The sequence below is a fragment of the Sinohyriopsis cumingii genome, chromosome 5 (assembly GCF_028554795.1).
Source record: "Sinohyriopsis cumingii isolate HCF-2022 chromosome 5, ASM2855479v2, whole genome shotgun sequence".
NCBI classification, from domain to species: domain Eukaryota; kingdom Metazoa; phylum Mollusca; class Bivalvia; order Unionida; family Unionidae; genus Sinohyriopsis; species Sinohyriopsis cumingii.
In genome coordinates this window covers 142,147,141-142,291,319 of record NC_142965.1, presented here as the reverse complement: position 1 = coordinate 142,291,319, position 144,179 = coordinate 142,147,141, and the positions used below count along the sequence as shown (strand labels likewise).

General features: G+C 39.0%; 1 protein-coding gene across 1 annotated transcript; it reads right to left on the bottom strand.

The window, feature by feature from the left end:
- Positions 1-53,040: 53,040 nt before the first annotated feature.
- LOC149800377 (uncharacterized) lies at positions 53,041-118,564 on the bottom strand. Its single transcript, XM_089960023.1, has 23 exons — positions 118,264-118,564; positions 113,929-114,060; positions 112,941-113,030; positions 112,422-112,553; positions 111,825-111,886; positions 108,665-108,753; positions 107,602-107,774; positions 106,945-107,151; positions 105,844-105,944; positions 104,976-105,088; positions 101,380-101,497; positions 100,712-101,007; positions 98,711-98,767; positions 95,592-95,711; positions 89,617-89,745; positions 86,665-86,787; positions 84,940-85,068; positions 83,997-84,119; positions 82,541-82,663; positions 63,365-63,493; positions 60,992-61,111; positions 55,450-55,557; positions 53,041-54,197 (listed from the first exon to the last, which is right to left on the bottom strand). Exons 1-23 carry the CDS (start codon positions 118,429-118,431, stop codon positions 53,929-53,931), a joined length of 3,111 nt encoding a protein of 1,036 aa, XP_089816149.1. The 5' UTR covers positions 118,432-118,564; the 3' UTR covers positions 53,041-53,928.
- Between the last annotated feature and the right edge of the window lie 25,615 nt (positions 118,565-144,179).

Genomic DNA, 144,179 nt, shown 5'->3' with positions numbered 1-144,179 from the left:
CAGAAACTGTTTTAATGTATCCAACGGCACAGTGTCTATCTCATCCCAGATGATTTTCTCGGGAATATATTTCGTTCCCATTCGTTCAGGTGTCCACGTGCCGCCGCTGTATTTGAAAAAACTGTGATACGTGCACGCGTTAACATCCCGTTGTCTCATCTCCCTGGCAAGTCTGTGTGTGGGAGTCAGCACGACCAAGTCAGAACCGCGAAATAATTCAATCGCCCGAGTTGTCTTACCAGAACCACCAGGGCCGTTTAGATAAACTGTTTTGTGTCTTGTAACAGGATCGTGCACCGGCGGCAACAACGAAGTTGCCCCCGACGAAACCGTCGAAGACATTTCTGCGCTGCGATACTCATCCACGATTTCAACGTCAGCTGATTCACAATATCCTTGTAACATTTCATTCTTTATTCTCCACGAGCCCCACGATGGATCATCCGATATAACATTATCCAACAGCGCTGAGTATTTTTTATTAATATAAAATGAATCCGTTGCAACTCTCACTGCGACAACAGGGAATCTATTAATCATCGACAACAAATTTATGGATACATAAGCTAGCATCGAAGATCTCAAATGTGTGTACTGAGATGATTCTCCGTCGATATAACTAAAAACAGTCCCTAATTTTTCCCCGTTTGACAGAAACACATCTTCGCGGTTACAGAACATGTTGTTCGTGGCTGCATCAGCAACAACAAGATCCAATTCAGTCTTGTCCATGATTAATCGACTGTGATGTTGTTTATGATCATACGCTCCACCTTGAGTGAATTTCCCTATTATTCTTCGTCCTAGATCTTTTGCTGTGCTTTCGTCATTTCTGAGTTTGTTTTTAAGTACTTCAGGAGCTTTCTTGATGATAGCGTCGATAGAAGTTTCTGGATATTCTCGTGACCAATCTTCGATGACTTCTTCTAACGTAACCGGCGTTGGAGTTGGCAACCAAACTTCGGTTTGACGACAATAACATATAATCGCTTCGCTGACCGTCAGCGACAACAGTATTCGACTGTCAAGCATGTATCGCAATAACACTATCGGTGCCCATCGCTTCTCAACGAAATGTCTGCCAAACCAAACATAACACACAGGATGTAAATCCTTAGCGAATTTAAACGACGACACACAAGCAAATCCGGTCAAGTCAAAATCAGGCAATGGTCCGTTTACAGCAACTCTTGTCATCGAGTTTGTAACGTGGCCAAATCGTTTAAAATATTCGCTGCATTCTCCACGCCCAAGGAAACTTCCTGGATAACACGCCGTCATGTCCACGGATATCATACCGCGGTGATCATATCGAGTATTCCACAAACCGCCGTGTCCGTATTCGACACAGCTCTGCTGGATATCAGCAAGAAAACTTTTCGGAGTTGGTCTCCATGAATTTCGTTCCCGGGCTACATGCGCGACAACACCCGGGACAGTAAAACAGTGTGTCAGTAACGTATCAGTGTTGCCAGCATGATATTTTTCTGCGAGTTTTTTCATTTCCTGCTGTAACGCCGTTGTTCTATATATTTCCCCGTCGGGTCTCACAAACTGATCATATTCTCCATCTTCACTACTTCTGAATAACCACACAGACACCGGATCGGTTTTACTTATCTGATAAATAAAATCAAACATGCTCCCAGAATTGCTTTGCAATTCCGGATAATACTTCACAACACGGTCTCGCGGGAATATCCTAACCGAGTCAGTCCAGGCGTGACTGTTATGATCGATAATAGTTATTGGTGTTCCACGGGAATTGTATTTACACTCATACAATACCTCACCGGTTAACGATGAAACCGTTATAGGAAATTTTAGTAATCGCTCTAGCTCAGCAACATCATTTATTGACGCTCCTTTATCCGCTACTCGTGTCGCCCACGCTGTTATTTTAGTTTGTCTTAGCGGTGTTAGACCGTTTCCTCGCATTGCATTTTTAAAATGTTCCATTACTCGCTCAGCTACACAATTCATCTTTGACTCTGTCAACGGCGACACCTTCATCGGTTTGAGTTTATCAACGCGTGGTTTCTTCATCGGATAAATTCCATAAATGACTGCGGTCACAGGATACGCTCTGGCATAATATGGTATATCAATCCCAACAAGTACTCCCGGGTTTGAGTCTTTACTTAACAGAACGGTTTTTCCACGAACGCCTCTGGCATCAAGAACAGGGTCTAGTTTGTCTCTGATAATCCACTTTCCGTCGTCGACTCCAACAATAAATTTTATCTGTATGAAATATCTTCTATCGTCGAGATACCCAATTATGTTACGCGCGATTGTATCGCTCATGGTAGCATCAATGATACGGCCACGAGAAATGCCCGCGTCGGGGATAATTTTATACGTAGACCACGTGTGTGCGGCACCATCACGACGAAACTCTTCTTTGGCGTTCTTGATAACACCAATTACCGTTGCTAACTCTCTTCGTCGTGGATCAGCGGTTAACCGGTCAAGATCGAATCGAGAACCTGATATGGGTTTTATTCTGGATAGTCTTTCAAATTCCTCCATTGTTATAGTTAAGACAAGTATTTAAATAGGCAAAAATACATTATATAATGAACGAAAAGCATTTTTCATGCAAGTGGATTAAACTAAATTCATCAGCGCCGTGTGGCAAACCATGCAGACACGAATACTGTGGACAACATGCTCAACAGGTCCGCGGGGGAAGTCTAGGACCGATGCCGTGTATCAGATGCGGTATTGGAGTACGAGGAAAAAGGCAATTATGTTCAGCGTGTGGTGGAAAACGCTATCGAGAACTAAAACGGTATTATAATAAAAAATACTGCAATAACACACTCTCCGAGCACGATTACATAAATAAGTTTTCAGACAAATTATGAATTAGACAAATAATTTGCCTGTATTATAATGAATCAATTTGTTCCGCATCCAATTATTTCCAATTATGAGGCAAATCAAGATGGCATAATACGACACTGCAGGCTACAAAAACAAGTTGGTACAGTTGATAATTGTGGTTATTCACGATTTACTGCCACGCCGAGACATGCAGGCATTTCCTCGAAGAGGTATTTATGTCATCGTTTCGTCTATGAATGTTTTCATGGAGTGATCCCTAAAGGTTTTGTCATTGATCACATTAACGGTAACATACTTGATAACTCCATAAACAATCTTCGCATGGTCACTCAGAGCAAGAACTGCCTACTGGGTAACACAGGGCGTTGTAAAACAGTTGCAAGAAGAGCTATTAAATCCACGAACACAATTACAGGTGAAGAAATTGTATTCGAGACAATAGCCGCCGCCGGTAGGTATTTCGATATTTGTCCACCTGTTGCACAACATGTCGCAGATGGGATCTACAAAACAGCATTTTCCAAGAAGCTCAAACAGAAGATTTCATTCTGTTATGTAACTGACAACAACGATAACTCAGTATAAGACCAAGAAAAAAAACGAAGAGTTTCTCTGGAAGTCCAAGGGACTTCTCGTGCATTTAAAAATATAAAAATATATAATAATATGAATCACGAAAATATAAATACCATACTTGTTGAAATTAAAGAATTACAACAGCGAGGTTTTAATATTTTACTAGACACTGAAACAATTATGTCAGATTTTGAATCCTTGAATGAGCTATCACGGTCCGGGAAGAACAATCTCCCTGCCAGATATAGGTTCATTAAGGGTTTGCAAGATCGCATTTACAAATCACTTGCCACGATAACGTCCAATCAGGTATCTGAATTTATTCCACTGTGCGTTGCAGTTGAGAAGATTCGTCTTGAATTGTCATCCGAGTATGAGACTCGAAAATTAATTAACACCAGGGTGAGACTGTTAAAAGGTTATATAAAGAATCTAGACACGGAAATGCCTACTAGTGTTTGTGACTACGAGGCCGACAAGGAAGTATAAACCGCCGCGTGTGACTCACACCCGTGAAAGTAGAACCTGAGAACGCTAGCCCCGCTTGGAGACGGGTAAAAAAAAAAGTGTATTATTTTTTTTTGCCTTGGAAATTCTTTAAATTTCTCAACTCGAAGAGTTTTCAGATTTTCAGGATTTGCTTGAGCGTTTCAGCATCAATACAACAATGAGAATAGTTCATAATCTGTTCTCGTTGACACCAAGCTGTGATCATATGATTTTGCTGTAACTGCGTCAATTGTGACCGAGTTAACAAGAAGTCTTCGTCGCCGTACACGTCAACGATTATTTTAACGGGGAAATACTGTTCCCCTAGGGAAACCCTAGGGGGCTGTCCCGAGAAACTCCTTGAGTTTCCGAATGCGGTTTTTATTGCCTCGTAAAGAATTTGCTTATCATGAATATGAACTCGTGCGTGAATGTATTCACATTGATACATTATACACAACCGTTTTTTTTTAAATGCACGAGAAACTCTTCGATGAGAAATGCTTTGCATGAGCGATGCTAGCATCGCCACAGAGAAACTCTTCGAGTTTCCAACGATAACTTATGCTGGTTTTGATAGGGTATTTCCAACGACGATGACGAAAATGGATCAGTGCAGAAAAAAAAACTATTATAAATATTATGGAGCCCTTGACTTAGGACTTCACCAGTAAGTTTATACTAACAGTCTCGTCACGCAGGTCCAACAAATTCCCCCGTTGGTCGGTGAGTTTGAAATTTATCGTTGACAACCACCGGTTATGACACCGTAGATAGACCGGATTGATTGGTTCTTGCACAATCAGAAACCCAGGGGGGTCTTTTGGTGTGAACGTATACAGGATAAACCCCTGTTGGGCCGTCGTTGTGTCAGCGCTAGCGCCAGCGCTGTAACTGCCATCGATGACGTCACATACAAGATTGACCGCAATAACATCTGTGATATTTACGATCCCGGGTGAGATGTGTCTGCCATCGGATGCTGTACTGTTGTCGTGCTTGAGAATAACCGGCTGCGGTTTTGTTTGCGTGTACGCGGCAAGAATATCTTCGAAAGATTCCGCGATGAGATCAGAGACTGATTTTCTCAGCGTGGGCGCGTTATATCCAGGAAATTTAAAATCTGAAATCTCATTCACGGGAATACCATATTTAATTGCAAAATCTGCTCTGACTATCTGTCTGTTAATACCGATGGTATCATCTTTGTAATCCAGTAAATGTTGAATTATTTTTTGATTTATAGTTTCCATCGCGGATGCGAGTTTGTTTAGTTTTTCTATGACTGTGATAATATTATCACGAGAACTGCTTGCAGTTCCAGGACTTGTTAAATCAGAAATATAATCTTGGAAATATACTCGCAACAGTTCTAGCTGTTGTTTATGTACTAGATTGATCGGAATAAATAATTCAGATTCTATATCATCTAGACGGTAAACACGGAGCTCCTGCCCATCCCCACGTGGAGCTTCTATACTCCAAGTATCGGGCATTAAAGTACTTTTTCCTGCTAGTAATTGATCTGCAAGGAGTAAATAATAATTGTACTCGAGGTCGTGTAGTGCTTGTTTATCGGTCATAAAATCCGATTTTTCAGGTTTTGGTGGACGGGGTTTAACCTCGGGGGCCTTTGGCCATCCTAATAATGTTCGGATTGAGCTGTTATAAATATCCACGGCGTATCCTGGCGTTGAGATTTCAATGACCGCAGACAGCGTTGGTTCATGAGCTGTTATAGATATTTTGGCTTCCTTGCCGGTGATTCGTTTTATTTGGCGTTGTATCTCATTGTTGATTTCTTCGATCTGATAACTCCCAGTGGGAAGTGTAATTGTATTCCAGTCAAGTTCACCCTGTTCGCCGGTTTTCCCGAACACGAATGAATTATTTGGCTGCAGACCACCAAATGATGCCGACCTGATATTGGGCCAGCTGTGATACACACTGAGCTTTGCTAACGCGATTTCACTCACTGGAATTGGAGTTCGAAAATTAATACCGAATTCTGGTGTCGTCGAGGACACTGAGATCATTGTGGTCCTTACCGGTGTTGTGTTTGTGACTATTTGTTGAAGCAGTTCTTGTGACATTATTTATTTGTTTAGTTTTCAAATAGTCATTGTACGCATCTGACATTAGTTTGAATTCAGAATCTGATATCGTAGCGTCGCTGGATTGCGCGTCTAACGATGATGATATCAGCGATGATAATTTCTGATATGCGGTCGTGGCTGTATTTAATTTTGTCGTGTAATCGTGTAATTTTGTGTTAGCACATGATGATATTTTTTTTGTTATGATGCCGAAAACTCCAGCTGTTGTTGTGGCCGCGGAAACACAGATCGTGGCGGCGACTGCTGCAGTTACCGGAGTGACCACTGATAGTATTGCTCCGGCAGATACAACAACGGCAGATACTGAATAAACCATAATATCCAGCACTGTTATGCGTCTGCGGTATTTTTTTACTTTTTGACTGGTTACTTCGATGACAGTTTTTAACTCAGATTGCCACTCACGGACTTGATTGTATCGATATTGTTGAGCATCTGGCGTCGTTGACATTATTTAAAATCGCCAGCAATTTTCAATTACGCGGTAACCAATTGAGGTGTTGCAGCGACGAATTCCAAACACCACCAGTAAGATGCTGCGGTTAAACTATCGTCGTCGGCTTCAAGCATAAATGTTTCCTCGGTTCCGCTGTTTAGTATTACGGTTACAACCCCGGAATACTTATCGGTGGAATGTCTCCAAGGATATGTTGTGAAGATTTCAAATTTAGCGGCTGAAAACACAGACAACCTGTACACGCCAGTGACCGTTGCTGTGTATTTGATAGTGTTATTTTGTCGTGACCATGTTGCGAATCCCGATGATACCGTGAATACGATGTTGGTGATATGCCCCGGAGTAACTCCAACGGGGACTTTAATCAAACTGATTTTGTTAACGATCTCAGGAATACCCGATACGATATCCTGCTGTGTTTGTTTGATCGTGTTAATGTCGGTCTTGATTTCAGCGAGGTTTACACCGACTGGAGGAGGCCCAAAGAACTTATCCACGGTCTCACCAGTTTTTTGAAAGTTTCTTTGGAGTCTTTTAAACCCGTTCACGTGAACATCATACTCTGACCGCAGCGTATTTAGTTTACCGTTGATGATGTCCACGTATTGTTTGTTTGACGCATCCTGGTCGGATTCGGGATTCGCTAACGCGGTTATTTTGTTGCCGCTCATGCTGAGTTCGCCTGTCATCGTGTCACCGGCTTTTTTCACACATTTATCAACGCCTTTATCAATACTGTCTTTGATGCTTGCGATTGATATATTCGAGTCCTTGATCCGGCCGCCATCACTAAATGCAACGAAGTTATCCTTGGTAGCTCCAAGAACTTTGCGAATTATATCATTCCACTTAATGTTGCTCGTTCTTAGTTTTCCTTGCCTGTCTTGGAAAATAACAACTTCATCTGGGTCAACTCCAGCTATATTCAAAAGATTATCGACTTCTTCTCGGGTCGCATATTTTGAGAGATCAGCATCTGTGCTTGGTTTACCTCCTCGTGTGAAAGGTCTTCCGTAAATATCCACCATTATTCTTATTGCTGTTTTTCAAATGCGAGCATGAAAATGCCTAGCATTTCTCGATGCGGTATATTCATACACTACTTTATGAGGAGGAGTTGATGGATTTCTTGAGATTGCATCAAGAACATTTAAAACCTCGCTCCCACAAATGGGCGGATCAATTAATGTTTGTGTTGGTAACGTCGACTGCCACACTGGAATTGGAAATCTGCTGTTGAGAGTGCGAGGCACTCCGCGGACATACTTGAGAAACTCAACTGGCGGTGCTAAACCGTACGAATCAAAATAGATAATTCCACGTGGATCGATCGCGTAAGCAACCCAGTGAGTTCCCGGACCATCTTTGTTGTCGAGATTGATAATGCCAGTTTCTGGATTATTCGGTTGTTGCGGTAATTGATCTCGCATAAATACTCCTCTGAAATGTTTTATACGCAATTTTTTAACAGCATCGAGTAAATCAAAATTAGAAGCTGGAAGCTTCAACATCGGGGACACAGAGTGGTTCCGTGCTAGAGATTTTTTGGATACCACGATGCGGGAGTTCCCGGTAGTCTTAGCCCTGATCCGCGAGCGGATCTCCCCTTTTTTTTGTATCCGTTTCCGGTTGCCTTTTTTAGTGCCAGTCCAGCTGCGGTTCCAACTGCACCAAGTGCTGCTGCCTTTGCTACGGCTGGTGCTGCCGCGGCAATCAACGCCGGTATTGCTGCGAGAAGAGGAAATATTCCACCGGTTTTAGTCATGTCCTTGATAGCTGCAGCAGAGAAATTAAGTCGGACACCGGTTTTTGCTGTTAGTGCCTTATTAAAATGTTTAATCTGAGTATTAGTCAACGACAGCTTGTTTGGACCACCAACAAGTTGATCTCGTTTTAGTGTTATTGATGTCCCGCACGTGCTTGCGTGTTTCGATTGCAATTTCTTTGTCTGACCGGAGGTCAAGGTGACATTAACGTGACTGTATGACATTATATTTCAGAAACTAATCTAATTGTTATATGTTTTCTACTGGAGCGTCAATAACTCTCATTCGTCCGCCAACACCTTCAAGTAGCATTGCTTTATCGGAGAGTATAACCGCGACAGCTCTAAAACCAGCAGGCGGGCCGGGGGGAAACTCACCTACACGAGCTTTGAAGTGTATATCAACGACCGATTGTCTGGTTAGATCAAGATGTTCCAGCGAAAAGTAATAAATCGGATACAGCGTTGTAAAATCCAGTTGTGATATCTGCAACCCGGTATCAATATTCTGATCACGTCCCATAAATGTCATCAAACGATGATACGCACGCGCGACCTGATTGTTTGTATAATCTATCAGTATGTCCTCAGATGGTTCTTGATGCCCGTTTATTCGCAGCGAAACCTCAGAGACATTAAGTTTGTCAAATATCATATGACTCTGTAGTTGGGAAGACAACCTCGCATTTTGCTAGAGTGCAACAAAAATATGTCCCGGCGCTGATATTCCCTGTTGTGATGATATATGCCACGTAAACTGCCCGAGACCGGCACCTTGAATGGAATCTGTTGATGTTGTTAACCACGATATCAGTGATTTACCGCCTGTGTCCATGAAAGAGAGTAACCGTTGCTCTTCAGTGATCGATGGGGACATCACTGGCATCCACAAAGCAAGCTTGAATAATATTACTTTACCGCCAGCAACACCGTCTTCTCGCCAGATGGCGTCAACGTCATCATTTTTTCGGTTAAGTACAACTGTATGATTGACTCCAAAAATAACCTTTCTGACATGTCTGCAAAATCCAAAGATGTGAGACAGTGGAATTGCGCATGAAAATCTCCTACGTTCACCTGATAACATTAATTTACGCGTAGCAAAACCTAAATTGTACTCTGGACTAGGCCTTAATATTGAAAAATCAGCACCTGGTCTTGCCTCAAATCCAGCCGGTTGTGGGTCTAAAGCAGTGCCTCGTGCTGTTTGTACTTGAATAGTAGATCTGTGTTCAGGATGATCAGAATTATCCTTAGCGAACATCATAGTCGGACCAGCTGATCTAGTGTAATCATCTGAGTATCTCGCTAATCCCAGGATTGTTGTAGCAACGTCGACATTATCCCGAATTATTTCAATTTCTCTTCCGTCAATGCTGTATGAAGCACTTTTGAACAGCGCCATGATACCGTTGTTAACAAAACCAACTCGAACATTAGCTCCGTATGCTGTATTAGCGGCAACATCTGTTACAAGTTCACCCGTGACTTCAAGAAATGCTTCAGCGGGCAGGAAATATCTACTTGTATCCTGGACTCGTAATTCAATTCGTCCGCGTTGATTAGGTACTGTTGCCTCATAAGAATAATACTGATAATCGCGCACGGACTCATCTTTTAGTGTTGGTGCATCCATGTCGAACGCTGGATCAGATATACGTTTAAACATTTTATATAAAATTATTGTCTTCTAAAACGAAATCCGCTTCCTGATATCAGGCTTGTATTTATTTGTTCGGGTGTTTGGGTTACAAGCTCTGCAAGTTTTTGATTGGCAGCCTGATTTATTACTTTACTGACGTCCGCGGGCATAAGTTCAGTACTGGCCAGTTTCACCGGTGGCGGTTTTTTTGATCTACGAGTTAACCGTAACAGTCTATCCTTGATTGACGCGAATGCCTTCCCGGCGAGATCACCAACAGATCCAAGGGCTTTATCCTTGACAACATCAATAGCTTTCATCGACAATTGTTTTGCAATCGGTAACACCTTAGGGGCTATTCTTGAAAACAAACCAGTAACTGTATCACCGAGACCATCTCCGTAGGTTGCTCTGTAGACTGGTAATCGTGAGTTCACTACGCGGACTGGTAACACGCTAGCGTGTCTGGGTTGAGAATTGTGCACGATCATTTTATTTAATTATTGTTTCTCTAACTAAATTTACTAGTCGCTGTAGTAACCATCCGCGAGTTCATCAATGAACCCCCGGTAGATGCTGATATCCATGATGCCACGCTGAAATAGTCTCTGACAGATATCTGCGGCTTCATTTATAATTTCCGGAGAGTTGTTTCCGGCACGTTTTCCTCCAATGAGAACTTCTAGCCGAGACACGTCGTTGATGACGCTATCAGGACAGATATTATGACCGTGACTGGTGTATCCACTTCCGAATTTCTCTAGTTGTTTTTCTATTTCACTAATTTCATTAATTACAATTTCTCTATCTTTTTTTGCTTGTGCTAAATTAGATTTAACATCTTTTTTTCTCTTATCCCCCTTTTCTAATTCTTTTATTTTCTCATTCAATTCCATTTCTTTATCAGTTAATTTGTTTTGTTGCTCTTCTAGTTTTTCCCGTGTCGTTGAGGTATGGGGTTGCGGAGAAATAGGAGGAGTAATATAATCCCCCTCTTCTTGGAGCGTTAAAAATTCGGCAACTGGATCGGTTACAGGTTCTTCCACTTTATAACCAATCGCCGATCGAGGGCTAAATTTTGGAGTTTTTCTCGGTGTAAATTTTTTCTTTCCCCGGTCTAATTTAATCTCTTTAATTTTAGCGTCATGAGCTATAGCCCCCCTCATATAGGTCTTATAAATTTCACTTTTTGTGTCCAATCGCTCCATATTTCTATTTATTTTATATAAGCCATCAAGAAATTTTTGTTTGGTCACCTCCTGTTCGGGATCTTTTAAGGCTGTTTCTTTTTCATGATAATAAGCAGCAGCTCTTTTTCCAAATGCTTCCACATCCTCGGGAGTATTAATCGGAATCGCCTTTATCCCAGCAACAACACTATCAAGAAGATCAGTCTTCCAATTAAATCCCTTAACAGCCTTAGCCTGTTCTTTCTTAAGTCCTTCTATGGCCTGAAGCAAACTTAGTTGTGGCTTATCAGCATCGGCAGGATCAGGTTTTCCTACAATTGCAGTTGTAACCGCCTTAGTAGATGTAGTCACGGGCTTAAATAATTCTTCCGCGCCAGCTGCAAATTCGATTTTTGCTTCTTGTCTTGCTTGTAATTTTTCTCTGACACTATCACGGACAGGAATAAATTTTTTAATTGCTTCGAGTCGTTCTCGTGCTAGTCTAGTTGTACGAGATTCTCCGATATTTGCCATTATTTATTTGTCCATGATTTAATTCCCCCGCATGGATTTGAGCAGCAGAGGGGGGGGGGGGGGCTGGACCGACCGACCGTGTCAATGACGACCCCGCACGGGAATAGTTTCAGATTTATTGAAGTAAACCCGGAACGTCAGCGCGCGGATGTTATTGCATTTCCCCGGTCGTCGAAGAGTCTCTCCGAGAGAAATTATTCGACGTTCAGGGATATTTTTTTTTTATTCTGTGGTCGTCATGGAAAGGTTTATCGTCGAAATAAGTAAACCGAAACTGTTTTTGTCTATTCAGTACTATTTTAGTTTCGGTCTGTTCACCCCCTCTGCTGCTAATTTGTAGACGTGAATGGTATATATTACATAGCACAATCATGTAGTTCCGAATGTTGTATTTTCTGGTGAATCAGTATACACTTTAGTTCCTACTCACAGCGTTGTTGCTATGATGTGTTTTCGGGGGGGGGGGGTCTTTTGTGGCTGGGCTGTGGTGGATATGGTTATAGCATAGACAAATAGGCCATACACTTTATACGAATTTGATTTTTTCCTCTCTTCTCAGCCTAAACGTGAATACAAATGTGAATGCAGTGCTTTAGATTCCTATAAAAATGACTATTAAGATATATTAGATAACATAAATATAGGGGCCACAAAAAAAGCTACCAAAATTCAAATTGTTATCACCACAAAGGTGTTTGCTTAAGTCAGTAAAATCTACATTTCTGTTCAAATCTATAGTGCAAATAAACCAAATAAGGAGGATTTAAAATAGGTGTCAGTATATTAATCTATAACTCTGTAAATGAAGACACTTTAAGTATTCATGAATACAGATGCTGTGACGAACTGGTCTGATAATGAGCAGGAGCCAATTTCTAAAGCATGCGAAATCTAGAGATACTATTTAAAAGATGGTGTTTTGGAATTCTGCAAATTTTAATATTCAAGTTTCTGATCACCATCACGTAACATACCCAAGTACCTGATTAGTACCTCATCAAAATCGGGTAATAAATCAAATTTGGTGTCTGATCAACATCAAGTAACATGTTCAATTTGGTAACGTTATGTTTCAGAAACCAGTGTCAGAAGTATGACAACCAGGAAACATGTCTCGTGGAAATGAATACGTGAAAGCCTGAAATCAAACTTCCCTAATTAATGTTTCGTCAATATAAAGATCATTCAAAATTCGGTAGTGATATCACACAACCATTATTCACTTTATGCTGTTGAGACAAAAGCCTACATAAAAGGCAATCAGTCAGTGTAACTCTTGTTAAAGGTACAATCTAATGCTGTAATTGACGCTCCTAAAGGCTTGCTAGATAACGTCAGCCTCTAACTTAGTTCGAAATTCAATAATTGCTGATAAAGTTATATTGCGGAAACCAAAATCACGAGGACGGGAAATCAGGGAACATAATTTGGTAAATGATATTATTGAAAAATGAAGATAAAAATCATTCCTAACTCCATGATAAACAAATACTGATAAAATACAGCAATCCTTTGTAGAAGTAACCTTGGAAAGAAATGTTTCTAGGACGGGGAATCAGAACACATTACTTCACTAAATGACGACCTAGAATACATATTGTAGAAATCTCTACAAGTCTTATCGATAAAAGGCTTGATAACAAATTTCGTTAAAATCGAGTTATTTCCAGTAATGTTAAGTTATTCTCTGGAAATAATATGTGTGACTGTTGATGAATGGAAATCGTAATCAATAACAATCCTCACCAACTTCGTCAAAGTTTGGTTATAATTAGATGTTGCATAGGTATTACGGTTGAGATTTTAAAGATTTGTTTTATAAAAGGCAATTGTTATGACATTAATTTCAATTTATAGTATTTGAATAAACATTATGGTTGATATGATAATTATTTTTGTAACTCAATGCTGTATACTTTTAATAAAGAGTATAATTGTTGTATATGTTCTACAACACGTGTACATTGCAGAAATATAGTATTGTTTCTCGTATATTCGAGCGAGAAAGGTAACAAAACCCGTACAATATAGGAGAGGTGTGCATGGTAGCAAATTTCTCTGTACTGGCGTCAATAGCAGTGAAATAAATGTTAAAAGGTCAGAGGTCAACCAACGTGAGTACCATTTAACCTTGCCCCTTCCAAGCGATGTAAAATATCTTCATCGCCTTGAGTTTCTCATCCGAAAACGAAAACAGAATAATCTCTATCTCTCTCAGAATTGCCCCATTCATGAATTGGGGCATGATGATGAAAATTTCTTAGATTCGAAAAGAACTGATCGTAATAATTTGATGAAAACAACTCGAACAAAATCTCTTCTTAAACATTGGTGGAGCATCTTTCCATAAAACGCAACTTCACGGATTTTACACATAAAATAGACAACCTAATCTGCATTTAAAAATAAATCATGGTAACATTCTTGTTTATAAACCAGTAGTCTTTATTTTGAAATAAAGTATTTGTCCCCTTGTGTGTTTTGCTCTTCAAAATCTTTGGACGGTATTGTTAAGATCTGTTCTCATACTTAATATTTAATCATCTTCGCGCGGAGTTGCGAACAAGGCCGCAGCCGGAGCTCGGCACCGTGGTCGGTACGAAGAACATCTCTCCAGTGACCCCAGCTCTACTTATGTTCATTCTTCTCCTTCTCCACTTTCCTCTTCTAGGGCTATTTGAGTCTGCCTCTCTTTCATCGGCCGACTAGGGTCCATCTGAAGGCGCTTTTGTGCAGGAAAGAGAGTGGCCTTAAACGCATGCCTCTGATCCGCCTCCATCTGCGCATCTGGACTTCTTGGGTGATGGGTTTGGTTTCAGTCCTTCTATACAGTTCAGTGTTTGAAATGGTGTGAGGCTAGAAGATATTGAGGATTCTGCGCTTTCATCTGTTACGGAACACATCTAACCTATGGCTTAGGGCTTTGGTCATTTTCCAAGATTCCGTTCCATGTATATATATATATATATATATATATATATATATATATATATATATATATATATATATATATATATATATGTGTGTGTGTGTGTGTGTGTGTGTGTGTGTGTGTCGATAAAGTATCAAGGTTGCCGATATAATTCTGATCTAAGAGTACCCGTATGCCGATAATTAATGATCGTGTGTAACTATCTTTCTGACAGTATATCATCTTTCCTACACAAATTTAGTCCATCTGCCATTACAATATATACTCGTTTATTTGGGTTATATGAGCAAAGCTCTGAATTACATTTATTCGAAAATAATTCCAAGAACTAAATAAAGTCGTAGTATATTATTGATAACGAATAGGATATTGCATATAACAGCATACACATGGAAATGTGCAAACACATGATTACATGTAATAACATATACAGCGAAATATGCCGAACTATGATTACAGATAACGGCATACAAATAGAACTATGCAAACACATGATACATAATCGACGTATACATAGAAATGTGCAAGTACATGATAGCAGATCTACAGTTGCTAAATACAAAGCTGTATTCGATGCTGTTTAATTTCATTATGAAATCTGATAGACATTAGGCTTTTTAATTTTGTTTCAAGTATATATTACATGAAAAGTGACAAATAGTCATAACTCATGACGAGTGTATTTATGGGTTACTGCATTTGTATGGGAAAATATGAACGAGTTTTTCTGATGTAAATACTGCACGACCGTGGGAGTGCAGTATATCCATCCGATAAAACGAGTTCATGTTTTCCCATACAAATGCAGTAACCTTTTTATTATATGGTCATTCTCTTATTCTACCTAATGCTTAATTATATTAACAAAATACATTACAAGAAACAAAGTAACTGAATGTATGCCATATTCCAACTAAATACACAAGCGCAGATTCGTCATTACACATCAACATTATTGCTGCGCACATAACTCCGTCCAGATAATTTTGAACTTAGTTGCGCGCTCGACATAACGTTCGAAAGAAAAATGGCGTGTCTAGTTCAAATTGAAATTTGGAGTCGTATTGTTAATGAATGCGATTTGCAAACATTTTTTGCATTTGATCTGGAATGAATAAATTTTGGCATTTTTTTCGATTCTGCGAAATTTAGTGATTATGGACTGGATTTATGTGACAATTCCACATGAAATATATCGGATTGAAAAAGCGAGGGAGAAGCGTTTTAACATGTGCAAATGTGTTTGATTCTATCATTGAATGTTTTAAATCATAAGGTGGGGAAAATATTAAGTCTTTCAATTACAATTATCAAAAAGACGCTATGGAATGTAATGCTTATTTCATTTTGAGTGTAGTAAGGATGATGTAATTGCACTCATAGTAAAAATTACAGTACAATTTCGAAAGGTTTAATCAAGATTGAGAACCTATGACATGGCTCATGTAATCCGGATTTGCAGAACTAAGAAAGAACATTTTGAGGAAATTGAGGATGTTAAACTGTTAATTATATCGTTTGCCATTCTTATTAATAGCTAAAAGAAGACAGTTTATGCATTGTCACTTGCAAGTTATTTGTAAAAACCCTCTCTGGCGTCTACTGTATAGCTAGCCCAAATCCGAAACATTGTATCAAAAAAAAAAAAATTAACGCGGAATGTGCCAAAGCAGCTGGTATATGGCATTCCACGCAAATCATCTGCTTTACTTCGATCAGAAACAAATATAATCCACCAAAACGTAAAGCGCCTACTACGTAAATGTACATGATTTGTTTCGCATCAAAGTGCTGGCGTCTGCGTCCATTGTTTGTTTACAATAGAAAATAGTTTCTTTATGCGCGTGAATGCAGTATGAATGTGTGCAATATCGTAAAATACTAAAGGATTCTGACAATGTAAAGTTAGCGGGAAAAAAAAGAGCATATAATTAAAAAAAATGTTCAAGACAAGATCGAAGCTCTAACTTGATCTATAAAACCCCTATCACAAAAAGTGCATTGCGCTTTCTGAACTGATTTGCATACATATGTAAACCAAGGATGAAATAGAATACTTACACGTTGCAATATATAGACAGTAAATCAGGAAGAGTTCCTTTATAAAGATTCATGTCCTTTCAAATTCAGACAAAGCAGATGCATCGTAAAGAAGTATCGAAAAGGAAACTACTCAAATTACTGAAAGAAATGAAACATGAACACTGCAACAAGATAAGACATTGCAGAATATCACCAGGATCATCAGCATGTGCACCATCTTACACTTTTGAAATATTAAACATGACACCGTCGATATCGTAGTACATATACAGGTTAAAATACCTGGCATTTCAGGCCCACATCTTGGCAAAGGAAACAGTGATTTCTTGTAGTAGGAAAATAATTTCTAGCCAATTCCTTTCCTTATAGATCGCATCATTGAAATATCTTTTAACTAGGGCCTTGGGTAAAACAAGCCCATGAAACATCAGTGATCATCACGGTTTGAATACATAACCATTATGGTGGAAGACATTTTTACCTTTTCCTTTCTTGTACATTTACAGGGAGCTGTTTCAAAAAGCCTTTGACATGTTTTTGACTTATTCAATTTTCGTGAAGGCTTATTAACTAACAACATATGTTTTAGTGTTTTGGGAGTTTATTTTATGGTATATTACTAATCGCTTGAATGTATTATACAACCTACAATGTATAGTTTTGGTTGCGGTGATGTGAAATTATATGACCTAAATGCATAGTGAAATGATAAAAGTGGGTCAAAATAAAATTCGAATTATTACACCAAAATGAGGTCATATCATGATTTATCTGAACAGACAAACCTCGAAGAGTAATCAACATTTTATCGTAGATCTGAAGAGTTAACCGCACAATAAAGTAATGAAATATCTTTAAGGTACATTTTTTTATGCTACTTTCTATATATTGTTTTAACAATCCCTATTCGTCAAAACAATTAGATCTACTAACTGCAAATTATGCCCAATCTTTCAGCTTATATATTTCCACAATTGATACCATATATTTGTGATATCGATCTCCACTGTAAGTGATGGCCAAGGCTGGCGGACAAACTTCGGTGTACCACGCGGGTTGGCCATTAGCATTAACACTTGATATGGTCACTGTATATATACTGTTAGCATAGCCATCTGCGTTACAGTTGTCCATGGTTCCTCCATTCCCAGCTGCCCATACGTAAATTACACCTTTTCCTCTTCGACCCTATTGATCGAATGGAATAATGAAAATACACATTAATGAACGTATGAGGCTCGGCAATTACTATAGTTGATTAATAGGGTTCTTTTCTATTAACTCAGTTAGTTATGAAAAAGTAGAAGAAAACCCACCGTTTTTATTTCTGCAGATGTTCCTTTAATTTTAATAGTCATTGAAGTTGATGTGTTGATGTGATCGAAATCAAACTGAACTTCTCGCCTAAGTTAGCGGGTAAAAGATGTCGCTTTACAAACAAATCTTTATGCCGATACATTTTGGACCATATCTGAGTAATCTTTTGACAGTTTAACATAAATATACCGTCTTTGATAATTAGTGTGGCTTCCGATGAGATGCCATGGATAAGCGAATAAAATATAAACATAAATACATAGTCAACGTTATTCATTTCCTATTTTTTACTAACCTTGATAAATATAAGTTCATTATCATATACCTTTTACGAACTTTCTTTCTGGCATATAATTTAATAAGCCATGAATCATGTCGATAAGTGTTTGGAGAACATCGAGTTTTGAATATTCCAATTAGAATTGCTACATATTGCATTCACAGTACGAAGGTAAGGACACTTGCCTGAGTTACTCCAAATTCAAAGGCTGCCGCAGCTAAGGCCCCTGGCTCAAAGTACCCACGCCTATCTGGTGGGCCCCAGCTATTGCACGGTATGTTAATATTGTCGTATCCGTGAGCTATCGCCTGTGCTTCTTTGATGTCGGTCGTGTGGCTGGAGCCCAAAAACCGAATTCCTGAAAGATTTAAACCGCAATCTAAACATTCGTAATACTGAAATGTTCCCATTGAATCACCAGTGGAGGGCTTCGCAATTGATTGAACACTTTTTAGGTAAGAAGCTTGCACAAAATATGTACTAAAACTGTATATGGAACGCAGAAAACTCATTGTTACCTAATGTAACGTCTTATAATTATATGTCAGAATTGTTTCAAATTATTACGTATAACTTAGAATTACATATGATGTAAAAATAAACTGGATCGTCCTCACATTATTTGTTACTTTACTTGCTTGTGTTGATTGTCCTGTCTAAAGTGAGTCATTTCAATAACCAGGATGCTATAGTAAAAACCGAAAATCGAACAACAAATTTGATTAAAGATGAGATGTTGTTACAGATTTTACTCAGAAATGAATGTAAATATCAATATGTCTTAATTAGATTCACCTTGGAACATTTAAATTCTTATAAAACATTGCATGCCAAAATGTATTCTTGGGAAGGCGTAAATAGTTTTGCATTAATTACAATACCCTTGAACATATTCTAAGAAACCAGAATCGTCCTTCCTCCATCTCATCATTTTATGTCTTTTTTATGCGATTTTCGAACTGCCTTTTGCCAAGATTAGACGAAATGTTTCTCACCAGAATTTAGCAGACGTATATGTGCGCATAATTATGTCGCTGTTCCTGCAGTTTTATCGTACTGTCCAGGTTGACCGGATTATACAGAGCCATGGCCATTCAAATGGAGTGTCTTAAATATTTCAAACTGAATATGTCATAGATTCTCTCACCAAGTATCGTTTGTGACAATGGTTTGGTACAATTAGCAATAATAATGACAAAACTTGCATAATAACCGTCACTACACATCGATTTAAACCCTAAATTATTGAATATAAATGAACTATTTATATATTATGATTTATTGTTTGTGTTGTGTTTGCTCACGCCTACAATGCAGTTGTCGTTGTCTCTGTCCGCTGCTATCAACCCTGCAACTTGGGTCCCGTGCCTTAATAATAATAATAATAATAATAATAATAATAGCAATGATAATGCAGCCAGGATTAGTCGAATCATATTATTTTACTCCATTCGATGGAGAACAATGTGATCGACAACCCGTTCCTAGCGATGATAATACAGATGATTATGTTTATGATTAACACTTTTATAAAATAAATGTATGCACAAGGTATTGTATAATATGGTGGATTTTGTCGAGTTTATCCTTTGTTAATGAGGTCATAATTCCACTCACTTATGATAATATTAACTATTGTTGCTTCAAAGCACTTTTGCTCGGTTATTTACATGATAGGTACAATATATAGCTCCAGGGGAATAGCGTAAAATTTCATATATATGCTTGTACTTTGTTATTTTATAGGAAAAATGGCCATCGAAAAACAATTTATGACGAAATATGCCACTTATTTATTTGCGAAATTGGTACTGTTGACAAATATAAATTTAACTTTCAAAATATTGAGATAAGCAACAGAACAAATACATGTCAACAATACATTCGATATCTAGACTATTGCTAAAGCTTCAGAGGGCAAACAGTCTGATAATTATAAAATCGAGCTTACATTCTGAATGTCATCACATTTTTATAACACATAAAAGAAACGTTAATAATGTTGCGTTGTCTCTCTCATTGGATGTGAATACTAAAACTGACCACTTCCAGACTTCCTATGGCCATCGACACAACCATCTTTGATAATGAAATTTGCCACTAAGACTCACAAACTTTTTGATGGACTCCAGAGTTTGGCCTTATATTTTGTTTTACATTTCTTGACATTAGGAGGGACATATCGTCCGTTTAATATTCGGTACACAAAAACCATGATATTGCTTCGTTAGACTGTCTCCTTCTGTACTTTCTTGCAGGGGTTTGGAATTAATATCAACAAAAATGAGTTGGAAACATAAATTACTTAAAGAATTTTGGGTTGATTTGTGTTCAGTGTCTCTGAAACCAACCATGAAACGTGCCGATTCGCTTACTCAAATTACTGAATTGTAAAGGCTGGTGCGAGCTGCTACCTGGCATGCCGAAAATACGTATGATGCCTAAGCTAAGTAATTTCACCGTATGTTTCTACTTCACGGTTTGTTTTAACGATGAGTTTTGAGATTTCATCATGATTTGCTTTTACAGTCAGATAAACGGTCGAATGATGGGAAATATAAAATAGAATACGTACCGCACATATATTTCATGTACGAACTTTGCTATCATGTACATTTCTGAAGCTATTACGATTTCAGCGTTAACATTATGTATTACATTGTGTACACTTACATATCATGTGCATTTGTATTACGACTGTAATGCGCAAAAGATTTTGAATCACGTATTGGCACGGTAAAGTGGTTTTTCAAAACAAATTTCAAATTATCCGGGTGTGTTTGACATGATAATGATATGTGCTTAATGGATATATCATATATGCATGTGTCAGACCCAAATTTAACCCAATTATATGTCAAGTGGACTGACGGGTTGCAGTTTTATAACAGCCCGAAGATCTAATGATCCAGCTTATCACATCATGCATTACCTAAGATAAGGGCTACTTTTACTACGCTGTCTATACTGGATCTAAGCTAGACAGCTCAAAATACAATATATATATATATATATATATATATATATATATATATATATATATATATATATATATATATATATCTCTTAATAGAGCACTCTTTTCTATTCTAATCATGTTTACTGTAAGAGCAATCGCGTATGGGTTAAATCCAAACCTACAAATATATAATTAGTAACCTTTATAGTGAAACAACGAATGGAGTCAAAAACTATATACAAAACTTATATGATAAAACTATAAAAAATATGTATATAATTGTTACGTTTCTATGCTCTTAATATAAGTATTAGTACCATAACAAGTTGAAGACAAGCTTCGTAAATTTTAAAATTAATTTATTTCCCTAGATTTCAAAGTGAAGAATGTCAAGAAAATAACTTACGGCTTTACGAAATAAATCTAGAAATAATCCAAACAATAAAAAACACAATTACTATCAATGAAATATTCTAAGTGATTCTCAGTTCAAATCCCGATGAAATTCAAGATAGAAGGCGACAACATCTGTAATAAACAATGTTGTACTGATGTGTCAATAGTCTCTTGTTGAATCACAGAAAATATTATTCCAGTTTTTAATTCGGTATAAATTCCAGTGAATGTCTTCGTCCAAGAATTAATTTAGGGCACTTTTGTATTTCCAGAGAAAAGTATCACTGGAATTCAAATAATCCCAAGAAAATAAAACTTCAGCCCAAACTGGTCACAAAATAATACAACTTAACGTGTCAGATGTTAAAGCACGACTGATAGAATATTTACCATAACATCATTTACACGACTAATTAAGACGCCAAATAGATTCCCGGACGCGGAGCAAGAGTTCATTCTTATGGAAAAAATAGAAGTTTGTTTACGAAATGACACGTGCTCCAAATCATGTAGTCCAGGAATGACCTTGACTCAACTTAAAGATTCTTACTCAGAGAATGAATACAAAAAATGACTAAAAATAGCTTTTTGCCAGTACTTTCACTATTTTTCAGGTCAAAAACTATATATAATATTTATATTACAAGGTATTTACATCAAAGAAATAAATTTTAAAAAATCAATCAAGTAAGACAGAACTGAACTCAATTCGGAACAAAATCAAGTCCAGTAAGGAATATTACATTACAAAAACAAGTAATGGAATAAAAAATATTTTAAAACTAACAGACAAACAATTAGATCACGTTTCTGCCTCTTACTTTCTTCTTTTTTCTTCTCGAATTGATTCGATCGTTCATCTTGATTGCAAAAAGTCAAATGACTACATGTTAAACACCATGGGTCACTTTATATCCATGACAGACCAGCGTATATATAAAGGGTGTGAGACTTGCCTTCCACTATTCGTTTCACTCTCAAACTGAGCAGAACGATGGAAGAGCCTACACAGATCGAACTCTTTTCATCAGAGCTTTGCGAAGGTCATCAGAAAATTTTCTTCAGACAAGCCAACGGACTACTCACCCTCCTTTCGAGTAAAAAGTCACGTTACTTGCTATATTTGTAAGAAGAAAGGGCATTGGTCTTCAGAGTGTCCAGTCCGTCAAAAATACAGAACAGGGCTAGAAGAGACAAAAGTCAAGATACCTGTTATCATTGTCGAGAAAAAGGACATTGGTCATCAGATTGCCCTAAGAAACAAGAGGAGCAAGAAGAAGGAGAAGAGAGGAATTATGAAGAGTAAAAAGAGGTAACCTCCCCAAGGAAGAATCCAGACACGCGCAGAAAGAGGAAAAGGAGAAGAAAATAAGAAAGGGAGAGAGTGAGGAAGAAGTGGAGGAAAAAGCTGTGAAAGTGAATACATTTAAAAAACAGAGAGTGAAGACAGACACAGAAGAAGCCTATGAACATTTAAAAGTGTTATGTTGTGAATTGAATTGTACAAAAACTGGATCAGAATAGACCAAGTACAAAACGTAAGTGTCTTTTGGTTTTGATTTTTAGAATAAGAACCTACACTCACTCACACACACACACACACACACAGACACACACACACACACACACACACACACACACAGAGTTTTAATTGATGTTGGCAATTTAAATTTTATCTCTTTTCGAGAGAAATGGGTGGCTCTGAAGAGGGCCTTTGGGTAATTGTTTGGTTGAGACAATCAACTTTAACTGCTTTAAGCCTTTGCCACGGCCAAGTCTTACTTCTGGACTGCGTATTGTTGATGATTGGTGGAAACCACTAAGGGTGGTATGGTAGGCGTAGTCACAGGGTTGGGTTTATTAGGTCGGGAAGGTCTTTTTCTCTTCGGTCGTAATAAAGGTGATGAGTATTAGGTCCTCCGTGAAAGAAAACTGAGAAAAAGAGCGAGATTATTCATCAAGCACAGCGTGATTTGTAAAACTGGCAAATTGGAAAGTCGAATACTAACGTAAATGAAAGCAGCTGCTAAATAATTACGTTTCGCAAGAGAAAAATTAAATTTATTTAAAATTAATTTTAACTTCAAAAGTATTAGGACATTCTAATGATAACATTTGTGTTACTTTATTAATCGAATACCGAGAAATCCGCATGTCAGATTTGTACACTATAAAGTAATACTATTTGGATCTTTCAGCACCTGATCTAAAGGTAAAACTCGTTAATATCTACAAATAATAGATAGATCAAATGCACTCATTACTGGTTTTGGCGGCTCATGTACCTTTACAGTTTTTGGTAATACGGTGTTACCAGCCACAACCTTGCTACCACCGACTTTCATATTTACATATTGTTTTATACATCAATATCACCAAAAAGGCTCTTGAATATGTTAAAGTCGGTCTCGGTGTATAATAAGGTTTCCGCTCATTTCATTTCCAGACATTTTAACTTTGGCTACCGGATTGGTGTCGACGTGGGCATTGATAAAAGCAACATATTTTGTTGCTTTTGGATAGCTTCATCGTGAAAGATCCTAGTAGTTTCATTTTAACATTTGTACGTATAAGTTAGACATTTGTGTAAGATTTTTTAAAGTGTTCCAGTTTTGGCTTCGAAAATAGCAGACTCGCTCGGTTTTGACAACCCGGCTGTTAAACTCAATGAAATACGCAGTGAGTACCAGGGTTGTTTATCCATCCAGGTTAAATATCCCAGTTTCTCTCATGCTGGGCTTCGCCGAGGCAATCGACGAATGGATGCATGACTGATTTTGTCATCGTAAGTAAGTACAATTGACGAATGAATGTTAAAATGGTGAGGCCGCATGCAATGACTACTAACTCCTGGAAAACTTTGACTCCGATTTGATAATCAACGATATGTTCCTTTCCTTGTTTGTCTATGAGACTATATACTTCAATGAAACATCTTCAGAGTCATCCAAAAGGCAGTGCCAACGGCTACTAATGCAACCACTTTTGCATCTACTGGAGCCTCAGCAGCTACCAAGTCTATATTGGTTGCGATAAATGGAAAAACTCAACCAGTCCTTTGCATTTGTGTTCATTCAGGCTTGGATAACTTTAATGTCACCGAAATGAGGGATTCTAGGATGCATTGAGCTCATTGATGTTTGCTTGGATCAACCATTTGGACTCATATAAAGTTAATATGTGCAAGTGAAAGCGTTAGTGTGACCTCACAATCATTTTCTTATTCTGACCTTTATTTTTCTGAGGAGGTTTAGTGAAAGGCCCACCTTACCTTGGTGATATGATTTACAATCGCGCGATTTAATTACAGCAATCACAACAAATACGTGCTCTCCGCAGGCTCGTCAATAACCCTCACTGAGCCACCTACACCCTACAATAACAGCATCTTCACAGATATTATTACAGCTATGCAACTGTAACAGCTATGGATGGGAGGAGGCGTTTGAATTTTACGACTGATTTCACTTATCAATGTTCTGTTTCGTCTAATACCTATTCACCACTAACGTCCAGATTTAGTCCACAACTGTAATCGGATTCCTACTGTCGCACTTGCAATCATTGAATCGGTTTGACGATGTTAAACAGCTTTATTGAAACGTTTACTGACCGGCACATTAATTTTTCCTCATTTGATAGTGCTTGAGCTGCGCTTGATATATAATCGAATGAACCACTTAGCAATCACATATTTTTTAAACGATCCGCAGCAACATTATTCATGTTATTAACGTCTCGAATTGTAACCTGCTCAGCGGGCAGCTCAGAGCACGAAAACAAACACGCGAGTGCCTTTGGAGTGCCTGTAAAAGATCCACGACAACATCGCCAATACAATTCCACAGTATATTGCGTAAACGGTTGTTTCTCGTTGGTAACATGCACGCGTATGACTATCAACATACATCTGTAATTATATTAAAATGTCGTGTCCGCGCAGATCAAACATGTACCTTCCTGGTCCCCAGGAGGAAAACGAATCGGGGTCAACCGGGGTTTGTGAAATGGAAGATACACAAGTTGCACAGGTATTGAAGAAGCAATCCACATCCAACCACCATGGATTACAATTGGCGTGAACCCAAACAATATGGAACCCTTTCATAAGTGATGCTAATAGCGTCACACATTGAATTAACTTGAATCGTCAATATAATCCTAACATATCTGGCACGACGGGTCCTTTATGCATGATTTGTTTGTCCGCTGACATTTTATTAATATCGTCAGGCCAACTGAGAACTGTTCTCACCGTTGTTGAGAAAATCGTATAAAATTCTGATTTCATTCATGAGATAGCAATGGTAACGCTCTTGATTGAATAATTAAAACACGCTGATAGGAGACATGTTTTCGTGTAAAACACGAATTGTTTTAATGCAAAACGTTTCAGAAGTCATCACCAGTGTCGTAATGTATACATCACTGATGTATGCAATGTTGATTGTAAGCATCCACTGACAACACGAAGTGGCCTCATTGATGAATTATGCTGCCATCTGGCCGCGCAAACGAACCCAATTTCAGTTTCCAACCAATCCATTAGTTCATGTTACTGTTACTGATTCGCGCACACGCATTGGAAGCATATGGGTTTGATCTTCTTGGATGTCAAGGAAACTTAAAATGTCGAAAGTTGGACAGTATATTCATTTTCCTTATTTGGAGGTTACTGATCTAATCAAATGCGTTTCTGCATTTTGTCAACTATTATTTGAAAGAGGTTAACATGCTTCTCAAACTCATGCATTATCTCATCTTTCCAATAAATACCTCTTACTGCTGGTCAATACTTAGTGAGGTGGTAATGACGCTTATATGCAGGTTATTGAGACTCCAACACACACACACACACACACACACACACACATATAAAGTCTCCGGCATTGGATACCTTAGGATCTTTATAGATTAGCTGCCGTGCATTTTAATATTTATTATTTTAACTTTTATTTTCAGCTCTGATATGTACACGGCATGTTTTCTTATCAAGTGTCATTTGCAGTTCGTATTAATGTTTTTTATTTCTGATCATTGTAATGGAGCTTACCTATTCAGACAAGGACATTATTCTGTTCTCATCATCGCTGCAGTGGGAGTAGCGACTCTTTGTTTATGCCGCTGTTCCCACAGTTTTGGATATAATCCCTTATGTTTGTTTAAAGCCGTTCTGTCGTGTTGTCGTGCATTATATTGTGGCTGTGACATATCTTCGACACGTTTGGTGGCACATATGCATTTGTATAGAAGTTCCTAGTTGATTGCGTGAAGCTTTGCGGCGTCCGTCCTATATTGTGGCATCGCTAGCGGATTTCGTCATGAACATGTCTATTTTGGTTGTTAAATTTACGCGTTCGGACCCGAACGATTCTTTCTTCATGTGACAGTTCTTCCACTGAAGTCAATAGTGTCGAACTGTACTAGTTGCCTCTGACCTCCGCAAACATGATCTTAAACACATGCCTGACTGGTTTTTGTCACACCAAGTCCAATGAATGTTTGCAAGGTCATGCGCGTCAATGCCAAAAAATGTCATGAACCTGATGCAGGTGTCCCGAATTTCATTATGCACAAGTGCGTATCATTGTATTTCAAAAGCAGAATTGAGAGCAGTAGCCTAATCGATTTTGGAATGAAACCAAAGGCTGATAATAAAGCCTCCTTTGCCTAATGAAGGGCTTCCGGAAAGTCCTTGAGTACGTGATAGCACGATCGATCGTCTGCAGTCGGCGCAGTCGCATACAAACTATCTAATGTTAACTTCTGCATGATCAGAGTAAACAGTAGTTGAGTTTTCCAGGAAACAGATGGGACAATGTAAATAACCGAGTTTGGAAACATGTTATCGTTCTTTTCCTGACCGTGTTTTATATGCGATGAGAAATTAAGGACAGAGAATTTATTTTTTTAATGTCATGTTGAACATAAAGTATAACATAACCATGCACAATTATGTGATAAGTCGCATGAAAATGCATATCACAAATCTAACGCGGGTTCCAAAACGTTTTCGTAGATCCGCGACCACTATACCGTTCTGTTCTATGTGAAGCAAAGTAAGTTACTTGTATCGGACCAAACGTTTCCATTGTTGGACAGAGACCCCTCTCATGCGCAGAGTCTGAACACAACTCGGCAATGATGTAGCTGCTGCGTTTATGAACCTATCAGGGATTGATTCTACTCAACACTGCAAAGACATGCAAAAAAAACCCCCACAAAGACATACAAAAGAACTGCCAAAATTCGAGAAGACTTACAAAAACACACAAAGACAAAGAAAGACATGGACAGATACACAATGACGTACAAAGACAGGTAATATGACACACACACACACAGACACACACACACACACACAGCAACCCAGTTAATTTATTTGTTAGTGTCTTTTTATACTTACGTTTGTGATTCGTGCTGGTGTTTTGGTTTTTGCCGAACACATCACTGTTTGTTGCTTCCATGGGCATATTTTTATAGTTTCTTTCATTCGTCTATTCAAAACCATGCAAGAGTATATCTGTGTACCCTAAAACTCGTCTTTTCCACACCATGCAAGATTAATTCAGTGTACTCTAAAATTAGTCTTTTCCACACCATGCAAGATTACATCCGTGTAGTCTAAAACTAGTCTTTTCCACACCATGCAAGATTACATCGGTGTACATAAAACTAGTCTTTTCCACACCATGCAAGATTACATCGGTGTACCTGAAACTGATCTTGTCCACACCATGCAAGCTTACATCGGTGTACCTAAAACTAGTCTTTTCCACACCATGACGATTACATCGGTGTACTCTAAAATGGTCTCGTTAATTATCGCTTACTGTACCTCTCTTCATATTTAAATTGAGCTGTGTCGTTTGTCCAATCATCTTTGATGCTTTCCAAGTAAGATTTTAAATTTTTTTTCCAATGTGGTTTAACCAATTGCTAACACCCAATGTGTTTATATTTATTTATAAAAATAGCTAGTTAGATAAATAATCAAAAATAAATTGGGATAAGACATTTAAAGAGGTGAAGCATTTATGACGAACACCGCTGCTGATTGTGATGGATTTCAAGAAAGATGCCATTGTTTAGTCCATCTATATAATCTGTATGAGTATTGGATCATCGAATGATCAATAATAATGGTATCTGGTGGGAAGTAAATATTGTCAGACAAACATTCTGCAATATTATTAATATTAATAATTAAAAGCATGAAATCTTGGTCGATGCATGCTCTAATTTTGTCACGCATTACAATTTTAAAGAACCATTTGCCTCCTTATAGACAAATATTATTAAACAATTTTAGAATTGTTCCGCTTGTTCCATATTCACTATAAGTCTGCGTTACAATCTTATGTGCCCAACAGGTTCAAAAGCGTTATATATGTATTAAAGCATACGCATACAATTCTTTTATTTCAATATAATAAATGTTAATCATTTGGTGTACAGCTGATTTGTTCAATAGAAACTATGACTTTAACTTAACAATAAGAATTTTGTTAAAAAGATATAGACAAATAAAGTATAACCCTTTCATATTTTTCCTAAGCAAAAATAGAGGAGATAGTGGACGATAATTCGATGGGTAAAATTTATTTCCCTTGTAAATATAGGCATTGCACCGTTGGTTTTCAATATGTTAGTAAATTTGCTCTCGTTTAAGATATATTGAAAAGAAATACAAGGGGTTTGATTACAGAGTTTGAAACAATTATAAGTCAATTACAATTAAGATCGTGCGGAAACACCTCGTCGGAAGACAGTGACATGGCTACAGCATTCATACTTAGATGAAGAACGGATGAAGAAGTATTATACTGTCACGAGTGGCGAAGTCACGCGTTACAATAAAAAATTATTCCACTTCACGAGTGATATAGTTCCGCACATCTACCCCGCAAACGTGGATAATATTTGTTATTATCATTTCTAAAGGTAAAATCCGTTGATTTGCATGAGTTTTCGTCATTCTATGACAATACGATTAACATCTGCATTACTACATCAAGGAAAAGCAGTTCTTTAATTTTACAATAATTTTGAGACAGCGAGATTATGCAAAGTGTGCTTGTAAATATAATTCAAGTTATGTATGTAGTCAAAATAATGATTGTATTCGCACAAAAATGAGGATATTTTGAGTTGTGTTAACACAGTTCATGCACGAATTGATACTGGTAGGGTGAGGTTGTTAGAAACATAACGGGGTAGTGTATCTGCCATTCATCAGAGCGTAAGATAGTTAAATAAACTATTTTAATGATTGTGAGTTTAAGTATTTTCATTCTTTGCTTTGTTTGTTTCTATTTTCAAAAACAGTAGCCATGGCAAGCATGTAGTCTTGCCCTGGTAGGTAACGCAGTATCTAATTTTCGATTTTCACATAATTCCGTTGTGAAATCAGCACTAATCAACGCGTTACATATCCATTGTTTTCAAATACAATTGTGATGCCGGATAAAATTGCTACATAATTTTTTTATTACTGTATTAATCAGGAGGTTTATCTTTTTTTTAAAGTGTACCATTTGTCATAGAGTGTTACAGGTATTTAATACTGTACGTTTAACTCTTAGCATAATGTCATAAATTTTTAGTCGCGATATTTTCCATGACTCGTGTACACAAATATCAAAATGGAAAACGCGAGGTCGTTGTTTGTGCTCTTTTGAGTTCGTTTTTAGGCATTTCCAATAGCCTACCATATGCATTTCCTTAATATGTTGAAACATCCCATCTAGTGAAATATTTCATATACTTTGTATGTATCTCTAGGACTATACTACAATCCTATTATATACTTTGTCTGCATCTCCAGGACTATACTACAATCCTATCATATACTTTGTCTCCATCTCGAGGACTATGCTACAATCCTATCATATACTTTGTATACATCTCGAGGACTATACTACAATCCTATCATATACTTTGTATGTATCTCGAGGACTATACTACACTCCTATCAAATACTTTGTATGCATCTCGAGGACTATGCTAAAATCCTATCATATACTTTGTATGCACCTCGATGACCATACTACAATCCTCTCATACAGCATGAGTAGTGAAAGGGGATACATTACGGACAATGGGAATTAGCATTACAGGGACCCCTGGGTCAGATTACGGACAATGGAAATTTAACATGGCGAAAAATCGTGGGTCAGATTACGGACAAGGGGAATTAACATGGCAATAAATCGTGGGACAATCTACGGACAAGGGGAATTTAACATGGGATTTTTTTTTTAAAAAAAATTTTTTAAAAAAGGGGTAGGCAATTCAAAGACTATCTCTTTTCGAGAAATATGGCTGGCCCTGAAAAGGGCCTTTGGGTTTATGTTAATATTCCCTTAACATAAAGGGCATTTGCGACATCTTCTTTTCCTCAAACTTCGTCTTACAGCAGGGCCATACATCAGAGTCCTCTTGAGGCAACCTTGTCTCTCTATATAGACTCTTCTTATCCACAGACTGCTGTTGGTCCTGTAGACAACGGTCCACTTGGATCGGACATACATGAGCATGTCCGTCCTGAACATCATTGTTGACACAAGGGTTGAAGATTCAACGTCGGTCCACATGTTGAGGCTCCGAGAATAGGTGAATCAATGTAGTGAACTGCGCTTATTTATAGGGACAGAAAGGATTGAAACGGATTGAGTTCATTCACCAATCCGAACACGCGTTACAGAATTCAGTCAGCCCGCATCCAATCCGAAGAGAGCAGTCTGTGACGTCACGTAGTCAATATAGATTCGCTAGCGCTTGTGTGCAGTCAATCTATGCGATAGTGATTCAACATGACGGAAACTCAGAAAACGATCCAGTGGGGTGCACCAGCAGGGGAGACCGCCCAAGGGAACCCGGACTTACTTTCAGAAGAGGTGAATTGGGATTTTGTGGATTTTCTCTCCTCGCAAGAATTTGTTCCGGAACCTGCGTTACCTTCTTCATTACCGCAAGTGGAGAATTTTAGACAGAGACAGAAAGAAGAATTGGAGAAATTTATACAACGACAAAAGGAAGCGGAACAAGCTTTTCTCCTACAGCAACAGCAACAAGAAGAAGAGGTAAGAAAAAAACAACAGCAAGAAGAAGTAGCAGCAAAGAAACAAGAGGGTGAAAATCAAACGGTCACGGTACTGTTGGACATTTTAGCGGAGTTAAGAAGTCTGAAACAAATGTATCAGACTTCTTTATCACGACCGAAGAGAATACGACCTTCCCGAGCCAAACATGTCAACCCTGTGACTAAGCCTACCGTACCACCCTTAGTGATTTCAACCCAATCATCATCAACATTACGCAGTCCAGAAGTAGGCCTTGGCCGTGGCAAAGGCATAAGGCAGTTAAAGTTGATTGCTTAAACTCACCCCTACACCAAAAAAGGCCCTTTTCAGGGCCACCCACATTTCTCGAAAAGAAATACAATTTCAATTTGCCAATAACTCAAAAAAACCCACCCATTTTACCTTATAGTACGTGTCTGTGTATGAGCGCGTGAGTGTAGCTTCTTATTTTAAAATCAAAACTCAAAGACACTTACCTTATATCATTCATTTATTCTTTTCTCCATTTTTTACAATTCAATTCACAATTCACAACACAACACTTTAATTAAAAGTTCATTAAATTCTTCTTTCTCCTTGTTTAGTCTCTCTGTTTTTTGAATTTCTTCACCGTCTTTTCCTCATTTTCTTCCCTTCTTCTTTTCTTCTTCTCCTCTTTCTTTGCCTCTTGTAAATAGAATTGTCTTTTTTCTTCCTCTTCTTCCTCTAAAGAATCCCTCTCTTCTTTCGAAGAATCCCTCTCTTCTTCTGAAGAATTCCTCTTTTCTTCTGACTCCTCTTGTTTCTTTTTTGGGCAATCTGGAGACCAATGTCCTTTTTCTTTACAATAATAACAGGTATCTTGACTTTTGTCTTTTTTAGTCCCTGTTTTTGTTCTTTTTTGACGGTCTGGACACTCTGAAGACCAATGCCCTTTCTTCTGACAGATATAGCAAGTATCTTGACTTTTATCTCTAAAGGAAGGAGAGTAGTCCGTCGGCTGGTCTGAAGAGAATTTTCTAATGACCCCTCGCAAAGCTCTGACGAAACGTTCCATCTGGTTAGTCTCTTCCATCGTTGTGCTCGGCTTGAGAGTGAAATGAATAGTGAAAGGACAAGACACACACCCTTTTATATACGCTGGTCTGCTATGACTATAAAGTAGTTTATGGTGTTTGAACTTGAGTCATTTGACTTTTTGCTTTCAAGATGAAACGATCCCATTCATTCGAGAAGAAAGAAGAAGAAAGTAAGAGGCAGAAACGTGATCTATCGCCTCGTACCAGGGCTGAAATCTTGGCACAAATTCATGCCAGTGATTTTGAAGAGGACATGAGTGAACCAGAATCACAACCCTCTAAACCAAGTTCATCACCCTTAGTCAACCCTGAAAAGTACTATTCCATTCGAGAGACGGAAAAGCGCTCCTCTAGAAAATTTAGAACTACGGCTTACAAATACACGGTGAAGTTTAAAGATTTCAAGTCCGACGTGCCGTTAGAGAAAGCAGAAGTGTTCATCACCGAGGTGTGGGATTCTTTGCTCACTTCACTCAAGCGACAATGTCAACCCAAAGAAGACGATCGCTTGAGACTTTCCATACAACACGACGGTTTGAAATCCCCTGTTTGGATCGAGTTTAGCACCCCTGCAGAATTAACTGCTTCCAAAGTCATGGACAAGATTCAACACGTACAACAATCTAATGATCAGTTTGACATCACCGATGGTAAAGCCACACTGGACATGACCCACGTCTCTCCTCCTCAAGGGACTGGACGCAAAAAGATGTTATTGGTGGACGACCTTCGCAACACCAAAAAGAGTCTCGTCCGAATTAACAACCCTCAAGACCAGATGTGTTTAGCCCGTGCCATCGTGGTGGGACGAACCTATGCCAACAAGAACAACACGGTAGAATGGAAAAGAACCTGGGACACTATTCAACGTTCCGACCGAGCCAAACAACGAAACGAAGCAGAACTCCTGTTACAACAAGCCGGACTGCCCAAAGACACACCCTGCGGCATTCCTGAGATGCAAAAATTGCAAGATGTCCTAGCTCCACGATACACCTTGAAAGTGCACCCTCAAGAAATGCGCGGGCCTCTATTGTTTCGAGGCCAAGATTTTAAGGACGGAAAATACATTCATGTTTATCATCACGATGACCATTTCGATACCATTGCCAGTATCACCGGATTCCTGGGATACGGTTATTACTGTGAGAAATGTGACTATGGTTATAATAATCGAGAGCAACACAAACATTGTGGATGGAAATGCTCAGGATGTTTGGCCTCTCCACCCTGTCTGAGCGAAGAACCAGTGCCTTGTTCCACTTGTCTGCGCACGTTTGTCAGCCCTACCTGTTACCAACAACATTTGAAGACGCAAGGTTCACAGAAGAAATGCGCTTGTCAACTCCTGAGATTGTGCCCTACGTGTGGACAAGGCATACGTACCAATAATACCAAGGCACACGTATGTTCAGGAAACAAAAAATGTCACATTTGTCACCACATCGTGGACTTGGAACACGAATGTTACGTGCAAAAATACCAACCCCCACCAGAGAAAGAGGACGGTCACAAGAAGAAAGGCAATTTCATCTTTTTCGATTTCGAATGCATGCAAGAGACTGGCATTCACATTCCTAATTTCTGCGTGGCTCATCGAGCGTGCGAGAAGTGCATTCAAGAACCTATCTTCAGTCATTGCCCTCACTGTAGCAAGATTCCCGGAGGGCGTGAAAAAATCTTTCGGGGACCAAACACGTTAGCCGATTTTGCCCAATGGGTCTTAGACCCCGTCGACAAGACGTGGAGCCAAGAGGACATCGAACGTTACGGAGATTGTCATCGCCATGCCACGGTGATGGCTCACAATTTCTCCGGATACGATGGACAGTTTCTTCTCAGATACTATACGGAACAAGGCACCGAGCGTCCTAAAGTGACTTTGAACGGAGCCAAAATCATTTTCATGCAAGTGGGACAAGTACAGTTTAAAGATTCGATGAGCTATTTGGCCATGCCTTTGACTCGAATGCCTAAAACGTTTGGAATGACAGAAATGGCTAAAGGGTACTTTCCACACTTTTTCAATACGGAAGCCAATCAACACGCCGTTCTACCCCATTTACCTGAGGCTCACTATTACGACCCCGACAACATGCGTACCGAACAACGAGAAGCTTTCTACGCTTGGTACCAGATTCACGCCTCGGACCCTTTCGACTTTCAGGAAGAAATGCTAAAGCATTGTCGTTCCGACGTGGACATTTTACGGCGTTGCTGTGGAAAATTTCGAGAACTGTTCATGGAACACGGAGGGGTCGATCCTTTGAAAGAAGCTTGCACCATTGCCAAAGCGTGTTCCTTAGTGTATCGACAACGATTCATGCCTGAAAAGACCGTGGCTGTCATCAGTCCTCAAACGACCCACTTTGTCAAACGTCAATACTCGGTCAAAGCCCTACGTTGGTTACATTACTTGTGCGACAAGGAAGACAAGTGGATTCAGCATGCCCGCAACGGAGGGGGCGAAAAGACCATCGGAACGTATTCGGTCGATGGCTGGGACTTAGAAAACCCCAAGATCGTGTACGAGTTTAACGGTTGCTTATTTCACGGATGTCCCGTCTGTTACCCTGACCGTGGCACTAAAAATCAGTTTTTGCAACAAACCATGGAAGACTTGTACCAGGACACTTGTCAGCGACGCCTAAAGTTAGAACAGCAAGGATACCAAGTGGTGGAAATGTGGGAACACGAGTACGATCACCGTATGAAAACCGATCCCGAGTTTAAACGTGCCGTGGAAAGTTACCAGTTCATGGACCCGCTGAACCCGAGGGATAGTTTGTACGGAGGAAGGACCAATGCCACCTGTTTGCTGTACCAAGCCGAGGAAGAGAAAGGAGAAGAAATCAAATACTTGGACGTGTTTTCGCTGTATCCCTACGTGTGCAAATATTGTCGCTTTCCTGCAGGACACCCACAATTGTTAACGGAACACATCGACCTGAAAAACATTCGACAATACGAAGGCTTGATCAAGTGCAAAGTTTTGCCTCCCACGAACCTATACCATCCCGTCTTACCTCACCATTGTCAAGGCAAACTGATGTTTCCCTTGTGCCGTACTTGTGCCGAAACGTGCAACCAAGACCAACCTTGTCAGCACAGCCAGGAAGAACGGGCCTTGACGGGAACCTGGGTCAGCGTAGAATTGTTCAAAGCTCTGGACATGGGATACCAACTGTTAGAAGTGTACGAAATTTGCCACTTTCCCAAGACACAACAGTACCACAAGGGTGATCCCAGTCAGAAAGGCATTTTCGCCGACTACGTGGATGCCTTTTTGAAACTGAAGCAAGAAGCCAGCGGCTATCCTTCCTGGTGTCACACTCCCGAAGACCAAATACAATTCAAAGAGAAATACTACGAACAAGAAGGCATCACTTTAGACCACATCGAGAAAAACGAAGGCAGGCGATCGTTTGCCAAAGTGATGTTAAATTGCTTGTGGGGTAAAATGGCACAACGACCGTGTTTACCCAAGACGGAATATTTGACAGAACCTTCCCGCTACTTCCAGATGATTCACGACAAAACCAAATACATGAAACACGTGGACGTCGTTCGAGAGAATTTGATTTTGCTCAATTACGAAGGAGATCTGGACTTTGTACAAGACGACCCTTTTGGAAATGTCATCATTGCGGCTTACGTGACAGCCCATGCTCGCTTAAAATTGTACGAAGCTTTAGAACTGTTAGAAGAACGCGTCCTGTACTTTGACACGGACAGTTGCATTTACATCCATCACCCGATTCAACAGCACCCTGACATCGAAGGAGACCGTTTAGGAGCCTGGACAGACGAACATCCCGACGACAAGATTCTAAGTTTCGTCAGTGGCGGTCCTAAAAATTACGGCTACGAATACCGGGACAAACAAGGAGAAGTGCACACGACGTGCAAAGTGAAAGGACTGACTCTGAATTATCGTACCAGTCGAGTGGTCAACTTTGGGGTATTGAAAGAAGCCTTGCAATCGGGAGAGGATGGAAACTTTAAAGTGACCACTCACCAACCGAACAAGATTGTACGTTTACCCACTCACCACATCGTCAGTCGACCTTTGGAAAAAGTTTATCAAATCGTGTACCAGAAGCGAGTTCGACTTCCCAATCATTTCACCTTACCGTATGGACACGTTGGTATAAAACATTGGTTGTAAGAGGATAGCCACTCACCAGAAAGATGACTTCGCCACAGCAAGAATCGAGTGAGAAACCCGATGAGAACTCCAAGTTCAAACCCTACCATTTTTCAGTCTTCTTACCTGACTATTGTGATTGTGCCCGTCGATTGGACACGTTTCAGAAATGGTCTGCGGATAGGGAAGGATTACCTTCTTCGCATGTTTTAGCTAGAACAGGATTTGTCTACTTGGGATCTGAGTCAGGATTGGGATACGAGGTACAGTATTTCGCTTGCGGACTGAAGTTACGAATGGATCTATGTATCTATAAAGATTCAGCTATTCTGGAACATACTCGATGGTCTCCGCACTGCCCTTACCTTTCTATGGCCTTTCCACCCATTACACTACTGTACAATGTTGACGGTACCTTAGAGACGGTACCTTCCGAAACAAGACATAAAAAACGTAAAAAAGGAAAGATGTACAAACTGGAGACTGCATTGCGACTAGTATAAAAAGGGGGCTATGGTTAAGATCGATAGTTCATTGTGACTACCAAGACCGAGCGAACAAAATGAATACTTTGAAAGAGACATCGTTCCAGTTTGGGGATTGTAAAAAAGCTGTATCTTTCTCTAGTGTGACTAATACTGGATGGATAAGACCCAGACATTGCGACGGAAAATGTCCGGAAGGAAACTGCGATTGTCCATGTGGTTACCATTGTAATTGCGTAACGGAGTTTGCAGACGAGTGCGATTGTGAGCCTTGCGATGGGACCGATGCTGTCCCTTGTGACCTGAGCGATGCCGTAAAGCATCATGGGAACTTTAGTGCCCCTACCCCTGTCATGGAAAGTGATGCTGTGCGTGTCAAACCTGTGGGATGCGAAAGCGATGCTGCTCGTCCTCTTGGACATTTTACTGGGTTTCGTTTTAAAGGGGAATGTCGACCTTCACGTTTACCTCCCTACGGATGTCATCCAGCCCTGAGCAAACTCCTGCCCATTTCACTCAACCCTCATCGAAACGAACCTGTGAAAAACGAATATTCGTTTCCTGTGCGTTTGTCGGAATACTGCGACTTTGAAAATCGTCTTCAATCGTTCAAAGGAAAATGGCCTAAGTATCTGGGAGGAGCGACCCCCGAAGAATTAGCCAGAGCCGGATTTTTCTACTTGGGCGAAGGAGATAAAGTCAAGTGCTTCAGTTGCAGTGTGTCACTTCACCACTGGGAACCGCAAGATTCGGCCTACGTAGAACATGCTCGATGGTCACCGAATTGTCATTACTTACCTTTAGTGGGACCGAGACATTGAAGTAACTTTTTACCATAATAATCTGTTCATGGATACTTTACAAGAGAACATTCGTGCTTTGCCTGTGGAGTTGAGAGAACGCATTTATCGAGAACTGGTCAAAATACAAGTGAAACGTAAAGAACAATTGCATCCGATACGTCACCGGTGTTTGAACCACTGGTACCTGAAGGCTATACAAGGACTGATTCAATTGAAAGTGTTCCATTGGACAGACATTGATCAACGACCTCCTGGTTATAAAAAGGAATGGTTTGGTATTGACGATTTTATCTACTACATTGTAAACGTACTGCATCGAATTCCAGAGGAAGAGTTAACGAATTACCAACATCTTGAACACAATGTCAACTTGGTGAAAGAGGAAACTTCTGAACGAATTGTAATGTGTAGATTAGTGACTCAACGATTTAAATTCGACACTGAAGTGAAACCATGTTTGTGCAAAGAGTACATTTCTTGTGTCAGACCAAAGAGGATTTAGTATGACCTATTCATGGATACTTTGCTAGAGAACATTCGTGCTTTGCCTGTGGAGTTGAGAGAACGCATTTACCGAGAGCTGGTGAAAATACAAGTCAAACGTAAAGAACAATTGCATCCGTTACGTCACCAGATCTTTAACCACTGGTACCTGAAGGGTATAAGAGAACTGATTCGTCAGAAATTGTTTCAGTGGTCAGACCTTGTTCAACACTTTGAGTTAGTGAATGATCGAAATGTTCATTATTTTGGTTACTTCGAGATTCACCTACAGCAATACATTGAGGAAGACAAGTTAAAGGATTATCAACATATTTTACGTGGAATCTACTTAGAGGAAGAGGAAACTTCTAAACGAACTCTGAAGTTTCGGTTACAGTATGCAAGATTTAGATTCCCTACTGGAGAACGAAGATCTCTGGCTAGAAAGTACGTGTATTGTTTCCGAAACAAAGAGACTATAAAAACAGGCTGCCATGCCACGACTTATGTCACATGTCATCCAACAGATTCCGTGGAAGGAACTCAATGACCATATTCAAACCGTGGATCATTACCATCGATTATTACAAGAACTTTATCCATTCAATTTGGGACGACAAGTGGTGTGTGTCTTAGTGACTTGTTTTTTGGGATTTCGTTTACCAGCCGATTCTTTGTGGACTCTTTACGATCAGTACTTACCACCTCCATGGCCTTAAATGGTCACGAAAAACTCCTTTTGCTCAAAGCCTTGCGTTTTCATCTGGATACTTCTCGACCTCAACAGGAAAAAAAGATTCGTCAACTTTTAGCTACCCAAGACGTGTATGACGATGTGTGTGTAGCTTGTGACTTACACCCTCATTGGACAGATGTTCGTGACTGGAAAAAGGGGGGGTTTTGAGGCTTGGACACAAGAAGTGGCCCAGTATGCACAAGAGTTGTTCAAGGAAAAAAGTTACTTTTCAACCTGTGTTAGTGACGGTGCCAGAAGAACCCGTCACCGAGAACAACCACTCGCTTCAGGACAGGACTGTCATGGACATTCCTGAAAGGTCATTCCGGGAGGACACTTGTGTGACAATACCTCATGTAGAGACTGTAAGAACATTACACACTGTCCCTAGGACATCTTGGTTACCCAAAACATGTTGTACAGACACTTGTTTATATTCCACTTTGATCGCTTTGCTGTGTTTTATATTCCTGTACATCACTATTTGGGTTGTATGTATTTTTGTCTTTCGTGTTCATATTTGAAACATTCAATAAACGTGTTCTGAAAAAAGTATATAAACTCTTGTCTTGTTTGTTTTTCGTGTCACAAGTGACATTTCTCACACCATGGCTACCTCTGCTGTCTCTGCTCCCTCTTCCTCTACTGTCAAAGTCATCGACGAACACTTAGATCGTGCCAGTTGGGAGGCTTTGTATCTTCGCCATCCCTTTAACATGCTCATTGCTGGACCTAGCGGTTCAGGCAAAACCGAATTCGTCAAACGTTTGATCGAGCATAAACATCATTTGATCGATCGGCCCCCTCAACGGATCGTGTGGTGTTACAAAGAGTGGCAATCGGCGTACAGCCTTTTGCGAGAAAGTCAAGGCGATTCCATCGTGTTTGTGGAAGGCATTCCTAAAGAAGACGACGGCATCGTCTCTGACTCCCGTCTAACCCATTTGGTCATTTTCGACGACATGTTAGGAGAAGACGAAGAAGAAATTAAATTGTGGTTCACGCGCAAAGGGCATCACCGTAATGCCAGTGTCGTTTACATCACCCAAAATTTGTTTCAACAAAGTAAAGCCCATCGCACCATCAGTCTCAATGCGCATTACGTGGTCTTGTTTAAAAGCCCTCGAGATAAATCGCAAGTGCAAGTCTTAGCCAAACAGTTAGGAACGCCTTGGCTGACTCAGGCGTACGACGATGCCACTCAAACGCCACACGCCTATTTACTCGTCGATTTGAAACCTACCACTCCCGAGGATTTGCGATTTCGTACCCACTTGTTTCACCACTGGTGCCAAGACGGAGGGCCTGTCCTGTACACGTCTCCGTCCTCGACTTCATTTCACTCCCCATCAAAAAATCTATAAAAACCTCAGACCCTTTTTCGTCTGTCTCACACTCAGTGCGAACATGACGTCCCTTCAGTCGCATCTTCCCGTCAAATTGATTCGTGCCTTGTATGGCATCAGTCGAGAAAAAGATCCACAAACACGAGCTCGTGTCTTAGAAGCTAGTCTCAAAGAAGTCTTACGATGGTTTACGGTGACGGCACGTCAATTACTCCAAGGAATCATTCAGATTCCTCATCAAACCCAACGCTTTTTCGATCGAAACAAAGTCGCTTTGGTCCAACTGGCCGATCCCCGCATCGACACTCAAACCAAAAAACAAATCATTTTGAAACCTGGAGGGAGCGGTACTCTAGGAGGGGTCATCATTCGTTCACTATTAAGATGGGATCCTAATGCCCCCAAAGTTATCCCCAAGACAAAAGTTCAACGAAGCCCCAAGAAGAAAAAGAAAAAGACCAGGTCCCCAAGAAGAATAACTTCTCCAGTGGCAGGACCCTCCTCTTACCAGACACCACCACCCCGGAAAAAGAAAAGAAGCCCCCAGAAAAAGAAACAGAGAAAAAGTCCCCAGAAAAAGAAAAGTCCACAGAAGAAAACTAGTCGCAAGAGAGGCACTTCGGCCAAGACGCAACCTTACACTCGCAAACCACGACCTGCCACAGCAGTGACTGCGTCTCCGGCATCCTCACGTTCATCCACTTCTCCGTTGATGACACCCAGAACTGAAGAGTACTTGGAGACGTTGATCACACCAAGAACATCTCCGTTGATGACCCCCAAAAGAACTTCCCCAGTGGCAGGACCCTCCAATTTAGTGGCAGTGGCTGCTGCTCACAAAGTACCTTCTCCCAAAATCAAAGTCCAAGAAAGATCGGGCATGTTACAAAGTTTACTGGATTTGTCCAAGCAAGAACTGGCTCGATTTAGTCCGTTGCGTACCCCTGCACGACGTGTCATGCCTGTCCTCAAACTGATAAAACGTAAAGACAATCAGTGGCGACGCGTTCCAGTATAAAAAGAGCCTGTGACCAAGTCGGGGTATCAGTGAACTTGTAAAAGATGTCACCTCCAAGAAGCCACAAAAGAAAGAGACAAAGGCAGACGCGTCATCCGACAAAGCGCTTAGCCAAGCATCGACATTACCCTAAGAAAAGACACAGTCGTTCCAAGAAAAAGAGGCGTCAACAAAGGAGAGGATTCCTTGGCGATTTTGGGAAAAGCATTGTCACCTTTATGACAAAGCGATAGTCCCAAAAAAAAGATAAAAGGGTGTGCGTTAAGTCATTGACGTTAGTGTCTGTTCGGTGAATGTCCCGGAACCCACAAGCAAAAATGTCACCCTCCAGAAAACCCCAAGGAAAGAAAAGGAAAGGACTGCCACCACGTTTAGCCAAACATGGGGACCTGTTATCTGTCCTGTCCAAAGCTTCTCCACCCCTACGAAAAAAACTCATTCAAACGGCCTCCAAAGAGGTCATCGATACCGTCTGCGAATGTTGTTTGAACGTTTTGAAAGGCACGATCCCTTTGTCCAAACACCAGAAACAATGCTTAGGCAAACATCGTCACGTTCTTCGCCAAATGGTTCAAAAGAAAATTCCCATTCGTCAAAAAAAGAAGATGTTGGTTCAACGTGGAGGCATTTTGCCTCTCTTGTTAGGCCCCATACTGAAAGGAGTCTTGGGAACCATGTTGGGAGGACTGATGGGAGCAAGATAAAAAGGCCTTCGAAAGTCCCAAGATCTCAGAATCGACCCCTGACAACCCCATGGAAGGACGAAAACTAGCTTTAGTGCCTTACAAACGATGGATGGAATACCATCGGTGGCAAGAACAACGCACCCCGCATTTACCTCCCAATCCCAATTTGAGCGAGATGTCCCAGTTACAATACGAACTGCAATCCTTGCTGGATCGCCAAGATTTGTCCGAAACAGAAAAATCGCAAAAGTACGGTCAACTCTTGCAACGACTGCAACTCTTTCACCAGAAAGCTTTAGACGAAACATCTCTACCCACTTTGAAAGATTTTAAGACCTTGATGAAAAGTCCAGCACCATCATCATCATTACCACCACCACCACCACTACTGTCATCCCCAACCGTCACCAGAGATGCTACCCCACGAAGACCTGAGGAAGAAGAGACGCGCGAAGTGTTTCAAACACCGTCAGCAGCTCCCATTTCGAGTAAGATTGCAGCATCCTTGTTGACCCCGTCCCCCACACCCCAACGAGAAGAAATGAAAGCTTGGGTTAAAAAGATGATGTCCACACCTCCTTTGACAGAAGTGAAAAAGAAAGAAGGGAAACCAGAAGCGAAAAAAGAAAAGAAAACCAAAGCCATTCCATTGCCACCACCACTACCTTCGACTTCTACTCCCGTAGCCCATCGGACACGTAAATCCGTTTCCAAACCACCCTTTCGACCCACCCAAAATAGCATCACCGAAGAGTGGGTGACTTATTAACACACCAACCAACACAAAAAAATGGAAAAAGTCTTAGCTAGCATTTACTACGATCCCTCGCATCCTGCAGGTTACGCAGGAGTTCAAAAATTGTATCGTGCTGCCAAAACGCGACTGAAACGTCTCCGTTTACCTCAAGTGCAACGATGGTTACAAGAACAAGCTACCTACACTTTACACAAACCCATTCGACGCAAGTTTGCCAGAAGTCGCACCCGAGTGGAAGGCATCGATCATCAATGGCAAGCCGATTTAGCCGATGTCTCTCATTTGGCCAGCTACAATCGTGGTTACAAATATTTGTTTTGTGTCATCGACGTCTTTTCCAAATTTGCCTGGGTCGTACCCTTGACTTCCAAATCCAGCAGCGAGTTAGTGCGAGCCCTGCAACGGGTGTTGAAACAAAGCGGTCGTCGCCCTCTTCGATGGCAAACGGACAAAGGCACCGAATTTCTGAACCAAGCTTTCCAAAAAGAATTAAAGAAACGTGACATTCATTTTTTTACCACCGAGAATCCCGAAACCAAAGCCAGCATCGTGGAACGTTTTCAACGCACTTTGAAAGAACGCATGTGGAAATATTTTACGCATCACCACACTCTGAAGTACATCGACATCTTACCGCACCTGGTGCAAGCGTACAACCAATCTTACCATCGAAGCATCGGACGTGCCCCGCAAGACGTGACTCCCGACAACGAAGTGCTGGTGTTCGAGCGCCTGTTCGGTACGTCCCCGACGAGGGCTGTCCCCAAGAAAAGTGGAGAGTTGACCGTAGAAGATTGGGTGCGCATTGGTAAAACCAAACGCACTTTCGACAAAGGTTACTTACCTAACTGGACGACCGAATTGTTTCGCGTCACTGGACGAGTGCATGGCCGTCATCCTGCCGTGTATAAATTGGAAGACATGAACGGAGAAGTACTCAAAGGAACGTTTTATTTGCCCGAGTTACAACGTGTCACCAAAAAAGAAGACGACGTGTACGACATCGAAAGCATTCTCGAACGCAGAACCCGTAAAGTGGGCAAACGACGTGTCAAAGAAGTCAAAGTACGTTGGAAAGGATATCCACCCAGTTTCGATTCTTGGATCGACGCTTCGCAAGTCATCGACTATAAAAAGAAGAAGTGACCATCATGCCCTTTCACACAGCAGACGCAGCTACGTCGACCAGTCCTTCTTCCCCTAGTTCTTCTGTGCAAGATTTACAAAAACAACCCTTGTGGGTGTGGTGTGGAGAACGTGTGCCTAAAACGCAAATCGTCTTTTTCTGCCAAATCTTCGTGGTGTATTGTGTCATCGGGGCAGCCATCGCCAATTTGAGTTTGCAACAAGGAGACAAACAATTGTGGACCATTTTATTGAGCAGTTGCATCGGTTACCTGCTTCCCAATCCCTCCCTGAAATTCTCCTCGAACGGGAACGTTGTGTCCAGTGCCAGTGCCAGTCACCACTCCAACAACCACAACCAGAACCCCATTTTGGGCGGAGACACACCTCTGACATCCACTAATATTCCCTCGGACAGCCACAGAACTCTGGAATTATGAGTCACCAAAACCAATTTTACTTAACCTTACCCAGTGACAGTTCCATGGAGGTGTTTCCCAACAACACGTTGTGCTGTTACACGGCCAAATTACCTCAAGCCATCCCCTTAGATCACGAAGCCCATTGGGAAGTGGCTTTAGTAGAAATGATTCACCCGACCCAAGTCCTCAATGTCGTTGCCAATCAAAATAAATTTGATGTGGAAGTTTATGACGAACAAATACAACAGTGGATGGATACCCATAGCAAATATAAGCATAAAACCCCAAGCACAAAAAATCGACATTACACCATCTATCACTTGTTCATTCCCCCAGGTTATTATTTTAGTGGTCAACATTTGGTCAACACCATAGCCACCAGGTTTAATGGCGTGTTTGGGGAAGCTTTTAAGAATGTCAAGAACAAAACTGTCACCCTGGAATACCACAAAACAGCTCGTCGCTTCCTGATGAAATTTCCTGAGGATAAAATCATGGGTTTCTATTTTTGTGATGAATTGTTTGACATGTTGGGCGGTAACACGGAGATGAGGAAGAAAGTAGAACAACAAAAAAAAACCCCCGAATTATCAATCATTTACGACAACGAGTCTTTTGGCCAGTATTTTAATACCCCGGTAGAACTGAACCAAGGACTGAATTTGATGTTTGTGTATTCCGATGTGGTGGAATACAACGTGGTGGGACACACCTCCGTGCCGTTACTGCGTGTCATTCCTTTCAAAGTGGATTCTGCCGCAAACGCTGACGAGGAAGGTGGAAACACTTACCACGTCCACCGCGAATTTGTCCATCCTCACTATTTGCCGGTCAGCAAGTCGTATTTGGACACGGTCAACATTACTATAAAAGGAGATTTGGGACAAAATATTCCATTCACCAAAGGAAAAGTCACGGTGAAACTCCATTTTCGAAAACGGTTCTCTCACGACTCGTAAGTAAGTCATGTATCCAGTGTACCGAGGGGTTGCTCGACAGCGAGGACACGGTTTAGGAGATATGTTAAAATCGGCCTTTCGTTCGGTGGCCCCGGTGTTGAAACCGATGGTGACACGCGGATTGCACGCCTTGAAAGATGCGGCACTGACGCAAGGCAAAGAATTTCTCCAAAATGTCATCATCGACAAACAAAACCCTAAAGAAGCCTTCATGAGGGCAGGCAAAAATGTCTTGCTGCAAACGGGCAAAGACATTTTAGGCCGACGAGACACACCTATAAATGCCCTGCACGCTACCGAATCAGGCATTCAGCAAGGACAAGGCAGAAAGAGACGACGAAGAAAACACCCTTTCACCAGACTTCAAGCGAGAAAGGCCAAGAAAAGAAAAACCGTTCGAGACTTAGACGTTTTCGATTACTGAGAAAGAGAAAAAAATGATGCACCGAGAGTCTTGTGCTTGTTCCAAGACGGAACTGGATCTGTTTGCCATGCCCCCCACGATGATGACCATGCAAGAATCCCAGTGGGTGGAATTTAATCCCATCTCCACATTGACCAATTCTGCTCCCATCGAGTTTGAAATCAAAGGACAACCCGAAGATTACATCGATCTGAATAGCAGTTACCTGTATTTGAAAGTGAAAGTGATCAAAACGGACAACACCAATCCAGGAGGCGATGCTAGAGTAGCTCCTGTCAACAATTTCATGCATTCCTTATTTAGCGAAGTGGACTTGTACTTGAATAACAAACTGGTCAGCAGCAGCTTGGATACTTACCCGTATCGTGCCTACCTGGAAAATCTCTTGACGTACGGAAAAGAAGCCAAGAATACTCATCTGGATGCTTGCGTGGTATGGAAACCTGACACGGCAGGTGTAGACACGTTTAGCGACACAGCCCTGACAGTAGATGACAATCCTCACAATGTGGGGTTTAACACACGTAGAACTAAAATTCTGCAAGGGCGAAGTTTAGAACTGATGGATCGTTTGCATTTGGACATGTGGTTACAAGAGAAATATTTGCTGAACGGCGTGGATATCCGCCTGAGACTGAATCGTAGCACTTTCGCTTTCCATTTGATGGCCCAAAACAACGAATACAAAACTGATATCCAAGAAGCCAAACTTTACGTACGCCGTGTGGAAGTGTTACCGAAAGTGGGAAACGACATCAGTCAGACGTTGAGCAGAACGACCGCCAAGTATCCCATACGACGTGTGGAAGTGAAAACGTTCACCATTCCTGGTGGACAGCGATCCATGATCCAAGATCATCTGTTCCAAGGACAGCTACCCAAGCGTTTGATTGTTGGTATCGTCAAGAATTCAGCCTTCAATGGAGTCCATAACGAAAATCCTTTCGAGTTGAAACATTACAAAGTGACCAAGATCGAAGTCAGTCGCGATGGCAAGACCTTGTGTACCCGACCTTTCGAGCCTAAATTTGATCCCGAGAAGAATTACTTGAGATCGTACTTGTCCCTGTACGAAGCCACCGGCCAGTTAGGAACCAACACCAGTCACGGGATTACGTACGACGATTACGTAGGAGGCTATGCTTTGTGGGCTTTCGATTTCACTCCAGACCAAGGCAGCGACGAGGGACATTTCCACCCTATAAAATCTGGCCAGATTCGTGTGGAACTTCAGTTTGCGACTGCTCTACCAGACACGGTGAACGTCATCCTGTATGCAGAATTCGATAATACCATAGAAATCAACAGTTTGAGAGAAGTCATTCTAGATTATTAGAAAGCCATGGAAGACTGTTATCCCTCTTTACCTAGTGGAGAAACTTTGGACATGGAATGTGAGGAAACTGTGGCAAAAGAAGAAGTGATCATGATGAAGTCGAGATGGCCAGAACAAGAAGCCCATTTAGTCTCCTGTTTTGCCAAACACTTGGTAGACAAAATGACGGAATTGATCAAGAAAAATTGCTATGGATGTCAAAACGATCATCCCAGTCAAATTCAACACGATAAATGCCTAATGTTAAGTCAAGAAGAAAAATTGGACGAGTATCTGGACGAAGCTTGGAGTCTCATCTCGAACAAAGACGTGTTGCACCAGTGGTATAAAGACTTGCGTGAACATTCTTGTCCACCATTAACCACTCAAGAGATCCATCGTATCGAAGCTCTCCTGAATCAGAGTGAGGAAACAGAACGAATAACCGTTTATTCGTCAGACATTTTCAAGCAAAAGGTCAGGATCGAATTGACAACGTATTATTACCTGTGAAGAAAAAAAAAACACACACAAATCAATGGATACCTGGGAACTTTACTACCTTTTGAACCACAGTTCGTATACGGCTTCTTGGAATCCTGTCGTCTGTGCTAAAGATGAACTCCCTCATCGCAAACCTAAAGACCATCAAGCTTACGTGATCAACACGGACGACAGTCATCTCCCAGGAACCCACTGGGTAGCCGTCTACTTTCCTCAAGAAGGATGTGTGGAATATTTCGATTCGTACGGATTGCCCCCTTTGGAAGACGATATCATCGACTTTATGAGAAGAAATGCTCAAACCACCCGATTCAATAACGTGAAATTACAAGGCACAGATTCCTTGGTGTGTGGACAGTACTGTGTGTATTTTCTGCATCATCGCAGCCTGGGCTATTCCTTAGAACATTTAGTGACTCATTTTGATCCTCGTTCTTCTGCTAGAAACGATGTGAAAGTAGATCGATGGTTTTGTGACCATTATGCTTATCTTTTGTCTCAAGCTAGGAAACGTAGTGTCCATCAATGGCCTAATGATTTCCAACAGTGGAAATCACAATTTCATTCACAACGTTGTCAGCCCTGTTCAAAGTAGATTGTATATTGAGAAAAAATGTTCGTGATTTGAAAAAAATTGTTTGATGTTATAGTTTTGGATTATTGTTTAAAAAATGTTAGAGTTGTTGTTTAATGTTAAGTGATTTTTGAATAAAAAATGTTGTGTTTTGAAAAAAATGCCTTTGTGGTTTGTTTAGCTATAAGAATATTGGATTGATGCTCTTTCATTTCTTACTATCCCTCTCATGACACTCACTAAACGTTGCGACTCAAAAACCGTGTGGGGATGTTTTCCTTCACGTCCGCGCTTTAACTTTAAGAACCGGGTTGTTCCCAGTCTAGCCATCCATTGTCGACTCATCCTCCTAAGAAGATGTGCTCCAAACTAGCTAAGCTCAACGAAGCCTACGTGAATCTGCATAGGGTCAGACACAGTCTGATACCGAAACCAGAAGAAATAGAGAATGTGAGAATGTTAAAAATCACTGAAGACCTGATAGAAGAGCTCTTCAGAGAAGAAATGAACAGGGAGAAAGAAGAATGGACAGAGAAGTACAGACTTCAGAGACAGCAGCAACAGCAGCAGCAACAACAGCAACAGCAGCAGCAACCTGAAGCTGACAGAGGCTTTGTCGATTGTCGTATCGACACCAAAGAATTCTTCTTCTCTTTCCGAAGAAGCAGACCTATCGCCAGAAAGTCTATCCTCAGAGGACATCGCATTCTTAGAAACTAAAAAGAATGCCATAGCAAAAAAAAAAAAAAAAAAAAAAAAACAGCCCTTTTGAGGGCTACCCAATACTCTAGAAAAGAAATAACGATCCATTAGCCAATGTGTGTAGGTAGAGTAGTGTGAAAATAAACACTAACTCTTTCTTAAAAAATGTGAGGGTATGAGTTTGTGTGTTTGTGTGATTGTGTTTGTAAGTGATAAAGTAGGTTGGTGTGGATAGTACATTAAAATGATATTTGTTTTTTGGGCTGTTTGAGGTGTATATTTTGGGTTAGATTGGATTGCTTTGCGTATGTGGATAGTCAATTGAAGTGATGGGTAGCATAAAAAAGTGAGCGAGTGTTGTTGTTTCTTGGTCATGATCTAGGTAAGATGAATTTTATGTTTTTAGGGGATGTTTTCCTTCACGTCCGCGCTTTCAGTATAAATTGAAACTCGTTCGGCAGTCCAGCTACCCTTGTTGATTGATCAACACCAAAAATGAACACGAGACTGGAGAAACTGTTGGAACTTCATGTGCATCTGGAATATGCCAGGCGCATATTAAATGAACTGGCCGCTGAAGCCATTGTCGAGGAGGGAAGGATAAGAGAGGAGGAAAGAAGAAAAAAAGAAGAGGAGGAAAGAAGATATAAAGAAGAGGAGGAGGAAAAGGAGAGAAGAAAAAATTTCAGAATCCCAGAGAGTGAAAATTGGGATTCTGAAGCGACATATCCTGCCTCTGCTCTCTCCCCCCAAAAGGTAAAAAGTAACTTGGGGATAAGATGTGTATGTGGCGCCAGGCCTGGAAGGTGCCACCATTAACCAGGTGTCCATGAAGTTCCAAACAAAACAGCCCTTTTCAGGGCTACCCAATACTCTAGAAAAGAAATAACTATTAATTTGCCAATGTGTGTATGTAGAGTAGTGTGAAAATAAACACTAACTCTTTATTAATCGTGGAAGTGTATGTGTTTGTAAGAGCTCAGGTATGTTTGTGTGAATAGTAGATTATGGGTTTCTTAGCAAATGTGGAGAGTATAGTTAGGGTTATATTATATGAAATGAGAAAGTAGGGGGATGTTTTCCTTCACGTCCGCGCGATGTTGGGTCATGATCTAGGTAAGATCCATTTTATGTTTTTAGGGGATGTTTTCCATCACGTCCGCGCTTTTCGTATAAGAACCCACAGTATTAGTTGTTCAAACCATTCTGCAAAGAATAAAAAGAAGATGGCGTCAAACCAAATGGACAAAATACAAACCTTGCAAGACGTTTTAGACAACTTAGGAATAATGGAACAGATGCTATTAAGACTGGTTGAAGACCATTATTCCTATAGTCCCCATCGTGTGAAGATGGAAATTAATAACTTAAGGAAAGCAAAGGACAAGATTAGTGGTGTCATGAAAGAGATCAAGGAGGAGAAGGAGGATGAAGAGGAAAGAATAAGAATACGCAATTGGAACGAAAAAATTGAAAAAGAAGAAGAAAATGAAAAGAAGAAGAAAGAAGAGGAGGAAGAGAAGAAGAAAGAAGAGGAGGAGAAGAAAAAAAAAGAAAGAGAAGAAGAGTGTAGGAGATAAAATAAGAACTTGGTGGAGGAAAAGAAGAAATTAGAAGAAGAAAACCCAAAGGCCCTTTTCAGGGCCAGCCATATTTCTCGAAAAGAGATAGTCTTTGAATTGCCTACCCCTTTTTTAACAAAATTTTTTTTAAAAAAAATCCCATGTTAAATTCCCCTTGTCCGTAGATTGTCCCACGATTTATTGCCATGTTAATTCCCCTTGTCCGTAATCTGACCCACGATTTTTCGCCATGTTAAATTTCCATTGTCCGTAATCTGACCCAGGGGTCCCTGTAATGCTAATTCCCATTGTCCGTAATGTATCCCCTTTCACTACTAGCATGCATCTCAATGACTATACTACAATCATATCATATACTTTGTTTGCATCTCGATGACCATACTACAATCATATCATAGAGTATGCATCTCGAGGACTATGCTACAATCCTATCATATACTTTCTATGTATCTCGAGGACTATGCTACAATCCTATCATATACTTTCCATGCATTTCGAGGACTATACTACAATCCTATCATATACTTTGTATGCATCTCGATGACCATACTACAAACCTATCATACAGTATGGATCTCGAAGACTATGCTACAATCCTATCGTATACTTTGTATGCATCTCGATGACCATGCTACAATCCTATCATATAGTATGCATCTCGAGGACCATACTACAATCCCATCATTTACTTTGTATGCATCTCGAAGACCATACTACAATCATATCATATACTTGCATGCATCTCGAGGAATATACTACAATCTTATCATATACTTTGTATGCATCTCGAGGACTATGCTACAATGCTATCATATACTTTGTATGCATCTCGAGGACTATACTACAATCCTATCATATACTTTGTATGTCTCTCGAAGACTATGCTATAATCCTATCATATACATTATATGTATCTCGAGGACCATACTACAATCCTATCACATACTTTGTATGCATCTCGAGGACTATACCACAATCCTATCATATACTTTGTATGCCTCTCGAGGGCTATACTACAATCCTATAAAGTTCTTTGAGTATGCTGATTAATGACATCCGTTACTACAACACATTATAAACGCTGACTCGAGTTTCTACAAAATGGACAACATTACTTTTTGTGTAAATTCTTGCAATTCTAAATACATTTAACTTATAACGAGTCTGTGTGTGTGTATGTATGAATGCAAATGTACGTTACTTAAAACCGCTGCATCTAAATACACGTAACTAAGGATTGTTGCATATTTTGTCTGCAAAAGTATTGTGCAGACCTCGAACCCTTTTCGCTTGTAAATAAATTAACCCAAGGGTTCTATTCACCGGAAAATGTAGACCACACTTACCTAATGGTAACGTATCAAAGACTGCATGCAGTTGTTGTATCATGTACTTGGTAAAAATCTGATAAGATTTTCAGACGTCCGTACGTTATAAATTCACAGTTAGAACAACATAATCGAATTGACAATACATTTACATGCGATTAATTGTAAGATCTAATTTATTTGATATAATGAATATATCATCAGTTAACGAGCGGCATGATCTCTCATATGTTTGGCAATATAGTTGTAATATTAGGTGAATATAATGAGAAAAACGAGCAATCATATACAGTCATATTTACGGAGTCATTCATATTTCTTGTGTTCATGTTGTAACATTAAGCCTGCGGACGTGTTTTAAGATGCAATTTAATATTATTTGAGAGGAAAACCATGTGTTTGTTCTTTTGGTTGGAAATATAAGGTGATCATTTTTTTGTAACTATAACCTTATTCTGAAACGGTTGTGACTTATTCGAGTGATTTCTTGACTACGCCATTTTGACACGTCACGATTTTTGAGCGACCAGTACATTTCCGTTTTTGAAATGTATACGGGACTTTTCATTCAGTTGATTTCATAGAACTATATCAAGATTATTTTTGATTTACTTCATAATACTGTAAGTTTTACACACATTTTTTTGTATCTTTAATAATTTAATTCTTTTTTACGCTTTACAAAACTTTGCTGGCTTAGCTTGTTTCTGTTACTTAGTTTATGACCATAGAGCTCTATCACACCACACATGACACAGTAACCTTCATAAATAGGTTACATTATTTATCAAAGCATCATGAGAAAAACAAACACGATTGTCAGGTTAAGTTTTCTTTATTTAACTACCCCAATTTCACGGATAAAATTAACGCATGACTTTGACCATAGAGCTCTATCACACCACACATGACACAGTAACCTTCATAAATAGGTTACATTATTTATCAAAGCATCATGAGAAAAACAAACACGATTGTCAGGCAAGTCTTCTTTATTTAACTACCCCAATTTCATGGATAAAATTAACTCATGACTTTGAGACTGTTTTTACCAAATTTATTTGCCATGTAATAAGTAGATATTTGAATGTTACATTTGACCTTTATAGCGCCTTATTTTGTTGTTTCACAAATTACATGTTCATTCATTAAAGCAATCAAGTAGAACGAGACAGCTATTAAAGCAATAATGCAAACTATGAAAGTCATTAAAGAAACCGTATAGACCGAGACAGTCATTAAAGTAATCATATAAACTGTGACTGTAATTAAAGCAATCAAGTAGAATGAGACAGCTATTAAAGCAATAAAGCAAACTATGAAAGTAATTAAAGCAATCATTTAGATTGAGATAGTCATTAAAGCAACTACATTGACTGGGGCAGTAATTAAAGAAATAATGCAGACTGAGACAGTTATTAAAGAAATCCCATAGACTGTGATAGTCATTAAATCAATCATATAGACTGTGACCATAATTAAAGCAATGATATAGACTGAGACAGTCATTAAAGCAGTCGTGTAGACTCAGACAGTAAATAAAGCAGTCGTGTAGACTGAGACTAACTCAACAATTGTTCCATTGTTTTTCCTAGAACATTTTGTAGTGAGCTTATGACGCTGTACAAATGAATATAGAAATCAGTCAATAAAAAGGTTTACAGTTGGTGGAGTGATAACAAAAATAATGTTGATACCGTCAAAGATTTCTGTTTGATGTTTATCGGGGTCATTTGAGACTCAATCACGTATTATGTTATCATATTGTCTTCGTAGTTTGTTAGGTGCATGTCGTTATGAATTTGAAAACACTTTGGATTAGCTGTATTCATTATGTGTATGATTCTACTATTCCATGTGAATCATTCGCCATTAGCTATCGTATGATTCATTGGGGGTAGATCGTTACACGCAGCAGTTTTCTCTTGTAATGTACCGTCTGTATTTAAAACATGTTGCGGTCGATTTGATTCATCTATCTGGAGAGGTGATATCTTGTCCGACGTCCTGTTAAAGGCATAATGCCTTACTAGCCATGCAACCGAAACACCAAAAACTGTCAAGCCAGTCAAGCTACTTAACACTATCAATGTTATTAATTCAGTTGAAAGCCCGCTGCCGACATATGCACCTGGAAAGAAAAAGCGATAATTTGTTTAATATTGTCAGAATGTATGGTATAACATACCGAGTTTTGTCGAATGATTTTGCCTCTTTTATTTTAATGGACGTTATTGTTGGTTTGTTTCAAAATAAAAAAGATATACGTTAAGATAATTAACACGTCATAAATCTCATAGACGTAGATGGTAGGTAGACTTGTATTTGCAATCCTTAACATACAGTAAAATCGTCATTGCCCATAAGTCAATGAACTGCAAATCAGTTCAAATAATATAGGTCAATCGGGTTGGCTGTTTAGACAAAATGGCTATACGTTTATACGTTGATTTAGACGTTGACGCTGATGATTTCGGAATTTTTGTTCATGATATATTTTGGTGCATTTCAAAAGCATTTCACAAAACACACACACGCACAGACACACATACATACATACATACATACACATACATACATGCATATATATATATATATATATATATATATATATGTGTGTGTGTGTGTGTGTGTGTGTGTGTGTGTGTGTGTGTGTGTACATGCCTCAATTTAAGATGAGTAAGCAGTGTCAGGCTTGAGAATGAAATTGGACTGATTTTTAATGAAGAGGTTCTAAATTTCACAGTATAATTTTAGAAAGGTCTGTTGAGAACCATTTGCTCTTTTTCCTATATAAACCGATGAGATAGCATCAGAACTTAAGATGAATTCTAAGGCAAGGCTAAGTGAGTTTACGTTTTAGAGATTGTACTAAATCTATAGCATTTGTACATAAAACTTAAAGTTATTACGATTCCAATCATATGTACTCGCCTGCAGAAAGAAGGTGCCTGTCAGGTTTGAATCATGCCTAATTATTATTATTATCAACAACAAATTTATCTTATAATTAAATTATTGTAACACTGGTCAATGTCGGTATTATCCATAATATAAATCTGGAGATATACTGTAGAATTTGCCATGAGCTACGTCCAGGAGTTTAAAACATTTGGTTTACACTGACCGAATCCACAGTTTTGGATATTGACAGGCTAAGACTGGTCTTTCTGGTCGGACATAATTGAGAGGAAAAGAGTTGTCGTTATGGTCAGACATTATTGAGATGCCAAGAGTTTGTTGTTCTGGTCAGATTGTACTAATCACCGATTACTGAGGCTATCCATACGTTTAAAGACCAGTCACTAGTAGTAACCATAGAGCAGTTTTGCAACACTGTATTTGGTTTTTGTTTTATAACAAGCAATGTAAATTATACAAACTTGTATCATTACAGCCTTGTTCATTTGTACAGTTACATATATAACTGCCAAAAGTATTGATACATTCGTGGCCAGTAGAACACCGAGACAGCTTGCATTCGTCCAGGTCTGTAAAATAAAATGTTATCGATTATCAATAGGGTCCGCCCATATATTATGAATAACGTATACTTTAGATGTGATAATGTCAACAAAATATATACACTGTAAAGTATGAACAGATAAAGAAGACGCATTTATCATCATATCAGCATCATTATTACATCTTGAAATGCCACCTATTGGCTATTATATGCCTCATGAATAATAGGGCTTCACGGTGCCTCATGAACTGTATGTTTAATGGTGTCTAATGATCAGTATGTTTCATGGTGTTTCAGGCATTATGCTTCGTGGTGTCTAATGCGCTGCATGGTTAAAGGATATAGCATGATCAATATGTTAAATAATGCTCCACAAGCAGTGTACTTAATTGTGTTTCATGAGCATTTTGCATAATGGTGTCTAATGAGTGGTATGTTTAATGATGTCTCATGAGAGTTTTGCTTAATCGTGCCTTATGAGCAGTTTACTTAATTGTGTTTCATCAGCATTATGCCTAATGGTGTCTAATAAGCGATACGTTTAATGGTGCATCATCAGCATTATGCTTAATAGTGATTCATGAGCAGTATACTTAATTGTGTCTCATGAGCATTTTGCTTGATGGTGTTTAATGAGCGGTATGGTTAATGGTGGCGCATAAGCAATATGTTTAATGGTGTATCTGGAGCAGTGTGATAAATGGTGTATAATGCGAGTATGTTTAATTGTGTCTACTGTACATTATGTTTAATGGTGTCTCATGATCAGTATGCTAATGGTGTCTAAGTAGCAGTATGCTAATAGTGTCTAATTAGCAGTATGTTAATGGTGTCTAATTAGCAGCATATTAATGGTGTCTAATTAGCAGTATGCTAATGGTGTCTAAATAGCAGTATGATAATGGTGTATAATTAGCAGTATGCTAATGGTGTCTACGTAGTAGTATGCTAATGGTGTCTAGTATCAGTATGCTAATGGTGTCTAATTAGCAGTATGATAATGGTGTCTAAGTAGCAGTATGTTAATGGTGTCTAAGTAACAATATGCTAATAGTGTCTAAGTAGCAGTATGCTAATGGTGTCTAAATAGCAGTATGCTAATGGTGTATAATTAGCAGTATGCTAATGGTGTCTACGTAGTAGTATGCTAATGGTGTCTAAGTAGCAATATGCTAATGGTGTCTAAGTAGCAGTATGCTAATGGTGTCTAATTAGCAGTATGCCTAGTACAGCAAGAAAGTATAGGATAATGATTATCAATATGGCCTATTGTAATTTTCTCCGAAAGTTGATATTCTGTTTTGTCCCATTTACAGTGGCTAAATATATTCGAATCAGAATTCTGATGCTTTCAATGCACACAAAGACTACAAGGGAGCACTGGTCTTTTAGATCACTAGTTAATATATATTCCTCGTAGTTTTCTTGAGCAGTGTCCTACAAGCAAGAAATAAATGAAGGATTTTGAAAAATGTTTGCAACTTCGTACATATAGGTGATTCCTATATATGATAAGGTGTAAAAGATAGAAATTACAGACAACACAGAATATCCTTTTGAATGAATGTATACGTATAAATTATACGAATTACAGACAACACGGAATATCCTTTTGAATGAATGTATACGTATAAATTATACGAATTACAGAGAACACGGAATATCCTTTTGAATGAATGTATACGTATAAATTATACGAATTACAGACAACACGGAATATCCTTTTGAATGAATGTATACGTATAAATTATACGAATTACAGACAACACGGAATATCCTTTTGAATGAATGTATACGTATAAATTATACGAATTACAGACAACACGGAATATCCTTTTGAATGAATGTATACGTATAAATTATACGAATTACAGACAACACGGAATATCCTTTTGAATGAATGTATACGTATAAATTATACGAATTACAGACAACACGGAATATCCTTTTGAATGAATGTATACGTATAAATTATACGAATTACAGACAACACGGAATATCCTTTTGAATGAATGTATACGTATAAATTATACGAATTACAGACAACACGGAATATCCTTTTGAATGAATGTATACGTATAAATTATACGAATTACAGACAACACGGAATATCCTTTTGAATGAATGTATACGTATAAATTATACGAATTACAGACAACACGGAATATCCTTTTGAATGAATGTATACGTATAAATTATACGAATTACAGACAACACGGAATATCCTTTTGAATGAATGTATACGTATAAATTATACGAATTACAGACAACACGGAATATCCTTTTGAATGAATGTATACGTATAAATTATACGAATTACAGACAACACGGAATATCCTTTTGAATGAATGTATACGTATAAATTATACGAATTACAGACAACACGGAACATCCTTTTGAATGAATGTATGCGTATAAATTATACGAATTACAGACAACACGGAAGATCCTTTTGAATGAATGTATGCGTATAAATTATACGAATTACAGACAACACGGAAGATCCTTTTGAATGAATGTATACGTATAAATTATACGAATTACAGACAACACGGAAAATCCTTTTGAATGAATGTATACGTATAAATTATACGAATTACAGACAACACGGAAAATCCTTTTGAATGAATGTATACGTATAAATTATACGAATTACAGACAACACGGAATATCCTTTTGAATGAATGTATACGTATAAATTATACGAATTACAGACAACACGGAATATCCTTTTGAATGAATGTATACGTATAAATTATACGAATTACAGACAACACGGAATATCCTTTTGAATGAATGTATACGTATAAATTATACGAATTACAGACAACACGGAATATCCTTTTGAATGAATGTATACGTATAAATTATACGAATTACAGACAACACGGAATATCCTTTTGAATGAATGTATACGTATAAATTATACGAATTACAGACAACACGGAATATCCTTTTGAATGAATGTATACGTATAAATTATACGAATTACAGACAACACGGAATATCCTTTTGAATGAATGTATACGCATAAATTATACGAATTACAGACAACACGGAATATCCTTTTGAATGAATGTATACGCATAAATTATACGAATTACAGACAACACGGAATATCCTTTTGAATGAATGTATACGTATAAATTATACGAATTACAGACAACACGGAATATCCTTTTGAATGAATGTATACGTATAAATTATACGAATTACAGACAACACGGAATATCCTTTTGAATGAATGTATACGTATAAATTATACGAATTACAGACAACACGGAATATCCTTTTGAATGAATGTATACGTATACATTATACGAATTACAGACAACACGGAATATCCTTTTGAATGAATGTATACGTATAAATTATACGAATTACAGACAACACGGAATATCCTTTTGAATGAATGTATACGTATAAATTATACGAATTACAGACAACACGGAATATCCTTTTGAATGAATGTATACGTATAAATTATACGAATTACAGACAACACAGAATTTTGAATTAATAGATAGACCTAAAATGTAGGTATTACAGACAACAGAGTATATCCTTTTGAATGAATATATATGTCTAAAGGATACGAATTACAAACAACAAGGAACATCCTTTTGAATGAATGTATTAATGTATAGGTCTAAGTGATACGAATTACAGAGAACGCCGAATATCCTTTCGAACGATTGGATAGGTCTACATTACACGAATTGTAGTCAACACAGAATATCCTTTTGTATGAATGGATAGATGTAAATGATACAAATTACAAACAGCAAGGAATATCCTTTTGAATGAATGTATGAATGGATAAGTTTTAAGTGACACGAATTACAGACAACACAGAATATCCTTTTGTACGAATGGATAGATGTAAATGATACGAATTACAAACAGCAAGGAATATCCTTTTGAATGAATGTATGAATGGATAAGTTTTAAGTGATACGAATTACAGACAACACGGAATATCCTTTTGAATGATTGGATAGCTCTAAACTACACGAATTGCAGACATCATAGAATATCTTTTTAATTCAATGTATAGGTCTAACTAATACAAATTACAGACAACACGGACGATCTTTTAATGTATTGGTCTAAATGATACGAATTACAGATAACACGGAATATCCTTTTGAATGAGTGTGTGTGATCTGCATTTTTAACGTAGTTTTAACAATTTTTCAGTCATATCGCTACGATGTCTGCAGTGTGACAGTTTATAGTGATGTCTAGCGCTGAGGTATCATGCCGCAGACACGTAGCGTGATGTCCTACCCAGTCACATTATTCTGACACCAGGCCGACATGTCCTAACACTATACACTTCATGCTGAGAGCCAAGCGAGGCAGCTGTTAGTACTATTTTTGTAAGTCTTTTGGTATGACTCCTCCACCATTAATACTGGCCGCCATGCATAGCCTATCGTGTGCTGAAAAATGGCGTTAAACCGTACAACAACTACCCGACAAGACAGATAAATCATTATCAGAGGACATTCTTACGGGTAAGATTTATAAAATGTTTGAGAACAATCATGTTCCAAACCAATAAATTATCGTGCGTTTCATTTCAATATTGGCAGTTATAAAAAATGAATAAATAAGTTTGCCAATTTTCTTTTCTCTAAGGAATATTCTGGACCATTGGGTACTTCTTTTCCATCTTTACAACATTCATTTACAACGGAGACACACGAGGTTTACATTTTACATAATGTATTATATTGTGTAACCATGTGCACAAGTTGTTCAAATTTATTCTGTGATCAAAGCATCAGTTTGATGTGTGAATACATATATCAGTGAGACTTTGAGTAAAAGGTTTTATACAAAAATTTGTTTTATGTTTTTTGGAGGGAGGGACCGGGGTTTGTTTTTAAAAGTACTATAAATTCACATTTAGATTCTGTAAATATTGCTTTATATAAACCGTACCATATTGATTATTACTTTTGTGGCAATCTACTCGCTCATATCCAATTTATTTGCACAGCAGGATAAAGTTTGTGTTCAGGACGTTGGTCATTCTAACAAGAAAATACAGTATGCATCTGCTATCATATATTTATATTTGGTGTATGCATATTCATTACGTCACTTTAACTGAGACTATTGAAACACTCCATCCAGTAGTCCAAAACAGCGAGGTTGAAATTCCCAAATTTTGGTACATAGGTTGCCATTCTGGTAACTGCATGTTCGAGGGGCCTGAGCTACCAACCCTACATTACTAGAAAAGACAGTGCTGCAGAAGGCGGTAAGCATGCGGTACAAAAGTACAAAACATAAAGGAATGCCATTTGCCATGGCTAGCCATGGACATTGTTTCAGTTCTTTACTATATCCTAATGATCTCGCTAGTTGATAAAACATGCAGGCTTTTTATGATAGCATACGTGTGTCGCGTTGAAATCAAGTATACCCTCATAGTGTGTACATCTTACCTGTGCAGTCTCCAGTCTCGTTATAAATAAAACCAGTGGAGCAGAGACACGCATAGCTGCCCAGGCTGTTCTCACAAGTGGAATTACTTTGACATGGGCTGTGATCGCACTCATTAATATCTGCAAAAGAACACTTTCAAAAGGATACTGTGAGCGGCAGCTTCATCTAAATAATATGGTTGGTTGGTTGGTTGGTATTTTAATAGCACTTTAACATTATTGTCTATATCATGCCTAAGAATTGGGTCTGAAGAGCCTTCACCCACCCCCACAATAAAACATCGAGAAATCCCAATCATGCTTTCCTGGTCATGTATCGAACCCACAAACCTTCTTTCAGTAGGCTAACTCTCTCTACCAAATTAGTTACAGCGGCAACCCTTTTAAATGTAAATTTAGATATATCAAAACTGATATGACACTGTATATATATATATATATATATATATATATATATATATATATATATATATATATATATATATATAGATATAGATATGAAAGCGGGACTGACTCTCTTTGTGATTTCATTGAAAGATTTAACTTATGCGTTACGTGGTTAGGCTCCATAAACAGTAACAAGAAAAAAGTGAAGACAACAAGCTTTATAAAATTTAAGAAATAATTTATTTCCGTAGATAAACAAGGTAAAAATTAAAATTAGAACTTACAGTTTTAAGAATCTACTCCAGAAATAATCCAAGAATAATCCAAAAATTAAAAATTAGAACTCCTAGAAATAAAATGTTCTAATTAATTTGAGTTCGAGTCCCGAGGAAAGAAAAAAAAAGGCGATGACTTATACTATTGCCAGTACAGTACTTATGTATCTAAAATTCTTTGTTCAACCACATAAAATAAAATTCCGGTGTTTGAATTCCGAATAAAATTTAAATACATGTCTTTGTCCAAGAATTCTCTATGAGCACTTAAATATTCCCAGGGGAAAGAATTAATCTTTTAGAATCCAAACAATATGAAGAAAACTTAAAATTTAACTCCAACTGGTAACAACAGAAAAACACCACCTTAACGTCAAAGTGTTTAAAAGCCCGAAAAAGAATATTTTTCAATACATCACTATTAAATCTAACTACTTCGCAATTCCGATAAAACCAATATTTCGAAATAGAGAAATTTTCTAACTGATTTGAATCTCTGATTTTTTTAACTTCTGTAACTAACCAGTACATAGCCAATATTTTCTCTGTGAATATTGATTTAATATTAAGATCATTATCAATAGAAGGAAACATATTTATTTGGGTCTGGGTCTCGGTTATTGGAATATCCCTATAAATATACCTGGCCTACCTGTTGTATAAAACATTCTATTTTATAATTTTAGTAAAAGACCTTCCAGCTATAACCAATATTGTATCGTTTGTACATTTGGAACAATTTGAATAAAATTGTCCATTAGGTAAATTTTTTTTATGCTCAATGTGACCTGAGGTCAGGTTGAGGACTATATGTTACTGTTACTGGGCAAATTATTCATTCGTGTTTTAAGATCCCAGCAGAATCGGTACCATTATTGTTGTGTCCTGTATTTCATTTGGGCTAGACTTTATTTCTTCAAATTATTTAATTCAAGCGATTCTTCTGAGGACATACAAAGTGTTCTGAGAAAAACATTCTTGGAAATAAATACATGTACTCATAGTGAAATTCAAATAAAGACACATTCTTAGACTGTGTTATTGAGATTGAACAAAAGATTGTTTTGCACATCATTAGAACAAAGGTTACCACAAGTACATCAATATTTCAACCGTTGGAATACGTTTGAAGTATCAATAAAGTTCATTTAGAAATTTAAATATTAGGACTTGTGTTAGAAATTTTATGATCATTTTGGGATTTAATTCGAAATACCGTAAGTTATTTTTCCATTTTTTGCTTTGCATTCAAGGGAAATAAATTATTTATTAAATTTTACAAAATGTTCTGGCTTTCACTCTTTTCTATTACTTACTTAAGACCATAGCGTTGTAATGATGTACCTCAAGAGAAATGCCGTGAAGATAAAATCTTTGAAAATCAAAGTAAACAACAATACTTAAAACTACGCAAGCTTTCTTTCACATGTGTAAATATCTCCTAAACAGTAAGGCAGTCTCGGAACTGAAGATATATATTGTTAAACGTATATTTTATGCTTCACAAGTTAAATATAAGGCGATGGCGGCATTTGCTGAATGCGTCTGTTCTTTCTTTATGGCAAGATAATTATATCAAGATACAGTTCAACCGTCCAGATTATTATATGTATGTCATATCCAAAAGGGATTCTGTGATTGAGAGAGAGAGAGAGAGAGAGAGAGAGAGAGGGAGAGGGAGAGAGAGGGGATGGAAGGGTGTACCGCATACCTTGACATGTATTCGAATTATTGGTGTAATTGTAGACATAGCCAGCAGGACACGTGCAGTTGTATGCATCGACTAAATCCACGCATGTAGCACCATCGGGGCATGGAACTCTGTCACACTCATTTTTCTCTGCAAACACAAGTTTATTTTCGTTCTGATATGCTCGTTTTTATACTGTTGTTTCATTTTCGACATATGCTACATATTTATTTGTCATTTCTATATGTTAGCATGGAATATTAACAGATTATATCCCATCGTCTGTCTGTCTGCCTTCTGCAACATTCGAAATGTAGAATAGACCCGGTGCTCCTCGAAAGAGGTGACTAATGGAGAAAATAATGTTAGTAGTTAAGTGGGCCACATTAGGGACAATGGGACTTAGCATTAAAAACACCCCTGGGCCACTTTAGGGACAATGGAAATTTAACATGGAGAAAAACGCTGGGCCACTTTAGGGACAATGGGAATTTAACATAGAGTTTGGGTCTGTCTAGGGACAAGGGAAATTAACATGGGAATAGAGTCTGGGTTTGTCTAGGGACAAGGGGAATTGAATATGGGATTTTTTTTTTTTTTTAAAGTTTTTTTAAATTTAAATTTAAATTTAAATTTAGAAAAGGGGTAGGCAATGGAAAGGCTATCTCATTTCGAGAAATATGGCTGGCCCTGAAAAGAGCCTTTGGGTTTATGTTAATATTAATATTAACATAGATGGCATCTGTCACATCTTCTTCTTCTTCTTCTTAAACTCCTTCTAACTACCGGTCCATACACAAGTACCCTCTTGAGACATCCTTGTCTTTCTATGTAAACTCTCCTCATCCATTGACTAGTATCTGTCCTATCAACAACAGTCCACTTGGACCTGACATACATGAGCATGTCCGTCCTAAACATCATGGAAGACACAAGGGTGGATGACTCAACTGTGGTCCACATCTTGAAGCGACGAGAATAGGTGAATCAATGCAGTGAACTGCGCTTATTTATAGGTACAGGAAGGATTGAAACGGATTGAATTCATTCACCAATCCGAACACGCGTTACAAAATTCAGTCAGCTCGCATCCAATCCGAAGAGAGCAGTCTGTGACGTCACGTGGTCTATATAGATTCGTTAGCGCTTGTGTGCAGTCAATCTATGCGACAGTGATTCAACATGACGGAAACTCAGAAAACGATCCATTGGGGTGCACCAGCAGGGGAGACTGCCCAAGGGAACCCGGACTTACTTTCAGAAGAGGTACACTGAGATTTTGTGGATTTTCTTACCTCGCAAGAATTTGTTCCAGAACCTTCGTTACCTTCTTCATTACCGCAAGTGTAGAATTTTAGACAGAGACAGAAAGAAGAATTGGAGAAATTTATGCAACGACAAAAGGAAGCGGAACAAGCCTTTCTCCTACAGCAACAGCAACAGCAACAAGAAGAGGTAAGAAAAAAACAACAGCAACAACAGCAAGAAGAAGTAGGAGCAAAGAAACAAGAGGGTGAAAATCAAACGGCTACGGTACTGTTGGACATTTTAGCGGAGTTAAGAAGTCTGAAACAAATGTATCAGACTTCTTTATCACGACCGAAGAGAATACGACCTTCCCGAGCTAAACACGCCAACCCTGTGACTAAGCCTGTCGTACCACCCTTAGTGATTTCAACCCAATCATCAGAAGTAGGCCTTGGCCGTGGCAAAGGCTTAAGGCAGTTAAAGTTGATTGGTTAAACTCACTCCTACACCAAAATAAAAAGGCCCTTTTCAGGGCCACCCACATTTCTCGAAAAGAAATACAATTTCAATTTGCCAATAACTCAAAAATAAACCCCACCCATTTTACCCTTATAGTACGTGTCTGTGTATGAGTGCGTGAGTGTAGCTTCTTATTTTAAAATCAAAACTCAAAGACACTTACCTTATATCATTCATGTATTCTTTTATCCATTTTTTTACAATCCAATTCACAATTCACCACAGAACACTTTAATTAAAAGTTCATTGACTTCTTCTTTCTCCTTGTTTAGTCTCTCTGTTTTTTGAATTTCTTCACAGTTTTTACCTCATTTTCTTCCCTTCTTCTTTTCTTCTCCTGTTTCTTTGCTTCTTTTAAATAGAATTGTCTTCTTTCTTCCTCTTCTTCCTCTGAAGAATCCCTCTCTTCTTCCGAAGAATCCCTCTCTTCTTCTGAAGACTCCTTCTTTTCTTCTGACTCCTCTTGTTTCTTTTTTGGGCAATCTGGAGACCAATGTCCTTTTTCTTTACAATAATAACAGGTATCTTGACTTTTGTCTCTTTTAGCCCCTGTTTTCTTTCTTTTTTGACGGTCTGGACACTCTGAAGACCAATGCCCTTTCTTCTGACAGATATAGCAAGTATCTTGACTTTTATCTCGAAAGGAAGGAGAGTAGTCCGTCGGCTGGTCTGAAGAGAATTTTCTAATGACCCCTCGCAAAGCTCTGACGAAACGTTCCATCTGGGTAGTCTCTTCCATCGTTGTGCTCGGCTTGAGAGTGAAATGCATAGTGAAAGGACAAGACACACACCCTTTTTATATACGCTGGTTTGCCAAGACTATAAATTAGTCTGTGGTGTTTAAACTTGAGTCATTTGACGTTTTGCACTCAAGATGAAACGATCCCATTCATTCGAGAAGAAAGAAGAAGAAGAAAGTAAGAGGCAGAAACGTGATCTATCGCCTCGTACCAGGGCTGAAATCTTGGCAAAAATTCATGCCAGTGATTTTGAAGAGGACATGAGTGAACCAGAATCCGAACCCACTAAACCAAGTTCACCACCCTTAGTCAACCCTGAAAAGTACTATTCCATTCGAGAGACGGAAAAGCGCTCCTCTAGAAAATTTAGAACCACGGCTTACACCTACACGGTGAAGTTTAAAGATTGCAAGGCCGACGTACCCTTGGAGAAAGCAGAAGGGTTTATCACCGAGATGTGGGATTCTTTGCTTACCTCACTAAAGCGACAATGTCAAGCCAAAGAAGACGATCGCTTGACACTATCCATAGATCACGACGGTTTGAAATCCCCTGTTTGGATCGAGTTTAGCAGACCCGCAGAACTAACCCCTTCCAAAGTCATGGACAAGATTCAACACGTACAACAATCTAGTGACCAGTTTGACATCACCGATGGTAAAGCCACACTGAAAATGGCTCACGTCTCTCTTCCTCAAGGGACAGGACGCAAAAAGATGTCATTGGTGGACGACCTTCGCAACACCAAAAAGAGTCTCGTCCGAATTAACAACCCTCAAGACCAGATGTGCTTAGCCCGTTCTATCGTGGTGGGACGAACCTATGCCAACAAGAACGACACGGTAGAATGGAAAAGAACCTGGGAGAACATTCGAAAATCGAACCGAACCAAACAACGAAACGAAGCAGAACTCCTGTTGCAACAAGCTGGCCTGTCCAAAGACACATCCTGTGGCATTCCTGAGATGCAAAAATTGCAAGATGCCCTAGCTCCACGCTACACCTTGAAAGTGCACCCTCAAGAAATGCGCGGGTCTCTGTTGTTTCGAGGCCAAGACTTTAAGGACGGAAAATACATTCATGTTTATCATCACGATGACCATTTCGATACCATTACCAGTATCACCGGATTCCTGGGATACAGATATTACTGTGAGAAATGTGATTATGGTTATAACAATCGAGAGCAACACAAGCATTGTGGATTGAGATGCCCAGGATGTTTGGCCTCTCCACCCTGTCTGAGCGAAGAACCAGTGCCTTGTTCGACTTGTCTGCGCACGTTTGTCAGCCCTACCTGTTACCAACAACATTTGAAAACACAAGGTTCACAGAAGAAATGTGCTTGTCAACTCCTGAGATTGTACCCTACGTGTAGACAAGGCATACGTACCAACAATGCCAAGGCACACGTATGTCGAGGAAAGAAAAAATGTCACATTTGTCACCACATCGTGGACTTGGAACACGAATGTTACGTGCAAAAATACCAACCCCCACCAGAGAAAGAGGACGGTCACAAGAAGAAAGGCAATTTCATCTTTTTCGATTTCGAATGCATGCAAGAGACTGGCATTCACATCCCTAATTTCTGCGTGGCTCATCGAGCGTGCGAGAAGTGCATTCAAGAACCTATCTTCAGTCATTGCCCTCACTGCAGCAAGATTCCTGGAGGACGTGAAAAAATCTTTCGGGGACCAAACACGTTAGCCGATTTTGCCCAATGGGTCTTAGACCCCATCGACAAGACGTGGAGCCAAAAGGACATCGAACGTTATGGAGATTGTCATCGTCATGCAACGGTGATGGCTCACAATTTCTCCGGATACGATGGACAGTTTCTTTTGAGGTACTATACGGAACATGGCACCGAACGTCCTAAAGTGATTTTGAACGGAGCCAAAATCATTTTCATGCAAGTGGGACAAGTACAGTTTAAAGATTCGATCAGTTACTTGGCCATGCCTTTGAGCCGAATGCCTAAAACGTTTGGAATGACAGAAATGACTAAAGGGTACTTTCCACACTTTTTCAATACGGAAGCCAATCAACATGCTGTTCTACCCCATTTGCCTGAGGCTCACTATTACGACCCCGACAACATGCGTACCGAACAACGAGAAGCTTTCTACGCTTGGTACCAAGCTCACGCCTCCGACCCTTTCGACTTTCAGGAAGAAATGTTAAAGTATTGTCGTTCCGACGTGGACATTTTACGGCGTTGCTGTGGAAAATTTCGAGAACTGTTCATGGAACACGGAGGGGTCGATCCTTTGAAAGAAGCTTGCACCATTGCCAAAGCGTGTTCCTTAGTGTACCGCCAACGATTCATGCCTGAAAACACCGTGGCTGTCATCAGTCCTCAAACGACCCGCTATGTCATGCGTCAATACTCGGTCAAAGCCCTACGTTGGTTACATTACTTGTGCGACAAGGAAGACAAATGGATTCAGCATGCCCGCAACGGAGGAGGCGAAAAGACCATCGGAACGTATTCGGTAGATGGCTGGGACTTAGAAAACCCCAAGATCGTGTACGAGTTTAACGGTTGCTTATTTCACGGATGTCCCGTCTGTTACCCTGACCGTGGCACTAAAAATCAGTTTTTGCAACGAACCATGGAAGACTTGTACCAGGACACTTGTCAGCGACGCCTAAAGTTAGAACAGCAAGGATACCAAGTGGTGGAAATGTGGGAACACGAGTACGATCACCGTTTGAAAACCGATCCCGAGTTTAAACGCCTCGTGGAAAGTTACCAGTTCATGGACCCGCTGAACCCGAGGGATAGTTTGTACGGAGGAAGGACCAATGCCACCTGTTTGCTGTACCAAGCCGACGAAGAGAAAGGAGAAGAAATCAAATACTTGGACGTGTGTTCGCTGTATCCCTACGTGTGCAAATATTGTCGCTTTCCTGTAGGGCACCCGCAATTGTTCACGGAACACATCGACCTGAAAAACATTCGACAATACGAAGGCTTGATCAAGTGTAAAGTTTTGTCTCCCACGAACCTATACCATCCCGTCTTACCTCACCATTGTCAAGGCAAACTGATGTTTCCCTTGTGCCGTACTTGTGCCGAAACGTGCAACCAGGACCAACCTTGCCATCACAGCCAGGAAGAACGTGCCTTGACGAGAACCTGGGTCAGCGTGGAATTGTTCAAAGCTCTGGACATGGGATACCAACTGTTAGAAGTGTACGAAATTTGCCACTTTCCCAAGACACAATAGTTCCACAAGGGTGACCCTACTCAGAAAGGCATTTTCGCAGACTACGTGGATGCCTTTTTGAAACTGAAACAAGAAGCCAGCGGCTATCCTTCCTGGTGTCACACTCCCGAAGACCAAATACAATTCAAAGAGAAATACTAAGCAACAGGAAGGCATATCTTTAGACCAGATCGAAAAAAAACGAAGGCAGGCGATCGTTTGCCAAAGTGATGTTAAATTGCTTGTGGGGTAAAATGGCACAAAGACCGTGTTTACCCAAGACGGAATATTTGACAGAACCTTCCCGCTACTTTCAGATGATTCACGACAAAACCAAATACATGAAACACGTGGACGTCGTTCGAGAGGATTTGATCTTGCTCAATTACGAAGAAGATCTGGACTTTGTACAAGACGACCCTTTTGTAAACGTCATCATTGCGGCTTACGTGACAGCTCATGCTCGCTTAAAATTGTACGAAGCTTTAGAACTGTTAGAAGAACGCGTCCTGTACTTTGACACGGACAGTTGCATTTACATCCATCACCCGATTCAACAGCACCCTGACATCGAAGGAGACCGTTTAGGAGCCTGGACAGACGAGCATCCCGACGACAAGATTCTAAGTTTCGTCAGTGGTGGTCCCAAAAATTACGGCTACGAATACCGGGACAAACAAGGAGAAGTGTACACGACGTGCAAAGTGAAAGGACTGACTCTGAATCATCGCATCAGTCGAGTGGTCAACTTTGGGGTATTGAAAGAAGCCTTGCAATCGGGAGAGGATTGAAACTTTAAAGTGACTACCTATCAACCGAACAAGATTGTACGTTTACCCACTCACCACATCGTCAGTCGACCCTTGGAAAAAGTCTATCAAATTGTATACCAGAAGCGAGTGCGACTTCCCAATCACTTCACCTTACCGTACGGTCACGTTGGTATTGGTCTGTATATGAAAAGGAACCCTAGGCAACATCGATAGTTCATTGTTCATTGAAGTAACTTATCATGTCGTTGACGAAGAAGAAACCAGATTGGTTAGGAGTCAAATGTTGGACATCACCGAGACCAGGGTTTTGAGGCTTGGACGCAAGATGTGGCCCAGTATGCACGAGAGTTATTCAAGGAAAAAAGTTACTTTTCAACCTGTGTTAGTGACGGTGCCAGAAAAACCCGTCACCCAGGATAGCACTGTCGTGGACAGGCCTGAAAGACCCTTTCGGGAGGACACTTGTGTGACCTTACCCCTACTATAGAACTGGTTAGAACTTTACCCAAAACATGTTGTACAGACACTTGTGTTTATTCCACGTTCATGGTTATCATGTGCCTTTTATTCTTGTACTTAAGCCTTTGGCTTTTATGCATTTTTGTCTTTCGTATTCATGTTTGAAACATTCAATAAACGTGTTCTGAAAAAGTATATAAACTTTTGTCTTGTTTGTTTTTCGTGTCACAAGTGACATTTCTCAAACCATGGCTACCTCTGCTGTCTCTGCTCCCTCTTCCTCTACTGTCAAAGTCATCGACGAACACTTAGATCGTGCCAGTTGGGAGGCTTTGTATCTTCGCCATCCCTTTAACATGCTCATTGCTGGACCTAGCGGTTCACGCAAAACCGAATTCGTCAAACGTTTGATCGAACATAAACATCATTTGATCGATCGACCCCCTCAACGAATCGTGTGGTGTTACAAAGAGTGGCAATCGGCGTACAGCCTCTTGCGAGAAAGTCAAGGCGATTCCATCGTGTTTGTGGAAGGCATTCCTAAAGAAGACGATGGCATCGTCTCTGACTCCCGTCTAACCCATTTGGTCATTTTCGACGACATGTTAGGAGAAGACGAAGAAGAAATTAAACTGTGGTTCACGCGCAAAGGGCATCACCGTAATGCCAGTGTCGTTTACATCACCCAAAATTTGTTTCAACAAAGTAAAGCCCATCGCACCATCAGTCTCAATGCGCATTACGTGGTCTTGTTTAAAAGCCCTCGAGATAAATCGCAAGTGCAAGTCTTAGCCAAACAGTTAGGAACGCCTTGGCTGACTCAGGCGTACGACGATGCCACTCAAACGCCACACGCCTATTTACTCGTCGATTTGAAACCTACGACTCCTGAGGATTTGCGATTTCGTACCCACTTGTTTCACCACTGGTGTCAAGACGGAGGGCCTGTCCTGTACACGTCTCCGTCCTCGACTTCATTTCACTCCACATAAAAAAATCTATAAAAACCTCAGACCCTTTTTCGTCTGTCTCACACAGTGCGAACATGACGTCCCTGCAGTCGCATCTTCCCGTCAAATTGATTCGTGCCTTGTATGGCATCAGTCGAGAAAAAGATCCACAAACACGAGCTCGTGTCTTAGAAGCTAGTCTCAAAGAAGTCTTACGATGGTTCACGGTGACGGCACGTCAATTACTCCAAGGAATCATTCAGATTCCTCATCAAACCAAACGCTTTTTCGATCGAAACAAAGTCGCTTTGGTCCAACTGGCCGATCCCCGCATCGACAATCAAACCAAAAAACAAATCATTTTGAAACCTGGAGGGAGCGGTACTCTAGGAGGGGTCATCATTCGCTCACTCTTAAGATGGGATCCTAATGCCCCCAAAGTTATCCCCAAGACAAAAGTCCAACGAAGCCCCAAGAAGAAAAAGACCAGGTCCCCAAGGAGAACTTCTCCAGTGGCAGGACCCTCCTCTGACCAGACACCACCACCACCCCGGAAAAAGAAAAGAAGTCCCCAGAAAAAGAAAAGTCCACAGAAGAAAACTAGTCGCAAGAGAGGCACTTCGGCCAGGACGCAACCTTACACTCGCAAACCACGATCTGCCATGGCAGTGACTGGGTCTCCGGCAGCCTCACGTTCATCCACTTCTCCATTAATGACACCAAGAACTGAAGAGTACTTGGAGACGTTGATCACACCAAGAATTTCTCCGTTGATGACCCCCAAAAGAACTTCCCCAGTGGCAGGACCCTCCAATTTAGTGGCAGTGGCTGCTGCTCACAAAGTACCTTCTCCCAAAATCAAAGTTCAAGAAAGATCGGGCATGTTACAAAGTTTACTGGATTTGTCCAAGCAAGAACTGGCTCGATTTAGTCCGTTACGTACCCCTGCACGACGTGTCATGCCTGTCCTGAAACTGATACGACGTAAAGACAATCAGTGGCGACGCGTTCCAGTATAAAAAAGGCCTGTGACCAAGTCGGGGGTATCAGTGTTTTTTTTTGGTGCTCCTGAAGACTCAAATATGTCACCCTCCAGAAAACCCCAAGGAAAGAAAAGGAAAGGACTGCCACCACGTTTAGCCAAACATGGGGACATGTTATCTGTCCTGTCCAAAGCTTCTCCACCCCTACGAAAAAAACTCATTCAAACAGCCTAAAAAGAGGTCATCGATACCGTGTGCGAATGTTGTTTGAACGTTTTGAAAGGCACGATCCCTTTGTCCAAACACCAGAAACAATGCTTAGGCAAACATCGTCACGTTCTTCGCCAAATGGTTCAAAAGAAAATTCCCATTCGTCAAAAAAAGAAGATGTTAGTGCAACGTGGAGGTATTTTACCTCTCTTGTTAGGCCCCATACTGAAAGGAGTCTTGGGAACCATGTTGGGAGGACTGGTGGGAGCAAGATAAAAAGGCCTCGGAAGTTCCAAGATCTCAGAATCGACCCCTGACAACCCCATGGAAGGACGAAAACTAGCTTTAGTGCCTTACAAACGATGGATGGAATACCATCGGTGGCAAGAACAACACACCCCGCATTTACCTCCCAATCCCCATTTGAGCGAGATGTCCCAGTTACAACACGAATTGCAGTCCTTGATGGATCGCCAAGATTTGTCCGAAACAGAAAAATCGCAAAAGTACGGTCAACTCTTGCAACAACTGCAACTCTTTCAAAAGAAAGCTTTAGACGAAACAGCTCTACCCACTCTGAAAGATTTTAAGACCTTGATGAAAAGTCCAGCACCATCACCAGTACCAGTACCAGTACCACCAGTACCCGTGACCAAGACAGAAAAAGGAGAAGAAGAGGAAGGGTTTCAAACTCCACCAGAAAAAGTACGCAAGTTAACAACACCACCTACTTCCAGAATTGGATGGATTAAAAAGATGATGGCCACCCCTTCTTCATCACAAGAGAAAAAGAAAGTGAAGACAGAAGTGAAGACAGAAGTGAAACAAGAACCGATATCCCCCGCTCAGACATCCTTCTCCTCTTCGACACCTATTGCTGGCCGCACACGCAAAGCATTGCAATCCAAGAAAATACCCCAAGAGAAAAAGAGTAGCATCCTCCAAGAGTGGGTGTCTTATTAACACACCAACCAACACAAAAAAAATGGAAAAAGTCTTAGCCAGCATTTACTACGACCCTCCCATCCTGCAGGTTACGCAGGAGTTCAAAAATTGTATAGTGCTGCCAAAACGCGACTGAAAAGTCTCCGTTTACCTCAAGTGCAACGATGGTTACAAGAACAAGCTACCTACACTTTACACAAACCCATTCGACGCAAGTTTGCCAGAAGTCGCACCCGAGTGGAAGGCATCGATCATCAATGGCAAGCCGATTTAGCCGATGTCTCTCATTTGGCCAGCTACAATCGTGGCTACAAATATTTGTTTTGTGTCATCGACGTCTTTTCCAAATTTGCCTGGGTCGTGCCCTTGACTTCCAAATCGAGCAGCGAGTTAGTGCGAGCCCTGCAACGGGTGTTGAAACAAAGCGGTCGTCACCCTCTTCGATGGCAAACGGACAAAGGCACCGAATTTCTGAACCAAGCTTTCCAAAAAGAATTAAAGAAACGTGACATTCATTTTTTACCACCGAGAATCCCGAAACCAAAGCCAGCATCGTGGAACGTTTTCAACGCACTTTGAAAGAACGCATGTGGAAATATTTTACGCATCACCACACTCTGAAGTACATCGACATCTTACCACACCTGGTGCAAGCGTACAACCAATCTTACCATCGAAGCATCGGACGTGCCCCGCAAGACGTGACTCCCGACAACGAAGTGTTGGTGTTTGAGCGTCTGTTTGGTACGTCCCCGACGAGGGCTGTCCCCGAGAAAAGTGGAATGTTGGTCGTAGGAGATTGGGTGCGCATTGGCAAAACCAAATGCACTTTCGACAAAGGTTACTTACCTAACTGGACGACCGAATTGTTTCGCGTCACTGGACGAGTGCATGGCCGTCATCCTACCGTGTATAAATTGGAAGACATGAACGGAGAAGTGCTCAAAGGAACGTTTTATTTGCCCGAATTACAACGTGTCACCAAAAAAGAAGACGACGTGTACGACATCGAAAGCATTCTCGAACGCAGAACCCGTAAAGTGGGCAAACGACGTGTCAAAGAAGTGAAAGTACGTTGGAAAGGATATCCACCCAGTTTCGATTCTTGGATCGAGGCTCGCAAGTCATCGACTATAAAAAGAAGTGACCATCATGCCCTTTCACACAGCAGACGCAGCTACGTCGACCACTCCTCCTTCACCTAGTTCTTCTGTGCAAGATTCACCAAAACCAATTTTACTTAACTTTACCCAGTGACAGTTCCATGGAGGTGTTTCCCAAGAACACGTTGTGCTGTTACACGGCCAAATAACCTCAGGCCATCCAGTTAGATTACGAAGCCCATTGGGATGTGGCTTTAGTAGAAATGATTCACCCGACCCAAGTCCTCAATGTCCTTCCCAATCAAAATTTGTTTGATGTGGAAGTTCATGACGAGCAAATGCAACAGTGGATGGATAGCAATGTCAAATATGACAAGAAAACCCGTACACAAAAGTACACCACCTATCACTTGTTCATTCCCCCAGGCTATTATTTTAGTGGTCAACATTTGGTCAGCACCATAACCTCCAGGTTTAATGTCGTGTTTCTGAAAGCTTTGGAGCATGTCAACAAAAATGTCACCATGGAGTACCACAAAGCAGCTCGTCGCTTCTTGATGAAATTTGAACGGAGTAAAATCCTGTCCATTTTATTTTGTCCTGAATTGTATGACATGTTGGGCGGAGACATGGACATGAGAAAGACCATGATCAAGAAAAACGAATTAACCATCGTTTACGACAACGAGTCTTTTAGCAAGTTATTTCGTGCCCCGGTAGAACTGAACAAAGGACTGAATTTGATGTTCGTGTATTCCGATGTGGTGGAGTACAACGTGGTGGGACACACCTCCGTACCCTTACTGCGTGTCATTCCTTTCAAAGTTGATTCTGCCACGAACACTGACGAGGAAGGTGGAAACACTTAACACGTCCACCGCGAATTTGTCCATCCTCACTATTTGCCGGTCAGCAAGTCGTATTTGGACACGGTCAACATTGCTATAAAAGGAGATTTGGGACAAAATATTCTATTCACCAAAGGAAAAGTCACGGTGAAACTCCATTTTCGAAAACGGTTCTCTCACGACTCTTAAGTCATGTATCCAGTGTACCGAGGGGTTGCTCGACAGCGAGGACACGGCTTAGGAGACATGTTAAAATCGGCCTTTCGTTCGGTGGCCCCAGTGTTGAAACCGATGGTGACACGCGGATTGCACGCCGTGAAAGATGCGGCACTGACGCAAGGCAAAGAATTTCTCCAAAATGTCATCATCGACAAACAAAACCCTAAAGAAGCCTTCATGAGGGCAGGCAAAAATGTCTTGCTGCAAACGGGCAAAGACATTTTAGGCCAACGAGAAACACCTATAAATGCCCTGCACGCTACCGAGTCAGGCATTCAGCAAGGACAAGGCAGAAAGAGACGACGAAGAAAACACCCTTTCACCAGACTTCAAGCGAGAAAGGCCAAGAAAAGAAGAACCGTTCGAGACTTAGACGTTTTCGATTATTGAGAAAAGAGACAAAAAAAAATGATGCACCGAGAATCATGCGCTTGTTCCAAGACGGAACTGGATCTGTTTGCCTTGCCCCCTACCATGATGACCATGCAAGAATCCCAGTGGGTGGAATTTCACCCCGTCTCCTCACTGACCGATTCCGCTCCCATCGAGTTTGAAATCAAAGGACAGCCCGAAGATTACATCGATCTGAATAGCAGTTACTTGTACCTGAAAGTCAAAATTCTAGATAAGACTGGAGGTCCTATAGACAATGAAGCAGTAGCTCCCGTCAACAATTTCATGCATTCCTTGTTCAGTGGAGTGGACTTGTACTTGAATAACAAACTGGTCAGTAGCAGCATGGATACTTACCCTTATCGTGCCTACCTGGAAAATCTCTTGACGTACGGAATAGATGCCAAGAACACTCATCTCAATGCCTGTGTGGTATGGGAAGCTGACGAACCTACAAAGTTTGAAATATTGGAAACTGATGAAAAGAAAGACAACAATGATGGATTTGTAGAACGAAGAAAGAGAATCACGGGAGCCGACACAAGTTTAGAACTGATGGATCGTTTGCATTTGGACATGTGGTTGCAAGAAAAGTATTTGCTGAACGGGGTGGATGTCCGCCTGAGACTGAATCGTAGCAGTGCCGCTTTCCATTTGATGGCTGATAGTGACGGTTACAAAACCAAAATCCTAGAAGCCAGACTCTACGTACACGGTGTGGAAGTGTTACCTAAAGTGGGAAACGACACCAGTCAGACGTTGAGCAGAACGACCGCCAAGTATCCCATACGACGCGTGGAAGTGAAAACCTTCACCATTCCCAAGGGACAGCGATCCATGATCGAAGATCATCTGTTCCAAGGACAGTTACCCAAACGTTTGATCGTTGGTATCGTCGAGAATACAGCCTTCAACGGAGCTGCCGAAAAAAATCCTTTCTACTTTCAACACTTTGGCGTGTCCAAAATCGAAGTCAGTCGCGATGGCTAGACCTTGTGTACCCGACCTTTCGAACCTGACTTTACCAAGAAGAATTACTTGAGATCGTACTTGTCCCTGTACGAAGCCACCGGACAGTTAGGAACCAATACCAGTCACGGCATTACGTACGAGGATTATGCAGGAGGCTACGCTTTGTGGGCTTTCGATTTCACTCCAGACCAAGGCAGCGACGAGGGACATTTCCACCCTATAAAATCCGGCCAGATTCGTGTGGAAATTCAGTTTAAAGACCGAGACCCTGATGAAACGGTGAACGTCATCCTGTATGCAGAATTCGATAATACCATAGAAATCAACAGTTTGAGAGAACTCATCCTAGATTACTAGAAACCATGGAAGACTGTTATCCCTCTTTACCTAGTGGAGAAACTTTAAAGATGGAATGTGATGAGACTGTGGAAAAAAATGTTGTGTTTTGAAAAAAATTGTTTGATGTTATGATGTTAGATTATTGTTAAATATGTTAGAGTTGTTGTTTAGTGTTCAGTGATTTCTGAATAAAAAATGTTGTGTTTTGAAAAAAATGCCTTTGTCTTTTGTTTAGCTATAAGAATGTTGGATTGATGCTCTTTCATTTCTTACTATCCCTCTCATGACACTCACTAAACGTTGCGACTCAAAAACCGTGTGGGGATGTTTTCCTTCACGTCCGCGCTTTGACTTTAAGAACCGGGTTGTTTCCAGTCTAACCATCCATTGTCGACTCATCCTCCTAAGAAGATGTGCTCCAAACTAGCTAAACTCAACGAAGCCTACGTGAATTTGCATAGGGTCAGACACAGTCTGATACCGAAGCCAGAAGAAATAGAGAATGTAAGGATGTTAAAAGTCACTGAAGACCTGATAGAAGAGCTCTTCAGAGAAGAAATGAACAGGGAGAAAGAAGAATGGACAGAGAAGTACAGACTTCAGAGACAGCAGCAACAACAGCAACAACAACAACAACAGCAGCAGCAGCAGCAACCTGAACCTGACAGAGGCTTTGTCGATTGCCGTATCGACACCAAAGAGTTCTTCTTTTCTTTCCGAAGAAGCAGACCTATCGCCAGAAAGTCTATCCTCAGAGGACATCGCATTCTTAGAAACTAAAAAAAGAATGCCATAGCAAACAAAAAAACAGCCCTTTTCAGGGCTACCCCAATACTCTAGAAAAGAAATAACGATCGATTTGCCAATGTGTGTAGGTAGAGTAGTGTGAAAATAAACACTAACTCTTTTTTAAAAAATGTGAGGGTATGTGTTTGTGTGTTAGTAAGTGCTTAAGTAAGTTGGTATGAATAGTAGATTAAAATCATGTTTTTTTGGTGTTTGAGGTGTATATTTGGAGTTAGATTGGATTGCTTTGCGTATGTGGATAGTCTAATGAAGTGATTTATAAAAAAAATTTAAAATAGTGATGGGTAGCATAAAAAAGTGAGTGAGTGTTTCTTTTAGGTTCGCGCGTTGTTGTTTTTGGTCATGATGTAGGTAACATCAATTTTATGTTTTATTAGGGGGATGTTTTAATTCACGTCCGCGCTTTCACTATAAATTGAAACTCGCTGGGCAGTCTAGCTACCTTTGTTGATTGATCAACACCAAAAATGAACACGAGACTGTCTAAACTGTTGGAACTTCATGTGCATCTGGAATATGCCAGGCGCCTGTTGAATGAACTGGCCGTGGAAGCCATTGTGGAGGAGGGAAGGATAAGAGAGGAGGAGGAAAGAAGAAAAAAAGAAGAGAAGGAGAGAAGATATAAAGAAGAAGAAGAAGAGGAAAGAAGATACAAAGAGGAGGAGAGAAGAAACAAAGGAGAGGAAGAGGAGAAGGAAAAGAAGAGAAGAAGAATAAATTTCAGAATCCCAGAGAGCGAAAATTGGGATTCTGAAACGACATATCCTGCCTCTGCTCTCTCCCCCAAAAAAGTAAAAAGTAACTGGGGGATAAGATGTGTATGTGGCGCCAGGCCTGGAAGGTGCCACCATTAACCAGGTGTCCATGAAGTTCCAAAAAAACAGCCCTTTTCAGGGCTACCCAATACTCTAGAAAAGAAATAACCATCAATTTGCCAATGTGTAGGTAGAGTAGTGTGAATATAAACACTAACTCTTTTTTAAGATAGTGTGAGGGTATGTGTTTGTGTGTTTGTGTTTGTGTGTTTGTGTTTGTACCCGCTCACGTACGATTGTGTGGATAGTAGATTATGGATTTGTTTATTGTTTCTTAGCGTATGTGTTTGTGTGTTTGTGTTTGTGTGTTTGTGTTTGTACCCGCTCACGTACGATTATGTGGATAGTAGATTATGGATTTGTTTATTGTTTCTTAGCGTATGTGTTTGTGTGTTTGTGTTTGTGTGTTTGTGTTTGTACCCGCTCACGTACGATTGTGTGGATAGTAGATTATGGATTTGTTTATTGTTTCTTAGCGTATGTGGAGAGTATAGTTTGGGTTTTATTATATGAAATGAAAAAGTAGGGGGATGTTTTCCTTCACGTCCGCGCTTTTCGTATAAGAACCCACAGTATTCGTCGTTCAAACCATTCTACAAAGAATAATCTAGACAAGATGACGCAAGTGACTGATTTATTTAATCAATTGAGGCATATCTATTTCTGGATAATAGATGCAGAATATGCTATAGAAAGGATACAAAAGGAATGGGAGTATGAAGATAAAGAACACTTGGTAACCAGTCAAGTCGAACGTATAAAGGCCGCCAGACATATAATAGAAGGAATGATAGAAGATGAAGTCAACAAATCAAGAGGATTTATTGACCCACCTTATGTAAGAGTGGGGAGTTTGAAGGAAGCACTGGATTATGTCATCCAAGTCCGGTGCTTCCTAGAACATATAGTGTATTGGACGGAGTTGTCATATATGAAGAGGGGACTGAACAGGTTGAAAAAAGGAGAAGAAATAATGAAACAAGTGATGACCAAGAAGTAGAAAACATAAAGGAAAGGTGGACTAAAGAAAGAAAGGAAGAACAGAATAAGAAGAAGAAATTAGAATTCGACCAACTGAATAACAACTGGATGAAAATACAGGCCAAGTTCCGAGCCATGGGTCACCCGGACTGGATACCAGAAACAGAAAAGAAAAAGAAGAAAGGAATGATGGACAAAATAAGAGGATGGTGGAAAAAGTTAAGAAGTTAAAAGAAGAAAAAGAAAAAACCCAAAGGCCCTTTTCAGGGCCAGCCATATTTCTCGAAAAGAGATAGCCTTTCCATTGCCTACCCCTTTTCTAAATTTAAATTTAAATTTAAATTTAAAAAAACTTTTAAAAAAAAAAAAAAAAAAAATCCCATATTCAATTCCCCTTGTCCCTAGACAAACCCAAACTCTATTCCCATGTTAATTTCCCTTGTCCCTAGACAGACCCAAACTCTATGTTAAATTCCCATTGTCCCTAAAGTGGCCCAGCGTTTTTCTCCATGTTAAATTTCCATTGTCCCTAAAGTGGCCCAGGGGTGTTTTTAATGCTAAGTCCCATTGTCCCTAATGTGGCCCACTTAACTACTAATGTTGCCTTGGTATCCGTTTCGTTATGGTATTAACCCCGTTGTGGGAATACATAAACGTAATGAACACTGTATGGTCGGAATTTTGCTGAAGTGCCGTTAAATCCTATATCGTTTACCCTTAACCCTTTCTTGTCTAAAACAGATGAGTGCGAATTCTTCTAATTCGGTACATATGTTACCATCGTGGCAATTCTTCTAATTCGATACATATGTTACCATTGTGGTAATTACATAGTAGAGATTAAAGTGTATTGGCTCCTGCCCTGTGAGACTTTAAGTTGAGTACGAATATAGTATGTACAATATATGTTATCTTTTAAGAAATTGTTTACCAATGTGTGTGTGTGTGTGCGTGGTATGGATTTATAATTGTAGCTTTAACAACTTTTCAGTCATATCGCTGCGATTTCTGCAGTGTGGCAGTTTATATTGATATCTGGTACTGGGGGATCATGCCGCAGACATATATCATAATGTCCCACCCAGTCACATAATCCTGACACCAGGCCGACCAGTCCTAACACTAACCTCTTAATTGCTGAGCAACTAGCGAGGCATTTGTTAGTACCATTTTTATAAATCATAGATATGAACGGCCGGGGTTCGAACCCGCGACCTACAGCATCCAAGGCGGACGCTCTAACCACTAGGCCACTGGAGCATTCTTACCAATGTGTAAACAAGATTGCAAAAGGAGAATGCATATTTAACGGATATGAGGTTCCCCTACGATGCCCAAGTCGGGATTGAAGTAGGGCGGTGAACATACGTTACAAATGCAAAAACGTATGAAACAGTAGACATTTGCCATAGTAAAGATAGGATGGTCAAGAGCAAACAAAGTTCTCTCGAGTTAAATTTGTCCATCAAAAGAAAATATGTTCCAATGTGATTTCAAGTTGAATTAACTGTATTAATGCTTCACAACCAATGTGTAACAGCATGAAGTGTTACCCCCACGGGATATTTTCTTGACTTGGTTTTGTAGCCGAATTTCGACCTCTTTCTCAGCGCCTCAAAGAGACCTTGTTTCTAACGTCACTTTCATGAAAAGCAATCTTAATGCGACAGGTTTTGGGGATTTGGGCTGGTTGACAGGAATCACCTAGTTTTATTTTGGGATATTGTTGAAGAATAACAACTGTTCTCGGTTATACACGTGCAACATCAATCAACTAATGATCCGTATTTTTGTCTGTCCAACAATCTATACACTTATTTTTGACGCATGCTTATAGTGCTGTGATCCAGCTTGTGGCGTGCTGAATCTTTCTGCCAAATTTAGGTTTCTGTAACGTTCATTACACGCGACAACAACTTCGGCATTTAGTTATTTTTTTTCTACAACAATAAATTCATAGGACAAAAAAAATGTAAATCGTTACAGTTGTGTATAAATTCTTAACAGTTAGTATCTTATCATCGCATATAATATGTCCCATCAGTAGGTGACAATTTACAAGTTATACAGTGATATCTTTTTTTTTGGGGGGGGGGAGTATTATTTGTGGTGCTTGTGTTAAAACTAAACGTGTGTGTGTATGTGTGTGTGTATGTGTGCGTGTGTACGTTCGTGTGATACACTATTGTAAACAGCATTCGTGTACATAATTACAGTAACGAGTAAGTGTATGCGTCATTGTTGTTTCAAGTGTTTTGATGGAATTCGTTAGAAAAAGGCTTGTCAGTCTCTCTCTAACTGAATTGCTACATGAACCCAACGATGCATTAATTGGGACTTAACAGCTTCCGTTAAAAATATTTTTTTTTTTCAAATTAAAAGAGTATAGGTGGCCAAACTAGAATTATCCTTCACAAATAGCATACTGGTATGCTGGCCAAGAATTACCCGATATCTTCTGGACTAAAGTTAAGAAATGCAGCACAATATTCAAATAAAGAAATGTTTACGTTACAAATGTAATTAAAAATTGCCCATAAGCTTCCTTATAGAAAATATTTTTGCCCTTCCTATGAAACGTACACAGTAAGTATAATCATGTTCGTTGTTTACTTCGTCTTTTGCTTAGATGTGTCGAGTTTTATTCAAGTAATAACCTCACATTGTATCGATCTTACCTGTACAGTCTCGAGCCGTCTCGTTATAAATAAAGCCATTGGAGCAGAGACACCTATAGTAGCCAGGTAGATTTTCACACGTGGAATTGCCTTCACAGGAACCGCTATCGCATTCATTAATATCTGCAACAAAAAAATGTTCAACGGAAATCGGTTCTGATACTGACGTTATAAATATAACAGCTATGTTGGATTGTTGATATTTTATCGTATTTTCAAAGTGGGGACATATGTTTGTTTTTGTGTTTGATTTAGATTTTTAACATAGCTTTTTACAATTGTTCAGACATACCTGTTCGACTTTGCAATGTGGCAGTTTATATCATGCCGTTGACGTTGAGCATCCCACCCAGTCACATTATCCTGACATTAGGCCAACCAGTCCTAACACTAACTTCCTAATGCTGGGCGCCAAGACAGGCAGCTGCTTGTACTATGATTTTATGTCTTTGGTACGACTCGACCAGCGTTAGACCTCCCGTGTCTTAGGCGGACGCTCTAACCACGGACGCCACCGGAGCGGTTGTTAATAGGGATGTCAAAATGAGGAAATGGGACTTAGGTGCCAATCTGAAGAAAGGGTACACGAACAGGACCATGCTGCATGTGCGCCTTTCCCTTAATTGGGGGGGGGGGGCACTTGCCCACGCCCCTGGCCGCCCCTCCACTTCACGACGAAACATGTTTTGCCGCACATCCATTAAACAGAAAGCTGACACTATATATTTGCCACCTCCCATCCATTCTGAAAATAATTTTGCGAGAGCCCTGCCAAGTTGGCCTTGGCACTTATAGAACCTGCAAACCTTGGATTACGAGTCAGACATTCTCAACAAATCTGTACAGGTATGTCGCTTACATTCGAAACCCTGCTGGGAGTAGGCGCGCGCGTGTGTGTGTGTGATGAACGTGTCTGTGTGTGTGTGTGTGGATTGTGATAATTAGTAGTGCTGTAAATCAACGAAGAATTCGCTAAGGTTGGAATCGTTTTTTGCTTAGATGTTTGTATCGAAATTTCGGTTACAAAACGGATGGTAAATTCTGCCCTAATTGGAGTGTTCCATGAACCTAATTATATCATACATGCTACCAGGCTTCCCCATAAACATGTAATTAAAACTGTAAAATATAAAACCACCAAAACTTACATGTCGCATTGTAATAATGGCCAATGACAAACATTCACTTTGGTATAAAGGTAAGTGACGAAGTAAAAGCTTCTGATAAACATGAGTAACATGTTGTAAATGCAAGTGAAACTTCCCCATAAACATCCTTCTAGAAAATAATTTTACCCATGCCACGAAAATCTGGATAGTAAATAAGTTTAATCATGCTTCGAAAATCACGATAGTAAATATTTTGCGGCAGCTATTTTCTTAATGTTTGTTGTTTACCTTTCGTCAAGGTGTTAACAAGATATGTACAGTGAGTAGGGATATGAAGTCCACCTTACCTGTGCAATCTTTAGTGGTCTCGTTGTAAATAAAACCACTGGAACAGATACATGCATAGTAGCCAGGTCGATTTTCACACGTGGAATTACCTTCACAAGGGCTGTTATAGCATTCATTGATATCTGCAAAGGAAAAGGTTCAAAGGATATTGGGTATGACGGCTTCATCGCAATACAATCTTTGGTTGGTTGGTATTGAATGTCACTTTCAAAATTATTAGCAATCCCATGCCGAGAAAATGGGACCTAAGTACCTTTTCTAACAATACATTGAGAAAACCTGACCGTGCTAACCTACACAGGTATCGAACCGGCAACCCTTGGATTAGGAGTCCGACTCTCTGTCAATTAGTTGTCAAGACACCCTTGTCTAAATGCAGATCTAGAGACAGTATTAATGCTGTCCCGCTCGACAAGTCCAGGTATATATATATATATATATATATATATATATATATATATATATATATATATATATATACAAGATTGTGCGTTTGTGTGTAAGGGAGAGAGAGAGATGGATGTTACCAAATCTGTGAGTGCAATGAAAGATTTTAACCATTGTTAGATACAAATTATTTATTTATTTGATTCTGAATCTGTTTCGTTTAGACATGTCAAAAATAATTTAAATTTAATCGCGTAAAAGTCCTTAGCAGACGTCCGCTTACAAATTTATTTTGAATCGTTGTTTCTCCTTAAAATTATGATATAGGCACTTTAAGAGAAATATAACAAATAAAATATCATTTAAAATCAAAGTGCTCAAGAGTACGAAAAAATACTCAAGTATGATTTCACGTTCAAAAAATGTCATCTACACACAGTAAGCTAATCGAAGAATTAAATACATATATGGTAAAGCATATATTGTAAGCTCATGCGTTGACTCCAGTGAATGCGTCTGTCCTGAGAGAGAGAGAGAGAGAGAGAGAGAGAGTACCTTGACATTTGTTAGGATCACTCGTGTAATTGTAGACATAGCCAGCAGGACACGTGCAGTTGTATGCATTCACCAAATCCACGCATGTGGCATTATCCAGGCATGGAAAACTTTCACACTCATTTATCTCTGGAAGCAAAAATAATTTTGGTTCTGATATGCGTTTCTCTTTTTGTTGTTTTCTTTTTGACAAATACCATGACCTTTCTCGCCATCCTGACAATGTATTTTATCAAATATGCACTCCTGCCAATCGGTTCGCTTCCTACTCGATTTGGGGTGTAGTGCAAAATAGACCATTTACGCCACGTGCATGTCGTATATTTCTCTATGCATGCAATTTTTTGTGTGTCTTGGAATGCGTTCGATTATGATGCTCCAGTCTTTGCAGCCGATATGGTCTATCGCTGTCCCGATCTCCTTCTGACCAGCTAGGTAGAAATTCACCAACAATTAGGTATATAGGTTGTCATTGTGGCAACCATGTGCGAGAGGGATTAGAGGTTGTAACCATTACGTTACAGACAAGAAAAAATGAATCTAGAAGAGGGGTTGACCATACGATACTGGGAAAAATGGATCTAGAAGAGGAGTTGACCATACGGTACAAGAGTACAAACCAAAAGAGAGTGGACATTTCCCATTGCTATCCATGGCAGTTAGATTTTTGTTTATTGATTTAGTTTTACCTTCTTCTAGTTTATAATAACAGTATAATGCTGTTTGGAGACATAACTATTTGATATAATTTCATTTGGAATTAACTATGATATATCTTTCAAAACCAATGTGGAATTGTACGAAGTGTATATCTCATGGAATTCATTCATGACTTGATCTTGTTGCCGAAATTCGACCTTGTTCTCAATGCCCCTCAATGGCATTTGATTTCATCATCATTTAGATGAAAGGCAACCCTAATGTGACCGGTTTGGACATTTGGGCTGGTTCACATGAATCACCTACTTTTAAACTGGAATATTGTTCAGAAATTACTTTTCTCTGTAATAAACTGGAAATATCCATGAAATCCATGAAGTCACCAGTCTTATATTTATCTGTGCAATAATCGACGCATCTACTATGTTGGAACACGCTTGGGGTGTGGACTCTACTTGTGGCGCGCTCCATCATTTTGCCAAAATTAGGTTACTGTGACGTTCATATTACGCATCCAAAGCTTGGTATTTAGATTCTCTTGCAACCATACATTCTTGCAAACTAAATCCAAAATAATTATCTTAAATTCATAGATTAGTAATGCCTGGGATTGTATTATCACATAAAAAATATCACATCATTAGGTGACAGTTGAGAAGTTATGCATTGATATCGGTTTGAGGGATGTAATTTATGGGATCACTGCTGAGACTTCATTATTTTGTGGTGGTGGTGGTGGTTGTAGTGTGCGTGTAACGATACACTATGGTAAGCAGTAGTCCTCTAAACCTTTAAAGAAAAGGGTACGCGTATGTATCATTCTTTTCTAAATTTTGCTGTAATACGGGTGAAAAATGATCGGAATCTCTGCTATAATCAGATAACAAAGTAATTGAAACTTCCCCATCAACATCCTTGTAGAAAATAATTTACTGATGCTATGAAAACTTATGTAGTAAAGCTATTTATTTGTATGTTTGCTTTTTACTTTGAAGTCTTAACCACATATACACCTTATGTCTTTTTTTAATCAAGTAATAACCTCATAGCGTGCGTACATCTTACCTGTGCAATCTCCAGCTGTCTCATTATAAATAAAACCACTGGGGCAGAGACATACATATTTCCCCGGGCGGTTTTCACACGTGGAGTTACCTTCACAGGGGCTGTAATCGCACTCATTAATATCTGCAAAGTAAAACTTGCAAATGATCATGGGTACAACAATTTCGGCTAAATAGACTGGTTCATTGGCTGGTATTTAGTGGTACTTTCAACATTAATGATTACGCAATGAGGAGGATATTAGAATTAAGTACGTTTCCCGAAAAAGCATCTGGAAAACCCAACAGTACTAATCTACTCAGGTATCGAATCGCAACCCTTGGATTAGGAGTTCGATTCTCTGTCAATTAGCTATCAAGGCACCCTTGTCTAAATGAAAATCTAGATACATCAATGATGCCGTCACATAACAAATCGGGATACACAAATAATGCCGTTACACCCAACAAATCTAGATACATCAATCATGACGTTACACTCAACAAATCTGGATACATCAATAATTCTGTCACACTCAACAAATCTAGATATATCAATAATACCGTCATATTCTACAAATCTAAATAAACGAATTTTGCCGTCACATTCTAATAAACTGGATACACCAGTAATGCCGTCACATTCAACAATTCGAGACAAATAATGCCGTCGCTTACTACAAATCAAGATATACAAACAATTCCGTCACACTCAGCAAACCTCAGTATACCAGTAATACCATCACATTAAAAAAAAAATATATACGCCAATAATGCCGTTACACTCTGCAGATATAAATGCAAAAGTAATGATGTCACAATCAACAAATCTAGGTACATCGATTTGCATTGATTAGGCTGACACACTGATCCACGCTTGTCTCGGCAAATATCAAACACGCAACCCTTGGATTCCGAGTCTTACTGTCTACCAAATGATCTAGCTAGGTAACCTTAGCTACAGATCTATATACATCAATAATGTTGTATTATTCAACGAATCAAACATGTGCGGGTATGCCAAACCCTGCTGAGAGTGGACTCGGAGTCGCATAATATGTAAATGGTAAAACTGGTGAAGGGAGATAGATAGATAGATAGATGTTTTCCAAAAGTTGTGAGTTCATTGAAATATGTGACTTATATTAGGAAGTATCTTAATATAATCGTAGAAATAGACGTATGATGCTGGAATCTATTCATTTGGTTCGAATCGAGCTCTTGTAGTCATGTGAAGATCATTCGAGCTATAACCGTATCAATGTGGTCTGCAGACGGACACTAATAACTTGGATTCTATTTGTTGCTCTTCTTGAATATATTTGACATGACCTATAAATGAAATATAGCGACTATGTCATTTGCGAAAGTCAAAGTGTACAACAATACTTCAGAAACTCAAATATGTTTTCACATTAATAAATGTCATCTGCACACAGTAAGCTAGTCTAGGGACTGTTTGATTGAATAAAAAAGCATATACAACGATACGATTACATCAAAAAATACCCCAAAAAGTACCATGAAATTATAAAACAGAAACAAGATAATTAATTAATAAATATTTTTAAGTTTTAAGTTTGTTCTTTTAGTCGAATTTGGTGAGTTTTAAGAGCAATCTTAAATGAGATCATAGTGTCCTTTTGTATAAGATCTATGACAAATTCATTCCATGTAGCTAGACCCTGGTAAACAAAAGAACGTTGACCGTATGGTTTCGTTATAACAGTTGGAAATGTGAGAATACGAGTATCGGAAGAAGAAATTACATGAGTTAGGTCAGAGGGGTATATTGGACTGGAGCCATACAACAAAATGTATCCTAGAGATAAAATTTTGGCGTTTGATTCTTGATCGAACGGGTAGCCAGTGAAAGTTACAGAGCAAGAGAGTGGTGTGCTCAGTTCTTCTTGCTTTAAGAATGATCCGATCAGCCGTGTTGAAACTTTTTGAAGCTTCTGGTGTAGATACTGATATGAATTAGACAGAAGTGAATTACAATAGTCCAGTCTTGAAAACACTAAGGAACAAGCAAGTGATTTGGTGGCGTCACACAAAAGAAAACTGCAAATGGAGCGGATTCGTCTCAGCTCCAGATATGCAACCTTGCGTATGTTCTTTACATCCTGGTTTAATGAGAGGGTACATTAAGTTTTAACACATAGGTTTAGTCCTGACCTTTTGAGTTTAATGTTGGTATTGCTAATATTTATTGTTGGATGTAAAGGATATCATTGAGAAAGTCTTTGCATGGCGATCGGGATTGCTTCAGTTTTATCTTTATTCATGTGCCGCTTGTTACATGTCATCCATGACTTCGAATTGGAAATGCACCTCCCTATGCTTTTTATGGTAGCCTCAACTTCAGTTGGGCAGCTAGATTTGTATATTTGAATGTCGGCAGCGTACAAATGGTGAGACATTTGGATGTCGATCTATGATATTTGAGAGTGGCTTAGAGTATAGAATGAAGAGAACAGGGCCGAGAACAGAGCCTTGTAGAATATGAAAACATAGATCAACTGGGCTGGAATGTTTACCATTTACCGACACAATTTGTGTCCTGTTGACAGAGCAGGACTTGAACCATATTAAGTCTCTACATACTGAAGAGAGCGAAGGAATACATCAAGTTGAGGAAGGCGAGGACTGTAATCTTTCCACTAGAGGAATGTGCTTAACGATTCCCAGAAGGACATTTTCAGCGATATGGCAAAGACGATATGCAGACTACATTGCTTAACAAACGACTTTAATTCAGATGAGACAAAGGATGGAATAGAATAACTTTTTTTAAGATTTTAAGACTATGACGAAGGTTGCAGAAACTAAGTGCGTCTATGCTTTTAAGATAGGCAGTATAATTATATCATAATAGCATATACACAGTTTGGCATTCTGATAAATATAAGCCCAATTCAGTACTGGCCTTTGCAATGACGAGAGAGAGAGGATGGAAGGGAGTACCGCATACCTTGACATTTATTAGGATCACTGGTGTAATTGTAGACATAGCCAGCAGGACACGTGCAGTTGTACGCATTCACCAAATCCAGGCATGTGGCATTATCGTTGCATGGAAGATTCTCACATTCGTTAATATCTGCAAATGATAAATAATTATGGCTTATATTTGTTTAACTCAAAAATTATAATAAAGCATTGATGCTGATCCGTTTTAGATTATTCGTTTTCGCTTCGAAACCGTAAACGAAATCCTCATCTCTGTAATGTACTATCTCTCTCTCTCTCTCTCGTGAATAAACAAGAAAAAGAAAGTATGGCCTTAAGGTGCAATTATCTGCAGTTTGATCAAGTCTTATATGATGTTTACTGATACGAAAAAAAAAATTGCACTTCATTCTAAACTAGTAAACATGCTTTAAATTGATAACGTTGTGAATGAGAATATTTAAACAATTGAGGACCTTAAAGCTTGGTTGTAAGTGGCTACCCTATTCTGCCACCGTGCGGTAGCGGTAAATTACACCCACAAAATGTCCAAATACAATGGGGTGGGAAGGGTCAGCGGAAATATAACATTATGTAAATACATTTAATTTGTACAGTTTGATACATTGGTTAGTGCTTCTTGCAGGCCGTCACTCTTTCGAATGTTAATACTGATAAATCAGCTGACTGTAATGCGGTAATATAATTTGAATGATATTTTAAATAAGACGCCCAAACATGCCGCATATAACCTTTTGTTGCTAGGGTCAGGTGAGTAATCGTATTGTAAAACAATGACGAATCACAGTGCCATCTGTTGTCATAATGAGGCATTATTTTATGCTAACTTCCGTAATGCTAACTTACAACGTGCTTGATGCTACATTATAATCATGATTTTAGAAGGTGCAATCTGTGTAACTTGTGATATAGCAAGTTTATAAATAAAATATTAAAACGTGTAATAACTGTTATAGCATTTGGCACACGACAAACTACAGAATTAATACAGTAGTTGGCAAATTGCAAGATACGATGACGCAGAAGGAAAGTAGATCTAAGCACTTGCAAGCAGCAATGAAATGCTTGCACCAATGAAGAATAGAAAATTCTTGACTAGTTATGAATGTAGCACTTGAAAGCTGCCATTGACAATAATGCGGAAGGAAAGTAGCACTTTCAAACGGCCACGTACAGTTTGCATCAGTGACGAATACAATATACATGGATATAACTATGAAAGTAGCAGTTGCAAGCAGTCATTTACAAAATGTTAGACAAGTAAGCCATTCTTGATTAACAAAATATTCCTTTTAAAACTTTCATGTTAATACATTGGTGGCGTATGGGATTACTTTGTGCGTGGTTGCTCTTTCTTCCATCTCCATGCTGAAACCCTTTACGATTTCACATATTAACATTAAACATTCACTTAGGGCGAAGTTGGGGTTAATATAAGTTTACCAAATATATAAGCAAGGAGATGGCTTATTATTTTATCATTTCTTTTGTGTGAGAGAGAGCGAGAGAGATGTGATAAGGTAACACATTAAGATTTCACTTCATCCCATTACTCAATAATTTTGCATCATTTATCCATTTATTTACTTCAAGATGAATCCGTTGCTAAGTATGAAAATCCTTTCATCCCATCGGCGACACACTTTTGCTCCATAAATTACCATTTTGTTTTGTCACGTGAACATATTACTCGTCGCCAAGCTCTATTAGCATTATTGATCATCTCTAAATTACCAACTGCTAGAGAGATTGATAATTACGGTAAGTTACCTACATCTTGATTTGCTATATTGGAAGGCAAGGTAATTGAATCAATTGGTGTTATTTGCTTACATAATAGAAACTCTAGATTCATTAAAAGTAATTTACAAATAGAAATCACTTATTAGATGGCAAAATATCATGTTGTGTATTTGCTAGTCAACATCGAAGCACAAAAAGTACATATTTTAGATTGTTTAGATTCAAACTACAATCATTATGTTTGTTTAAATATTGATATATGTTTCTTTTTTAAATTGTGCTTTGAACATAGTTGCAAATGACCATATACTTTTTCTGATATTTGATTTTTCGGATTTACCAAAATAAAGAATGTTTCTAAATCTACATGATAATTCCAAGACTTCTTAACGAAGCTGCAGTTGAATCTGGAGTTAATACCTTTTAATAATGTAAAATAAGGACATAGATGTTTTTAAATTTTTGTGACTTAACTTGATAGGTCCAAGACATGTTCAGGCAACTTGGTAAAGTGCCAAGGTAAGACCTTGAAATGAAGTTAGATTGAAATAGGATGCAAATGACTACAGATCAATATCAGTTATTCCATAATGTTCCAGATTTACAGTGTTGTTTTATATACTATCTCAGCAATTACAATCTATTTCATGAAATTCAGTCTCCCGTTCAAGAAGGCCATTTGTGTAAAACTGTTTTTGTCTCGATGACTGAGAAATGATTGAAAGCATTATATGAAGTAAACATTGTTGGCACTGTAAGAATTAATTTTCGAGATTATTTTGACCTAGTCGATTAAACAATGCCTTGTTAAAAGTTACAATCGATCAACATAGCGAAGATACCCTTAAGTGGTTTACATCCTATTCAGCAAATGGTCTTAAAAGGTAACATTATATGGGAACTTATCTGATACTAAAACTATTATTTTTTGGGAGTACTACAAGGTTCTGTCTTATGACGCTTGTTAAGTGTTCTGTTTATTATTTACCAACCCTACATCTACGATTGAATTTCATCAATTGACGTGTATGCTGTTTATGCTACCCTGTTTAATGTTCAGAAACATTCACGCTGAAGCTGATATTATCCTTAAAGCAGCTTTCAGGATATCACAAATATGGTGCAGGGAAAATGATTGGATCTCCAATAAGGAGAGAATACAATTCTTTCTGATAACTAAATGGCAGAAAAGATCATGGTGTGAAACTGATTTGTTGTATTTAGTCTATAATATTAGTAAACTGAAAATAACTTATTTTGAAATCATTCTTAGAATATTTGTAGACAAGCATTAGTCTCAACACTATCATACAGTTTGCATTTAAAAGAAAATAAACCCTTATTTCTGGCTCGTAACAGAAATCAAGGCCTTCTTTTCACTACACTTCTAGTAAATAAGTTGCGTTTAACAGCACCACAATTATTGTTGAATACTCTTGGGAAACGAACTGCTACAAACAGGAGAAACACTTCCAGATTCCAGGAAAGGACATGGACAACACTTCTTGGGCAGCAAATACATACTATTTAACATGCAATCACAATATTACAATTACAAAGTCTTGCAACAGTCCAAAATGAGGTACATGTTTTCAATAAATTTAATCACATTTATCTGAATACTTATAGCGAGCAAAAAGAATGTAATAGTACAAAAAATCCAAAACATTAAACTAGACGATTTAAAATCCGGAACAAAAGTAAACATACTTCATACAATGTACAAAAATGACTTTAACATGAACGGATGCGCAGTCGTCTGAGAATGTTCTTTTTCAAGAATGTTTAGCTTTATGGACAGTAAAAGTACATCCAGACGTTATTCGCGTTATCAACGCTGACAACCTGTCTCTAAATACTGATAGGAAAATTCTGCATCATGTTTATGATCGCTCAAAATGTAGAATCTATATTTAGAAGTGGCAAAACATTTAGCATTTGCATTCTTACCTATAATATGAAACACACAAAAAAGGATTGTGTTATGCATATAAATAAGATGGTAACCCTGAATTAGCAGATGTCATCAGCAAATCAGATAATCTGCAATCTTTACATTGATCTGTCGACAAATGTAAAATGTTGGAAATAGTGGTATGACTTTGTTAACTATTCCAAGTCATTGGCGTGCTAATCGTTGTATTAAAGTTCATCGCTCCGTATGCAGAGTTGTTTACCCTCCTTACATTAGTGTCCTGTATACGCTTGCGTAGTGAGATATTACTAAGACAGTGATCACTCTTCAAGCCCATGGTTGTCAAATGTCAAGGTGAGATATACAGCTGCGTTCTCAAAACATTGTGTAGCTTTGAAACAAGTAAACTATGTTGTGCCAATTATAGTTTTTCCTCAACTGAGCAATAGTTTAAAATGTAGCAACAACGCGGATACCATATAAAATGATAAAATGTAGCAACAGCGAGGATACCATGTAAAATGATAAAATGTAGCAACAGCGAGGATACCATATACAATGATAAAATGTAGCAACAGCAAGGATACCATGTAAAATGATAAAATGTAGCAACAGCGAGGATACCATGTAGACTAATCCGTTTTAATGACATTTAAATGATTGAGAAAAGGTTCATTAAAAAGTAAGAAAATATCGATACACTTTCATTTAGAACATACCAACACGTTTGTATTTGTTCACGCATGAATCGATAAACTCGCGTTTATGTTGCTGCGTTTTCCATAACAGTACCATGCAATATTTCTTGAATGCATTGTGTACAAAATGTGCCTAGTTTCATCTACGGTCATGAAGTTTGTTTAAAAAGTAAGCATGACAAAATATCTTAGAAAGAATACTCTTATTCCAGCTGCCTAGAGACAGAAAACCCTCAAAAGAGCATCTTTCAATTGTTGTAGCACAAGGTAGTATCAATGTATATGGGCTGTAGTGCAAGATGACTTGAGATTCATAGAAAACAGCTTATTCTTGTCATTTCTCAACAAAACAGCATTTTTTATGATATCTGTAAATAATCCTACATTATACACATCGACATTGAAATGGTGTACTGGCAAATTCATTATATTGCAGAAATTTAAGATATTGAAAAACGTTTCTGAAAATTAGAAATGAAAATGTACACACTAATAGTGTAGTGGGTCATACTCTCGTTTAGGTACTTCACAACACAATTATCTTCTCATTTTCCATTTATATATCACCAATTATTGCCTATTGAGGTAGATGACGACTTTCGAAAGCATTTGTTCAACTAATAACTAAGTGAAAGTTTAAAGTTATTGGAAATATGTGATTGGACAAGTTAATACTGACGAAAACTTCTCCTATCTTACACTTCTGCTGAAATGAACGTGATTATTTCCCAGCAATTCATAGATTCTTGTCTTGCAGATAAAACATATAATAACAAAGGGAACCAAGGTAAATCGGACATTTTTTTAATTCTGATTGGAACATATATTGACATAATGTAGTTTTGTATGCTAGTCATATTTATCTTTAGTTTGAGTATATACCTCTCTACGATAGACACCGAGAATTGCTGTGTGAAAGCCAATAACAATATTATCACAATGTATTTCTTCGCTGAATCTAGCTTCTTTCTTACATCAGTTTCAAGAACATTGCATATAATGGACGACAGTTGTTCTCAAAACTAATATACTCCACATCGTAATCGGAGGAAACTAAACGTGGCATGATCATTGTTTGCCTTAAAGGGGATATTATAGTTTATTAGTGGATTTGATGTACTTGTTAGAGAATCATTTAGGTGCCCCAGGTGACCAAGTGATCCAAAGCGCTCATATTACGGATCACTGCGGTCGCATCTCTGTCTTCGCTCTTCCTCCACCACTTATACTGGCCACCATGTATTGTCTATCTTGTATAGAAAAATGGCGTTTAACCCAACTAGATCAAGGGAATCATTCAAAGTATATTTTGATTGGAAAAGGAATATGAAAGTTACGGTGCTTAATAACCGATACATTTAGTCACCAAATATAGCAACTACAACAATACATTTTATCGCGAACCAGCAATTTTAGCTGTGAAATGAAACTTATGTATGTATGTATGTATGTATGTATATATATATATATATATATATATATATATATATATATATATATATATATATATATATATATATATGTGTGTGTGTGTGTGTGTGTGTGTGTGTGTGTGTGCGTGCTTGTGTTTGAATGTATATGTATGTATATATATATGTATATATGTGTGTGTTGCTGTACCTGTCTCACAATTGTTTCCGCTATACCCAGGGGCGCAGGTGCAGTTAGAAATATCATACTTTGACTTCGAGGTGCAGGTACCTCCATTCTTGCATGGTAATTCGTCACATGTTGTTATTCCTAGAGACAGAAAAGATATTAGAAACACAAACCGGTAAATAACAAATATAACGTGTGATTCCTGCACTTTTACTACACACCTAAATTTTAAAGGAGAGGAAATTACAAGCCTAAAGATCTGACATTGCCAAGCCTATATGGGCTTAATCGTTATAATGAATTTAATTTTTAATACTTTTGTTCTTCGTTTGCATGATTAAACATGTGCTTTTGTCGCAAACAGGTGTCCACACAGATCAAGCAGTCAGTTCATGATATAATATCCAGTTTCATAATATTACCTGTGCCAGAATTGTGAAGTTACAGACTAGGAAATATGCTAAAAACTAGGACATCATACAATAAATCAGATTAAACACGATGATCAAGGCGGACAGGAATCCTCAAAGAATACTAACATATAGACACAAGGTTAATAATGCAGTGAATGCATGCACATTTCTAGCAATACGTTTCAAAATTGTTAATAAATTAGTAATAAAACAGACTATTACTTAATAATAAAAAGCAAGTGAAGCTAAATAGAGCTTGAACACGCCCGTGGGAGATTGGCCTAATTAAACGAAGTTCCCATATGTTTTGTTCGCGCTTTTGCGACCCATGTTATCAGTTTGATTAAAACCCGAAAGAATCGTAAATACATAAGTTATCATACTCTGGCGACACTCAGTTATATTAATCTAGATGCCAAACCGAAGTTGAGGCTGCCACCAAAGGGTAGAGAGGTGCATTTCCTATTTGAAGTCATGAGTGACATGCAACAAGTTGTACATAAATTATTGCAACAATGAAGCCATCCTAATCACTATTCAAAGACGTTATCATTCGGATCCATTACCTCAAATAAAGTATCATCAATACCAAGATTAAGTACGAAACCCAGGTTTCACTTTCAACTATTCTATCTCAGTACACCAACATGTCATGAACATACGCAAGGCTGCATATCTGAAGCCGAGAGGCATCACCTCCATTCACAATTTTCTTTCGGTTAATGTCACTTCAACACTCGTTTGTTCCTTAGTATTTTCAAGGCTGGGCTATTTGAATTCACTTCCACCTGGTTAATCTCAGTAGCTAATACAGAAACTTTAAAACGTAAAAAACACGGCTGCTCAGATCATCCTTAGAGTATCACTGAGATCACCTTCAACTTGATCTATAACCTTCAGGGTTTACAGTTTCGATCCAGAATCAAACACGAAATCTTTTCACACTTCTGTATCCATTACAATATACATATCTGACCTCGCATATGTGTACACCTCCCATATAAATTTATATTCATAATCAGACACTCGTATTCTCATTTTTCTACTGTTACATTGAAAGTATGCACACAGAGTTCGTTTGAATACCAGGGACCAGCAAATTCAAATGAATTGCCCATAGGTCTTATACACGAAACAACTATGATCTCATTCAAGCGGGCTCTTAAAAATCACCTATTATGGCTATAAGAACAGACCTAACGATTTATTCATTTTTACTTCTTTAATTAATTTGAGCATATATTTTTTTGTACTTTTGTAGTCCGTCTCAGTGTCTACTTCAGAAACTTCAAAACGTTAAAAACACAACTGATTGGATTATTATTAGAATTGGAAGGACTGAGCACACCTCCCCACTGCTCTGTAATCTCCACTTTGTACTCGTTCGATCCGCAGTCAAACTGAAATATGTTCACTTTTCTAAATTTGGTTGACTGGTTCTATTTAATTATACTAATATTTTGTCACCCATGTGCGCTCCCCATCTGACAGCTTACTAGCCTCTTCCAACACTCGTAATTTCATTGTTCCCATTGCAAGTGCGCAATCTTACGGAAAGCGTACCACGGCCCAGCTTCAGGGATCGAAGTGCCCATAGATCGTAGAAAGAAGGACACTATCATCTCATTTAATGATGTTCTTACAACTCGCCTATATCGACTACAAAACAAACTTTAAATGCTTGCTTACTTAATTATTGATCGAGTGTCTTATTTTGCAATATCTAAGTGTTTGTTTTGTAGTCGTGTATTTTTTGTGTGCTATATACTATTGTTTCTACATATTAGATGCTGAACTACGTCCACCTTTTCATTATTAGTATTATTAGTAGTAGTATAATTATTCTTGTTGTAGTTGTTATAACGTTTAGAAGCTATTTGGTGTGCCAAAAGTACTTTTATTTCATAATACAAAATCAAGTCACTACTAATGGAACTCTGAAAATACATGTACATCCATCTTGACTAAATATGCTTCGAACAATGGACTCGTATACTTGGTTTAGCTGTCACATTTACCTATTTGTTGACAGGTTTACAGATATAATATTTGTAAATGTTCCCTTAATTAAAATATAGTCAAATCAAATTTCTCTTTTTCATTCAATTGATGGCATGTTAAACAACTGCTAAATCAACACCTGTATGTCAGTTAGCTTTATACATTATAATACTGAAACAACATGTTCCCTTTCTTGATGACTTTCTACGTATTTGAAGAAACGAACATCTGAAGAAAGGAACAGGCGACACCATGATTACACTCCATGCATTTCGTAAGGGTTTGACGTATTGACCTTGTCATCTGTACTAAAAAAACAGTTTCAATTTGCAGTGAGGAACAAATAGCAAGCTTTGACGCAATACTACAATCATATTACTGACTTGCACAAAGAAACAATTAGCTATTAAATGTCACAAATTCGTCGAACATACATTTGTAGGTCTCAGATATTTAGTATTTTTAATTTTATATGAAAATGTGATAGCAAAGGTTGCTTCATGTTTGCTGTGCAAGTGCAATATTTTATCATAAGTAAAAATCAAAAGTACTGTGGATTTAAATCTCAAATTTTGTTATAGTGATATAACTTTGATGGCTCCAGATGTAACTATTAAACAGATATACATATATACTTTGATGGTTCCAGACTCGGTTGAATAGTAAAAATTCAACAAATACTTCAGTTATATGAAGGACAATGCAAACATTCAGAGTATTTCTTACCTGAAAGTGGATCCGTTGATGTGCCATATAGTGTCAGTTGCCACAAGGTTAAGTTCCCTGTGAAAAGTATGGAAATTAAATGCTATATTGTGAGTATAAATAATTTCACCGAATCGTATATCCATATTTGGTCCTATAACACAGCCTGTATTGGTACTACCCAAACCCCGATAACATCTAACACTTTCATAAATGATACTTTAACAGATGTCCGGTTTGATAAGCCGCCCAAGAAGAACGCTCCGTGACCGTCTCTACCACAATATGGCAAAAACAATAGGACACAAAATCATTCAACTCCTACGCGTAAGCGCATTCAACACATGCCCACGAAGCACCTATACTGGCCGCTGGCTTTGCGCTAGTAGGTTTGGGAGCCTGGGCTCCAGTCGCCCGTGGAGATCGCAAAGCCCACCAGATCTAGATGGAACCAACAAGGACTTAGACACATACGGAATTGTTGCAACTGCAAGGAGATCAACATAAAATAAGGTGTTATTTAGATTCAATCTGTACAGACATGTCGCACATTTTTAGCTAAATACAGCCTGTACAGATGTATCCAAAAGCTTGAACTAAATACGCCCCATTCGATACCAACATGTACTAGATTCAGTCCGTACAGATAGGTCCACTTGTTTGACCTAAATACGTCCCATTGGATATCACCATGATTAAAACCGTTCAGCATGCGATTCATTTTTGTCATAACAAGACTTGTCCACTGGGTTTTAATTTCGGCCGCCATTACCTAAACTTGATTAAGCAGCGCTATGTTTCTGAGATATGCACTCCCATCGGGATTGGACACAGTGGCTACTAACACAAAGGGTAACTTATTCTTGTTGACTCCATAGCTTTACTTTCTGGATGTTTTATACCATATCACAGTGGAAGCGACTGAAAATGTGGTACACTGGATTGTGAATGACAAAGTGATGTCCAGCAGGTGGTTTGACGATGTGGGGGCAGATGTATGTGTTCCATGGGAGGCGTACGACCGCTCTGAGTAAACGTGTTCCATCTTCTACCAAGATACAGTGCCTGAACGAGAGTATCCTACGCACTCGCTGCAATATCTGCAAAACAATTGGTGCAAGCTGATCAACCACATCCTTCAGTTGTTGGCAAGCGAAGGCAATTGTCTTTTTAAAGGCCTGTTGCATAGGGACTTACATCAATGTCTGCACATTGTACGCTACAATAGGAAGCTTTGAGTCTTTCATGCAAGAGGCAGAAACATTATGTTCGCCGTACCGTCTACGCAGACAAAAACAATGCAATCAAATGTAATTTGTTCAATGTAATTTGTTCAATCTTTTGGATAGTAGCATCAACGGCAGCCACATACAAACGGTATAAGCAAGACTCAAAACAGCGTGGTTTGGGAGATTGTTATGCAGCCTCTGAATAGTCTACGCTGCTCATAAGAGTTTATCACTGCATTCTTTCCGATGGACAAAGAAATCAACTTACTTTAGCCTAGTAAATAAGAGCAGTTTCCCTTCGATGGAACGATGCGTTATGATTTAATTACTTAAGAACACTAAAAACAAAGTTATCCGCCTACATTGGCAAGTGGAGGCTGCTGCTAGCCCATAGCGTATTATCACAATATATCGAAACGATTGTCATTGATAACAAACGAGACCGAAATCTACCCTAACAAACAGTTTTGCATTGGAAAACGCGTATAAATAATCCCCTTCCTTGAATACCGTCTCAGCGATTCCTTACAAAGAGATATTTTGTACCGTGTCTTAGTAATCAGCTCTCCCTTATTTCGCACCAAAGGCAATTTACGTGATAGAAGCATTGTGGGCTGCAAGAACAGATTAACAACATTTTGTGAGCAAATGTAATAGCCCTAAACACTATTCCTCTATTCATTTTCTTGTGACTGGCTGCTTTTGTTTAGCTGAGAAAGACATTCACTGCTATAAACTATCTGAAAGGTTGAATCATTTCCAAATTTAATATAGTAAAGAAAAGAATTTTTACCTGTCTGATTCATCGGAATGGTAATGGCAAGTGTCCAGTTTCCGTTGGGATTCTCTCCCCAGAACTGAACTGACATGAATGTCCACTTCTGTTGTCCGCTGAACCCTTTGTCGTAACGCCTTTGGGTCATCAGCTTACAATGTGTTCCCGCTGGGGAGACCAGTTCTAGCTCCACATACGCACGCTCACTACTTTGGAAAATGGTATGCACCTGGACGTGTTCTAAATAATTGATTGGGCACGTTCTGTCTACCAAAATTGATCCAGACTTTGTTGTTGACGTTGAATTAAGGACCCTAGTTTTAAGACAAATCCACAACAAATGTAACTTGTTTTGATAAACGCTTTTGTATTTGAAATATATTTTAATGCAGTTGTTTTGATCATTTTGAACTAATTATTTTGGTGGATAATTGTCCCTTAGAATACTACCGTTTCTCTGCAACATCGAGAGAGAGAGAGAAAGAGTGCGAAATAAATGAAATTTTGCATCGTGTGATTGCTTAAGGTTTAGTTAATAAACATTTTAAAAACAAAATTGACTTTCTGGATTTCTCTACTTCACTGATTTTGTTGTTAATTCCTTGCTCATCTGGTAACTTTTAAAAAGTAATAGATAAAAATAAACATATGTATACAGAATAAAACAACAAGCATTGCTGACCCACCAGTATGGCGTGCGGCTGCTGGTATTGAAAATTTCTTGAGGCGGTACGGTCTTCCATGTTTTAGAGTATCTGACCATTGCTTCTGCGTCCATCAGGCCGTAACCGAACATTTGTCCAACTGATAATGTCAAAACCAAAATGAATTATCAAAATAATATTTATTTCTATCTATTATATATATATATATATATATATATATATATATATATATATATATATATATATATATATATATATATATATATATTATAGATTAAGCAAATTTAAAGTATGTTTAATAACGACTTAATCTGAAGGAATATCCCAAATAATAGTACATCGTTGGGAACACATTTCTGAACTTACGAGTGTGAAGGAAACAAACACTCCATGGAATAGGAATGTAATAGCGAATGTTTATCTTCTTTTCAAATTATGTAGCTGTTTTACAGAAACGTTAGATTTAGATGTTATGTAGATACGATTTATGCAAAGATCTATCAACAATGGGTGCATTGGAGAGGACTTTCCTTACTACAACTTGCATGACAGAAATTTAACTAAAGCACTTGCATTAACAAATACGGTTATGGTTATGTGTTTTTGGGGACCATAGCTGCAATTTATTAAAATCAATTAATTGTCGTCATAAAATGCTACAAGCCGGATTTATAGTTTTATCAGTATAAACTTGCATGACGAATGTGTTTGAAACCCAAAATCAATTGTAAATGTCGTTGTATAGATGGATTTATGGACTATAAGTCACCATAATTCATCTAATGTATGTCCTGAAACGCTGGAAATCAAGGTAATTAAAGGATCATACGTATGATCGAACTGCCAGAGTTAGCTGGGAACAAAATTATTTGAAATATTATGAAAACTCGTGCACCGTGTCCCTGGCTGACATCAAGGAAACATTTTGTAAAATTATTCTGTCACACTCAAGCAGATAACATTACTCTTGTAAATTAATGTTGTGGAATGCCGGATATCACTTTGATTCATTAAGAACTTCATACGGTGAAACCCATGACAGTTTTGGTGGTGGTGGTTGTGGTGGGGAATTCTCATTCATTGAACAGAATATCCTGCTGAAACGAAACTCAGGACGATCGGCAATTAATGGGTATGACTTAAAAGTCCAAACTCAGGACGACGGGCAATTAATGGGCAATACTCATGTTAACAAAACTGTGCAATGCTAAATATGAAAAACGGGAGAAGTCTTCTGAACATAAATTCACACGTTAAAACGATGGTTGAAATAAGACATTTCTTGGTTTAAATGTACGCTTCTGAAAACGATGTCAATTGCAAGAAATGATGAATTGTATAAATTAGTTCAATCAAACAATGATCGTCAAATCCATCACGTAATAATAATAATAATAATAATAATAATAATGAGGACTTTGTATAGCGCCTCATCTATAGAAGCTATAAGCGCTTTACAACATTGGACAACATCTATAAGATAAAAAACATATAATAATATTATAACAAAAACGAACACCATGAAATTAGGAAAACATTAAAATATAATAAACATGCTGAGAATATTTCAGGTAGGAAACATTATTAGGTCATTAAGTTTGTTCTTGCAGTCGAAATAAGTGAGTTTTGAGAGCCCACTTGAATGTGATCACTGTGTCTTTGTGTCTAAGTTCAGTGGGCAATTCATTCCACGTTGTGGGCCTTGGTATGCAAAAGAACGCTGTTCATATGATTTTGTTTTCATAGTGGGAATAATGAGTATACGATTGTCAGAAGAAGAGCGTAAGTAACCTGCTGGTGTGTACACATGGGTAAGATCTGATAGGTATGTTGGACTAGATTCCGACAGTGAAACTTAGCACAGAGAACAAATTTTGTGTTTGATTCTGGATCGAATGGCTAGCCAGTGTAGGGTACAGAGCAGCGGGGTGGGGGGGGGAGGGGCTCTGATCGTGGTACTCTAAGCATGATCCGAGCAGATGTGTTTTGAGTTTTTTGAAGTTTCTGGAGTAGATATTGAGATGAACCAGACAGAATTGAGTTACAATAGTCCAGTCTTGAAAGTACTAATGAACACACAAGTGTTTTAGTGACATCAACTGAAATATATATTTAAGAATTGAGCTGATGCGTCTCAGCTCAAGATATGCTCAAGATATGCAGCCTTGCATATGTTCATGACATGTTGGTGCAATGTGAGAGTACTGTCCAGAGTAACACCTAGTTTTCATACTGATTGTGTGAATTTAATGTTGGCGTTGCTGATATTTATTGTTTGAGGTAAAGGATGCGAATGAGAAAGTATTTGTGTTGTAATCAGAATGGCCTCAGTTTTATCATCATTCATCTTCAGCTTGTTACATGTCATCCATGATTTCACATCAGAAATGCACCTCTCTACACCTTGGATGGTAGCTTCAACTTCAGTTGGGTGGCTTGATTTGTATATTTGGGTGTCATCAGCGTACAATTGGTGAGACACTGCATGATGATCTATGACACTTGAGAGCGGATGAATGTACAGAATGAAGAAAATAGGTCCAAGAACAGACCCCTGTGGAACACCACAACATAGATCAACTGGGCTGGAGTGTATTCCATTTGCAGATACAATTTGTGTCCTGTTGACCAAGTAGGACTTGAACCACAGTAAGGCTGTATCATGGATGAAAAATATTGGGCGAATCCCTTATCTGGTTAAATGGTAGCATTTATCTTAAAATCTGTTTTTAGCTTTACATTATTCAAATGTACAAATTAACTGAACATCTTCACATTTGATATATTGTTTGTCATTTTGAAAATGTTAGCTTTAGTACACTGAAAAGCAGAAAAACACCACCTTGTTGGAAATGATATGAAAGCTAAAATATGACGTTATTAACGTCATGACACCTTCTAAGCGCTGTCATTGAGGTATTAACTCTTTCCTCTTACCAAATAATGACAAAATAAACCTGTTCTTGAAATTGTAATTAAATAATACATGTCTTGTGAAAGATGTTAATCAATTACACGAAACTAATAACAGACCTTAAGAACTCTTCCGTATCTACAACATGCCGCAGGCTCGATAAGGGAACACTGAGTCGTACTGAATACATTAACTAACCAAATTTAACCTTAGTTTCAACCTGTACAAGGTTGATTATTATTTTTAACATGCTCGTTAAGTAGTTATTTTCCGAGCTTTTGTATATAATGATATGAACATGGGGACTGAATTTCAACGAACAGTGTCAAACAGAAATGAAATATAATATAAATAGTTTATCATGATTTTGGACTGCTTAAATGCTAAGCTATGCAAGAGTTTTAATGTCTGTATTCGGTAAGTTTCTCCTGCATTCCAACAGGTTGTGTCCTCAAATTTTACACATTCTATGAATCTGTACCTCTATGTTTACAACTTATGTTAGACTATTATTCTTGGATTTTAGAAGTCTCTATCACACAATATATGTTTTCTTGTTCGCTTATTTCGTTTTCATTGTGTGTGCTATGGGAGTGGTTGATTAGTATTGCTAATTGTTCTAATTCATTCCTGGTTTTGTCATATTTTTTAAATTAATCAAAAATTATTTATATCCTTGTATTAATATGGAAATCAGTCTTACCATAGTTTCCGGCTCCATTCAATGTAAAACCGTAACCTTCAGCTTCCTTCAAATTTTGATACTTGGCTGTTTTTACTATCAAGTGTTGAATATCCCTCCATGTTAGGTTTGGACTGAAACCATATATGTTGTAAGCAAATTAGATGTGTTTCTAAAGCTCTATAGTTTGTGAAATAGATGAAATGTTAGTTTGAACTGGTATATAATCAGTTAAGACATATGTTCCGGATTAATATAATATAATGGTAATAAGATATACGTGTTAGATTGTCGCCCCATTTGTTTGATGAAAAGGTTCTCTGCACCTAAATTAATTTCCAGAAGCCTATATTCATATGACTAATTACACATGTTTGTTAACAACCTATTATTGGCGTACCAAGTTGCTATTAAAACGAGGATCTGCAGAATCTCTGTCAGTTAAATCAATGTTTGTTTCTAGGTACGTATGCATGTGCGAGTATGGATTGACATATTTGTTTGTTAATTTATGTGGTTTAGCATTATATACCTTCTGTAATATTCTATTAATGCCAGTGCATTGTATAGTATGGTGTAAGCTTTATCATGTTGGCAATTGACAAAACGATATGTTAAAGTTGATTATAGTGAAAGTTGTTTTAAATTTTTAAAAAAAGATACAAAAATGTGAGTACCCGGCAAGCAATGACCGTGCGATGTAGATATGCACTATATTAAATAGTCATGTAAGGTTGCTTGCATTGCACACATTTAAAGCTAAATTGCGTCAGGAAAAACACATATATAAATCAGTAATTAAAGCATGTTTGAATATAACTTCAAGTATTAAGTGTACTGTTAAACTGATAAAATCATTTGCTATACAGTTACACAATTGTTAACTTACTTCGCTTGTAGGGCTAGAGCCACTATTCCTGCAGCTTGGGGAGCCGAGAAGGATGTTCCCTCTATACCTCCATTGCACAAATCTGCATTGGATGTCGTGAACTATGCAGATATTAAGGAACACTTTAATTATAATAACCGAGAAAATATAAATACACCATACGGTAACGGAGCATTTTCCCAACATTTTGACCGAACTACCTCATCGTAAAAGGAAACAATGATTGGAGAGAAACTTTGAATATACGCTTGGCGGAAAAACCTGAACAGTTTAGATCTACAGAAACAAGTTAAATAAAGAACAAATGGGGTTGTAAGAAAATATAATATGTACAGCATAATTGTATTGATGTAGTTTTCTACCTGAGATATATCACAGCTCTGCCAACTTCCATGTTTTAAATATTCAGCACGAAACTACACATATTTTACCACAAATATATTGTATAAACCCAAAACAAATGCAGACACATGTGTAAACAAGATATTGGATACAAATAACCCCTTGATCCATGATAGGGCAACATACCAAATAGGGACGAGAAAGAGATAACGGATGACTGAATAAAATATACTGACCCAGATCCTATTAAAGATATTGTTACCGTAACATCGGCGAGTACTGTGACTTAAATACATCATCGCTATGGCGTGAAGACGTGAGTACTTGTTCACTCCTATGCATTGGTAAAGTGTTGTGTGAAAATAGTTTTGACATGGCTTGAATCTTGTCGTTTTTGGTTGAGGTCCATAAACAAACTTTATATTGCTTGTTATAAGGACAGTGTCTTGAATAGTAGGAACTAGTACCAATCACTATAATGCAACGTATGTACTACTAGCAGTAACAATTAGTCACGATATCTAATTTAGGCGGTATTCATTTCAACTCATATGGATAAATGCGTTGGAAAAAGAATAAACCGAACCCTAGAAGAACCTCGGTATAACCAGAGCTAACTGGACAGTACATTAAAAATCTTATATATAAGCATCGCTGTAAAGTGTTGATATAATGTCAGACAACTTCTAATGATTGCTAATTATATTAATGATTTAAAGTTGTTTATGATATTTTATTTAACACTTTGACCATGCATACCATACTTTTCTGATGTTTGTCGCCACTATAAGTGACGGCCAAGGCTGGCGGACAAACTTCGGTGTACCACGCGGGTTGGCCATTTGCATTAACACTTGATATGGTCACTGTATATATACTGTTGGCATAACCATCTGCGTTACAGTTGTCCGTTGTTCCGCCATTTCCAGCTGCCCATACATAAATAACACCTTTTCTTCCTCGGCCCTTTTGATTGGATACAATATGAAAAGAATGGCATGAATATCGGCAACAATACAGCTGGTACGAAGTAAAGATGCTGTTTCATCCTAATGTTATTAGTCATAACGAAGCAGCAGACTACACCAACAGAAGCCTTCTTTTATAGAAACGATCTGACAGAAGTAAATCAAATGTTTTTGACTGTTAGTTTTACTTGCTATGTAAAATATACTCGTGCAAATTTTAAATTAAAAATACAAATCGATAATTATCGATAATCTCTTCCTCCTCCATTACATTGATCGATACACGTTCATTATCACAATGTCTCACATGTGTTTCCTTTGACATATATATAAATAAGACATTAAGGTTTTCGGTTAGGTTTGGATAAACCATAAGTTCATATCACACTTTGAATGTGCAAATGTCGTTAAATTATAGTACCACGAGAATATATGGTGTTGAACATACATAAGTTACACCTAGTTCAAAGGCTGCCACAGTTAAATCCCCAGGCGCAAAGTACCCGTATGATTCTGGAGGGCCCCAGCTGTTGGATGATATATCAGTGATGTTGTATCCGTGTGCTATCGCCTGCCCTTCAGCAATGTCGGTTGTGTAACTGTTGCTGATAAGACGAATGCCTGAAAGATTTCACAGTCAAACCCTTCTCAATATGCAAATTATCAGAACTATGTTCCATTGGTCAAGTTGTTATTTTCTAAGTATAATATTTGCAGACATGCAGTAAAACTATAAACTGCATAGAGGAAAGCAATTTCTTATAATTAGTTTTCGATATTGTGTCGAAACATTCGTTAAGAACACAACATTTTTGCACCAACTGTTAAACCTAGTGATCAATTCTTCTCTGCTGGTTCCTTTCATGACATGCAGATTGTATTGTATGCTAGATTCATCTGCAGCCGGTTTTTCAATGACCATGATACGGTCTTAGCAAAGCCTTGAATCTGTCCGTCCAGCTGGAATAATACAGATGACAAAAACTATTTGATACAAAACTCACAATCAAATGGTGAGAAAAATATGTCTTAATTATATGTGATAAGTGCACGTACATTACATTAAAGCTTTTCAACTGCATTACATGGCTCAGTTGTCATATTTCCAAGAGACAGAAAATGCTTCGGCATTAATTGCCAAAATACTATAAGCCAGAAAATATATTCCACCATTTTAATTTTGCATTTCTTTCCCAGATAATGTTTGATCAATGCTATATATAATACGAATTTATCGATAGATGTTGTTACAAATTTTAATTTTTGTATTTTTTTGTTGTCACCATGTTTCTTTCATTTTAACGCGCTGTTCAGATTCATATAAAATAATAATATTCGTTCTGAATAACACATTATTCGTGTGATATATCCAGACAATGATATTAAACAGCCTATGTGATATATCCAGACAATGATATTAAACATTATTCGTGTGATATATCCAGACAATGATATTAAACAGCCTGTTTGAAGTTAGTCATTCACGTGTGGTTTGTGGTGAATAATAATACCTATAAGGGTTGAACTGTATGCCACGCCCACAATGCAGTTGCCATTGTCTCTTTCCGCTGCAATAAACCCTGCGACATTCGTCCCGTGCCTTAATAATGATAATAATAATAATAATAATAACAATAATAATATTACTACTACTAATAATAATGATAAATATCATAGAACTATTATAATGATGACGGATCCTTGATTGGAATGGCTTTGATTCACACCTGCAATGCCGAACAATGTGGATCCACGACCCTGTGCTAGTGATGATGATGATCATGATGACGATAATGATCATGATGTTATTGATTGAAACTAGTATAACAGTCATGCATGGAAATGTTATGTTATCATATAGTGAAATGATGATGCCATGATTCCAATCAAGTAGAAACTATTACAACTTATATCAATATTACCTATTTGTATTTCAAAGTGGTCTTAGCTGTGTGGTATAGTCTCCTCTTGAACATGGTTGAATTATATGTACATTGACTTGTTCGCACTTTACTCGAATATAAACAATTTATGAACGAATGGAAATAGTTGAATGTATATAATATGCTTATGTATGTTTGGAATTAGATAGTTAAGCAATACAAACTAACTTTTGGAATATTCAGATAAATTTAAAGTAAACAAACTGAGAAAGAAAATAAGAGTTCAAAACAGTGTGAATGCTACTAAGGAAATACATTAATAATTTCAGAAGAGTCCATGTTTATATTATAAATGTAGTCCCATTGATTAACGCAAACATATACAAGACTACTTTTGCGTAGGATCCTTTACATTATGTCGACTTTGGTCACTTCCAGACAACATATGGCCATCAACGCAGCTATCATTGACTATGGCATTTTATCGACTCCACATATCCATTGTAATTGTACTTTCTCTTTTTCTAAATTTCTTGATATGTGCATGGAATATGGAATCCATTTTTAACTGCGGCCGGAAAATTCTGGTATTGTTTAATTATCTTGTTTCCTTTTAACAGATTAGGTAAGCAACGTCAACAGACTGGTCTGGAGAATTCAATTTTTGAAAGGTTTAAAATCGATTCGACGTGTGTGTTTCTGCCGCTGTATTCTATTCATCTAATATTCCTAACACATATTTAGTACAAATTATAAACAAAACATGTAGATCAGCAATTGTGTAGCTTGTTTCGTAACTCTCCAGTTGTGATGAATATTCAATATTTTACTTTTACCTGTCTTGTCCATGGGGATGGGATATAATTGTCAAGGAACTGTGTGCAATTATGAACTATTGCTTTTTATGTAAATATAGGACTAGTCCGGTCAGAAGCTTGGCTCTGATGCAGACAGTATTGTCCATTATGTAAAAGTCAGTTCTATTAAACTAATCCTGAGGCGCACCGTTTTGGTAACTCATGCAAGTGACCTATGTTAGCCCTTGTGACCAATCACCAACATTCTTCGAGGTGAATGCCTGACTGCAGTGTTCTCGTATCGCGGTTAGCAATAACTAATTATGGGTCGATTATTTCATTACAAGTAGATAGCGTTACGGCTTGCCAACATGTTATTTCCTTCATATCAGGACGTTGTCTCCTTGATGTCATTTTGTGTCCATTAGTATAATCACACTACCTATTAGTATTTCGTTTTGATAGATGATTTGGTACCTTTCCCTACTTTAAAAATAACAAGCATCAATTGGAGTCATACTTTATCCTAATACGTAATTAGGTATAAATTAAGACAAAACTGTATAATAAATGGTGGGAATTGCTTAATTGTGCTATAATCATGTCAAATTAGTGTCGCAGATATATTTCATTTCCGGACTTTGGTATAATGTAGTCCTGTAGATTTACTTCAACATAAAAACAACATAAGCGTTTAAATTATGTCTTGCATGTGTACATTAACCATTGTACGAACACTAAAATGCGCAAACGAGTATGAAAAATATATTGCACGTTTGAGAGATATTTAAGGAACTCAGGGGCGTTTGACTGAGAAAAAATACATACGTAAACCAAACGTGATGCTAACTATAAGCCATGTATAACATTGATAAATGCATGGTGGGTTCATATGTTGCAGTTTTATTTATATTTATTTGTTTTCGTTTCTTTGAGAGAGAGCGTCTGTCGGGTTTGTTCAGCAGACACGAGGAAATGTCCTGTTTTGGGTACTTCTTTGTTATCGTATTTCGTAAAATGAAATATGTTACTTATTTGGTGATGTTGACATGACATTTTCGTTAAGCTAACGATTCTAGAATATTATGTTTACTTTCATGTAGCTTTAGCCAACTACCTGAGATTCTAATGGAGACAGCTAAACATGTCTTACTTCAACATGTGTCAGGATACATGGACTTCAATATTAAAGAGATCTGGTCAGTCAATAAAAGTTGACGTACTTTTCCAACGACACTGGCTGATTTCTTTGAAATATACGCCATATATATATATATATATATATATATATATATATATATATATATATATATATATATATATATATATATATATATAGTGTGTGAGTGTATCGCTAATTTGCAAGATAAAATGTATGCGTAATTGCTTTTCTACAATTCTACGTCAACATTAGTTATGCAAAAACGCACATATACACGTGCACACGAACAAACACGCGTTATTATTTTCGAATTACTCTGATAATTTAGTTTATCCACTTTAAATTACAAAAAAAAAGGCTAAAGAGAAATATTAACTGTTTCGTATTCATTGACTAATAAATTTTGTTTGGTTACTGACTGGACCGAGGGTGCTTGCAATTTACAATGGGAGCACAGTCCATGCCATATATTACGAAATGCAGTTATATGCAGTCAAATGATTTGTTTAAGTATTTAGCCAATGGAAAGAGTTTTCAGGATGCTTAATAATTATAACGTACAAATGCTACATACAATGAAAATAAATGAGTGTATTAAGAGGAGAGAAGAACTATCGAGAATTGAAATTAAAAACTATGATTAAAGGTGGTCTTTATGATCTGTAAAGCTATAAGAAAAGAATATTATTCAGACTGCAAAGTATGTACTTAAAAACGTTTCTTAAATTCCAAGATGTATTTCCGTGCAAGCACACTTAAGCAAGAGCAATACTGCAATAAATATTTGCCCGCCATTTTGAATCTTCATCTGTATAAGTGTAATACTCACCCAAAGTTAAACGGCGCATTAGGATCTGAATCATTATCTACAAAGTCGTAATGGCCATCGAACTGTAAAAAATGGCGCATGATTAGAATTCGCATATCATCATCACCTTGTTGATAAACTACTCACGTAGTTCTGAAACAAGATCTTCAATGTACTCTTATATAATAAGGAAACGAAGGAAATGCAGTATCATAACACTCAATTTCGTATATTGGAATATCGATTCATAGTATACCATATTATGTAACAAAACGCCGTAATACATTTAATATGGTTCATACCGTTCAACACAGAACCGTATTATTTATCAATTAGTTCCTACAATAAGCTTCATTTTACTGTAAATTTACATTAGTGTAAAGGAAACTCAATTCAATAAATCTCATATCAGCATATAGACAATCATACACACTGTACTGCAAAGCAAAATTCAGTTTATCTGCTTCCAAGAATGATGTTCAAGCATGGGCTAATTTAAAATTTGGTGAATGTCTGACCTGATCTATATTACAAGATTATATACATTATTCAGATTTGAGGACGACGTGAGAGATATTATAGTTAAGTTTTCGCGTTAAGTTGATGATGAAGACTTACCCTAACATTTGCATCCAGATCGCTGTGGTCCGTTTGCAGTCCTTCGTCTACGACAGACACAATAATTCCACTTCCGTTATAACCACTTTGCCAGGCTTCCACGATCTTCATGGTCGGAGACACGTCCCCATTCTAAATAATAATAATAATAATAATAATAATAATAATAATAATAATAATAATAACAATAATAATAATGTTAATAATAATAATAATAATAATGAGAAGAAAAACAAGAATAAGAATAATATAAACAAAGAATGATTATGAAACTGGCCTTTTTCAGCACAGATTATGACTTAAGAAAAATGTTTTACATAAGCTCAAACAAATAATTCTCTCAATTTGTTTTCATGTGGGTTTTGTATTCTTTTTTGATTCTTTGACAACACTGGCAAACATCACATTGTTTTGCGTCTCAGCCGTAATAACACATATCAATGGACCTATTTTCTTGACCTTATAGTGCCTTTCTTAACCGGATGTAATATTAAAAATGGTAGAATGATATAAACTTACAATCTGCCACATGTTAGACCACTGTGTGTCATTGGTACGGAATGATCTCACGTGTCTCTCTAGCAGCTCTACTTTATTGGAGTGAAAAACCTGACGTCAAAGAATATACGTGTATATTACATGTCTTTTCAACAGTTAAATATTAGTAGTATGGAAAGTGAAACAAACAACGGGATATAATCATCTTAAATGTAATTCTACTGGCTAAAGGTTGCTACCAAGGACAATCTGACATAAACAGAAACATAACATTACATTCGTGAGGAAATGTTTATGGTCAGTAATCCTTTTACTTGTTTACTTGTAAGAGAGCTATTACGGAATATAATTAAGGAATGCAAAGTAAATAATTATAATGAATTCCTGTGAGACTTCTGTCTGGAATGCCGCGACGTAACACGATATTAGATACGTTATCATATTTCATATTTCTTTGTTGCGAAGTAAGAGACAGGCAGTGTTAACTCTGATTCGCTACATTATTGTCATCTTTCACAATCAATAATGTCATGTCATATAACATTCAGTAATGTAATAAAATAATCAATAATGTAAAAAAGCAAACATATAATCGCTTCAAAGTAAAACTATTAAATATCGTTAAACCTTTATTATTAATTTATTAAGTTAATTACACTTATTTACAACAAGCACAGTGTATACCTTGTATGGTAATTGCGATTTTGTGTTTGTTATGTTTTCGTTTTTGATGTCATCGTTTGTGACTTTGTTCTCTTGGACAAGGAATATTTCGATTTCCAAAGACCTTTCTACTTTAATTTGTAAGGATAATGTCATGTAAATTAGTTTAAGACACCCATGCCAGAAAAAAATATGTTATCACAAACCCTAACAAGAAAACGTCCGTCTGTGTTAACGTTATTTACGTTTTGAGATGTTGGTATCAAAATTGACTATAATAATAATAATAATAATAATAATAATAATAATGACAATAATAATAATAAAGTAGCATATATAAACCCACATTGTGCCTCTTTCTGAAGGTTTGAACGTCCTCTGTGATTTCTTCCTCGACTGAATGTAAACTCTTTGAGTGGAGTCCGGTCGTTTTTCTCTTTGACCTTGCTACAAGGAGAGACTTTTTAGGTAGGAAGAACTGAAATAATATGTTAGCATTATATACACAACAACGATAGAAAAACATTTTCAATAGCAAAAGGTACAAACTCGTGCTGGCGTGTAGAAGTTGCATTAGAAGTGTGTACTATTCTGTTTTAAAAAAAAGTGTGAAAACGTGCACGCAGATTTTAGCTTGGGCCGAACGTACTAAGTGGAAACAAGTATGGCGTGTTCGGGTGCATTTTGCATCGGTTGGTCGATATCGGTTGCACAGCATCTGTGTGGTCAAACAAAGCCACTGTGATAGGGTGTATCTATACAATCAAATCTCATCAAGCATTGATCGTTGAAAGGTATTTTGCCTTCGATGTGCATAATATTGATTTCGTACGCAAGAGGATGTCTGTTGAAAAACAGTTAGTAGTCGTAAGACAATGTCCAACTAAACCATTGATAGGTCACTCACGTTATAAGTATGCTATGCCAAATTAAACCCCATTTATTATTGCTTACTAGCAAAGGTAAAGGATTCGTGGTCAATACTATTTATCCATACCAATATGTGAGCCTAGACACGGACGTTGTTTTCTTTAATCTGCAGTAAAGAATTTTATGATTTTTCCATGATTGACGTTAGCTGTTTAAAGAATTTAAATGAATAGCATAATGCATCACAAAGTAATCGCTCGCGTGCTTTCTAACAGTATATTATGCATAATAAAGTTTTGCCTTGATAACATATATTTATTAATTTCACTTGTATCATCAAGATTGCATAACAACCAAGCAAACAAGACTCATTCAAGTCGTATGCTGCTAATGTACGTAAGTTTTATCTTTGATACATTTTACATGAATTTCAAGAGGGCGGCGCTTTATAAATTACATGTCCTAACGTTTACAATTATCACTTGAAGCCAGTCGTATTTTGTTTAAGGTGGGCGGGGCTGGTCAATTTCAGTTTTAAGGACCAGTTTTATTTTAACAACTTATTGAATGAACAAACAATTTGAATTTGCGTGTCGGAAAATTATGTTACACTTCAGACAGATGCAAATACAGAAAGAAGAGTAGTGGTAGTCCATAGAATCAAATTATTCCATCTTGATCATTTATGGTACATTTTAATGCACACTGTAACATATCTACGTTTAATTACATGGGTGTGCAAAATCCACAGAAGCCGAGAAAAATCGGAAGGTCAAGGATCATAGGCGTAAGGAATTCTTGTGAACTTTCGCGTTTTATTCACAACAGCTTCTTGATGACTTGGTAATGGCTTTCACTAAGACTGGCCGGGCTCATATTTATGAGAGCAATGACAACCAAATAGTCAAAAGGAAAGATATTGCGAGACAGAGAGAGAGTTCACAAAAATTGGGGTGGGGGTGGGGGTCTGAGATGCAGGGAGAACGAAAGAGAATATATCACACATTCTGGGAACGAACAAACTTCCATTTCCTTCCAAACAAATATCGCATATTATACTGTAGCAAACATACCGACTCATCCTATGAAGAACATATAAGCCTACTCGTAGACGATGTTTCCCCTACCCGTGTTAAATTCCCCTTGCTTTTATAATAGTATTATCCTTTTTAACTAGAATAAAGTCTTGTCCATATTTGGATACTCCACATTGATTATAGGTCATATATACAAGATGTTACATTCTATCTGTTTTTCCCTTTATGCAATGTAGTAGTTTTGGGTCTGAAGTTCATACATATTACTGAATCGAATACGTAGGTTATGGTAAGGAATTGTAGAAGAGACAGACCAAACTGAACCTTTTTTTCATCTTCTGAAGTAATATTTTCCACGAATGCAAATAAATTTGACAGAATGTGTCCAAGTCCCTTGTATAAATAGCTCATGAACGATAACACATTTTCTAGGCACAACTCATTTATGGATTGCACTTGAACCAACAACGTTTCTTACAATGTCGGATATGAACATCATACATATATTCAGTGTCATGTTCGACAGGAATATTGTTAGGTTACTGCAAAGTTTATGCTATTAGTACTGATTGAAGGACACTTTTGAATCTTGAAAGTATGACAATGCGTCCATTTAGAGAAACACCGAGATACTACCTTTATATGGGAGCCCCAGTGTATTTTTGTTAACATAGTAGATATAATTTTATTTTTTGGGAAAGGCCGCCGGCATATCGATAATATAAGTAAATGTGTCCGTCAATCGAACAGCATGTGAACATAACTTTATGTTCATTTTGCACATCCTATATTTCTATTTCTAAAGAAAAGGGTTCATTACCATATACTATTAATTTAATTTCCATACCTGCATATGCCGTATACTTGATATGTTGTTCTGTTTAAAGGACACATGGCAGACGAAGGATTAGAGAGCCGAGAAAGACCTGTGCAAACGTACACCTATCGATATTATTGACACATTGTTGTCGTGAGGGCAGAATAGGGTGAATCTCTTGGCTGACATATAAAAAAGCCAATTTCCAGGTAAGCCTGCTTGGCAATGATTAAATATCACATTACTGGTCGTAAATGTTGTAGATCTGTGCTACACGGTGGCGTTCTAACCGTTATATTTAGTATGGTTTGTAAACAATCTACATACATTATTATGGGTTTTCAAAGTTTCGTTTTGATAATTGTGATGTCTTAGATAGTGATGTGCTCAAAATGGACTTTGTTGAAATAATATAATCCTTCTTGGATAATCGGAAGGATTCTAAGGATCTGGGTATTTTTTAAAATGACTTTTCTTTTAATTTTTTAGCGATGGACTCATGTAATCATGCCACGCTTGGTTCTGTTTACCTCCTGAGGAGGGTTGAAATGATAAATGAAAATAAACTGATGTTGACAAAATAGATTGTAAGCCAGGAAGAAACTTAGTTCGATCGTTATCTTTGTTTTGCTTTGAACTCTGTTATAAGGAATACTTTCTTTTTCTGTTTTCCACAATCCATTGCCATATATAAGTAAGATTTTATCATGGAAAAGCAGTAGTGATCTGTACTAATAGTATTGTAAGGCGATTCCAGTTATGAGATACGATTTTCATGATATTGTAACAAAGTTGGGACAGCTGATAAAGGAATACATGAACCATCGTTCTACGGTGTGAACTTTTTTCTGATTTCCTAAATGAACCACAAGGAAAGTGCGAATCGATAGATCAATATATCCGAAAAAGCAACATGACGTCTTCAGCCGTCACTGCGACCTTCATAATCTTGTCAATCAGCGCCAATGATTTCTATTAATCTGATGTTATCTATTTCAGTGCAATTTTGGGTATACATTTTCAATGCTTTAAATTAATCGGACAGTATCTATTCACTAAAAGTAATTATACATTTGGCATAAAATATTATTTCAGTATTCAAAAGGAAAGCTACAAGCTAATTAAAACAGAAAGCATGTTTTAAGATAATGAAGTTTGGTCATATTACATACGAAAGATACAAACTGCGTACGTTGCAAAATATGAAACTTTAGACGGCATGATACGGGTCATTTGAAGCTTAATATTTGTCAGGTATTTGTATTGGTTTATCCAAAAAATGAGTTGAAAATTTGTTTTCAATGTATATTCGTGTGTCATCCCTACCATCTCCTACCATCCTGCTAATTATGAATATTGTAGAGGGATAGTTAAATGACGAAGGGAGATAAAAATGGAGTTACACTTATATGTGTGTGTGTGTGTGTGTGTGTGTGTGTCAGCTTAAATAGCTAGTAAAGAATGCAAAAATACATTTAATGACACTTATTAAGAAATTGACGGAACATGTCTACTATGGTACCACATATGGCAATCAGTAGGTATGTCAGTATATCTCACTCCGTCTGGCTGTTTCAGAACAATAAATTCATGTAAGGTTGTTTATAGACGTCCATGAGAGGAATCAGACTCCTTAAAGAGCCACCGATCCATGGGTAAATTTATGAGATTCGTTTCAAGTTTTGTGTTGATTTACGTTTCGTATGTGGAGATTGTCATTCTCCTCTTCGTATCTTCATAGTTATCGCCACTCTTTTTCTTTTTTCACTCTTTCTCTCTTTATCTCTATTTCTTTTTGGGTCTTTCAGTCCGTCTGTGTCTCTACTGACGGTTTTTCATTTCCCCCAATAACAATACCTCTTGACACCCTATGTTTTATAAGATTAATGAGAGATAAAGAAACGGATGGAAGTATTATAGTTTCATTTATGAAAATAAGAAAGCGAATGAGTCCTACCGACTGTTCCTCCACCTCATAATATTTTTCTCTCAGCTCCTGAAATACATCTTCCTTCGCCTTCTCCTCGACCACCACATATATGTCAAACTTTTGGGCTCCGCAGGTAAGGTGGCGCTGTCCAATGCAACTTAGCATCCACAGAAGAAGAAACACCTGTGTGAACATGAGAATCGATGATGGTCAGTATAAGATATGCTACATACATCCAGCAATATATATGGCATGTCCATAATCAGTCTCAGAATCTCTGTTCTTAACTTAGTTTCCCCACCTTGAAATATACTGTTCGAAACATGAATGTAATCTTGTCACATTTATACCCGCATGACGTAATGTATTAAACAACCCATTTCCACTCCCAGAAGTTGAGCATGTTACACTTTAGGTCAAGCTCACTGATAACGCTGAATTGCACTGATCGATAACATTTTAGACCTGAAACAGTTAATATTTCATTTCGTTGTTTCTGCGCTATTGTTCTGAGACCTCAAGTAGACTTTGAACACACACACACACACACACACACACACACACATATATATATATATATATATATATATATATATATATATATATATATATATATATATATATATATTGACAGAGAGCGATAGATGGAGTGGGTGGGAATATATAAAGATGCATGCATGTCTATATTGATAAATAAACAGTTTGATGGTCCTTAATGATAGCGCACTTTCTTGTGGAGACTACGATACTCTATGTGCAAAAATTGGAATTTTCGTAAAATTTCATTACCCGATTTTTATATGTCTTTTAATATGAGTGCACAAAACAAACACGTTTGTTCTTATTCTGAGTGTAAATTTACACAGAACTTATAAATTTGACAAAATGAGTTATCGAAAGTATCACTGAATATTCATCTCATGTACCTGAAACTGTGCAGACTTTTATTTGCTATTGCCATATATTTATTTAATGCTCGAGGCATCCGTTCCACATTTTGAAAATCCCGTTCTGTTCTTCTTCAAAAGTCGTGTCTTACCGAGCAGATGGAAATGACGTTACTTGCTACATCTTCGGTATCATGCAAGTCGTTAGAAGGGTAGTCCGTACCAATGTGAACTCTGATCCAAGGCTAAATATTTATTCAGTAAATAGGTAATATCACTGTTCATTATGACACTTTATCAATTTTTTCCAGAAATAATCAGGGAGTACTTTATGTTTGTAAGTGATTTTTGCCTTTTAAGAATATAAGATAATATTATGTAAGATGTATTTCTTGCGATGACTGGTAATTGTATATAAGACAAAGCAGCAATCAGCAGGCAGATGTCTATTCGTATTCGTATGTGTCTTATAATTTCACGGATCTGCAATAAGTCTTTGATAGATAGTTCGGGTTATTTGTGGCAAGTTACTGAACATTCCCCATAGCCTTAACCTTTGTGAAGGATATGCAATTCTACATATCGCCTTTTTAGTTTAACCCGTCGGATCTGACTCTTATTGTCGTAACACTGATATCTGCTAACACGTCAATTATTTTACTTTTTATTTTTTATTTCATTTTGTGGGAGGTATGTATTTTTGTTGTTGTTGTTGTTCAACGGTTTCAACCTTATCTTTCTTTGCAATTTATGAAGATGACGAAATTAAAATACACCATATATTTTTATGAACTTTAACATAACATATTCGTAAATGTATACGAAAACATAAATATCCATTATATATTCGTGTTGCGACTAAACCGCAATAATAGGGGTCGGAATAATACTTCAAACAATTGACGAAACATGGCGTCTAAAGCAAATTTGATCGGGTGGTATGATCTTAGAATACAAGATTAATAACATCAATTAATCTTTATTTGTACTTAACGCACAATTCAGAGAGGAGCCTATATCATATGGTAGTTTGATAATAATAAGATGATACCTTTTCTCGCAAAATAATTACAGAAAATAACATATATTGCTGTTGCATAGAAAAAGATTCCGTGCACACAATTAGCGTCATACTTCTAGAATTTATTCTAATGCAAAGAAGGTTTTCATGCTCCCGTTGGTTGGGTAAATATTGTACCTGTTATGTACATGCAGATTTATTTACAGGTAATAATGAAGTCCACGTATCAGTTCATTCCAATTAGTGATTATCAAAATACATTGACGTGTACCTGAAACTGTCGTTTACGATAGATTGATTATGTCAGATCTTTGTAATGTATTCAGCAAAATAATATATGTGTCCTTTGTAAACATAATCATGGTTTGTTGTGATTAAGGCATGAAACACACGTGGGTATTAATGTCAATGGATTAAAATGAATGTGAGTATATGGAGATTAAAATTCTAATAAATCTTTACATTAGATAAAGCACTTTCTCTTAGTAGTTAAGGAGGCCCAAGTTTTAAACAATAAATAAATATTGCATTTATTAAATTGTTACTCCATTGTATGTTTGTTTTCTCTTGTTATCTTTCCATACGGTCTAACGCGATAACAGATAAGCACTTCAAACGACACAAACTCGGAATAATATGTATCGCATACAGGAAAAACCTAAACAAACACATTTAACGATTTATAATTATTAGGAAAACATAAAATACATGGAAAATATATAAACATCATGACCATGCACTTGAAATCTTTATTCTTATCATGCATTTGTAGACGGCTAGTACTTTTACGATCATATTGAATTTGTTTGTTTGATTTTAATTCCTCTATACATGTAATTCTTTACAGTATATATCCATCTTCCCAAATAAGTAATTATTAGCGTGCATGAAGTCAGTCATCTTGAATATAAATTATAATTTAGAACTACAATATCTTGTTAATTGACCGCTCCGGTAGCCTAGTGGTTAGAGCGTCAAAACTTTGAGTCTGAAATATGCACAAAATAATGTTATATAGATTCTGTTTCACAATGTAATTCTTTCATTTTAAACAGTCCGTGATTGCTAAGCTAGTAAAAGTTTACGATTAAGATGGAATAACAGTTCCTATGACTATTCATAAGATTTATCATACGACTTTTCTGAGACAAGAAATTAGTTAATGGGAACGATATAGCAAAATGGGACTTACCATTAAAATAAGGCTGAGACGATATAGCGAGAGGGGGGACTTTAAAATGGGTGGGACTATATAACGACAATGGGACAACATTTAAAATACAGGCTGGAACGATGTAGTAACAAGGTGAACTTTAACAAGGGTGAGACGATATACGGACAGTGGGTATTGAACACGGGTCTGTCTCAGAACAAGTGTGGAATTGAACATGGAATGGACTGTCTAGTGACAAGTCAAACTGGAACAGGTTGGATGGGTCTATATATAGACCAAGGTGGTATAGGAACAAACACAATAGAGACATAGACAGACATAAACACATGTACAAACAAACAACTGTACAACAAAAAGACAAATCAATTTGTTGGTCAATAGAGAATGGCCATCTTATCCAGACCATGAAGTGCCATGATATGGGCCTTTGGGTTTCTTCTAATTTATGTCATTCCTTCTTCTCCATCAACTCCCCATCTTCTCTAAGACATTTTTCTTCTTTTCCATTTTCTCCTCCTTCACCTCATTTTCCTCTTCTCATTGTCTTCCTCTTTCATGAACTTATCATTCTATTATTGTATCTGTACCTTTTAATATTTGTCCTCCTCTTCCTCTTTTTCCCTTTGTATCAGGTCCTTTAACATTTCTTTGGCTTTTCTTAAATTATTAACTAACGTTTGGACTCCTCTGGGACTGCAGAAGCCTGTCTCCATCTTTACTAGCAACTCTTCCACTATGCCTAATCATCCAGGTGCTTAGCAAAACAGAATACAAAATGTTGTTCTTCTTCTGGCTATTGCCATGTCCTCTTCGTTTTTGTCTTTTTGCGTGGGCGGTTCTGTTTTCAAGATATCAGCGCATTCCATTTATGAAGAGGCTCCGCAATTCAAAGAGGAATAAGATTTTTCAATAAATTCTATTAGTCTAGAATTACTTCTCTCAAGCTGGTAACTTGAAGAGTATTGTCGAATTCGGCATGCAAGATGACTTTCGCCGTGTTGAGTAGAGGTTCTGCAAAATGAAGTTCCACACGAAGTTGAGCGGATATTATAGCGTGCAAATGTCCCTCGTCGCTGCCATGACCAGAGTGAAATCGAAAGTCCACAAATTGTAACCTCTTGTATAATCGTCGTAGAAAATGCTGTGGCAGGTGTTGGTCCCTAACTGTTCAATGGTTTCGTACATGGACAAGTACAATCTCAAGTAATTCTAGGCAAACTTAGATTCGAAGGGTCGGGACCACAGTAACTTGTCATCGCGATTGACCTCGACCTTGGACACTTGTGACGGCTCCGTTGAGAGCTTCATTGCTGACGATACCAATGACGAAGTGTTTGGGTAACTGTCCTTGAAACAGATGTTCTTCGTTCTTGGATCGGAGTCCAGAGGCAATGGTTAACGTATTCACTTGCACTCGTCGTATCGAATATTTGGCGGTCGTTCTGCTCAAAGTGTCGCTGATGTCGTTTCCCAATTTAGGTAACACTTCCACGTGTCCCACATAGAGTCTGGCTTTTCTGATGATGATTTTGTACTCGTTGGCATTATCCATCAAATGGAAAACGGTACTGATTCGCTTCAGTCTCAGGCGGACATTCACTGCGTTCAACAAATACATTATTGCAAACACACGTAGAAATACAAACGATATAGCAGTTCTAAAGTACGTCCTTGCAGGAATTTAGTTCGATGGTGGTTAAAGCCCACATGGTGAGGATTGTTAGCTTCTTTCACGGCTGTGTCGTTGAACTTGTCCTCGCCCGCAGTGTCAGGTTTCCATGCTGCACAAGCATCCCGAGGAGTGTTCTTGGCGTCTTTTCCGTACGTCAAGATATTTTGTAGGTACGCCCGGTAAGGGTAACTATCAATGCTGATGCTGACCAGTTTGTTATTCAAGTATAAATGCACATTGCTGAACACGGAATGCATGAAATTGTTGACAGGAGCTACAAGAGCCACTCTGGCAGCGGCTCTTGGAGCGATGTCGTCCGTATCGAGAACGTTGACTTTAAGGTACGAGTAACTGCTACTCAGATCGATGTAATCTTCAGGCTGTCATTTGATTTCAAGTTCAATGTGGGTTGAGGTTGTCAAATAAGAGACTGGATAAAATTTGACCCATTCGGATTCTTGCACAGTCACCATCATTGGTGGCATGGCAAGCAGATCCAGTTCTGACTTGGAATATTCGCAAGATTCTCGGTGAATCATTTTGATCTGTTTAATAATCAAAGGCGTATAATTCTCTGACGATTCTTTTTGCTTTGTCTTTTTGTCCCCTTGTGTGAAGTCCTCTGTATCGGTGTCTTCGTCGCCTCTTTCTGCCTTGTCCTTGTTAGTTTGTGAGGAAAGAAGGAGTTCTTGTCTCGGAAGCGTTCAGTGCATTTATAGGAGTTTCTCGTTGGCCCAAAATGTATTTTCCAGTTTCAAGCAACACATTTGCGAATCCTCTCAAGAAGGCTTTTTTGGGGTTCTGTTTGTTGATGATGACTGTTTGTTTAAATTCGTTCCCTTGCGTCAAAGCAGCATGTTTCAATGCGAACTATCCTCGCGACACCATCGGTTTTAAAACCGGTGTCACTGTACGAAACGCAAATTTAAGCTTATCTATTAAACCATGTCCTCGTTGTCCAGAGCCTCCTTGGTACACATGATACATCACTTACAAGTCGCAAGAGAACCCTTTTCGAAAATGCATTTCACCATGACTTTTCCTTTCCAGAATGGAATATTTTGTCATAGATTTCCTTTTATAACAATGTTGACACTAAATAATGATAATTGACACATTCGAGGTAAACGTGATAGGTGTTTCCACCTTCTTCGTCAGTGGTCGTAAGCAGTAGCGGAAAAATTCCCTTTGAAACGAATGACTTGCAGTAACGACGCGGATGTGTCTCCCACCACGTTGTACTCCACCACATCGGAGTACACAAAGATCCAATTCAATCCTTCTTTCAGTGTCACAGGGCAACAAAAATATTTATAAAATCTGTGTGGTTGTTGTTGTTGGCTCTGGAATTGGGGGACAATTTGAGGTGTCAACCCGCCATCTCAAGGAAAGTGGGATGAAACATGATGGACAACATTTTGGTATCCGAACGTCTCATCAGCAGGCGACACGCTATTTTGTGGTATTCTATCTTGACATTCATTTGGCTTTATCCAGGACTTTTCAAATTGAGCGACGAAAATAGTGGAAATCGTTTCGACCATACGTTAAGCATTGAAATAATCGCCTGCCGAAATTCTCATTTTATATATGCTTAAGGCAGCATTGGCTAGTGATGGCGTTTTGGATTCGTAAAAACCAGGATCGTTGGCATGTAACTAGTCTTGCTGCAGCTGTTTGTTCAGGATTTCGACCCAAAACTTCGTTTGGCTTCCAATGACATTTTGTACTTGTGTGGGATAAATTATTTCGACCAAAGACACTTCCCAATGCTATACGTGATCCAACTGGATGGCCGGAGGTAATTTGGCCGTGAAACAGCACACGCTATTGTGGAGGAATACATCAATGGAACTGTCGCTGCGTAAAGGTAAGTAAAACCGGTTATTCATACTTCCAAAGTTCTGCTTTCTGTGGAGTTGCTCGAGGTCAAAAGAGTGTCCAAAAGAGGGTTATTGTTGTAACTGTTGTGTGGGCCACTGATGTTGGTCGCAAAGACTCCAATTGTCACCAGTAGAGTATTTCAGGGAATAGTTGGACAGATGGTAACCGATTCAAATGGACAGTAAAATGGTCCACAATTGTTTGTCTGCTTGTTGCAAACTGAAATTGGCAATGATCACACACCACAATGATTTGGCAGAGACAGATGATTTGCGTTTTAGGCACATTGATGATCTATATATTCCACTCCGGTGCGACTTCTAGGAAATTTTGGTCGAATGGATTTGTGTAACGTGTACGTGGCTTGTTCTTGTAACCATCGATGCATTTGAAGTAAACGTACACTGCTCAGTCGGGTTTTGGGCAGCACGATACAATTTCTGAACTTCTCCGTAATCCGCAGGATGGAAAGGATCGTAGTAAATGCTTGTTAACAAATTCTCCATCATACATCTCTCTTGAATAAGGCACCCACTGTTCAGTGATGATACTTTGGCTTGGGTGAGGTGGTTTGGAAACGGATTGGCGAGTCCGACGTGCCACAGGAGATGAAGTCGAGGTAATCGTGGCAATGGGATAGCTTTTGTCTTGATATTTGTTTTAATTCTGGTTTCTCGTCTTTCTTTTTCACTTTTGCTTATCGAGGAGTGGACATCATGTTTTACCTCAAGCTTGGAGTACTTCTCGTTGGGGAGTGTGGGAAGGGGTCAACAAGGACGTTGCAATTTTACTAGGTATGAAAGCCGCTCACGGTGTTTGAAAGACTTCTCTTGCGTCTTCTTCCTCTGGCATCCGTGGGGCTCCGTCTGTCTAGGTCATTGTGGGTGGTGGTGCTGGTGGTGGCGATTGATTTTTCATCGGGGTTTTAAAATCTTTGAGAATCGTTTTAGCAGTTTCGACTAAAGCTTTCTTTTGAAAGAGTTGAAGTCGTTACAAAACTTGGTATACCGTTTTTCCGTTTCTGACAAATCTGCAATCCACCAACGACTTCAATTCGTGTTGTAACTTGGACATCTAGGTCATATGAGGATTGGGAGTCAAATTCGGGGTGCGTAGTTCTTGACAAAGATGGAATTTCATTCATCACCTGTATGGGATTAAAGTCAACCTTCGTCCTTCCATCAGATCCCAACATACACGTATGAGATCTTTTCACCAAAGAGGATCGTTTTATCTTCTTGGACCTTTTTATCTTGGAACATTGGGTAAAATATTTCCAAGTAATGCTCCCAGCATTGCTGCAGCTATTCCTTTCATCAAGTGCCCTAACAACATTAACATCTTTTTCCTTAGACAGTAGGGTATTGTCTTTTCTACCACTTGGCGAAGACCGATTCGATGTTTGGCTAAGTAACTTCTCTGATGTTGAGACAAAGGTATCGTTCCTTTCAACAGATTCAGGTGACATTCGCACATGGAATAGATGATGTCTTTCGGAGTTGTTTAAATGAGCTGTTTTCGCATATGTGGAGGAGATTTGGGCACGACGTATCAATGTTTGACTAAACGAAGAGGCAGTCCTTTCAAGTTCTTTCCTTTTATGACCATAGAGGGAATTTCTTCTTGGGGTGACATCTATTTTTGGTAAAGGAGCAAACAATACACTGAAGTCGATGACCAGTCATTTTATTGGAGTAGCCTTGGTATACCGAACTCTTTGAGCACATCGCCTACCATCGCAACGCCAAATCCTCCCCATTGGTGGAACTTTTTCTTACGTACGGCAAAAGAGGTACGCATTGATTAGTCACTGCATCCTTTACCAAGCTGGAAGAATAACGGATGATCACCACCATAAACGACCAAGCGAGAAATTTCGGATTACAGTGTACTGATTATTGAATACACTAGTAAAATTGAATTTATTATTATTATTATTATTATTATTATTATTATTATTATTATTATTGTTGTTGTTATTATTATATTATTATTATTATTATTATTATTATTATTATTATTATTATTATTATTATTATTGTTATTATTATTATTGGTATATTGTTTATTGAGTCATATTACCTCTGAATGTATTAGCTTCTAATTGTTATATAAAACATTATTAGAGGGAATGACATTTATTTAAACTGAACAGTGCTGGTGAATTTGTTCTGCACATGTGTGGAGGACGCAATTAGTAATGCTTCCTAAAAGGAAGAAATCACCGGTATAAAAATAAGTGATTGTTGTTTCTTTATTTCCTGGTCAGACGTTGTTGTTTCTAGTGTTTCTAAATGACCATTTATAATCAAGACATAGATGTACGGTACGGACTCTTCTCTCCCAGTAATGCGCGTCAAATAAGTTTCGTCATGATGGTGATCGTCATCATTCATATCTATATAATTGTAACAATCGTGTTAGAGATTTCTTTTCAGCTTTATGATTTACATATTTATACGCTGGTATATTTGCAGAATGAAGATTGTTGGCTTTAAATTGGGTATTTAAACAAGTCATTGGCCTTCTGTAATTTTTTATCTTATATCTGTCGATACTTGATTTTTCAAAATCGTAACACATGGCGGGAAGAAAAATGTCGCCATCTGTTGCATAGTTCAATTTTAACTTTTTCTCTGCTATATAATCCTGTAATGTTTTGCTATGTTTGTATTCTCACTCATGAGATAGCCTATTCTATCTTATTTGCTAATCTTCCTTTTGATGTGATTTTCATGTGTAGCACTAGAAAAAAAAAAAAAAAACATTTGCTATATTTCCAGGACAGAATGTACATTTCCAAGACCGTCATGAACAAAACATCTCACGGTCCCGACACACATAGTTAGAATTCGGTACCCAGTATTGTACCGCACAGTATAGTACCTTTACCTATCATATCACGTTTTCCAAATTAGAATTGATGAATGTTAAATGATATTAGTATGAGATATCATCTTCCTTGATTAAGAGTAAAAATACGGCAATTTCAATCAAACCTTTTTCTGATTGTACTTTTTTATACCAAAATCCAGTATACTGAGGTTTCGACAGGTTACTTCATTGTCCCTATTAACATATTCATATTAATGCGCGAAATTTGTGAATTAAAGCACGTAGTTCCAGAATGATTGTGCAATACGTCCAATAGGTAATGTACGGTTAGCTTAACTAAAGAATATTGGATGGGACAAATAATCCATATCGGTGTTAGTAAAAAGACAAGAACATCTCATCTGACTGGAATATCCATGTTTCGGTGCAAATCCTAACATGGATTTCATTAATTTACGCCATAAGCTTGCTTACCTGAAATGTAAAGTTCTATAATCTTTATTACCAATTCTGACAATGGATAATGTGTTAACGGAAGGTTATATATATATTTCCAACGTGCGTTTCAAATATACATTTCAAGATTGTCTGATTTTTCCATGTGACTTTGCTAAACCATCATCTGCAAGTATATTGCTTTCCTGCTGAAAGAAGTAATTCGTAATTCAAGCGTGCATGTTCATTCTGTCATACAATGTATTTCAATAGCTGCAATGTTTCTAGCATACAATATTTCATGCTCCAAAGTCATACTTATGCTTTGAATCAACAGCACGTCTAGGGTCCCCAAAACTTTAGTTTCATAATGATTAGCGATCCATTATTTTGTTTTGAAGTCTTCCCTTGATGCATCTATAATCAGAATGTTTTAAATCTTTATAGATATAAACATATATACGCTTTGTTTATGTCCATTTTCATCAGAGATATGTGTTCCACCTAAGTAGTGAAGGGGGTAGGATTAGCCTCAATGGGAATTAGCATTAAAAACACCCTTGGGTCAGATTAGCCTCAATGGAAATTTAACATGGAGAAAAATCGTGGGTAGGATTAGCCTCAAGGGAAATTAACATGGAGAAAATTGTGGGTCAGATTAGCCTCAAGGGAAATTGAACATGAAGAAAAATCGTGGGTCTGATTAGCGTCAAGGGAAATTAACATGGAATTTTTTTTTTAAAAAAAGGGGGTAGGCAATAGAAAGGCTATCTCTTTTCGAGATATATGGCTGGCCCTGAAAAGGGCCTTTGGGTTTATGTTAATGTATTCATTAACATAAAGGGCACCGCATTGGTCTTCTTCTTGTCCTTAGGCTACGTCTCACTGTTGGTCCGTAAATCAGCACTCTTGTCAGGCATCCTTGTCTTTCAACGTAGATCCTACGTATCCACAGGCTGGTGTTTGTCCTGTGAACAACGGTCCACTTCGATCGGACATACATGAGCAAGTCTGTCCGAAACATCATGGAAGACACAAGGGTGGATGACTCAACTGTGGTCCACATCTTGAAGCGACGAGAACAGGTGAATCAATGCAGTGAACGGCGCTTATTTATAGGCAGAGGTAGGATTGAAACGGATTGAGTTCATTCACCAATCCTAACACGCGTTACGAAATTCAGTTAGCCCGCATCCAATCCGAAGAGAGCAGTCTGTGACGTCACGTAGTCAATATAGATTCGCTAACGCTTGTGTGCAATCAATCTATGCGACAGTGATTCAACATGACGGAAACTCAGAAAACGGTCCAATGGGGTGCACCAGTAGGGGAGACTGCACAAGGGAACTCGGACTTACTTTCAGAAGAGGTGAATTGGGATTTTGTGGATTTTCTCTCCTCGCAAGAATTTGTTCCGGAACCTGTGCTACCTTCTTCATTACCGCAAGTGGAGAATTTTAGACAGAGACAGAAAGAAGAATTGGAGAAATTTATGCAACGACAAAAGGAAGCGGAACAAGTTTTTCTCCTACAGCAACAGCAGCAAGAAGAAGAGGTAAGAAAAAAACAACAGCAAGAAGAAGTAGCAGCAAAGAAACAAGAGGGTGAAAATCAAACGGTCACGGTACTGTTGGACATTTTAGCGGAGTTAAGAAGTCTGAAACAAATGTATCAGACTTCTTTATCACGACCAAAGAGAATACGACCTTCCCGAGCTAAACACGTCAACCCTATGACTAAGCCTACCGTACCACCCTTAGTGATTTCAACCCAATCATCAGCATTACGCAGTTAAGAAGTAGGCCTTGGCCGTGGCAAAGGCATAAGGCAGTTAAAGTTGATTGGTTAAACTCACCCCTGCACCGAAATAAAAAAGGCCCTTTTCAGGGCCACCCACATTTCTCGAAAAGATATACAATTTCAATTTGCCAATAACTCAAAAATAAACCCCACCCATTTTACCCTTATGGTACGTGTCTGTGTATGAGTGCGTGAGTGTACGTTCTTATTTTAAAATCATAACTCAAAGACTCTTACCTTATATCATTCATTTATTATTTTCTCCATTTTTTACAATCCAATTCACAATTCACAACACAACACTTTAATAAAAAGTTCATTTACTTCTTCTTTTTCCTTTTTTAGTCTCTCTGTTTTTTAAATTTCTTCACCGTCTTTTCCTCATTTTCTTCCCTTCTTCTTTTCTTCTTCTCCTGTTTCTTTGCCTCTTGTAAATAGAATTGTCTTTTTTCTTCCTCTTCTTCCTCTGAAGAATCCCTCTCTTCTTCCGAAGAATCCCTCTCTTCTTCTGAAGAATCCTTCTTTTCTTCTGACTCCTCTTGTTTCTTTTTTGGGCAATCTGGAGACCAATGTCCTTTTTCTTTACAGTAATAACAGGTATCTTGACTTTTGTCTTTTTTAGTCCCTGTTTTTGTTCTTTTTTGACGGTCTGGACACTCTGAAGACCAATGCCCTTTCTTCTGACAGATATAGCAAGTATCTTGACTTTTATCTCGAAAGGAAGGAGAGTAGTCCGTAGGCTGGTCTGAAGAGAATTTTCTAATGACCCCTCGCAAAGCTCTGACGAAACGTTCGATTTGGTTAGTCTCTTCCATCGTTGTGCTCGGCTTGAGAGTGAAATGAATAGTGAAAGGATAAGACACACACCCTTTTATATACGCTGGTCTGCTATGACTATAAAGTAGCTCATGGTGTTTGAACTTGAGTCATTTGACTTTTTGCTTTCAAGATGAAACGATCCCATTCATTCGAGAAGAAAGAAGAAAGTAAGAGGCAGAAACGTGATCTATCGCCTCGTACCAGGGCTGAAATCTTGGCACAAATTCATGCCAGTGATTTTGAAGAGGACATGAGTGAACCAGAATCAGAACCCTCTAAACCAAGTTCACCACCCTTAGTCAACCCTGAAAAGTACTATTCCATTCGAGAGACGGAAAAGCGCTCCTCTAGAAAATTTAGAACCACAGCCTACAAATACACGGTGAAGTTTAAAGATTTCAAGGCTGAAGTGCCGTTAGAGAAAGCAGAAGTGTTCATCACTGGGGTGTGGGATTCTTTGCTCACTTCACTCAAGCAACAATGTCAACCCAAAGAAGACGATCGCTTGAGACTTTCCATACAACACGACGGTTTGAAATCCCCTGTTTGGATCGAGTTTAGCACCCCTGCAGAATTGACCGCTTCCAAAGTCATGGACAAGATTCAACACGTACAACAATCTAATGACCAGTTTGACATCACCGATGGTAAAGCCACACTGGACATGACCCACGTCTCTCCTCCTCAAGGGACCGGACAACGCAATAAGGTGTTATTGGTGAACGAACTTCGCAGTACCAACAAGAGCCTCGTCCAAATTCACAACCCTCAAGACCAGATGTGTTTAGCCCGTGCCATCGTGGTGGGACGAACCTATGCCAACAAGAACGACACGGTAGAATGGAAAAGAGCCTGGAAAACTATTCGACAATCGGACCGAGCCAAACAACGAAACGAAGCAGAACTCCTGTTGCAACAAGCTGGCCTGTCCAAAGACACACCCTGTGGCATTCCTGAGATGCAAAAATTGCAAGATGGTCTAGCTCCACGATACACCTTGAAAGTGCACCCTCAAGAAGTGCGCGGACCTCTGTTGTTTCGAGGGCAAGATTTTAAGGACGGAAAATACATTCACCTTTATCATCACGATGACCATTTTGATACCATTACCAGTATCACTGGATTCCTGGGATATGTTTATTATTGTGAGAAATGTGACCATGGTTATAACAATCGAGAGCAACACAAGCATTGTGGATCGAAATGCTCAGGATGTTTGGCCTCTTCACCCTGTCTGAGCGAAGAACCAGTGCCTTGTTCAACTTGTCTGCGCACGTTTGTCAGCCCTACCTGTTACCAACAACATCTGAAAACACAAGGTTCACAGAAGAAATGCGCTTGTCAACTGCTGAGATTGTGCCCTACGTGTGAACAAGTCATACGTACCAATAATACCAAGGCACACTTATGTCCAGGAAAGAAAAAATGTCACATTTGTCACCACATCGTGGACTTGGAACACCAATGTTACGTGCAAAAATACCAGCCCCCACCAGAGAAAGAGGACGGTCACAAGAAGAAAGGCAATTTCATCTTTTTCGATTTCGAATGCATGCAAGAGACCGGCATTCACATTCCTAATTTCTGCGTGGCTCATCGAGCGTGCGAGAAGTGCATTCAAGAACCTATTTTCAGTCATTGCCCTCACTGCAGCAAGATTCCCGGAGGACGTGAAAAAATCTTTCGGGGACCAAAGACGTTAGACGATTTTGCCAAATGGGTCTTAGACCCCATCGACAAGACGTGGAGCCAAGAGGACATCGAACGTTACGGAGATTGTCATCGCCATGCCACGGTGATGGCTCACAATTTCTCCGGATACGATGGACAGTTTCTTTTGAGGTACTATACGGAACAAGGCACCGAGCGTCCTAAAGTGACTTTGAACGGAGCCAAAATCATTTTCATGCAAGTGGGACAAGTACAGTTTAAAGATTCGATGAGCTATTTGGCCATGCCTTTGAGTCGAATGCCTAAAACGTTTGGAATGACAGAAATGGCTAAAGGTTACTTTCCACACTTTTTCAATACGGAAGCCAATCAACACGCCGTTCTACCCCATTTACCAGAGGCTCACTATTACGACCCCGACAACATGCGTACCGAACAACGAGAAGCTTTCTACGCTTGGTACCAGATTCACGCCTCGGACCCTTTCGACTTTCAGGAAGAAATGCTAAAGTATTGTCGTTCCGACGTGGACATTTTACGGCGTTGCTGTGGAAAATTTCGAGAACTGTTCATGGAACACGGAGGGGTCGATCCTTTGAAAGAAGCTTGCACCATTGCCAAAGCGTGTTCCTTAGTGTATCGATAACGATTCATGCCTGAAAAGACCGTGGCTGTCATCAGTCCTCAAACGACTCACTTTGTCAAACGTCATTACTCGGTCAAAGCCCTACGTTGGTTACATTACTTGTGCGACAAGGAAGACAAGTGGATTCAGCATGCCCGCAACGGAGGGGGTGAAAAGACCATCGGAACGTATTCGGTCGATGGCTGGGACTTAGAAAACCCCAAGATCGTGTACGAGTTTAACGGTTGCTTGTTTCACGGATGTCCCGTCTGTTACCATAACCGTGGCACTAAAAATCAGTTTTTGCAACGAACCATGGAAGACTTGTACCAGGACACTTGTCAGCGGCGCCTAAAGTTAGAACAGCAAGGATACCAAGTGCTGGAAATGTGGGAACACGAGTACGATCACCGTATTGAAACCGATCCCGAGTTTAAACGCCTCGTGGAAAGTTACCAGTTCATGGACCCGCTGAACCCGAGGGATAGTTTGTACGGAGGAAGGACCAATGCCACCTGTTTGCTGTACCAAGCCGACGAAGAGAAAGGAGAAGAAATCAAATACTTGGACGTGTGTTCGCTGTATCCCTACGTGTGCAAATATTGTCGCTTTCCTGTAGGGCACCCGCAATTGCTGACGGAACACATCGACCTGAAAAACATTCGACAATACGAAGGCTTGATCAAGTGCAAAGTTTTGCCTCCCACGAACCTATACCATCCCGTCTTACCTCACCATTGTCAAGGCAAATTGATGCTTCCCTTGTGCCGTACTTGTGCCGAAACGTGCAACCAAGACCAACCTTGTCAGCACAGCGAGGAAGAACGGGCCTTGACGGAAACGTGGGTCAGCGTAGAATTGTTCAAAGCTCTGGACATGGGATACCAACTGTTAGAAGTGTACGAAATTTGCCACTTTCCCAAGACACAACAATACCGCAAGAGTGACCCTACTCAGAAAGGCATTTTCGCAGACTACGTGGATGCCTTTTTGAAACTGAAACAAGAAGCCAGCGGCTATCCTTCCTGGTGTCACACTCCCGAAGACCAAATACAATTCAAAGAGAAATACTACGAACAAGAAGGCATCACTTTAGACCACATCGAGAAAAACGAAGGCAGGCGATCGTTTGCCAAAGTGATGTTAAATTGCTTGTGGGGTAAAATGGCACAACGACCGTGTTTACCCAAGACGGAATATTTGACAGAACCTTCCCGCTACTTCCAGATGATTCACGACAAAACCAAATACATGAAACACGTGGACGTCGTTCGAGAGAATTTGATCTTGCTCAATTACGAAGAAGATCTGGACTTTGTACAAGACGACCCTTTTGGAAATGTCATCATTGCGGCTTACGTGACAGCCCATGCTCGCTTAAAATTGTACGAAGCTTTAGAACTGTTAGAAGAACGCGTCCTGTACTTTGACACGGACAGTTGCATTTACATCCATCACCCGATTCAACATCACCCTAACATCGAAGGAGACCGTTTAGGAGCCTGGACAGACGAGCATCCCGACGACAAGATTCTAAGTTTCGTCAGTGGCGGTCCCAAAAATTACGGCTACGAATACCGGGACAAACAAGGAGAAGTGCACACGACGTGCAAAGTGAAAGGACTGACTCTGAATTATCGTACCAGTCGAGTGGTCAACTTTGGGGTATTGAAAGAAGCCTTGCAATCGGGAGAGGATGGAAACTTTAAAGTGACCACCTACCAACCGAACAAAATTGTACGTTTATCCACTCACCACATCGTCAGTCGACCCTTGGAAAAAGTCTATCAAATTGTATACCAGAAGCGAGTTCGACTTCCCAATCATTTCACCTTACCGTACGGTCACGTCGGTATTGGTCTGTATATAAAAAAGGAACCCTAGGCAAAATCGATAGTTCATTGTGACTACCAAGACCGAGCGAACAAGATGAATACTTTAAAAGAGACATCGTTCCAGTTTGGGGATTGTAAAAAAGTTGTATCTTCCTCTAGTGTGACTAATATTGGATGGATAAGACCCAGACATTGCGACGGAAAATGTCCGGAAGGAAACTGCGATTGTCCATGTGGTTACCATTGTAATTCCGTAACGGACTTTGCAGACGAGTGCGATTGTGAGCCTTGCGATGGATACGATGCTGTACCTTGTGACCTGAGCGATGCCGTAAAGCATCATGGGAACTTTAGTGTCCCTACCCCTATCATGGAAAGTGATGCTGTGCGTGTCAAACCTGTGGGATGCGAAAGCGATGCTGCTCGTCCTCTTGGACATTTTACTGGGTTTCGTTTTAAAGGGGAATGTTCACCTTCACGTCTACCCCCCTACGGATGTCATCCAGCCCTGAGCAAACTCCTACCCATGTCACTCAACCCTCATCGAAACGAACCTGTGAAAGACGAATATTCGTTTCCTGTGCGTTTGTCGGAATACTGCGACTTTGAAAATCGTCTTCAATCGTTCAAAGGAAAATGGCCAAAGTATCTGGGAGGACCGACCCCTGAAGAATTAGCCAGAGCCGGATTTTTCTACTTGGGCGAAGGAGATAAAGTCAAGTGCTTCAGTTGCGGTGTGTCACTTCACCACTGGGAACCGCAAGATTCGGCCTACGTAGAACATGCTCGATGGTCACCGAATTGTCATTACTTACCCTTAGTGGGACCGAGACATTGAAGTAACTTACCATGTCGTTGACGAAGAAGAAACCAGATTGGTTAGGAGTCAAATGTTGGACATCACCGAGACCAGTATTTAAACTTCATTTCAAAAACGATATTGAATCATTACCTAAAGAACTACAAGAGAAGATTTACAAGGAAGTTTGGCAGGGGTTTGCCAGAGTGAAATCTCAGTGGGTCACTATAGAACTTTTGTGTCGAGAAATTCATAAGGGGAAAGTGAAAAAAGTCAACCAGTGTGTTAGATTTCTTTGGGTCAAGGGTGCATTCCTCCTATTGTATCGCTTTAGACCGTTTACATCAAAAGAGTTCAGTGACATTCTTGGACGTTACCCTGAATGGCAGTGGTCAGAAATTACTCACTATGTGGATTACTTTTGTGAATTGTACGGACTGACCTATTCATGAATACTTTACAAGAGAACATTCGTGCTTTGCCTGTGGAGTTGAGAGAAAGGATTTACCGAGAGCTGGTCAAAATACAAGTGAAACGTAAAGAACAATTGCATCCGTTACGTCACCGGTGTTTGAACCACTGGTACCTGAATGCTATACAAGGACTGATTGAGTTGAAACTGTTCCATTGGACAGACATTGATCAACGACCTCCTGGTTATAAAAAGGAATGGTTTGGTATTGATGATTCTATCTACTACATTGTAAACGTACTGCATCGAATTCCAGAGGAAGAGTTAACGAATTACCAACATCTTTCACGCAATGTCAACTTGGTGAAAGAGGAAACTTCTGAACGAATTGTAATGTGTAGATTAGTGGTGAAACGATTTAGATTAGACAATGAATTAAAACCATGTTTGTGCAAACAGTACATTTCTTGTGTCAGACCAAAGAGGATTTAGTATGACCTATTCATGGATACTTTGCTAGAGAACATTCGTGCCTTGCCTGTGGAATTGAGAGAATGCATTTACCGAGAGCTGGTCAAAATACAAGTCAAACGTAAAGAACAATTGCATCCGATACGTCACCAGATCTTTAACCACTGGTACCTGAATGGTATAAGAGAACTGATTCGTCAGAAATTCTTTCAATGGTCAGACATTGTTCAAAACTTTGAGGTCGCTAATGATCGACATGTTCATAATTATGGTTACTTCGAGATTCACCTAGTGCAAGGCATTGAGGAAGACAAGTTAAAGGATTACCAACATTTGTTACGTGGAATCTACTTAGCGGAAGACGAAACTTCTAAACGAACTCTGACGTTTCGGTTACAGTATGCAAGATTTAGATTCCCTACTGGAGAACGAAGATCTCTGGCTAGAAAGTACGTCTATTGCATCCGAAAAAAAGAGAATATAAAAACAGGCTGTCATGCCACGGTTTATCTCACATGTCATCCAACAGATTCCGTGGAAGGAACTCAATGACCATATTCAAACCGTGGATCATTACCATCAATTATTACAAGAACTGTATCCATTCAATTTGGGACGACAAGTGGTGTGTGTCTTAGTGACTTGTTTTCTGGGATTTCGTTTACCAGCCGATTCTTTGTGGACTCTTTACGATCAGTACTTACCACCTCAATGGCCTTAAATGGTCACGAAAAACTCCTTTTGCTCAAAGCCTTGCGATTTCATCTGGATACTTCTCGACCTCAACAGGAAAAAAAGATTCGTCAACTTTTAGCTACCCAAGACGTGTATGACGATGTGTGTGTAGCTTGTGACTTACATCCCCATTGGACAGATGTCCGTGCCTGGAAAGAATGGGGTTTTGAGGCTTGGACCCAAGAAGTGGCCCAATATGCACGAGAGTTGTTCAAGGAAAAAAAGTTACTTTTCAACCCGTGTTAGTGACGGTGCCAGAAGAACCCGTCACCCAGGACAGGACTGTCGTGGACAGGCCTGAAAGACCCTTTCGGGAGGACACTTGTGTGACCTTACCCCCTACTATAGAACTGGTTAGAACATTACCCAAAACATGTGATTGTTGTACAGACACTTGTGTTTATTCCACGTTCATCGTTACCATGTGCCTTTTATTGTTGTACTTAAGCCTTTGGCTTTTATGTATTTTTGTCTTTCGTATTCATGTTTGAAAAAAAACATTCAATAAACGTGTTCTGAAAAAGTATATAAACTCTTGTCTTGTTTGTTTTAGTGTCACAAGTGACATTTCTCACACCATGACTACCTCTACTGTCTCTACTCCCTCTTCCTCTACTGTCAAAGTCATCGACGAACACTTAGATCGTGCCAGTTGGGAGGCTTTGTATCTTCGCCATCCCTTTAACATGCTCATTGCTGGACTTAGCGGTTCTGGCAAAACCGAATTCGTCAAACGTTTGATCGAACATAAACATCATTTGATCGATCGACCCCCTCAACGAATCGTGTGGTGTTACAAAGATTGGCAATCGGCGTACAGCCTCTTGCGAGAAAGTCAAGGCGATTCCATCGTGTTTGTGGAAGGCATTCCTAAAGAAGACGATGACATCGTCTCTGACTCCCGTCTAACCCATTTGGTCATTTTCGACGACATGTTAGGAGAAGACGAAGAAGAAATTAAACTGTGGTTCACGCGCAAAGGGCATCACCGTAATGCCAGTGTCATTTACATCACCCAAAATTTGTTTCAACAAAGTAAAGCCCATCGCACCATCAGTCTCAATGCGCATTACGTGGTCTTGTTTAAAAGCCCTCGAGATAAATCGCAAGTGCAAGTCTTAGCCAAACAGTTAGGAACGCCTTGGCTGACTCAGGCGTACGACGATGCCACTCAAACGCCACACGCCTATTTACTCGTCGATTTGAAACCTACGACTCCCGAGGATTTGCGATTTCGTACCCACTTGTTTCACCACTGGTGCCAAGACGGAGGGCCTGTCCTGTACACGTCTCCGTCCTCGACTTCATTTCACTCCCCATAAAAAAAATCTATAAAAACCTCAGACACTTTTTCGTCTGTCTCACTCTCAGTCCGAACATGACGTCCCTTCAGTCGCATCTTCCCGTCAAATTGATTCGTGCTTTGTATGGCATCAGTCGGGAAAAAGATCCACAAACACGAGCTCGTGTCTTAGAAGCTAGTCTCAAAGAAGTCTTACGATGGTTCACGGTGACGGCACGTCAATTACTCCAAGGAATCATTCAGATTCCTCATCAAACCAAACGCTTTTTCGATCGAAACAAAGTCGCTTTGGTCCAACTGGCCGATCCCCGCATCGACACTCAAACCAAAAAACAAATCATTTTGAAACCTGGAGGGAGCGGTACTCTAGGAGGGGTCATCATTCGCTCACTCTTAAGATGGGATCCTAATGCCCCCAAAGTTATTCCCAAGACAAAAGTCCAACGAAGCCCCAAGAAGAAAAAGAAAAAGACCAAGTCCCCAAAGAGGAGAACTTCTCCAGTGGCAGGACCCTCCTCTTACCAGACACCACCACCCCGGAAAAAGAAAAGAAGCCACCAGAAAAAGAAACAGAGAAAAAGTCCCCAGAAAAAGAAAAGTCCACAGAAGAAAACTAGTCGCAAGAGAGGCACCTCGGCCAGGACGCAACCTTACACTCGCAAGCCACGACCTGCCACGGCAGTGACTGCGTCTCCGGCAGCCTCACGTTTGTCCACTTCTCCGTTGATGTCACCAGGAACTGAAGAGTACTTGGAGACGTTGATCACACCAAGAACTTCTCCGTTGATGACCCCCAAAAGAACTTCCCCAGTGGCAGGACCTTCCAATTTAACGGCAGTGGCTGCTGCTCACAAAGTACCTTCTCCCAAAATCAAAGTCCATGAAAGATCGGGCATGTTACAAAGTTTACTGGATTTGTCCAAGCAAGAACTGGCTCGATTTAGTCCGTTACGTACCCCTGCACGACGTGTCATGCCTGTCCTCAAACTAATACGCCGTAAAGACAATCAGTGGCGACGCGTTCCAGTATAAAAAAGGCATGTGACCGAGTAGGGTATCAGTGTTTTTAGGTGCTCCTAAAGACTCAAAGATGTCACCCTCCAGAAAACCCCAAGGAAAGAAAAGGAAAGGACTGCCACCACGTTTAGCCAAACATGGGGACCTGTTATCTGTCCTGTCCAAAGCTTCTCCACCCCTACGAAAAAAACTCATTCAAACGGCCTCCAAAGAGGTCATCGATACCGTGTGCGAATGTTGTTTGAACGTTTTGAAAGGCACGATCCCTTTGTCCAAACACCAGAAACAATGCTTAGGCAAACATCGTCACGTTCTTCGGAAAATGGTTCAAAAGAAAATTCCCATTCGTCAAAAAAAGAAGATGTTGGTCCAACGTGCAGGCATTTTACCTCTCTTGTTAGGCCCCATACTGAAAGGAGTCTTGGGAACCATGTTGGGAGGACTGGTGGGAGCAAGATAAAAAGGCCTTCGGAAGTCCCAAGATCTCAGAATCGACCCCTGACAACCCCATGGAAGGACGAAAACTAGCTTTAGTGCCTTACAAACGATGGATGGAATACCATCGGTGGCAAGAACAACGCACCCCGCATTTACCTCCCAATCCCAATTTGAGCGAGATGTCCCAGTTACAAGACGAATTGCAGTCCTTGATGGATCGCCAAGATTTGTCCGAAACAGAAAAATCGCAAAAGTACGGTCAACTCTTGCAACGACTGCAACTCTTTCACCAGAAAGCTTTAGACGAAACAGTTCTACCCACTCTGAAAGATTTTAAGACCTTGATGAAAAGTCCAGCACCATCATCATCATTACCACCACCACTGCCATCCCCAAGGGTCACCAGAGATGCTACCCCACAAAGACCTGAGGAAGAAGAGATGCGCGAAGTGTTTCAAACACCGTCAGCAGCTCCCATTTCGAGTAAGATTGCAGCATCCTTGTTGACCCCGTCCCCCACACCCCAAAGAGAAGAAATGAAAGCTTGGGTTAAAAAGATGATGTCCACGCCTCCTTCGACAGAAGTGAAAAAGAAAGAAGGGAAACCAGAAGTGAAAAAAGAAAAGAAAACCAACGCCATTCCATTGCCACCTCCACCTCCACCACCACTACCTTCGACTTCTACTCCCGTAGCCCATCGGACACGTCAATCCGTTTCCAAACCACCCTTTCGTCCCACCCAAAGTAGCATCACCGAAGAGTGGGTGACTTATTAACACACAAAAAATGGAAAAAGTCTTAGCTAGCATTTACTACGATTCCTCGCATCCTGCAGGTTACGCAGGAGTTCAAAAATTGTATCGTGCTGCCAAAACGCGGCTGAAAAGTCTCCGTTTACCTCAAGTGCAACGATGGTTACAAGAACAAGCTACCTACACTTTACACAAACCCATTCGACGCAAGTTTGCCAGAAGTCGCACCCGAGTGGAAGGCATCGATCATCAATGGCAAGCCTATTTAGCCGATGTCTCTCATTTGGCCAGCTACAATCGTGGCTACAAATATTTGTTTTGTGTCATCGACGTCTTTTCCAAATTTGCCTGGGTCGTGCCCTTGACTTCCAAATCGAGCAGCGAGTTAGTGCGAGCCCTGCAACGGGTGTTGAAACAAAGCGGTCGTCACCCTCTTCGATGGCAAACGGACAAAGGCACCGAATTTCTGAACCAAGCTTTCCAAAAAGAATTAAAGAAACGTGACATTCATTTTTTTACCACCGAGAATCCCGAAACCAAAGCCAGCATCGTGGAACGTTTTCAACGCACTTTGAAAGAACGCATGTGGAAATATTTTACGCATCACCACACTCTGAAGTACATTGACATCTTACCGCACCTGGTGCAAGCGTACAACCAATCTTACCATCGAAGCATCGGACGTGCCCCGCAAGACGTGACTCCCGACAACGAAGTGCTGCTGTTTGAGCGTCTGTTTGGTACGTTCCCGACGAGGGCTGTCCCCAAGAAAAGTGGAGAGTTGGCCGTAGGAGATTGGGTGCACATTGGCAAAACCAAACGCACTTTCGACAAAGGTTACTTACCTAACTGGACGACCGAATTGTTTCGCGTCACTGGACGAGTGCATGGCCGTCATCCTGCCGTCTATAAATTGGAAGACATGAACGGAGAAGTACTCAAAGGAACGTTTTATTTGCCCGAGTTACAACGTGTCACCAAAAAAGAAGACGGCGTGTACGACATCGAAAGCATTCTCGAACGCAGAACCCGTAAAGTGGGCAAACGACGTGTCAAAGAAGTCAAAGTACGTTGGAAAGGATATCCACCCAGTTTCGATTCTTGGATCGACGCTTCGCAAGTCATCGACTATAAAAAGAAGAAGTGACCATCATGCCCTTTCACACAGCAGACGCAGCTACGTCGACCACTCCTTCTTCCCCTAGTTATTCTGTGCAAGATTTACAAAAACAACCCTTGTGGGTGTGGTGTGGAGAACGTGTGCCTAAAACGCAAATCGTCTTTTTCTGCCAAATCTTCGTGGTGTATTGTGTCATCGGGGCAGCCATCGCCAATTTGAGTTTGCAACAAGGAGACAAACAATTGTGGACCATTTTATTGAGCAGTTGCATCGGTTACCTGCTTCCTAATCTCTCCCTGAAATTCTCCTCGAACGGGAACCCTGTGTCCAGTGCCAGTGTCAGTCACCAGTCCAACCACAATCAGAACCCCATTTTGGGCGGAGACACGCCTCTGACGTCCAGTAATATCCCCTCGGACAGCCACAGAACTCTGGAATTATGAGTCACCAAAACCAATTTTACTTAACCTTACCCAGTGACAGTTCCATGGAGGTGTTTCCCAATAATACGTTGTGCTGTTACACGGCCAAATTACCTCAAGCCATCCCCTTAGATCATGAAGCCCATTGGGAAGTGGCTTTAGTAGAAATGATTCACCCGACCCAAGTCCTCAATGTCATTCCCAATCAAAATAAATTTGATGTGGAAGTTTATGACGAACAAATACAACAGTGGATGGATACCCATAGCAAATATGACAAGAAAACCCCTAACAAAGAAAATCCAAAGTGGACCACCTATCAGTTGTTCATTCCCCCAGGCTATTATTTTAGTGGTCAACATTTGGTCAACACCATAGCCACCAAGTTTAATGGCGTGTTTGGGGAAGCTTTTAAGAATGTCAAGAACAAAACTGTCACCCTGGAATACCACAAAACAGCTCGTCGCTTCCTGATGAAATTTCCTGAGGGGGATAAAATCATGGGTTTCTATTTTTATGATGAATTGTTTGACATGTTGGGCGGTGACATAAAGATGAGGAAGAAAGTAGAACAACAAACACCACCCCAAAAAACCATCATTTACAGCAACGAGTCTTTTGGCCAGTATTTTCGTACCCCGGTAGAACTGAACCAAGGACTGAATTTGATGTTTGTGTATTCCGATGTGGTGGAATACAACGTGGTGGGACACACCTCCGTACCGTTACTGCGTTTCATTCCTTTCAAAGTGGATTCTGCTGCAAACGCTGACGAGGAAGGTGGAAACACTTACCACGTCCACCGCGAATTTGTCCATCCTCACTATTTGCCGGTCAGCAAGTCGTATTTGGACACGGTCAACATTACTATAAAAGGAGATTTGGGACAAAATATTCCATTCACCAAAGGAAAAGTCACAGTGAAACTCCATTTTCGAAAACGGTTCTCTCACGACTCGTAAGTAAGTCATGTATCCAGTGTACCGAGGGGTGGCTCGACAGCGAGGACACGGTTTAGGAGATATGTTAAAATCAGCCTTTCGTTCGGTGGCCCCGGTGTTGAAACCGATGGTGACACGCGGATTGCACGCCTTGAAAGATGCGGCACTGACGCAAGGCAAAGAATTTCTCCAAAATGTCATCATCGACAAACAAAACCCTAAAGAAGCCTTCATGAGGGCAGGCAAAAATGTCTTGCTGCAAACGGGCAAAGACATTTTGGGCCGACGAGACACACCTATAAATGCCCTGCACGCTACCGAGTCTGGCATTCAGCAAGGACAAGGCAGAAAGAGACGACGAAGAAAACACCCTTTCACCAGACTTCAAGCGAGAAAGGCCAAGAAAAGAAGAACCGTTCGAGACTTAGACGTTTTCGATTATTGAGAAAGAACAGAAAAAAATGATGCACCGAGAATCTTGCGCTTGTTCCAAGACGGAACTGGATCTGTTTGCCATGCCCCCCACCATGATGACCATGCAAGAATCCCAGTGGGTGGAATTTCATCCCGTCTCCTCTTTGACCGATTCTGCTCCCATCGAGTTCGAAATCAAAGGACAACCCGAAGATTACATCGATCTGAATAGCAGTTACCTGTATTTGAAAGTGAAAGTGATCAAAGCGGCGGACAACAGCAATCCCGGAGCCAATGATAGGGTGGCTCCTGTTAACAATTTCATGCATTCCTTGTTCAGTGAAGTGGACTTGTACTTGAATAACAAACTGGTCAGCAGCAGCATGGATACTTACCCGTATCGCGCCTACCTGGAAAATCTCTTGACGTACGGAAAAGAAGCCAAGAATACTCATCTGGAT

Excerpts from the sequence above, each read along its gene's own strand:
- LOC149800377 (XM_089960023.1), bottom strand. The coding sequence starts at position 118,431 with ATGTTCACACAGGTGTTTCTTCTTCTGTGGATGCTAAGTTGCATTGGA. Across the intron at positions 108,754-111,824 it reads AATGCGCCGTTTAACTTTGG|GCACGGGACGAATGTCGCAG; the intron begins GTGAGTATTACA and ends ATCATTATTAAG. Across the intron at positions 107,775-108,664 it reads ATACAGTTCAACCCTTATAG|GCATTCGTCTTATCAGCAAC; the intron begins GTATTATTATTC and ends GAAATCTTTCAG.